General features: G+C 47.8%; 10 protein-coding genes across 15 annotated transcripts; 6 read left to right on the plus strand and 4 right to left on the minus strand.

Moving 5' to 3' along the window:
• Positions 1-1,015: 1,015 nt before the first annotated feature.
• LOC135809360 (uncharacterized) lies at positions 1,016-9,108 on the plus strand. The gene is made up of 7 exons (XM_065322695.1): positions 1,016-1,761; positions 2,664-3,302; positions 3,661-3,963; positions 4,636-4,965; positions 5,581-5,949; positions 6,273-6,343; positions 7,691-9,108. Exons 1-7 carry the CDS (start codon positions 1,533-1,535, stop codon positions 8,108-8,110), a joined length of 2,361 nt encoding a protein of 786 aa, XP_065178767.1. The 5' UTR covers positions 1,016-1,532; the 3' UTR covers positions 8,111-9,108.
• A 5,459-nt stretch (positions 9,109-14,567) lies between these two features.
• On the plus strand, positions 14,568-32,504 carry LOC135809363 (mucosa-associated lymphoid tissue lymphoma translocation protein 1-like). Its single transcript, XM_065322697.1, has 16 exons — positions 14,568-15,198; positions 18,120-18,266; positions 19,272-19,397; positions 20,041-20,073; positions 20,515-20,708; positions 21,056-21,149; positions 24,312-24,671; positions 25,199-25,222; positions 25,492-25,888; positions 26,303-26,386; positions 27,331-27,452; positions 28,731-28,883; positions 29,695-29,858; positions 30,139-30,276; positions 30,868-31,044; positions 32,048-32,504. Exons 1-15 carry the CDS (start codon positions 14,889-14,891, stop codon positions 31,006-31,008), a joined length of 2,487 nt encoding a protein of 828 aa, XP_065178769.1. The 5' UTR covers positions 14,568-14,888; the 3' UTR covers positions 31,009-31,044; positions 32,048-32,504.
• Positions 32,505-32,667: 163 nt separating this feature from the next.
• LOC135809361 (uncharacterized) lies at positions 32,668-41,498 on the minus strand. Its single transcript, XM_065322696.1, has 8 exons — positions 41,164-41,498; positions 38,522-38,652; positions 37,336-37,506; positions 36,723-36,864; positions 35,276-36,245; positions 34,527-34,789; positions 34,046-34,252; positions 32,668-33,733 (listed from the first exon to the last, which is right to left on the minus strand). The coding sequence occupies exons 1-8, from the start codon at positions 41,221-41,223 to the stop codon at positions 33,113-33,115; spliced, it is 2,565 nt and encodes an 854-aa protein (XP_065178768.1). The 5' UTR covers positions 41,224-41,498; the 3' UTR covers positions 32,668-33,112.
• A 220-nt stretch (positions 41,499-41,718) lies between these two features.
• Positions 41,719-44,580, plus strand: LOC135809366 (uncharacterized). Its single transcript, XM_065322706.1, has one exon. The coding sequence runs from the start codon at positions 41,866-41,868 to the stop codon at positions 43,819-43,821; it is 1,956 nt and encodes a 651-aa protein (XP_065178778.1). The 5' UTR covers positions 41,719-41,865; the 3' UTR covers positions 43,822-44,580.
• A 978-nt stretch (positions 44,581-45,558) lies between these two features.
• LOC135809364 (uncharacterized) lies at positions 45,559-60,697 on the plus strand. 6 transcript variants are annotated; one of them, XM_065322699.1, is made up of 27 exons: positions 45,893-45,975; positions 46,149-46,204; positions 49,102-49,345; positions 49,686-50,069; positions 50,304-50,453; positions 50,670-50,729; positions 51,032-51,094; positions 51,390-51,592; positions 51,907-51,970; positions 52,221-52,330; positions 52,569-52,713; positions 53,032-53,267; positions 54,112-54,226; positions 54,895-54,959; positions 55,164-55,273; positions 55,520-55,611; positions 56,122-56,232; positions 56,424-56,481; positions 56,671-56,750; positions 56,909-56,966; positions 57,203-57,516; positions 57,687-57,851; positions 58,159-58,338; positions 58,562-58,678; positions 58,930-59,029; positions 59,234-59,358; positions 59,891-60,697. In XM_065322699.1, exons 3-27 carry the CDS (start codon positions 49,181-49,183, stop codon positions 60,002-60,004), a joined length of 3,384 nt encoding a protein of 1,127 aa, XP_065178771.1. In that variant the 5' UTR covers positions 45,893-45,975; positions 46,149-46,204; positions 49,102-49,180; the 3' UTR covers positions 60,005-60,697. The 6 variants fall into 6 exon arrangements, with proteins under 6 accessions (XP_065178776.1, XP_065178770.1, XP_065178771.1 ...); XM_065322704.1 differs by lacking the exons at positions 45,893-45,975; positions 46,149-46,204 and adding an exon at positions 45,559-45,576; XM_065322698.1 differs by having other exon boundaries at positions 45,884-46,204.
• Positions 60,698-61,130: 433 nt separating this feature from the next.
• LOC135809368 (spermatogenesis-associated protein 22-like) lies at positions 61,131-86,199 on the minus strand. Its single transcript, XM_065322708.1, has 8 exons — positions 86,032-86,199; positions 85,720-85,930; positions 83,803-84,103; positions 81,626-81,761; positions 68,874-68,955; positions 66,760-66,778; positions 62,906-62,946; positions 61,131-61,969 (listed from the first exon to the last, which is right to left on the minus strand). Exons 1-8 carry the CDS (start codon positions 86,048-86,050, stop codon positions 61,819-61,821), a joined length of 960 nt encoding a protein of 319 aa, XP_065178780.1. The 5' UTR covers positions 86,051-86,199; the 3' UTR covers positions 61,131-61,818.
• On the plus strand, positions 78,316-79,871 carry LOC135809370 (MOB kinase activator 1A-like). The gene has a single exon (XM_065322711.1). The coding sequence runs from the start codon at positions 78,591-78,593 to the stop codon at positions 79,233-79,235; it is 645 nt and encodes a 214-aa protein (XP_065178783.1). The 5' UTR covers positions 78,316-78,590; the 3' UTR covers positions 79,236-79,871.
• A 1,094-nt stretch (positions 86,200-87,293) lies between the features above and the next one.
• LOC135809372 (hematopoietic prostaglandin D synthase-like) lies at positions 87,294-93,430 on the plus strand. The gene is made up of 5 exons (XM_065322713.1): positions 87,294-87,493; positions 91,439-91,531; positions 91,992-92,107; positions 92,664-92,768; positions 92,980-93,430. The coding sequence occupies exons 1-5, from the start codon at positions 87,364-87,366 to the stop codon at positions 93,142-93,144; spliced, it is 609 nt and encodes a 202-aa protein (XP_065178785.1). The 5' UTR covers positions 87,294-87,363; the 3' UTR covers positions 93,145-93,430.
• Positions 93,431-93,561: 131 nt separating this feature from the next.
• LOC135809371 (trafficking protein particle complex subunit 9-like) lies at positions 93,562-114,084 on the minus strand. Its single transcript, XM_065322712.1, has 25 exons — positions 113,108-114,084; positions 111,224-111,375; positions 109,856-109,978; positions 109,138-109,448; positions 108,502-108,570; positions 108,263-108,334; positions 107,291-107,422; positions 106,960-107,029; positions 106,164-106,257; positions 105,575-105,742; positions 104,748-104,872; positions 103,671-103,753; positions 103,366-103,492; positions 102,055-102,466; positions 101,452-101,543; positions 101,064-101,205; positions 100,393-100,539; positions 99,964-100,055; positions 99,523-99,574; positions 98,613-98,652; positions 98,231-98,332; positions 97,807-97,903; positions 97,326-97,418; positions 95,440-95,564; positions 93,562-94,799 (listed from the first exon to the last, which is right to left on the minus strand). Exons 1-25 carry the CDS (start codon positions 113,743-113,745, stop codon positions 94,596-94,598), a joined length of 3,762 nt encoding a protein of 1,253 aa, XP_065178784.1. The 5' UTR covers positions 113,746-114,084; the 3' UTR covers positions 93,562-94,595.
• A 3,097-nt stretch (positions 114,085-117,181) lies between these two features.
• LOC135810465 (uncharacterized) lies at positions 117,182-119,350 on the minus strand. The gene has a single exon (XM_065323955.1). It carries the CDS (start codon positions 119,348-119,350, stop codon positions 117,182-117,184), a length of 2,169 nt encoding a protein of 722 aa, XP_065180027.1.
• Between the last annotated feature and the right edge of the window lie 1,204 nt (positions 119,351-120,554).

Raw genomic sequence — 120,554 nt, forward strand, 5'->3', positions numbered from 1 at the left:
CATCTAATCATCTACATCATATACATTGTATGAAGAGTCCAGGTATCATGGGCTTTTGTCAGCGTGTTATAGGTTGGTTGCTCGCAAGACTACTTATTCGCACTGTGAGTCTGTTACAGGTAGCTAGTGCCGTAGTATTCGTGAACATTATGCATGGCTGTACATGTTTTCTCATAATGTCAATTGTCGTAGTAATACTAAGAGTAAATGTACCCGCACAACCATGATAACTGCATCACAGAGCACACTCAGCAGTGCAGAGCTACATGTACATTGTACGAGTATTGTAACGCTGCAACGGACATACATTGTACATGCATACCGCCTTTGATTTCTCGATTTGGGCCGTTAATCAGGGCGCCACTTGATGTTTCGCTGATTATGACTGCGAGATGTCAGGAGGCTGGTTCTTGCCACAGATGTACCGGTATGTAGATCTACTACCGGTAGTACATGTGCAATAGGCTGGTGTTCTTTGTTATGTAGGCTGAGCATTGTGAGACGCGCTACGGAGCTATCTGGAGTTGGCGCGATCTCACTCCGCTCCAACAACACTAGTCAGTCATAATCAACATCCAACAAGCGCCACGATCATCTACTACCACCGCCACCATCGACTCATCTCCAGACTACGGTACCCCACCACCATGTAGCACACTACCTTTCATCTAGCAGTGTGAACACGTGCAGCTCTAGACAGTTGATTTTGACGCCACCAGAAACCCCAACTTCGATCACGACAGCCAGCACACATGTGATCATCCACAGCTTGTCGTCCGCCATGGTCCGGGTGACCACGTCTTTGCCGTCATCATGGCCATCGCAAAACAATCATAACGCTGCTGCCCAGTGTCCTTTGATTGTACAGCCCTGGCTGCAGCGCTGACGGACCCAGGCGCTAGGCCAGGGCCATGGCCGAAAAGAGTGATAGTCATGCTGCTTTGGAGCACATGGCAAAATTTGTCTGAACCGCGATGCGCTTGTGGGTGCTGAACTGCACTGATGGGCCATGTGGATTTAAAAATTTACAGCTTGTTGACAAATTATGCCATGTATTGCACGCTGCATCGGCTTTACTGGCTCAGTTAGCCCACAGGCCATAGACTAGCCGTGGATATGCAGCGATTCCCCCATCGTAATATTGCAATAATCTTTCAGATTGGAATACCATGCCGGAGAGAACAATGCGACCGCTGGCCCGAGCCAATGCAACGTCGCTGGCATAAATATTCCGAAGTTTGAAAGCCCGAACAGACCATTGACCTGCTGTACCGTTAGTATTTGGTAGGTTCATCGTTCTTTGTGTTAAATATAAGAAAACTCAGTGAATGACCCCAACTTGGCTGAACTGCTGGACTGTGACCGAGTTTGGCCCCGGCTACATCTTCCTGGTCCTGCCGTCGTTGACACTGACGAGCCGGGAGTGACAAGCGCTCAGAAGAGCTTGGAGTAAAAGTTACTAAAACTGCGAGAGCAGGCCCCAATCGAAGTGAAGTCGTCCCCTTCACGTTTGCGAAGTTGGCGGGCGAGAGATGAGCAGCATGGACAGTTTGGGTAACTCGAAGGTCGGAGAACCGGCAGCGGCGGTTTGCAGCCCTTCCTGCGGCCGCGTGGGTCGTTCTCCTTCAATGAGGAGCGGATGGTGTTGGTGTCTTCTTGCCCTGGTTCTGTGTGCCATCTTCCTCCCAGCGCGGACAAACGAATCGCCGACTTTGGCAAGGGAGCAGTCTTCTCAACCACCTTTGACTTTGAGCCGAAATGGTAAGCCGCAATGCTGGCTAGGAATATTTTACGGTAGGTCTGCACGCCATGTTCCTGCTCTGTACGAGCGCAGGTAGAGCCGAAGTAGGCAAGCAGGTGGCTAGGCTACGCAAGTCACGGCCGGCGGCGGGAAATGATTGCGGACAAGCTTGTTTGTCTTCGTTTGGCGCGTTCCGAAGAGTGGCGACACTGGTCAGCATTCAGGCACTTACAAAGGAGAGATCCGGAGGCTCCGAGAGGAGTAGACCACGCACGAAAATGTGTTCTAGGTTGCTCGACTGGCCGGTGGGCACTGTTTGCACACGTGCTTGCATAGTTCTGCTGACCCTCCCTTTTGGAACAAGTCATAGGCATGCTATTCCGACTCAGCTGGCCAATCCACATGGTCTTTCAATCTGCTCCAGAACAATGAGGCCTGTCGAGACACCTGCATACCAGGGTTTACGAGGAATCTGCCATAATTATGCTTCTTGGTCGTTTGCAAGAATACTCCTAGACTGATCTTTGGCCGAGAATAATTTGCCTGCTTCGGTGTCGAGAGAGGTGGCAATTTTTCACTCATTCTTGCTAGTGCCGATTTCGGTGTTTCTCTCCAGGCAGCTGACAGGCTAGTGTCAAGTGCCAGTCCACAATGTTTCAAGTCCGCACTGCTTTGTGGGTACATAGGAGAGAGAGATTCACCGGGGGTTATTTTCAGCAATGAGCATCGGTTTCCCTTTTAGCACAGCAGATGGCTGGACTTGGAAATAGAATGTCATGGACATTCCATTCGACTCAGGGACATAGCTGCTTTTGGGCAGCAGCGGGGAAGGATTGTTCAGCGCATGGTTTTTCAATCCGTTCGATATGACCGGTATTTGGTGGTGACGGTGTGTGGTGTGTTTACTTTGTTCTGCATCCAGGCTACCTGAGGTCTGAAGTTACCGGCACTCATTCCCAGTATGCTGCTCCAGGCAGACACATCATACTGCACTGCAAGGCACCTATCACGGCTCACTCGGTGATCAGCACTGTGTGGCTGATACGAGAAGAGGTCATCACCCAGCGCAGCCGCCACTTAGCTAGCACCATCTGGCAGACGCTACGCTCCAGGCACTCGCTGCAGACCAGCGCCTTGCACCTGCACGGCATCACAAGCAATTGCAGTGGTATGTACCGCTGCTATCAGACATGTGTCGACACCAGTGGAAACTACTTCCTGTCCGAAGGTCACAAAGTTGTCAGCATCGTTTCGCGTGACGATTACATTGGCCGAAACCGGCTGGAACGCAGCGCGTACCTCGACATGGCGTATGGTCCCGTCACCGTGCGTGAAGGAAGCACATTCAAACTGCAATGCCATGGCACAAGTAGTGGGCTGGTTTTCTGGGACAAGGACAACAAGACATTCCGACCAAGTAATGGACGGGTGAAAGTCAACCATGTTGTCGGATCAGTGACGTTCGATGGAGCTCAGCTTGATGATACTGGTCTATACCAGTGCAGAGTGTCGAATCAGGTTCTAACGCGGACTCAAACATTCCAGTTGACAGTTGTTCCAGGTATGTTGTGTAACTGCTGGCAGCCACTGGGAAAGGCAGATTGCATGCCCGACCACTGCGATGGTAGCGCCAGCGTTGTGTGCACTGTGCACACATTGCCAGTTCGTGTGTGTGTGTGTGTGTGTGTCTGTGTCTGCGTGTTTAACTTCGGCATGAGTACAGGACATGTGTCTGACTCGGTTTCCCGTCCGGAGTCGGGGTCGGCTGACCAGGGATTTCGATGCGTTTCACAAGTAATTAGTTCACCCAACCCAAACTCGTTATGGACTTATTTATCAGTTGCTGAGCCCCTGTAATGTTTCCAAAGATCATGTTTGCCTCCACTGTCCCTTGTTTGGCTCTGTATTTTTGGGAACAGTATCGCAACAGGATGGTGTACCAGCTGTGCCTATCAAAGCCATCGTGCACGGGCCCAGCAGTGTCCGCACAGGTCAGTCAGCAACATACAGCTGCTTTATGTTTGGTGTGGGTGATAGCGAATACAACGTTTCATGGCAAGCAGCTGATGGGTACACGATGCAGGATGCCGGGCAGGGCCAAGTCACTTTGCACAATAGCAATGCATCCTTCGGGCAAGAAACACCGCTCTCTTGCAGTGTCGCGGAGCAAGCTGGTGAGGAGCGCCTTCTGTCATGGGCCACGCGGACAATCAAGTCACAACGTAAGTACGATGATATGCTACTTTTTGCTGGTATGTGTACATGCACCCCTGTGTGTAACCCTGTGTGTAGTTCATGTGCTATCGAATCTCTTCACTTTGGACATAGTTGCTAGCGCTCCGACAGGAGCGCGTGCGGTCATTTTGACAACTTGATTTTCTCTTGTAATTTCGCCATGGCTGGGTATCGCCCTCATGTCTGGTGTTGCTCTCCATACTAGTGTTGTTCTCATATGCTATGGGATTGATTTGAATAAATAAGTAAATAGTACGTAAGTCCAAACCGCAACTCAATCCCATGTACTCAAATTTCAGAAGATTTAGGTGCTCGAAAGTTTGGATACCAGGGTTACAAGTAGGTGAATAGAAATTTTAGGTGCAGAGAAGCAGTCCGCTATTGGATGATGTATGCCAGTGTATGTGTGGGTATGACAATTTTAGGCATGAAAGAGATGCACTATTAAAGGGACCGTACATTTTAAAGTACATCGAACATTTGTGAGATTACTGTGTCCTTCTGCCTGCCTGCTTTGCAGTTTCTGGTAGTTGTACCCGATGAAGCTTCTGTCACATGATATCTGTTGTTGTTGTTGTTGTTGTTGTTGTTGTTGTTGTTGTTGTTGTTGTTGTTGTTGTTGTTGTTGTTGTTGTTTTTGTTGTTTTTGTTGTTTCCAGCGGAGCTTCTACCAAGGCCTCGCATTGTCAGATACAAGCAGGTGAAACACTTCTTACGCATCAAGGCATCGCGATCAACTCCAGAAAGTGTCAGGTCTCGTGTTATTGGTATTAGCTTCCAGCTGTCGACCAGCCACTGGGCATGGAATCAGACGCTCCTTCTGGCGTTTGATGAAATCGCAGGGAAGAAGGTATTCTTCACCGAACTTGTGCACGACCGGATTGAGCTCCTCCAACACCTTTTCGAGTCCGAGCTTACTATAAAAGTGGCGTTCCTGGACAGATACGGACCCGGATTGTGGCTCACTACAAAAGTCAATATTTCAACAGGTGAGTCAGTTTAAAGCTGACATGCACTTTTTATGCACATATACATGTACATTTGCATACTTTCAGGCATCCGACCTTTTCTCTGAGTGTGACTTAACATCAGCAGTCCGTATTTTGCAAATCAGGACTTTTTCTTATTAAAAGGTCCTCACTAGGTTTGCTTCAAGATGTAAAACTGCCAGTATCAGGGGCATCGGAAAGCATCCTAAGGTGGTACGGTTAACAATTTGATGGACTCCGCCGGAGTACCCCCATAACTTTTTTGTCGAATTCTGGAGACCATGCAATCAAATACTATTAATTCACAGGGTACCCATTGCAAAAGGTGCTACGGTCAATACTCTAGTGAATGTTGCGTGTCCGACGTCCCCGGGTATATAATTAAATCCAAACTAGATCTGCTTGGGAGAAGCACACAGGCACCTTTTATGGTGTGTGTGTGCATGTGTGTGTGTGTGTGTGTGTGTGTGTGTGTGTGTGTGTGTGTGTGTGTGTGTGTGTGTGTGTGTGTGTGTGTGTGTGTGTGTGTGTGTGTGTGTGTACTCAGTGCGTTATGCCTACTAAGTGCATGCTGACATGTTATAGCTGTTGCTTTTCCACTGTAACCCTTTGCAGTGCCGATAGCTCCAACTTACATAACGGCATCGCTTGTGCCCAGCCAGCCCAACGCAGTGCGCTTACAGTGGGAGTATCCCGGCGTGGCAAACAGGACACTGACCCTGAGTAAGGCGCACCTGTCTCAACTACATCTGAGTGTCAAGTACAACAACCTGGCGAGCCCTGACGACTTCAACGTTTGGCACACTGCAATCGACAACGAGCTCGTGGACATGTCAACCAGCCGCAGCATCACTCTGCACAACATTCCCGCAGGTGGCGTATACCGCTTTCGGATATGGTGGAGCAAGAATGGAAAGAGGGCTTCGCTTCCTCTTCGCGCCCACAACCTTGTTTCCCTCCTACAGGCGGATATCAGGAAGCGAGGTGCGTTTAAAAAAATCAGTTTGTCGATATCTACTATCTATGCATTCCGACTACTATAGTGCATTGCCCACTTCTCTAAAAGTAGAAGCTGATACCTACAGTTCTATTGGGCGCAGAAGAATGAACAGGCTAGGATATCAACAAATACAGCATGCGGACGCATACGCGGTCGTTCAGCCGTGCTTAGGACATGTAATAATAGTATGCATATTTCTACAGAACGGACCACGCGTCCCGTGGATCCTGGGCCATGTCCCCTGGAACTCATCATACTCTATTGGGACCGTGTTGCTCTCTGTCTGTGTTGGTAATATATTCTGCAGAAACAGCTAGTATGTGCGTGCTATTCGCCATCAACGCCAATCTTCCTTGTCCTGTCCACAACGGATCTTCCGTAAGTCACAGCACAGGCATTTGTTGTGGATCCAATGCACCCCCCCCCCCCCCCCCCCCGCTATTGAATTAGCTTCAGGGTAGGCATGCTCTCTAGCTTCTTACCGTTAGTGCTGCAAGGCAACACAGATCAATGTAGATGCATGCGCATGGTCAGGTGTGTATGGCGTTGTGTGTTACCATGCACGTAATGTCATGTTCTACTGCACTATAGCAGTCTACATACGAAGTAACTTAATTCATCTGACTTTTTTTCAAACCAGGTACAACTCCATGATACACATGACCATGATTGTGGATAGACTTGTGCCAATTATATCTGGGAGTTGTAGCTGGTTTGAGAAAGAGTGTCTGATGCACACTTGTACTTCCTCCACATCATATTGAAATTGTCGCTTCCCAGAGTATTTTTTTTAATATCTATTTTTTCCAGTCGAAGCGAAGAAATCAGCTAGACCGCGAAGCAGAGCATTGTTGACGGACTAAGCTTGGGTTTGTGGCCTCTCGATTCGCTGCACTTGCGGCTGGGGTCGACGTCTCCATTAGAATTTGAGGCAGACCATTCAGCACTCAACAAGACGCTGAACGAGAAGCGCATTCGAATTCAGGTCATGAGACTTCGTTTTCAAGCGATCCATGCCTCCAGGTGGCAGGCGATGACGGCAAGCTAACATATTTTTGAAGTGCACCATAACGCCCTTCCGGCGGGATAGGGTAAGCAGTTCCGCAACTTCTTTCCTTGACAAGCGCTTCGCTGATTTTGTTGGTGTTATCAGACCTGCTACCTTCGCAGCAACATGCGCCACACGTAGTGTTTTTTTTTTAGGAATTTGAGAACACTTTTTTCTTGCCATCGTCAACTTCAGCATTTCAAATTCAGGAGCAATGTCAGGATTCTTAAACTGGAGCTTGCAGTCTTGACACATGTCCACGCGAACGATGTGGGCCGGCACGAACTCCGCTCTGGGGCAAAATAGTGCGGAGTGCGATGAAATTGTTTGGTGTGGACAAGAGCTCTGAGACCACCACGGCTTCCGTAGCCAATAGTCATTGTGTAGGAAGGGTCGTAGCAATGTTCGAACACAGAAAACAGCGATTCTGACAGATTGACTAAAACAAGCAACTCAGAAATATTGCGATGTGCAAAGCGACAATTTTAATGACGCGGAGGAAGTACTAGTACATGGAATGCTGCCAACTCCGCATTCGGAGCTGGCGGTAGACCTACACAAACAAAGCAACAATGTGGTGGGGCTGGTGCCGGCTTCAACCAGCCACTGACAGCACAGGCAGTGATGGACAGTTGTGGCTGACAATTGTAGTCCTTCTCTCCGTTTCTGTTCTGCAGGTGACATCAAGGGTTTCCGCTCACTTCCACGCGCACCTCAACAGTCTTTGCACTGACTGTTACTTCGAAAGCTTGCCACTTTCAGACCTACCATTTCATGTGGGGTCGTGTACTGGCACTCAAACAGTTGCTCGCTACCAAGTCTTGTTACGGACAAGAGTCAAGCGGTTCACCTCGCGACCGGTGTGTGAGGTTCTCAGTGACATCAAAGAGAGATTTGTCCGGGACTTCAGAAGCTCCCAAGCAGTCGTGAAAGATGTCGGGGTGCTTAAAATCTCAACGGTATGCGCAGAATGCCAGGGCAATCACTCCCTCTTGCTGACCTGCCTGCAGGGAGTACTACCTTATTCTGTCCAGGGCTGGTACATTAGCCAGAACCGTAGAGACCCCACAGCGGCAACCTGTCCAGGTGCGGCGTAAGCTTTGCACACGCTGCATCAAAAAGCCAAGAGGTTACTGGTGAGTTGAGTACACAAATATCACTCCATCATCATCATTAACTCAATATCTACCTGCTGCCGCTGGGTCACAGACCCATGCCAGCACTTGAAGCTTTTTTTGTTTGTGTTTTTTTTTACATCTCCCCATAACCTTCCATCAACCAATCAAACTTCCGCCAATTAGCTGTCAAGGAAAGCCTATATATATATATTTTATCACCTGATTGCAATCGGCTCTATCGTTTTTTCAAATTTCTCCAACCCTCGAGACCTAGAGACTCTACGTAGGACGATGTGACACCTAACTTGCTAGTGCCGCAGAGACCTGCCTCTGCCACTGGCTTGCATGGGTGTGGTGAACCTTTTCTGGTCACGGCCATATTTTTGCATACAATCTACTTCGAAGCACTCTGCCAGTTTGGACGAATGAAGTGACTGGGCCTTTAGAAAAATCCTATACTATGTAGTAAGACAGAACCCAGGGAGTCGTCAAATACCGACTCCCTGATAGAACCTATGTAGTAAGATGGAACCTATGTAGTACGTATTCTATTCTTCTCCTTATAGCCAGTATTGAACATGGCCGTCTGCTGCTGCTGCAGCTGCTACTGTTGGCAGTGCTGCTGCTTCTGCTGCTGCTTGCGGGTCATGTTTTCTGTGGCAACTTTTCTCAGGCCATCACGCTGCCCTGTTACCAACCTTTACCTACCCAAGACTTTTCTTCTTCTACTACCTCGTCTCGTCTTCAGAAACCTCTAGCAACATTGAACACCCGTCTATTTACCGGTAGTACTCGCTCTTAGAGTTCTTACATCTGTAAACTGACCAACAAACATTGAAATTGACCCTGCTCTTCATACTCTTTTTTCTTTTATTGTGCACACCGAACTTATTTGATGTACATTCGTTGACTTTTGTTTCCATTACTGGAAGGAGTTGATAGTGAAGGCTTGAAATATACTCTTCTAAGCTCTTGAATGTTCCATTTACAGTGCTGTTGTGTATCCACCTGCTCGCAGTGACGAAGGGTAGCAAGTGTGCACGGACACGTGTGTGTGTGTGTGTGTGTGTGTGTGTGTGTGTGTGTGTGTGTGTGTGTGTGTGTGTGTGTGTGTGTGTGTGTGTGTGATACAGTGACACAGAGATCTCCTTATCCAGGCAGTACTACTACCCGCACCTGTGAATTTCATTCATTCATCCAAAGAACAGTCCCAGGCAGTGAGAGAAGTTGCACACTTTTAGACGCTAACATCGAGAATTTCAGCAAGAGCATTCAATATGAGCTGCAAGTATGTATTGAGGCCTTCACACCACGTGCGCAACTTCACAGAAGGTTGCTCCTTACATCGACTCTGGAAGTGTTTTTCTAGGCACAGATAGGGCAAACGAGGAGATTAAAGACATACTGATCATATTGATAGGTACAATAGAGAAAGCACGATCAACACCTACAAAGCTCTTTCCGGTAGTGCTTCCGTTGCCTTCTGAAAATGGTGGCTCCATTGAATTGGTTCCCGCTCGCACAGAAGACTACAAGAACATCCTTGCACGTTCTTTGCATAACCCTTGGCTTACATTCTAAAACTTGTGTTATTAATACTCTCCCCCCCCCCCCCTCCAAAGATACACGTGCTTTTATCTGGACTCCTCAGATCGGGGCACTCGTACCCGTCCCTTGTAGGCTTGGGAAGAATTTGCCGATAGTGGTGAGGAACAGGTGACCCTACTGTGCTCTGATCCTGTGTAATGCCTGGAGGGGTCCAAGAGTCATTTTTCATGCTTTCGCGCGGAATATTTCTTTGAGCTCACAGCGAGTTTTTCCAGGCAGCGCTCATACGGTAAGACGGCAAATTCCCCGGTTGATCGCCAGGATTGTTAATCTTTTTGAAACTGACTGTAATGTCATGTCCGCTGCCATGCTGCTTAAAGGGGAAGTTAAGGCTAAAATCAAAATTTCACCAGTTGCAGTCTTCTGGGTGCTGAGTCGAATGGTCTTGGTCCGAGAAAGCTGAGACGCTCCCTTCCTACTTGAATCCCAATCGAACTCGCGCACTTCCACCGAAACTGGGTGACTGCGCCCTACTAGATGGGGATTTGTATGCAAAATGTCACTAAAAGCGCCATTTCGTTCTTATAAAAGCACGGATGACCGCGATTGGCCCATATGTTGTAGTCTTTTGGACGCTGAGTCGACTGGTTTTGGTCCGAAAAGGCTGCGATGCAGTCATATTAAACAATTATGGCATTTTCCAAGACAACTACAAGAATCCGGCGGGAAGCCTGAACAGCTGCCCGGTCCTTTCAGGCAGAGCATGGACCCTTGTACAAGGCAACTTCCCTGAATTTATCGTACTTTCACCAGGCAGTCGTACACGTGTACAGACTTTGTACGACTCCATGCTTTCACGCATCCACTTGCACAACTTTGCATGGTCAAAGCTTGCCTGTACATGTACTGTACCGTAATTGTTGAATGTAAAAGGTAGTCTGAATGCAGGCTTATCATTGGCTTGAAAGTACATGCACAATAATTACAGTTGTACTACTCCTGCTTAGGTTTCACTAAAAAAACGTCTTGCCGGGGCAGTATCATACCCACAGCTCTCAGCCCCCCCCCCCCCCCCCCCTCTCCAATCCATGCCCCCTGTGACTGCAGTTCTGGCATACCCGGGCCTTGGTCCAGACACCCAGCATGATGTGACCTGGGGCCACGCTTGACTGAGTACATGTCATACATGTGATACACTGATTACATGTACGGAAGATACACTACTTTTTTTGTATTAAAGGGGAAGTTAAGGCAAAAATTAAAATTTCACCAGTTGTAGTCTTCGGGGTGCTGAGTCGAATGGTCGTGGTCCGAGGAAGCTGAGACGCTCCCTTCCTACTTGAATCCCAATCGAACTCGCGCACTTCCACCGAAACTGGGTGACTGTGCCCTACTAGATGGGGATTTGTATGCAAAATGTCACTAAAAGCGCCGTTTCGTTCTTATAAAAACACGGATGACCGCGATTGGCCCATATGTTGTAGTCTTTTGGACGCTGAGTCGACTGGTTTTGGTCCGAAAAGGCTGCGATGCAGCGTTCCTCCTTTATTCCCAATCGAACATGGTTGAACAAGCGGTCACGTGCTCCTGGGTGCCCAAATCACCTGGTCACCACGCCAGCAGGCGAGAACTTTCACACCAAGGTTCAACTCGAGTTCAACTCGAGTGACAGGATTGCACCCAAAAAAGGTCAAACAGGCTAGTAAGTTGTACCCTGCAGGCACGGTGACCAGGTGACTGGCGTACGCAGGAGCACGTGACCGCTTGTTCAACCATGTTCGATTGGGAATAAAGGAGGAACGCTGCATCGCAGCCTTTTCGGACCAAAACCAATCGACTCAGCGTCCAAAAGACTACAACATATGGGCCAATCGCGGTCATCCGTGCTTTTATAAGAACGAAATGGCGCTTTTAGTGACATTTTGCATACAAATCCCCATCTAGTAGGGCGCAGTCACCCAGTTTCGGTGGAAGTGCGCGAGTTCGATTGGGATTCAAGTAGGAAGGAAGCGTCTCAGCTTCCTCGGACCACGACCATTCGACTCAGCACCCCGAAGACTACAACTGGTGAAATTTTAATTTTTGCCTTAACTTCCCCTTTAAAGGCTGCGTTTACATGAGAAATTTCAACCCGGGTCGAGTTCAGCCCGGGTTGAAAGTCTGCACGATAGACAAAATAGGTGACCGTTTACATGAAGACAGTTGACCCGGGTCAAATACTGACATGCCGCCAAAAGTCCACTTCTAGAGTCCTGTATGGTCACGTGAATCCTTTCGTGCGAAATTTGCATGTGCAGTGCTGTTCAAACCTGGCACGAGATACGCACAGAAGTATGATTTCTCGCCCCGGTTGATTTCAACCCTCCCCCCCCCCCCCCCCCCCCCCGCGAGATTTCAACCGGGTCAAGCAAAATGCGTCATGTAAACCATGTAAACATGGTAAACGCGCCAGTCCATCTGTGTTCATGGCAGGACCCAGTTTACAGCCTCAGTCCTTGACTGCTTGATCTAGCTGCAGCAGCATGCCCTGGCCTAGCGCCTGATCGAGTACTACAGACTACACCTGTCCACGTGATCATTTGATTTTCCGGCTCCTCTAAAAGCACATCTAGCGTTTTTCCTGTTCACACTCACCATGCTCACACCTAGTACCTGCCCAGCTAGCTAGGGCGACGCTACTGTAAAAGTGGCCCGATAAACCGGTTGGTAAAAAAGCGCTTCCATGATAAACGGCGTCAAGAACAACAACTACTAACTAGTCTATTGACCGTGACGGCCGCTTTATCTACATGTAGAAAGCAGAAAATCAGAAGACTTTCTGTTCTGGCTACTGTAGAGTTAACGCATTCCCCAAAAGTATCACCCGCCCGTCGCTAGCGCTACCATACTCCATAGTGCTATTACTGACCTGTGAGGCTTTGGGCAGTGTGGCAGCAGTAAAGCAGCAGTAAAGAAGCTGTGCAGTTGTGGTATTTCCATACAACTAACTTTACAAGCTGAGCCACAGCTTGAGCAGCTACTACGTGTACGTCTATACTCTACACTACTGAAAAACAGCGTTCCCTGCATGCAGCATACAACCACCACCACCGCTACATAACAAGCAGCAAACTCACACCACTCACACCGGCACTCACACCAGTCACACCAGTCACAGAATCAACTGACAACATCACACACGAAAGTAACACTAACAGTTGCGTGAAGTCAAAGAAACTGCGTACAGACTACATAACAGTGTCAGTAAAGACAGTACTCAAAGTACAGTAAAACCTGTAACTTACGACCACCGTGACTAGCGACCGGCCTGGTACTACCGACCACTTTGTCAGGCACGGACGGTCTCACATTCAAAATGCACTGTGACTAGCGACTACCTGCTGAACGCGACCAGCGACCGCCTTTTCTTGTCCCTATGTCGAATTTTCACCTGTAACTAGCGACCGCGATGTAGCAAATCAAACATTGCTTGAAGCCAGGGAGTCGTAAACTATCGTATTTTACGACTCCCTGCTTGAAGCTCCTTCTCGCAATTTTGATGATTTTCCATGGTCGTTTCGATACTACAGCTGGACCAGGGAGTCGTAAAATACCCCGGTATTTTACGACTCCCTGAGCTGGACAAATGAGCGCAGTCTCATTTTTACTGTGGAATCAGTGTGGACTGCACTACACCTGTCATAATTTCAAGTGCTGTCAAGAACAAACATGATTGGAAACGTCTTGGAGAGCGCATCCAAAGCGCTCTTTGATCGATGTTACTACTGGAAGGAGAAACTAAGACTGAGCGGCTCTCTGTCGAAGTTCAATCACACAGCTCAGTCACCAGGTCACACTGACAGTCTGTGCTGGCTGGAGTCGATAGTGACTAGTCCACTGCCTGGCCAGGCCAGCGCTGCTCTGGAAACCCAGTAAGTCGACATACGTGTCAAAAGGTCGTATCGCTTCCGGTGTATAAAAAACTTGATTTTCTCTCTCTCCAAGTGTTGTATGATCTGAAAGAAAAATGTCAGTGCGCAAGTGGTGGGGGATTGTATTATCTGCATTTTGACATACATAATGGGATCCATATATGGTCGCGCGGTGCAAACCTCTAACTAAAGACCACCTGCCACTAACGACCACTTTTCCGGGCACCAAGGGGTGGTCGTTAGTTACAGGTTTTACTGTATGCAGAATCATCGCCTTTGCAGCTTTCTAGCAGACTGGTAGACCTAGGCTAAGTAATAAGTATCCATGGTATCCTGACAGCAGTAACCCACGCGTAGATCTACGTAGGTCTACGTACGTACACCATGTACACGCGCGCGAAACCAGGGAGTCGTAAAAATTAATGGTATTTTACGACTCCCTGCGCGAAACCCGTATTTACAATGCGTCAATGATAGTCGTAGATCTGCCCGGTTTGTGTTCACTTGCGCATACATAATCATTGCGTACATGTGTGCGCGCATTCCATGCGTCGCGCGGGCGCGATATGGTAGATCTACAACAGTACACATGGTACATGGGCTGGGATATTGGCTGGCAAAATGTCGCGAACTGTTACGGCCCTGAAGGCTGAAGAAACCCCCTTCCCTATTTCTTTCTACACTAGTAGTAGCGGGGGCCCTGTGTCAATGACAATGGTTACTTGCGACCAGGGAGTAGTAAAATACGACTCCCTGCTTGCGACACGCGCTAACAACCATGACAACTATCTCAGTATCTGCCACTGCACTGACACCTGGACACTGCACTCAGCAGATCAGAGACAGCTAGCTAGCTACACTGACTGACTCAGTGACTGTACATACCGGTACGCGAAACACTCGATGGAAGAATGAGCAGGACACTGAGTTACAGTGAGTAGATCTACACAGCACACGTCAAGGAAGTGCGGATACAGCCTGCACTGGTTTAGCACCGATACCAATGAAAGGGACTTGTGCAAGTAGTTACTAGTACTTAGTAGTTTAGTTGTGAGCTTTGTGTTTCCTAGTCCTAGCTTTTGCGCAGAGGAATTTTAGTGCTAAGCGTCTCTCGGTTACCTGTATGTCCGTGTCTTCAGCAGGTCGGAGCTAGTGTTGATACTCACTCTTTCTTTGCTTGGTCAAGCGTGCGGTGCTCCTACGCTCTCAGTCGCTAGGATCGCCGCAGTAGTGAGCTGCTGTTCTTTGAAACACTAGTAGTTGGCGGCTGGTTTCAATCACCAGGCATCGAGGAAGAAATGCCTGCGCCGCCCATGAGGCCCGAGAAAGGCCAGCCGCTGCGTTCGCTGGCGTTTCACAAATTTAGAGAACTCTCTGCCTATCTGAACGTGTCGGACCGATGGCGAAAGGTGGTCGACGTGATGCCAGAAGGTGTGTATAGCGTTGTCGATGTGGAGAATTTCGCTATGGCCATGCATCAGCCTGGTGGCAGCCCGGCTGGTGAGCTGATATTGGACATGGGCGTACAGGCATTCACGGTGGAGCAACTGGCCAGCTATCTCCGGGTACTACGCTTCGAGGCACCGCTGTTGACATTGCTACCAAAAGGTAACGTCGAAACCCTTTTATGATGTAGTTCTCAGTCCTCTCTCGTCCTGATGCTGGTCACAGCAGTTTCAATGATCTTTCTTTTCACACTGTATTTTGTTCTTGTGTATGAGATGGTATGCGAGCTTAGCCGTCACGGCCTTGGGCCTTGTAGGTCTACGCACTAAACTATTTTGCAGGGCTTCTTGGCTCAGTAACACTACTAACAGTGACTTCTTCATGCACATGCTGAGACTGGCATCACATGTACAGCCATTAACCTTTTGAGCCCGGTCCCATTGAAAACCTCTGCCACGCAGTAAAAAATTTAAATTCACTCTATGTGAGCAAACTTGATTTCAAACAAATCTTTTATGTATCCTGAGCAATGAACTGTATTTGTTTTGGAAATACAACAAAAATTACAAAAGTTATGACCGTTTTCAGAAAGGTAGTTATACGCGAATTTGATATTTTGAAATGTATGCACGCGCATGAACTCCAGTTCAAACTTACGGAGCGACTCGCATTTTTTGTTACTGTACTCGTACATCCTAGGAGTCCTCTGTGCAGGGGTACAGCTAGACACCACACCACGGAAGAAGTGCGGAATCGACGTAGTTCTGTTCTGACTCGTGACGTTCTAGAACGTCGCGCGTGTCACAATGGCAGTGGTCATGACGTATCAGAACGTCACGCGTGCTCAAAAGGTTAATTTTGTGGTCATACCATACAATGACCATGCAGCGCACTTTGGAAGAAAAGACATACATAACTGACTGGTCTGGGGCTTTGGTATGCGTTTTCCGGCATCTACTTACTAGAAGCTCAGGCCCCACTTCTGTTGTGTCTGTGTGCCACTGTGTGGTTATCACAGTTCATGGCAATCATTAGTGGCCATGATTACTGCATTTTGTTGTAGGGATTTGACAGGCATTTCTTAGTGTTGGCCACATATACAATAACACTCCACGTAGCGTTAAAGGGGAAGTTAAGGCAAAAATTAAAATTTCACCAGTTGTAGTCTTCGGGGTGCTGAGTCGAATGGTCTTGGTCCGAGAAAGCTGAGACGCTCCCTTCCTACTTGAATCCCAATCGAACTCGCGCACCTCCACCGAAACTGGGTGACTGCGCCCTACTAGATGGGGATTTGTATGCAAAATGTCACTAAAAGCGCCGTTTCGTTCTTATAAAAGCAAGGATGACCGCGATTGGCCCATATGTTGTAGTCTTTTGGACGCTGAGTCGACTGGTTTTGGTCCGAAAAGGCTGCGATGCAGCGTTCCTCCTTTATTCCCAATCGAACATGGTTGAACAAGTGGTCACGTGCTCCTGGGTGCCCAAATCACCTGGTCACCACGCCAGCAGGCGACAACTTTCACACCAAGGTTCAACTCGAGTGACAGGACTGCACCCAAAAAGGTCAAACAGGCTAGTAAGTTGTACCCTGCAGGCACGGTGACCAGCTGACTGGTGTACGCAGGAGCACGTGACCACTTGTTCAACCATGTTCGATTGGGAATAAAGGAGGAACGCTGCATCGCAGCCTTTTCGGACCAAAACCAGTCGACTCAGCGTCCAAAAGACTACAACATATGGGCCAATCGCGGTCATCCTTGCTTTTATAAGAACGAAACGGCGCTTTTAGTGACATTTTGCATACAAATCCCCATCTAGTAGGGCGCAGTCACCCAGTTTCGGTGGAAGTGCGCGAGTTCGATTGGGATTCAAGTAGGAAGAGAGCGTCTCAGCTTTCTCGGACCAAGACCATTCGACTCAGCACCCCGAAGACTACAATTGGTGAAATTTTAATTTTTGCCTTAACTTCCCCTTTAAAGAGACCGTGTGACAAAGATGATGAGAAGGGTAAGAAAGTAAAAAAATTCGGAGTCCAGGTACCTGTTCCCCAGTAACACCTATAACATCATTCTGACGTGTACTGCTAGAAGCGACTGTCGAGTAAATTATAGTTTTGGTCCGCACTCAGTGACACTCAGTGACATGCAGTAGCAGTACATGTACTAGCCGGCATACTCTTGGAGACTGCAATAGCATTAGACATGTGTGCATCTATTGGGGTATAGCACGGAACCTATTCAGAGCCGTTAAGGTGACGGGTAACAAATGTTGCTAGATTCAGATTTTGGCGTAACACTGTAAGGCTGATTTGTTTCATCTCTATAAGTATCATAGCAACTAGTAGGACCAACTGTCATATAAATATGCTGCTTGCATAAAGAAAGTCCTGTTCAGCAACTACCTTCAATGATGAGACCCTGCGCCGCAATGGTCGAAACAGCTTTTGGGAGGAATGCCACTGCCAGTATCACATTTCCTTGCAGTGATATTGCTCTACTGAGTGAACGTACAAAATGCACAAACAATCACAGCGGAAAAGGTGCAGGTACATGAACGAAGTGGAAGGAGATGCTACTACTCGAGTACTCCAGTATTGTAGTATGGTTTACATGTACAGTCGTGCTGTGTACAAATCCGCTTCATGCCATATTCAAACGACTGAAACGAGTCCGAATCATCCGACTGAGTCTCTAAAACGTTGTGTGTTGCGTAATCACTAATGACACCATGTACCAGTAGTGGCCAGTGGCCATGGCTATATTGATAGCATGCCACATATGTGCATTGAACCTAGCATTGCATATGTGCATTGAACAACATGAACCCGAAAAAGATATGTCACACTACTGTATATGGTATATCAGTATATAGTAAATTATTATTCTGCGCGAGGAGCTCTGAAATTGAGTCCGAATCCAGAACGGGTTGGCCGAATCTACTGCACGTTTCAAGTTACTGGGTTCCAATGTTGATTTCAGTAGACTGCTACATACAGGCGACGGGTTCTGGATCTTCTCATCGCAGCAACATGGCGTAACTTGTGTTTGCCCCGGCGTCTCTTTGTGTTCATGATCCTGTTACAGAACCAGTATCGATCATCACGCAGCCAGAGAATGTTGTGTGCAGTGTCAATGCGGAGGTGCAGCTGAAAGTGGAGGCTGCTGGACTGCCTTTTCCACAGTACCAGTGGTACAAGAGCATGGGTCCGGGCAACAACCAGAAAATCCGCGGTACGTACATGTATATAGTCGGTTGGTGTTGCACCGACTGTGACTGCTTTGTGCATTATTCACTAGTGCAAGTGTTCTTGACAATCGGAAAATTGGTATAACGGCTGACTCACAACTGAACAGCCCAATCTTCATAATGCCAGAAGAGTGAAGCCAGCATTAAACAGTTGAAGACTTGTATTTCACAAGCGTGCCAGACCAGTGTATCTCTTTTAAACTGTCACCAGCAAATCCTATTATTTATATAGGATTTGGCTTCTGGCTAAAGGATTTGGCTAAACAACCTATGCAAATTGATGAAATGGGTTTCATGAGGTGTTTGGAGCTGTTTTCCATGCACTTCCGTAGGAATAATCCGTATTTCAAGCCGATCGGCAATCACAGACATCTATTCATTGTATCTGTGAACTTATCCAGCATACTAAGCATTCTATATTAGTTTCCCTGCCAGTTCTATTATTATCTGCATCCACAATACCACACTCTGGAAAATGCAGAATACTCAAATCCTATATATATAGGATCTGTCAAAAAACATGTCCTCTGTAAAACGGCCCTATAAGTCCAGCAGTGATAATAACTGGCACTCTTGAAAACTTCTGAAGAGAACCTACTGATACTGCCATAACACCTTAAAATACAATTTAGCCACACAACGTATCCCGGGCGGAAGCATGGTCATGATTACCACACTGCAATAGCTCAGCCCGACACACACTATCAACCCAATACCCAAAGCATAGCACTGCAACCAAGGTCACTAGCACCTTGCCATGCCCCCCCCCCCCCCCCCCCCACACACACACCTCCTTACTGTATATATATACTGGCATGGTCATTAGTATCCCTATCTTGCCTGATGATTGCACTGAGCATGGAATTCAGAGTTGCAACGAATTAGCCTTGCTCCACTGAAAGTCTGATGTACTGTGTTGTGTGTGCATAATATGTGCTCAGCATGATTTATTGTTGTGGCTTGCTGCTTGCTTTCTTGTACCAATTCAGACGCCCGTGACAGCGTGCTTCGGATTGCTCACGTCACAGTGCGCGATCGTGGAGTGTACTGTGTGTTTGTGTTTAATGACGTCAACCACGTCTTCAGCCAGTGGTGCGAGGTTCAAGTCATGGCACGTAAGTGTATTATCGAGTTGCCCCCTCCCCTCCTCTTCTTCCTGCTGCATGTTCTCATTTTCTCCATTGTCGTTTCCCAGATGGAGGTTGACACCATTGTTAGGAATAATGATACACAGAAAATTGCACAGTAAATGTGTGTGTGTGTTGAATTCTTACTCGGACCTACTCTACTTTGCTCTACTATGAGACAGTGTAACATAACTTTTTTTATTGTATCGGCTGCAATAGAACCATGCATTGCATGTCAACTACATCTATTATGACCATTGGGTCCAACATTTGCTGCAATGCATACGTCGGAAGTATAGACGCATTAGATCCCTCCACTTAGCTTCTTTTCCAACTCTTCATCTCTGTTCTCCTTTGCGATGCGCTGACCAAAGGTAATGCTGAGATCTTAGGTTGGTCGTTCTTAGTCCTGCTTGAAACCGGCACATGCTGCCAGAGAACTCCTATCAGTCCCCTGGTACATGGTGCCTTTCCTCCTTTCTTTGTCACTCAGTGTCACTGAGTTCTCTCTTTCTTTTATCTCAGCCATGGCCTCTCGGTAAGAAGTGCAATCCGTAAATGGTCTGTAGATTCTATGTAAGCAGCACGGTGCCATGATGTAGCCTCTTCTTTCTCTTCCCTTTGTACTCAGCACATCCGCATGACATTCAAGGATGGCCTCCAGGTATGGTGTTTGATCATTTGGTGTGAGGACAACTCTGTGACATAAGTGCTTGGAATAAGCCTTTTGTATAGACGTGTTGGCGTGGATGATTTTGACAGCAATGTGCATGCTCGACCTTGGTTGGCAACCAGTCGTGTTTGTACATGTATTATAGTGTTGCTACCATCCCACCTCTGCCAGTGCAATGATCAGCAACTGCTAGTGCGTTGTGTACTGTAGCTTGGCATTGATTTTCAACTGGCCTGGTGACCATTCAACTTAGGTTACTGCAGGAATTCATGTTTAGTTTTCCCATGTGATATGTTGATTGAACCAACGCCCCTTGCTCCTTTATTGGGTGCATGCACATGTGTCTTATGAAAAGTCAACACCAGCAGCAAAAGCCCTTCACTGATACCATGCGTCTCTATACTAATGACTGTGTTGTAATGTGTTGACCAGGACCCCCTCCACCGGACACATTCAAGATCACGCGCCAGCCAGAGCCGCAGCTTGTGTACCACGAAGGCGAGATTGTGAAGATTCGCTGCTGTGCTACTGGCCCGGGACCACTGAAGTATGAATGGCTGATCAACGATAGGCCGTCGCAGATCATGGCTGGAAGCCACAATACTCTTCTTATCCACGGTGCTAAGGTGCGTCTAGACAGCTACAGAGCAGTTTGGCTTAGATCTGCCTACACTCTCCAGCCGATGGGGGGGGGGGGGCTTCACGTGCTATGGCAGTTAAAGGGTTAAAAGTGAATGGTGGTACCGGTATTAAACTTGGTAGCTTACCATGCACAGCAAGGTCAAGATCTTAACTTAGAAGTAGAAAATAAAGGCTTCTTTGCAGTTTACAAAGATACGTGCGATCAAAGAGAAGGCATATGATCTCATGATAGGTTACTATTCATTCTCTGATTTGTTCTGGTAGAAACTGTAGAATCAAGTTTTCAGTCTGCTGTCTCTCTTCCTCTATCCGTGTGGGTGTATGTTGTCAGGTGGATGATACAGGTTCCTATCGATGCCGAGTCACACTACGTGACCAGCCCGACCATGAGCCTCTGTTATCCGGATGTTGCCATCTGAAAGTGGGTGAGTTGAACTGAAGTTACTATAGTGCAGCATACTGGACAGGACTAGGGCCCGGTGTAATTTGCCCGAAACTTTGCCGAAAATGCTTTTGGGAAATTCTGGTAAACCTTGCCGCAAATGCTCCCAAACCTTGCCGAAAATGCTCGGAAAATGCTCACTTTTTTGTAATCCTCAGCACACGCCGTCAAAACCAGGGAGTCAGAAAATACTCAATAAGAGCCCTTGAGTCTGCCATGGTAAACAATTCATGAACTACTCAACAAGAAGCTAACCCACGGAATGCGGAAGTGACGTTCTTGTTTGGGAAGTTTTTCTTCTGGTTGATAAATATGGTGGTAAAGACACACCTGGCAATATGGCGGTAAACACACGCCTGCCCACACACGCTCTCTAGGCTGCAAAGTTCTGGCACAGAGCTCTCCTTCTCACCACCACCACCATCAGTTCGCGCCTGGCGCCTGGTCGATGCATGGTTGGCGGTATCCGGCATAGCAGGCTGGTACATCAAGTAGTGCATGGCACATAGCAGATGACACAGCAACGACATAGCTCGATTGCGACGTACGTTTCGTCCCCGCTGGACTCATCAGGCAATCTTCTTCTTGGATGTCTTCACACGGAGCTTGACTCGGGAGAATGAATTTGAAGACACCACTGCAGCTGTACTTATGGTTGATAAATATGGTGGTAAAGACACACCTGGCAATATGGCGGTAAACACACGCCTGCCCACACACGCTCTCTAGGCTGCAAAGTTCTGGCACAGAGCTCTCCTTCTCACCACCACCACCATCAGTTCGCGCCTGGCGCCTGGTCGATGCATGGTTGGCGGTATCCGGCATAGCAGGCTGGTACATCAAGTAGTGCATGGCACATAGCAGATGACACAGCAACGACATAGCTCGATTGCGACGTACGTGCCATATTGCCAGGTGTGTCTTTACCACCATATTTATCAACCATAAGTACAGCTGCAGTGGTGTCTTCAAATTCATTCTCCCGAGTCAAGCTCCGTGTGAAGACATCCAAGAAGAAGATTGCCTGATGAGTCCAGCGGGGACGAAACGTACGTCGCAATCGAGCTATGTCGTTGCTGTGTCATCTGCTATGTGCCATGCACTACTTGATGTACCAGCCTGCTATGCCGGATACCGCCAACCATGCATCGACCAGGCGCCAGGCGCGAACTGATGGTGGTGGTGGTGAGAAGGAGAGCTCTGTGCCAGAACTTTGCAGCCTAGAGAGCGTGTGTGGGCAGGCGTGTGTTTACCGCCATATTGCCAGGTGTGTCTTTACCACCATATTTATCAACCATAAGTACAGCTGCAGTGGTGTCTTCAAATTCATTCTCCCGAGTCAAGCTCCGTGTGAAGACATCCAAGAAGAAGATTGCCTGATGAGTCCAGCGGGGACGAAACGTACGTCGCAATCGAGCTATGTCGTTGCTGTGTCATCTGCTATGTGCCATGCACTACTTGATGTACCAGCCTGCTATGCCGGATACCGCCAACCATGCATCGACCAGGCGCCAGGCGCGAACTGATGGTGGTGGTGGTGAGAAGGAGAGCTCTGTGCCAGAACTTTGCAGCCTAGAGAGCGTGTGTGGGCAGGCGTGTGTTTACCGCCATATTGCCAGGTGTGTCTTTACCACCATATTTATCAACCATAAGTACAGCTGCAGTGGTGTCTTCAAATTCATTCTCCCGAGTCAAGCTCCGTGTGAAGACATCCAAGAAGAAGATTGCCTGATGAGTCCAGCGGGGACGAAACGTACGTCGCAATCGAGCTATGTCGTTGCTGTGTCATCTGCTATGTGCCATGCACTACTTGATGTACCAGCCTGCTATGCCGGATACCGCCAACCATGCATCGACCAGGCGCCAGGCGCGAACTGATGGTGGTGGTGGTGAGAAGGAGAGCTCTGTGCCAGAACTTTGCAGCCTAGAGAGCGTGTGTGGGCAGGCGTGTGTTTACCGCCATATTGCCAGGTGTGTCTTTACCACCATATTTATCAACCATAAGTACAGCTGCAGTGGTGTCTTCAAATTCATTCTCCCGAGTTTTTCTTCTCTCAATTTTGATACACAACAGCCAAGTGCTCCGTTTCCCCCAAAATGCTGCATCACGAGCCCAAAGAGCTGGGTTCGCGGATTGTACCGAAAATGCCAAAAAAAAATGCCGGCATATTACACGGGGGCCTAGACAGGACGCATGTGTGGAAGCATCCGTGACAAACAGTAAACATGGTTTAGCACATGTACCATATTCTACGGTAGTGGACCGGTCCTGACTTATAATGCATGTACCGGTGATTTGGCCGACCTCCATCTTGGTGACAGTCCACAGCTGCCGCAGGGCAGGAACCCAGTAGGGTATCCCTATGGTTATGCAATGTCCTATACTGTCACCAAGAGTCCTTGATCCCCAGAGTGCGCAACTTCACTGATCAGATCTGGGACGGCGAAATCTGTGTTGCACGTCATAGTGTGACATCATCAGTAGGGGAAGTGTGCTTCGTGGTGGACCGCGTCGACGGAATGACGCAAGTCCGACCCAAAAAATTACGTACGTCGCGGATTACGCCTTCCCGCAACCCCATTCCAGTTGCGCACTCTGGGGGATTGTGGACTCTGGGGAATTGTGGACTCTGGGGAATTGTGGACTCTGGGGAATTGTGGACTCTGGGGGATTGTGGACTCTGGGGGATTGTGGCCCTCTCTTGCTGTCTGTACTCTGCTATACTCTGGTTGCGTTCACTTTCCTCCTGCCCGGAAAGAACTGCTGTGATAGGCATGTGTATAATGATACGCTGTAGTAACGTTATCATGCAGTTTCAATACATTCACATTCTATTTTGTATTGTTCACTGTCCAACCACCAGCTGCTCATGTAACTGGTTGTTTGCCTGACGCATTCGGTGAAAAGTCCAAAGTGGTTGGAAAACGGAGCTACCAAACTCAATTTTTTTCTCTTTCCACGTTTCCAATCTACCCCAAATTATGGCAATAAGTGCCCCTAAATCCAGTAACCGTACCTGCAGTATTGCTTAAGCCAATGAATGCATGATGAGACTCTCACTGTGTGCTCAGACTCATGTGCATGAGCAGAAGTGATGAGTAAGTGACAGAACTTTGTTTTATATGTGCTGCACACTGTATGCAGAACGTCGTCAGTCACTCGTGTCAACGAATGACGGGTTCAACCCAAGCTCGAACAGTGGAGCTTCCCAGTACGGACAACGAGTGCCGTTTGCAGAGGGGACCACACGTCCAGTTGCTGATTCTACGTTCACTGCACCTCCTGCGGCTGCAGCTGCTGCTGCTGCTGCTACACCTCCTGCGGCCGCTGCTGCTGCTAGCTGTATTGTTGCTGCTGCTGCTCTTAGCTCTGCTGTTTCAGCAGGTCATGCAAACGGAAAACTTCTAACTGCGCCTCACCCCACCCTCGTCTCCAGTGCTGTTAGCGTTAACGGATTAGGGGCGAGGACAACTTGTACCACCGGCAGGCCAATAGTCAGTCCCGGTATGAGAGTTTTCATTGTTTGAACAAATCTCTGATAGTAGGATAGGTGATGCTAATCCGTAGTACTACATTCTAGTACACGGGCTGTATTTCCTGCACACGTAGACTTCACTCTTTTAGAAGACCCTGCTTGGACAAGTATACTTAAGACCCTCTAAATGTCCTGTGAAGACTTTTATCCTACTTTGAAACATGTATGTGGCTGGTGGACACTGCATGTTTGAGTGTTGGGTGAACTTACAGAACTTACAATACTGTTTCAATCTACGTGTACATCAAAACAATACTACTTGTGGAATCCAATGTCTCAGGCTCTATTCTCTGTTTCATTTTCGCGTTAGCCGTTTTCTTGCTCTGTCCTGCTCCTCTTTTTGACCAAGTTTGTGTGTACCGGTGTGTTGTTGTTGCTGCTGCTGCTGCTGTTGTGTGTGCGTGTGTGTGTGTGTGTGTGGGTGTGTGGGTGTGCGTATGTGTGTGTGTGTGTGTGTGTGTGTTCGCGTGTGTGTGCATCCAATTTTTATATTCAGAGCATGTAACGCCCCAAGCAAAATGTAAGTGGATGCCGTACTACACACTATGATCCAATCAGGCCGGTATGGCTGCTATGGATTCTTGGGTAGGAACTGGTGTGAACTGGTGGGTGGATGCATGCTTGGCAAGGCTGTAGAAACGGCTGAATGTTTCCTGTGAGATCGTTAAATTTCACTGTCACGGATTTAGTGTTTTTTTTTTGGTGTGCTCTTTCTCCGTACTGACTGTGTTCGTTTCCGTATGTTGGCCATTGTTGTCTGTTGTCTGTTGTCTGCCCTGATGAACACAGTGAAGGGCAAAGTGGCTCTGGTGATCGGCAACCAGCACTACTATGGTGAGCCGGAGATGGGACCGCTTTACCAGACCGAGTCCGATGCCGCCGAGCTTGCCTCCTTGCTGACCTCGATCGACGAAGATTTCCGCGTCGTCAGCCTGATTAACCTGACGGCGCACGAGATGGTGGCTGCCATCTCCTACTTTGTGTCGCTGCTCAGTGAAGGTATCTACGCAGTGTTCTACTTTGCTGGCCATGGCTTTCAGTACAACAATGAGAGCTACTTGCTGCCCGTCGATATCGGCTTGGAAGATGGACCGGACCAGTGCATCCGCGCAGAGGACATCCTCTACAAGATGCAGCAGAAGGAGGCCAAGTTCAGCTTCTTGATCCTGGACATGTGCAGGACGGAGTGAGTAGAGTGTGCCTTCAGTTCCTGTATATTTATGTGTGCATACTGCGTATACTGTACGCATGCGGCTGCATTTAGCCACACAGTGTCTGTGTAATGTGTGCGGATGTAGTGATGGCATGTGTGTAATGTGTGCGGATGTAGTGATGGCATGTGTGCTCCTAGCTGTATTCTGTTTTTCATTGGATACTTCCAGCCGGCGGCCATGTTCTAGTATTCCCTCATTACATGTACCCATGCCATGGGTTAGAGCCGCAGTGCTCCAAGAAATAGTAATTCCGATCGGCTAACAAATCCGTGATTGCCAATGGTGCATACGAGTACTGAAGTAGCATGTATAGTGAATGTTCCTTGCCCGCTTTGTCTGTGGCTAACTCTAACTGTACTTACTCATGTTCTTTACGTCGTCCGCAGGCAAAGGAGTCTGGAGTACTTGGTACGGAACAATCCTCCAGCCAGCCGCGCCAAGAAGGGGAACTATATCGTTGCCCACTCCTGGTACGTGTGAGAATGTGGTCATCAGTGTGCACATCTGTACTGGAAGGGACTGCTTGAAATGTGTTCTGCCAAAGTGGTGCCTATACACTGTGATGAATGCGGGATCGGTTCATATGCTGAGTAGCTGATCAGTGAGGGATGTGAGTAGCTGATCAGTGAGGGATGTGAGTAGCTGATCAGTGAGGGATGTGAGTAGCTGATCAGTGAGGGATGTGAGTAGCTGATCAGTGAGGGATGTGAGTAGCTGATCAGTGAGGGATGTGAGTAGCTGATCAGTGAGGGATGTGAGTAGCTGATCAGTGAGGGATGTGAGTAGCTGATCAGTGAGGGATGTGAGTAGCTGATCAGTGAGGGATGTGAGTAGCTGATCAGTGAGGGATGTGAGTAGCTGATCAGTGAGGGATGTGAGTAGCTGATCAGTGAGGGATGTGAGTAGCTGATCAGTGAGGGATGTGAGTAGCTGATCAGTGAGGGATGTGAGTAGCTGATCAGTGAGGGATGTGAGTAGCTGATCAGTGAGGGATGTGAGTAGCTGATCAGTGAGGGATGTGAGTAGCTGATCAGTGAGGGATGTGAAAGTAGCAGTACACCAGTACACCCGCTGAGTATGTCACCGGTGGTGGAGCCAGGAATTCATATGCATTCAGCTGATAAGCTTTGAAAAGGTAAAGGCAGCCCAAAGTCAATTCTGACTGTAGGGGGGCAGGAGGTGTTGGAGACCTGCTATTTCAATGCCGGGCTTGGCATAGTGAGGATGATGCTCATCTCCTCTCCCCCGTCGCCTTTCACTGACCTGTTACCATATCACAGTACATTGTTTTGTTCCGTTTTTGTTTTGGCTATCATAGCAGTATTGCGTGATGGGATGCTGCTACGTGCCCGGGGAACATAACCTGCAATCTCAATCATTCTCTGCCCCCTTCTCTCTCTTTGTGTGTTTGTAGTATTCCATCGCACATGGCCTTTGAACGACGGTCTGAGGAGAATGGGATATATATGAGCCACTTGAAAAAGCACCTGGGCCTGAATCTGCGAGTCGAGGATGTCTTGATGAAAGTTGCAAACAGTAAGTACTAAAGGCTGACAAGCCCGTGAATCAGGGCTGCAGATTCTACTGTTACGCTTTTGTCATTGTCTAAACTGGGAACTGGTACCAGACCCCGGTGCACGGAAAGCACACTGGCTACCAAGAGTTGACTTTGGAACTCCCTGCCACCGAATGCCATACTTGCCAACCATCCCGATATTGAGATTGGAGCCCAATGTCCCGGCCGACCACCGAAACGACAATCCTATTTTCAAGTCCTGTTCTTACTGATAATCGATACCTGCTGCATCCCGCAAATGGCATAGTTGCTTCATGCCAAAAGATGTGCGCAGAGGCAAGGACGGAATTCACATGAAGTTAGTTAGTTTATGTAAGCCTTGCTTGATAATTTACCAGGTCTGATGATGACAGCACATCACAAGGCGACACCGTAGCACTCTGGAAAACAGTGTTCCTGGCTGCAACCAGAGACCGGGGTTGGTCTTGCGGCCATATGAACCATGTGCCGGAGTTGTGTCCTGGTTCAGACCCACTGTCATGACTTCTCTGGTTGCAGACAGGTTCATAGCTTTCTATACTGTGGTGTCCTCCACCTTCTGATGGGCTATCATCGTTATACTAGACTTTAGTTCAGTACGGCCGCCGGGAAGTGGACGATGGCCATTGGTTTGCACGGAGGGAAGAACGACATGAAGGGGGATCAATTGCATGCAGCATGCCTCAGCAACTTTATATATAATTTCATACATTAGTTCACTGCTCTGATCTCAGGTTTGTAAATGTTGGCAGGTCACGATGATGGAATTCGCTCCTGAGCTACTGTCCGTTTGCAGGCATCTTCATCATTAGACCAACCTCCCCTATTCTATCCTTTCTGAACCACCAGACCAAAACAATTCCTCTCTAAACCCGCAGCATGCTACCCCTACTACCTGGTACGCCTTGTCTTAGCTGTCTTTTGTTCCCCTCTCCTTGAGGATTAGCATGGGGCTGCACCCTCCTCAAACCTCCTCTTCCTCCGCTGTCTCCTCTTCCTCCGCTGTCTCCTCTTCCTCCTCCTCCGCCTCCTCCTTCTCCGCCTCCTCCGTCTCCTCCTGCTCCTGCCCATCCTCCTTCTCATCCTCATTCTCTCCTCTCCATCACGTACACGATAGCATTCAATGCCACCACTGCCCATGGGACTGATGCCATAAACCATGATAATCACTGCATGCAGGACATGTTCGTGTTGAAATAAGAGCTGGTAGCAAACCACTGAGTGGCATTTGTTCTGTGTGTGTTTGTCCGGCTGCCCAGGCATTGGTGAAGCCTACCCGCCATCTGTTCAGCGTCCAGAATATAACTCGGCATGCACCGAGGCTATCTACCTGCATGAGAAGATTGTGCCTGTTGGCATGGAAGATCACAAGCAGTATGCAACGTTGCTGGACAAGTGGCAGCTTGCTCATGGTAAGGGACATTGTCTCTCGGGGTGTACTTTGACCGCATCTCAAAGCGTATACTTCTTGCTAGATGGGGTGAAAATGGAGCCCCCCCCCCCCCCCCCCCCCCCCGCGGATGCTCCCGTCTGTGTTTGGGCTGGTGACAGGTGACGGTACGAGGGGTATGAGATGAGCACGGCCCCACAAGACCTCGCTGTAACAAGCTCATTGGACCAAGAGGCGTCCAACGCCTTTCATGCTCTTGTGCCTGTCGTCAGAACTGACTACCGGCCTGTCACCTTGTGTGGATTTGTTAGTACTTCAAACGCACTGCTTGATCAGACTATGTTGTACATGTGTGTTTGTTGAAAGTGTGCCGGGATATGAACTGTATGTAGCATATTCAGCCACCCTAAAATGTTCTGCCCGCATGTATTCCATGCACACAGCCGATGATTGGGAGAGAACGAAAAACTCAGTCATCTCTTCGCCGGGTCCAAGCTGCATGCCACTGTAAGCTACTGTGGCTACATTCTTTGGCTTGCAAGTCTTTGTTGGTGGCTAGTATGTGGATGGAGCATGTGTGGGATGATGTTGGCACTGATTTGAACAACCTCATGGTGTGTGTGTGTGTGTGTGTGTGTGTGTGTGTGTGTGTTTGTGTGTGCGTGCGTGCGTGTGTGGTGTGCATGTGTGTGTGTGTGTGTGTGTGTGTGTGTGTGTGTGTGGTGTGTGTGTGTGTGAGTGTGTGTGCATGTGTGGTCATGTGTGCGTGCGTGTGTGTATGTGTGCATGCATGTGAATGTGTGCATACATGCAAATGTGTTGGCTCTGCACAGGCGAACCTGACCCAGTGTCGATCTACAGTGAGAATGGCCTGAGTGTGACGCTCGCTTTCTACGCCGAGTTTTCCAATGTGCTGATTGTGTGTATTCACACTAGCATGCAGGAAAAAGGAGAAATCCAGCAGCTCTCAATTGCTATGGACCTTCCAGGCACAGAGGTATGTTCAAGAAGGATTGGCTTCCGGTCTCACCAGTGTTGCCACTATAGTGCAGGTGTTCTATGTGATTAGAAATCGAAAGTCGGTCTATATTCAATGGATCCCTAATTGTGACCTGATCAGGTATACTTATATACCTAGATCCCTACTTGTACCCAATCAGGTATAGATATAGATCATTATCCTTACCGGTATCCGATCTTGATGAGTATAGCCTTGCTGAACCGCTGTGTTTGAAAATGGTGTTACATTGCATCTGTTGCGTTAAAATGTGCTGCAGGACGAGCTGATTATCGAGGACCTCACGGAGAAGAAGCGCGGAAGTCGCGAGTCCTACAAGCAGGTCACCAACTTAAAGCTGCGCGACCGTGTGTCTGCACCGTACTGCTACCGTGTCTGTGGCATCCAGAAGCTGCGGGTGAGTTGTCTCTCTAGGTTTGTATGCAGGAATGTCTTGCACTGGCCGGCCTATATTACAAGGATGCATGACTGCACGAGGCTTTTGTAATAATTATTTCTCCTCATCCAATGGCATGACGATCTTCGTCGGTTATCTATGCATCAATTATTTGTAATTTCGATCGAAGAATTGTTTGTCAAACTTGTGCAGATAATAGCAGGCAAGTACAGTTCTTGATCTATTCGAGCACTGTGATTTGGTCTGCTCTGGCTGGGCCGTGAAAAAAAAGTGTGTGCATAATATCCTTATTTTAAGTACATTCATGTTTACGGTCACTGCTTGCAAAAGCTGGCAGGCAGGCAGGGTGGGATGGTGTAAGACTGTGACTGTGAGAAACAGAGGCTAACTGCCTTCTGGTATTTGACCACTTGGATGGGTCAGTGCCGACTGATCAACTCAAAGCGACCACTTTATAGGAGCTGTATCTGCATCCAGTTAGTTAATCGCTGACGGTTAGTGTGCGTTGTGATCACTGGCGCTAAATACATGCATGTGGTGCAGTTGGTCTTATTCACAATCAGTTGCCTGTGTCCTTGTAACTGTGTGTAGAAAAACCTGGGACTAATCTTCAAGATCAGGTATATTTACAACCGGACGCCGGTGGAAAAGGACGTATGCAAGGAGTTTGGTGCACCGCTCGTGGCTAGTCTCAACCTTCTGGACTACTCAACATCCACACAGCAAGAATAAGCAGCTTGAAGCATATTGACAAATCAAACCGTTCAGGTATGATTGTGGGCCCCGGGTTTATCTTGGTTGATCATGGTTGCCAGGGTTGATCATGGTTGCCAGGGTTGACCATGGTTGATCATGGTTGCCAGGGTTTCTTCTTGGGACCAAACGTAAATACTTCTCTGTGTCATGATGGGTTTTTTAAAACCTCAAACTGATAAAGTAATGGAAGGTTTCCTTATCGATACTGGTCGTCACTACCTCTGATAGTGCGTTTACCAAGTATTTTATGATAGGCTTCTAATTAACCTCGAAAGTGATGGCGTCCAAAGAAAAAGAATACCAAACAAATGTGCCATTACATCGACTTCTGGGTCAGATTGGATCCACACTGCCTATCTCCTATATCGAAGTACAAGACGTGGTGTGTAGGCCTCTCTTGTCACATGTGAATCTTTCTGTACCAGGAGTGTGTCCCCGGCAGGGAGGGCCCAATCCTGTCACTACCAGCGCGTGTTTCACCCTGCTAGGAAGGAAAACACACCTGTATTATTAGTAATTTATTACCATGTGACGTTCATCCACCGTCCGTAGAGGGCTCAACTTGCCGAAAGCAAAGAGCGGAATACACAGACAGAAGACAGTTGTTTTTCATAACTCTGAGTTTGACGAACTGAATCGATCATCAGACGAAAATGGATACTGACCCTGTCCTGAAAGTGCTGCTATATACAGCTGTACCAAGATTGTGGCAAGCCCAGCATAACAATTACCATGTGATATGTAGCGCGATATGGAGTGTGTGAGAAAGTGTTAGTTTTCTGTGCATTGCTACGCAACATATTCTCGTGGAATCGGGTAACAAAGCTGGCAGTTGATGTTATTTCGTGTAGCTGCACCTGCATTATTATGATGTCAGCGTTGTGATGATGACTCCGGGCTGACTGTGACGTAGCACTTTCAAGCCCAATACCATTCTATGGTTTTGGATGCCGGAGTTTAGTGTGGCCGTTTTGAAACCACTGGCATGCTCGTATTTCCATGTGCTCTCCTGCAGGGTATGTATGACAAGAGCGGGTAGAAGCCTGCGGTTGTCTTGTTGAATCTCCTGCACACACATTGCACTGCTGGTGCACGCACACTGCGACAAATGGGACCACCGTGCTTATGGGACCACCGTACTTATCGGTGCGCCACGACAACGCTTCTTTTGTACAAGATGAATACGAAAAGTTGAGCTATAAAATTTTCGATGTATCATGTGTAGCTGCAGGGCACTATGCATATGGCTTGAGATGTTTTGAACTCTTCAAAATTTCATAGGTTATTCACACTACTGGATCTATGGTACTCTGCTGTTTTCATTTTTTCACTACTTATTGATTGCACTTGGTGCATCACCGCCATCAGCTTACTTGAGAATAATAATTTCACAGGTATTTCTCAAGCATGCCATATGAATTTCAGAACCGGCTGGCAATATAATTATAGAACTCGCAAAGCATTTTCTCGTTTCCAACACGGCTCGATTATTTGAAGCAAACTTTTGGTGTGCATGTCTGATGAAAACGGTCTGTACATACAATTTGTCGGTTATTTGCCTTCTTTTCTGCCTGTAGCTACTTGGACGTACATGTATGTAATCATGGCGAAACAAACCGAAGCATTACATAATACCATTCCAAACTGATTACTTATCAGTGAGCAAAAAATCATAGCAAATCTCATCAGAAAATAACAGCAACTCATGGGAGGGAGGAGTGTGAGGGAATGTACAACATAAAAGCGGATATGCATGCTGAAGATAGCAATGAACGGCGGCACATGATTTGTACAAGTAGCGGAGCAAACTCTATGTACAAGCAACTACTCCCGGCGCGAAGTAGCTTGGTCTATGATATAGGCAAGAGATACATATCCATGGACGAGTCAAAACATTACAACTTCATTACTGAATACTACTACCATACTGGAGTACCAACAGGGAAGAGGAAAAGGAAAGGGTATAGCAACACTGAATACACACCAGCACTAAACAAAGCATACAAACAGACACAGCAAGTATGCTTACCGCAGCTAAAGACGCGCTGGCAGATTTCATCGTGCCAAGCTGCGTGATGCACTACAGGCCAGCAGAGGAAGGTGACGCACCCAGCAGGAGCTGCGATTGGATGAGAGCAAGCGCCTGGCGTGTCTCCAGCAGCAGCCTTGCCTTATCTAGCCAGTCCTGGGCAAGCACACGTGGCTGGCCACGCAGCTGATTGAGCACACGGACAGCCACTTCAAAGCTACCTTCTCTCATTTCCCTATCGCACAGGGCCAACAAATCAATGGTATCCATGCTCGAGAGGTCGACGGTATCCAAGGACAGGTTACGGCGTGGAAAGACAAACCAGGAGCGAACGTACGACATAGAGTATGTCCAGAATCCATTCTCAGCATCCTCTGGGACCATTGCAACTCGTTGGCAGTTGCGGCGAAGGGTTTCGTAGCGCTGGCGGAGAATAGGTTCACTTTGCAAGGTGGTGTCCAGAGCTGGTGCAGGTATCGAGTCGAGGGCAGCAGAGATGAAACTATCGCCACCTACCTGCGTGCGAACATCGTCAACGAATGGGCGCAGCGCTGGGCATGCCTTGGCGTTGGCCATGCTGTCGCACAGGGAACTACACGTCTGCCAGAGCTTGTGTGAGCTATGGTTAGACTGCACAGTGTCAGCTGTACTCAGCAGCAGGTCACGGGCATGCTGCACAGTAGAAACAGATACAAAGCGCACATAGGTATACCATGGGCACATGCAGCATACACAGTCATACACAGTCATGTTGATACGTGAGGACATGGTCACATCAACACACAACCCCCCCCCCCAGGCACTAGATACTACAAAAACAAATTGTAGTACACTGTAGTAGATACCCGTCTGTACAGGATGGCCGAGGTTTATAGAAATTTCTACTTGTACATGACAAAAAAAAATAAGAACGGCCTAGGCTCCAACTGTGAACCGCCAGCTCTTCGTCACGAGATAGTACTGTGTCAGTGTGTGACAACTTACCTGCACTTGTGAGGACAAGGCTTGCACTGAACGGTCGTGGTGTACGGCCTGGGCACGCAGCTCCAACTCCAGCTCCCAGCGCCAGTCATCGGTCAACTGCTTGGCCTGGGTCTGCAGTGAGGACTGCAAGTGATCCGTGTGCGCCGCTGCCTGGCGCTTCATCTGCAACTTGAGCTCCTCTTCCAGGCGGTACCGCGCCTCAACATCCTGCACAAGTCATTTATACACACACACATGACATGTAAGACAGAGTTGGCACGGTTGCAGGAAGCACATGCTGAGCAGTATTTCATGGAAGACGGTAGGATGCACTATAGCCATGAAATTATCACTAGCTGAGCTGAGTCGGACATCACAGCCTGCTGAACTGGGTCAGGCAACATAGGGATGATATTCTCAGCATTTGTTCAAATCAACATCACTGAGCAGCAGTCCATAGCATCACTGAGCAGCAGCAGCAGCTCATAACAAAACACATTACCTTGGCCTGTAGGTCTTCAGCATGCTCGCGCTCCATTTGCTGGCGCAAGTGATCCAGCTTCAGCTGCATGACACGTGCATCTTCAGCACGCTGCTGCTCCAGAAGGACAGTGACGTCCTTGGCCTGGCGCTCCTGTCCCGATGAGAGCTTCTGCTCCATGACATCCACGCGCTGTTGAGCGTAAGAGAGCAATGTCTGTACATCGCGTCCGTAGACACTCTGCTGCTGCTGATCATTGGAAGACTCGGTCTCATCTTCAGATTCTATGCCGGCAAACAAAGAGAAAACGATAACGGGACACACACACAAATACAGGCAGTCGAACATTGTACTGTCAAAGACAGGAAAAAGGAATGGGTGATAATCATACAGACACTACGGTGCTGAGAGTGCTCAATGCCGCAGAGCATAGTACAAAAGGAACTGGAATAACAAAAATCATAGCCAGAAGTTTACCCTTTTCCATTTCCTCAACTAAGGAATACCCAGAAGTAGTAGTACATGTACTTAGGGGTCGTCGCAAAAGTTTTCTGTCGTCCCTGAAACGAACATCGTTCATTTCGTACTCGGACCCCCTCCCTTCCCTCTGAAACGAACACAGCTTGCTATGCTGAACGACGAAAATCGCATGCATGGGCATGTCATATGTACAGTGTCGGTCGACTTGCGATTTTGGCTCGCACCCCTCCCCCCCAAATGAATCATGTTCGTTTCAGGGACGACAAAAAACTTTTGCAACGACCCCTTACTAGCCGCTTTGTGCAGGATCTCTAGTTGAGCAGATTGCAGACTAGACATGTGCTGTTGGTAGCGTGCAATACGATCCTTCACTTGGCGATAGTACTCCTCCATCACAGCCAGATCTGCCCGAGCCTGTGCTACCTGCTCTGCTTCGGCATGCAGCGACTTCAGTGCATCACTCGCCTGCTGACTGGCCGCATTCGCCGCGGCAACGTCACCCTGTGCCTGAACAACGGATGCTGCCCGGTCTAAGGCGGCAACCCGGGCAGGCAAATTGGTACAGACATCTTCAACCTTGCTCTGGCAGTCTGCAAGTTCCTGGCGTAGTTGATTGATACTGGCTTCATTCTCTGCCAGGACATCGCTAGCATCGCCCTTCACCATGATCTCAATGGATCTGAAATTACGCATTGTCAGCTCTTTGATGCTGTCAACAGCCGACTTATAGAGGCCCTGAGCCAGAGTAACAACTTCATTCACATTCACCAATGCATCGTCCACGTTCTGTACTGCCTCCTTCTTGGAAGATTCTAGTTTCTGTTTGAGCTGGGTGGCGAGCGCCTCGAGTTCTTGTTCGTTCATGCCACCATGCACCTTGTCAGTCGCAGCCTTGTCGGTCTGGGTAGACTCGGTGACCGATTGGGCATGTGAGTCAGCCGGTGATTCGGATGACTTTCCCGTGTCCTGCTCAGCAGGTGTGGTGGCATTCTCGGACTGCACATACGTGGAGTCAGCGGCGACGGCATTATTTTCGCTCTTCGACTGGGCACTGGAGCGTGAACTGGCGGCGCCACCGGCAGCACCCTTGGTCTCGTCGCCGTCATCGCTGGTAACCACTTCTGCTGGAGCAGTATCAGAATCAGCAAGCATGGCTCCAGTGCTCACTGCTGCCACTGAAGTGGCCAATACCGGCGTCACCTTGCTGGAATTCTGATAGTCGGAAACGGAACGTTCGGAGGCAAAGGTTTCCTCTTCATTCTGCATTGAAAAAATATGAAAAAGTAGAACAAAGAACCCACAGAGTTTACCTTTCCCATCGAGATTGCATTGCCCACAACAGCCACAACAGCCACAACACAACAATGCCACACATCTTCGCCTTGACGGCACACCGAACATATCCCTGGGTTTATAGAGTATGGAAGGGAAACAGATCTGCCCAGGGCTAGAACCAGGATAGTGTTGGGGAACATCCATGATGCACCATTTTTGATCCGCACTCGTATAAACGCTGTTCCATTTACAGGATAAAACAGACAATATTCCAATGCATGTACATTTGTGCCAATAGAGAGAGAGAGAGAGAGAGAGAGAGAGAGAGAGAGAGAGAGAGAGAGAGAGAGAGAGAGAGAGAGAGAGAGAGACGGAGAGAGAGAGAGAGAGAGAGAGAGAGAGAGAGAGAGAGAGAGCACATTTGACCCATATGACCATGATATAGAGAGGCCAAAAGCTTACACTGGATGAGGGTGAGCTTCTGGGCAGGCCATTGCTGTCTCTCTTCTTGCGAGCATCTTGCACAGCTTGGTAAGCAATGAAGTTGGGCAGCACCAATGACACACTGATCACGGCCAGCGTTCCAATGAACAGAACCCGATACCTGCAAGAGGTGATACCAACAGCAGTACCCAATACAGTCATGCAATGCATGCATAACAAAGCAAACAATATGCAGCCAACTTTATTCTTAGCCTTTACTCTGGGCACATTTGACTGACCAACACAAATTCGGATCAGATTCATTGCAGCATTCCGAAATCGGACTAGCAGTTCCCCAATGAAACAGATCAACAAATATTATTGCCAGAAAGAGTGCAGCAATCATTGTACCGCACTTTCATTGGGTTTTGCAACTTGCTCTGGCTGCTCCAGCCACAGGAGGGGTACCAGACTGTTCAGAGCATGTTGTAAACACTCCAGAACCCATGCAGACCAGTCAAACACCCCTGCTCTAAATGATCCTGTTCCAGGTGAGACCAATCAAACGCACCCTAGAATTATTTACTATTTCATACAGAGTAAGAAACAGCATCAAGTAACAGATGTACACAATGGCAAGTCACCGACCTACCTTTCCAAGAGACTGACTTTGGGAGGATCAGGGGGAGGTGGTGGCGCACCACCATTACCACTGTTACCCGAAGATGATGAAGACGACGAGGAGGACGACGATGGGGATGATGATGATGCTGTGGAGGAACTAGGAGCTGGCTGTGGGGCTGGTGCACCTGAAGGCCCATTGCTGTGAATAAGAGAAGTGAGAGAAGCAAACATACAACAACATGTCTATGATACAGGCAAGGCCAGCAGCACTACTATAGTGCATAACAACAAAATGAACCATAGACGATATTCAATCTCTAAGCAATGCAAACTCATTTACAAAAGAAGTACCAATCTCTTCCCAGACAACAAAAGAACCTAATGGTACTACAAGCAAAGCCTATACCGCGTATTATCTCTAATATAAGCACAGTCTCCAATAATAGCATGTCTCCAATAATAGAACACCTTGGGGCGGCATTCAAAAATAAAGTGCTCCGTCTCCATTATAAGCACACTGTGTAAATTCATTATCTGTACCGGCGAAAAAACCCTGAAATGTGTGTGTCTGACATGAATTTTGCATGGCAACATGCCTCTGAAAATGAGGTTGAAATAATAATGGAACAGTCTCCAATAAAGGAACGCCTCCATTAATAGCACGGGGCGGAGGTACATTGAAAAAATAAAGGACCGTGCTTATAATTAGAGATAATACGGTATTCACAAAATCGATACAACGATAGGTTAGCGCGAGAACTGGGCGCGATCAGAGCCATCAATTTTACTACAAAGAAGCACATAACTGTCAATGACACGAAAGTGTGAAGAGTGAGGATATGGCAGCTGCTGTGTTGACCTTCTAGCCCCTGGCATATCAAGAAGTGTTGCACACATTCATGCAATAAAACGACACTCTCTCCATGTCAAACAGCACCTCCCTTTCACCAGACTAATACAATACTTCAATGTAGGAATAAGAATCCACTGAGATTTAAGAGTCATTTGGAATGTGCAGGCAACGTGATTCATTGACAACTCGCACAAACACAACGGCGACCGTGAAGCCGTGGCCATCTGAAGCGAGACCAGGGTGAGCGTGAAATGAGTGGGTACACGGCCACAAGGCATACGAACTGACACAATGCAATGCATCAGCGCTCACGCACATGATTGCACACACACACACACACATAGACACAAACAATACGAACCTGTTTGTTGCTACGCGTTGCGGGGCGGGTGCTGTAGGTGGTGCATCGCCTGGTGACTTATGACCTGTGCCTGCTGAAGAAGGTGGCACTGGCGGTGAAGTTGAACTTGCCAATCGTACACATGAGATTGACTGTGGAGCAGACAATCACAAAAAGGTCATGAAGTTGGAGAAGCAATCAAGCTACTGTCACATGTACAATTGCACTTATGCACATGTGCCTATCCGGATATTTTTGTGGAAAACGGATGTGTGCGGTTAAGCGAGGTCTGACTGTAATGAGACTTCGGGTATAACGGCACTTCGCAAATAAGGACACTTTTCTGATGCCCCGCCGAGTGTCGTTATACGCAAAGTTGACTGTAGGTGCAAAACACTTGACTTGTAATCAGTCGGGAATTCGGCACCGACTGCAGGAAAGAGTTGTGCCAAAATGTTGACCAAAACAGGTTCTATGTATTCTCACATCAAGGTAACATTGCGTGTGCATCAAGAAACTCACTGTAGATTGTTGATCTACAGCAACATATTCTTTGTACTTCTTCAGAAGTAGAATGAGCTGACCTATGTGTGAGGTGTATGTGTGTGTGTGTGTGTGTGTGTGTGGTGTGTGTGTGTGTGTGTGTGTGTGTGTGTGTGTGTGCGTGCGTGTGTGTGTGTGTGTGTGCACCATCAGTGGGGATGGTCAGCTGGATCATGAAATCGCATCCCGTTTGGAAAAGGCATCGCGTGCGTTTGGCAGCCTAGCGGACCCCATATTCCGCAACACGTCACTGTCTCTTGGGACACGGCGCTATGTGTACCAAGCTTGCGTCTTGATGGTCCTGTTTTATGCATCAGAGACCTGGACGTTGAAGGCCCCGCAGCTACATCGCCTGGAGGTATTCCATCACCATTGCATCCGAGTGATTCTGGGTGTGTCACGGGACCAGCAGTGGCAGGAGCGCATTTCTTCTGAGGAACTAGCCCGTCGTTTCGGTATGCCGTCGTCAATGGCGGAGGTCGTACGCTGTCACCGTTTACGCTGGCTTGGCCACCTTGGGCGAATGGAGGATTCCCGTCTCCCCAAGCACGTTCTGTTTGCTGAGGGACTCAACACAAGGCCCAGACACGGTCCCAAGAAACGTTGGAGGGACATTGCCGCTGCTGATCTGAGTGCTCGGTGCGTGACAGGTGACTGGTGTGGATTGGCGCAGGACAGACGAGACTGGCGCCTCATGTGCAATCGTCCCCGGCCGGCTGTGCCAAAGCCTAGAGTGTTCATTTGCGGCTGTGGCAGGGACTTCCGTCGGCCCGACGATCTAACTCGCCACAGGAAATACTGCAACTCCTGATGCTATCATTGCACAGAGCAATGGGCATTCAAAGGTGTGTGTGTGCGTGTGGTGTAGACCAGGCTAAAATCAGTGGCGGTCGATTCATCAGCCTTGCAAGCTGTTGAATGGTGTAATCCCAGCACACGGTGCTATGCTTAACATAGTTTGTTCGCTATCATCGCTTCAGCGATGGGCAGGAGTATGAGTGTGTGTGTGTTCATTAGCCTTGCAACCTGTTGAATGGTGCAATCCCAGCACAAGTTGCTATGGCTTCTGCCGTAGCATCGCTATTATCGCCTCCGGCAATGGGCGTCAAAAAGGTCAAAAAAAGAAAAAAGAAAAAAAGGCGTGTGTGTGTGCTTGTGCATATGTATGCACATGTGTGACAAGTGCATGTGGATGAGTGGCAAGCATACCGAAACTTGTTAAGTTTGGAGATCTCTCTGCAACATGTGCTCAGCGTGGTGCACAAAGGTGATGGTGCCACAACACTACAGGTGATATTCCATCCATCAGACCTCCTGTTCCTGTTAGCTGTTGATATGCTAATAAAAAAGGACTGTCCTGTTTCAGAAACATGTTGCTCAACGACATGCTCTTAATCTCCATTTTGTTTTTCTGTGCGCATGCAGAAAGGTCTGCCGTCCCAAGTACCTCGAGGGTCATGCACTGTACTACTGTCACTTTGCCATCGCTGTTGTTGGTAATGGCCATGTTCAAGGTGTGTGCACGTGCAGGGCAGAGAGAGAGAGAGAGAGAGAGAGAGAGAGAGAGAGAGAGAGAGAGAGAGAGAGAGAGAGAGAGAGAGAGAGAGAGAGAGAGAGAGAGAGAGAGAGAGAGAGAGAAAGAGAGAGAGACTGGGTTCGTGAAAAATAAGAACGGGCTAGGTTAGAACCTTGCCCCCCCCCCCCGTTCGTCGGCACCCGACAGTACTGTAGGCCAGGTCTGCATTGGTCGATTCACATGGCTTCACAGGTTGTGTGGATAGGACAGTTATCTGGCGCTAGTCTTGATCTGTCTTATTCAGATCTTGTCCGCTATCGTTGCTATAAGAGAAAATCTGTGGGTGCACATCCAGTGCATTTGCAGATTTGCGTGCTTCTCTTGCGACTCGGGCGTATACATGGTACATTGTGTGTGTGTGTGTGTGTGTGTGTGTGTGTGTGTGTGTGTGTGTGTGTGTGTGTGTGTGTGTGTGTGTGTGTGTGTGTGTGTGTGTGTGTGTGTATGTGGGGGTTTGGGGGTCATAGGAGCCGTTTTGAATGGGAAGGGGCGAATAGCCTACCATTCGATCACCAAGGGGAAAGGTATATTCTGCTCCACTTACCACAGGCCTGCCAGCTCTTGCAAAGCGTGGGATGTATTGGGAACGCGCCAGAAAAGACATGTCTGCTTCAATCTTTGAAACACTACCCCCAAGGAAGATGGAACAATACGAATTCCAGTAAAGAGAACAGGTCAAACTCTAAATCTTCGAAAAGTTAGGAGGAACCAGCTGTACCATTTTGCAGGGAACAATTCACCAACGACAAGTGTACCCTCCACGGCCGGGCAGGGACCCAATGTACTACTACTAGTTCTCACCAGAGCGCAGAAGCTAGCGAAGTAAATCACACCACGAACACTTCTCTGTAAACTATGTCCATGATGTCAGGGTATCTCCTTTCAAGTTTGCTTTTTTAGAACCTGAAAATAATTAATTATTTTGACTATCGATAATCGACATGTACATGTCACCGATCATTACTTACGTAATTACGCGATCAAGAGAGTTGGTTTTGAACATTTTTGCTGACGTCATTATGCAGTTCGTGTGATCATGATTCGTGAAGCTATAATTGTAATACTTCGAAGGGCGGCAGACTTCAAAAAATGAGAAAAATGAGAAAGGGAGAGCAAAAACAGAAACTGAGAAAAGACTTTGTGTTCTGCCAGACAAAATGTACAGCCTGGACAAGGAGGTGGGCAGTGTGAGATGAAACCCCTCGTAAAGAAACTGACTTGTATTGGAAATGGTGCTTGATCCGGAATGAGCGCGTCTAAACGCCACCTTTACCGCTCAGTTGACGAGGCTCGGGATCTTCAAAATGTTTCGTCTGCTGGTGAATTTCTCAGGCAGGGACAACAATTTAAACAATTGGATGCAGTCTCTCCTGCTCAGGGTAGGCACGAACCTGTACCTGTTACGCAAGAAAAACATGCTGAGCCTGTAAAGCCATCTAGTGCTGTTTCTCCTGGACCGTTGCTGGACTTTGATGATTTGCTTCTTCCAAGAAGCACTGCTCCCAGGCAACATCTCAGCCCTGTGCGAAGTAGGCCTGCTCCTAGTGATGCTCTCACTCCATCTGATGAGGAAGACTTGCCTGACGCGCGGCGGGTTACTGGCCACGCAGCCATCAGCAATGTTGATCCTTTCTTGATGGGACCCCAGGTTGACACTCAGAATCTTCCCTCTCCTCTCGTGAAGCCAGCGCTATTAGATGGGGTGGAGTGCTTGAACAACCATGATACAATAGCTGTGGAGACTCTTGATTCTGCTGTTGGATCTGGTGAAGTTCCAGTGTCCTCCTCAGTCACACGATCACCTGTGAAAGTAGTGCGACATAGCACAGACCGACTTGGGTCGCTACCAGTTTCCCAGGCAGCAGTGAGTAACAGTCTTGTAGAGATATCACATACACCTGCTGCAGCTACGGAGATCACAGACAGTGTGTCGCCGGTTATGGAGCAGGACAGTACAGCAACCCGCAAAGCTAGTAACAAACCTAAAGGCCGCTATGTTGCGTCTCGCTACATGCAAGCTCCGTCTAAACCAGCTGGCAGCAGTAGGGCCGCCAGCACTACAGCTAACAAAGCTACTAAACCGAGTCCTCCCACCAACACTGTGGCCAAGTCCATGGCACGGCCATCAGCTCCTCAGAAAAGAGGCATTGGATCCAGTAAGCCAGGCCACGTTGGTAGTACAGTAGAAAGCTCTGCACAGCGTGGAAAGCCTGTGAAAGCCTTGGCTGGTCATTCATCACGCTCTGGCATTGCTGCATCTCAAAAGCAGCCCCGGGCAGGTCAGGCAACTGTTGCCAGGTCTTCTGGTCCAATGTCCTATCGTACACCCCATCACCTGCCTGCCGAGCAAGCATTGCTGAGAGCTCGGCAAGCAATGGCCGACTCGATCTTCACTCCAAGTCTGCAGCCGCCATCGTATACCACTGGTCATGTGCCGACTGAGCAACACACTGCTCGTCAAGGCCCGACACAAACACCTACAGTAGCCAAGAGCTCAGGCGCACGACCCGCTTCTGGCTCTCGTGTCGGCAGCGGGCAGCGTGGTAGTGCCTCAACACCTGCCGCTGCAGTGCCTTCCTCGACACGTTCTCGGCCATCCAGACCCGACCGTCATCAGTCCACAGCGTGCTATGCTCGATCGATGCAGTGGGCCTTCCTGGCCGCCAGGGCAGAGCATAATCTGAAGACACAGGAGAAGGCAGCTGAGCAACAGATTCATGCCGTGTGGCAAGAGGTTGAGTCGTTGCAGAGGCAAGAAACCGAGTACTTGCAACAACTTGCGTCGTTGGAGAATGCCAAGCTGCTTGATTCTGTCGTTTACAGCCAACTTGGATCACTGCGGAGCATTACTGGATCGCTTGACAAGCTGGCCGACAGTCATGGTAGCTTGGCCGATGCACTTACGACTGTGTATCACCAGCTACCTGTCAAGGGTATCGTGCTACCGAATGACATGACCAAGTTAACCGATGCCTTGGAGCAAACCGAAGAGGTGCTGGAGGGTGCTGCCAGCAGCTTGGTTCGGCCGGTAGGAGAGTCTGGTTATCCTGGCACTGCTCGCACGTTGGACTCACTTAGGGGCTGTGTGGAGGAGGAACTCGTGGAACTGAAAGAGACTAAGCTGTTATTGGAGAAAGCCTGCCGTCTGCAAACGTCACTGGCCAGCCTCGCCATTCATGATGTTCAGGTCCATTCAGAATAGTCCTGTATGCAAGTGAGAGTAGTTCAGGACAGTCAACCTGCCCCCTAGGTCACCAGCTTTCAGAGAGCATAAATGAGTATGTGTGTTGCCTGGGTATGGAAGAACTGCACTAATAAATAATCCGAATCTAAGCATGCTGCAACCATGTCCCACATCATAAAAATCATTCTCAACTTGTACTGTAGCCATGGAAATTCGTTAATTTTGTTGTCTTAGGATTGAATTTGTGGCATTGACGGAGGGCTTCTGACTGCCACGTTCATGATAGGAAAATCACGTTGCATCCATGTATATTTTAGTTTTGAAGTACATGTATCACATAGCTGGGCTAATCTTTTCTGTTCTATTTTAGGTGCTCTCTTTCGTCAATTCATGTAGAGCTGAAGCGTTCTCTCCTCCACTCAGGCCATTGTTTTTTTGGAGACTGAACGGTGTCACCAGCGCTGAGTTTTCTTCTTCTTTTTTCTTGTCCGTATTGCTACTATGCGATCGACACATATCTGCATTCACGCTAATGGATTCCTGCTTCTTGATTCCCTTCACGACGGCAGCTGGACTGTCTTCACAGTGCATGTATACTATCACAATGTCAAATCAATATGAACAGCCTGTATCATGTGTATACATGTATGCTCTTTTGAGAATAGAAATGAAACACTTGTACCGGTATGTCTTTCTCATTTCTACATGGATCTGGTCTATAACTAGTATAAGTATAAGCATACCCCAACACGCCGGCCCGAACTCGTTCTGAAATGAGTTTCAAAGCTCCATTGCAGGTTTGCAAGTTGCATAACCCCATGTCATCGAGTGTGTTACAGTGTAACTAAGGCTGCGTTTACACGACAACGCACGGCCAGTTTTCCGTTTTCAGTCCCGCATTTCTTCTTTCGTTTTCGTACGTTTACACGATCAAAGCCGATCCGAAGTGGTCTCCGTTTGTATCGTTTTCAAGCGTCTACACGAGAGCAAAGAATCCGCCAAAGTTTGTCATGTGCCAAGTGTTGCCGTGGAAGCACCAATCACACTCAAGTAATGTTTGAAAACAGGCACACGACAACACAAGTCACATGACGAAAATTGTAAAAACATTTTTTTGGATTGTCGAATCCGTGTAAACGGCCGAAAACGAAACAAACGTGACGGAAAACAAGGCCAGCACACCGTTTCGACTGTTTACACACCCAAATTTATCCGGCACAACATTTCCGTTTTCAAATTCTTCCACCTTGGCCAGCGTTTTGGTTTTCTTCCGTTTTGGTGTACAACTTTTACGTTTTGCTCCGCGTACCGTGTAAATGAACCATGGATCCGAAAGGATTTCGTTGCGTTTTCGCCCCCAGCGTTGTCGTGTAAACGCAGCCTCACTGTTACTAACTACCTCATACTGTCATAGTAGGCTCTAGACTAGTCAAGTCGATGTCACATCTGTCGTTGAAAGCAGCGTACAAGTACAAGTCAAGTGCGCATGTACACGACTCGATCAGTACTACTTTGTAGCTGTAACTAACTTGTGTACATGGTGTAACTGTAAGACTTTCTCTTATCTGAGTGACTTTAGTTAGTACAGCTTTCGACCAGGTGCACATGCACAGAGCTCGAAAGCAAAATTGTTTTCATGATTCCCTCCTTTTGACTCCCGAGTCCCTGCATGCACAAGTAACTACTGTCTACAGTACTAGTTGCAAGCCATCGACAAACTCATGCTGCTGTCTGATCTATCTACGACTGTCGACATGTCGGACTGAGCGCGAGGTAAGGGTGACTACTTGAAGTACTTCTACGACTACGAGTAGTAGCGGCTATGTGCCTGACTACAATACAGTAGTAAGTACAGGTTGACACTGCGCTGGTAGATCTACAGACAGTACGAGTACAGTGCACTAGTGGCAGCAGGTACTGGTTGATGTGAAGCAAGTCGCCGATCATGGATCAGTGGTCGCAAGTGTGCGAAGAGCGCGCAGCATGAGTGCACATGTGCACTAGTTCAGTAGTTGCAAGAACGCTCAGACTCTGAGTCGCACGCACCGAGCAGCACTTTGTCAGAAACAGAACAGGCACTGCATGCACTGCGTGCATCTCAAACAAGCACCGATAATGTGATAGGAGCCCCACTTTTTGCTTGCACCAGGCAAATCTCCGTGCTTGTCGTTAGTAAGTTAGTTACTTCTCCTTGGCTTTTTCTGTGCGGAGCTGCCATCTGTTTTGGCTTCCGCGCAGCTCGGTTTGGCTGTTTGCCGTCGGGTTGGTGTCCGGCAGGACTGGATCTGGTGTGGCCTTGATCGGCACGATTTGCACCGTTATTTATTATTATTATTATCCACCAGGTACGACAAAATAGATGCTGTGACGACGTTGTCAGAGGGACCGCGTCATTTGAAGAGTAAGTTCATTCCCAGTTTGTTGTAGACAATTTTCTTTACCCTGTAGTTAGCTACAGGTCATGATCAGAAGATCAGCCGTGCCTCAGGCTTTTGTTCTGCAAGAAGCTACTTTGCTCAGTTGTCGTTCAACATTGGAACGAGATTATGGTAGTTTGTTAGTTCGACAGCTCACCCCACCGCTGGCCAGTCAAGTTGTTTCTGGATTCAATCGAAGAAGTCGACTTATCCCGTTTGTAAGTAATTGTTGTTTGATGACCTGAAGCTCAGCGGTACGTCGCCTCGTCAGTGGTGCTTAGCTTTCGATGCGAGGTAGATAGCAGAAACAGGGAGAAACCGGCAATGAATCACATCCTCTCATCTGCGAAAGCCTGTTCAGCAGCATCATCCCTTGGATTGTGTCTCATCCTGCTTCATCTTCTCTGTCTAACTAAGCGAGCCGCTGTAGCCCTACTGCAGTCTATTCGTGACTTAGTCTCCGTTTGGAGCGCTGTAATCCACTTCTCACCGAAATGTCCCCTACCTTTCCCATGAGAGAGTTGCACGCGTGACGAAGTGAGAGTGTTTGAGATACCACTTGCTGCGGTGTGGTAGGTGTAAGCTGAAAGCTGCAGAGAGGTGGGGGCACCAACGGATAGAGTGGGACTCGTGTGGAGCGTGCTGTTTAGGTCAGTTTGACGATAATTTTGGTGAGTTACTTAGAATCGTGGATCCTCTGGTACAGTTTGTGATCGTTTTCTGGGAGCCCTGGCTAACAGTAACACGTTTAGAGTGTAGGTAGATGTACGTCGATGCTCGTTTTAGTGGAAGGATGTATTCGACTGAATGAACTGAATGACCTTTGGGCTTTGGGTCTATGTACCGTGATGAACCGATGTGACTTGCTAGCGCTTTTGCACTTGACCCAAAGCTAGGTACAAGAGCTTCTAGCTCTGCCTCTGCCCTGGCCGTTATCGGCGTGAGCAGGTGAAGTACCTCCACTTCGTGATTGGAAATTCAAAAATGTGTGTTTCTTCAACACGGGACGTGCGAACACGGTACGGGGAGCCGATCAAATGCAGACGTGTGTGCCTGGCTTGCTTTGACGAAAGTCCGAAAAATCTATGTTTGTAAAAGTGTATTTGTAGTCATTGTAGATGCATGGGAACTGTCACTCTGTATCGCCTTCCCTCTACCTTGTACCTGATGTGGTACACGTCTGAACGATGGGCGGCCTGGTATGATCTGATGACCTTCATTTACAATAATACTACCAGTTGCAGAGTTGACGAAAGCGGTCACTTATTTTGCGCGCAACGAAAATAATTGCTGTTGCCGTTGTTGCTACTGCTACAAGCACTAGCTGTCACGGTGTCAGCGGAGATTTCGACTGGTTGGCTTAGCAGAGCAGCGGTCGCCTGTGCCGCTGATTTACAAAGTTTCTCTCGTACTGCAAAGGCTGAGTGTTGTGACTGTGGCGTTTCCGAGCTGGTGACTGTAGACATCAACAGTTAAACACCTCTTGCTGTTCAGCAGAACCGAATTTTTCATGTCAAATGTTATTGTTATCAATATGCAATGGGACGACCACATGCATATCTGAGATGGCACTGACTAGTGTGTTCTGACTGGGTCTGTGTGTAAGTGAGTTACAACTCGCAACATTCTAGCTCACTCTAAACCAAGAAATACTAAGAGACTGGATTTCTTAAAGATAGGAATGTTGTATGAATGTACAGTTGATTGGGTAGGACTCTATGGTGCATGGGCGGACTGGGGGCAGTTCTAGGGCGGCTAGTGGGAATGAAACATTTGAAAACCGTGGACGATGGAAGTGTTGCGGCAGATTCTTGTAACTATTGCATCACGGTGCCACTGTTGAAACGGCACAGAAGGTGTGCACCGGGGAGTGGTACATACGCTGTGTGACTCCCGGGTGTGCACTCCGTGACTATGGGCTATTGAACATGATGGCCGGGATTGCACCTGCCGCTTACTATAATACTGTCATCGCCTACTGTCGGCTATGGTGCTTGCGTCGTTCACCGAACAGCACGTACTACATAGATGGTATACGTTCTCGAGACAGTGCACATCAGTGAGTCGATATGTGCGAACTCTGCGGGAGTGCAGACGCCGCCATCGTGACGCGCTATTGTAATGTGTAACCTACCTATAGAATTCATCACTTCACCGTCATAGTGAGGACGGTGTTGCACCTGTCATGAAGAGCGAACATCTCTGACCTAAAGGTGCGGTTTAGTGTATCAATATAGTATGTCACGTACTCAACATAACTTTAACAAGTAAGGTGGTGGACATAATTCCGAGAGGCGAGTACTGTACTATCTCTTCTTCCGCTGTTGTGTGATTTGTAATGAGTGTTCGTTTTATGTTGACTGCTGGAAAAATGTTGTATGTTTGCCAACGATGTTGCATGTAATTGTACATGTCACCTCTGTCTGCTGCTGAGCTGACCTATGCAAACCAGTAGTCGCAACTGCATCCAGTGTGTGTGTGTGTGTGTGTGTGTGTGTGTGTGTGTGTGTGTGTGTGTGTGTGTGTGTGTGTGTGTGTGTGTGTGGAGTATTTCAGGCGATGCCGGCTTTCCGATGTGTGTTTAGTTTACCACCTTACGACTTGTACGTTGGAACTAACCACCCTGCTGATTAACAGTCGCGTTATCTTCAGATCATGTAAAGAAAGGATTCATCATACTTGGCGAGTGTGGCTGTGTAATCATGTGTGTTGGGTCACTTGTGTGCCAGAACAGACACCTGAAAACATGCGGGCGCTTAAGTTTCTTGTGCTTACCACTTTGGATCTGGGGCGGCTAGTGTGGCGTAAGTTTTTGATTTTAGAACAGATACATCTAGGAATGTTCTGTAATTCTGTGGGCTTTCTTCTCTTCTCCATGCAGATCAATACCAATGCCTCGCCATTGCCGCTCATTCTAGTGCTGAGCCCGTGGAGTAGTCTCGCTGTCAGCTTTGCCAGGCATGGACCGACCAAAGTCACCTGCTCTTGGCAGCCTCATGACAAACTCCGAGTCCATGGCGTCACTGGTATCAGAAAAGAGCCACCGGCTATCTACACATGTTGCGGACAGTGACAGCTGGTCAATTTCATCCAACAATGATTTGCAGATCGTTCAAATTGCCGAGGTGAGTTTTGTTTGGTGCTGTCTAATAGCATGGTAATGTTGATGTGGACGCTTGGAAATTGTATACAGTGTAAACATGCGCTGGGATATTCGGCCCAAACAGTACAACTCTGGGACAGTTCCATCAAGATAGGTTTGCTGTATAAGAAGAGTACTTACATCAGCAAGCGGTGCTAGTAGGCTGTGCCGACCAACACAGAGTGCTCAGCACCCATAGAATGAATGGAAGACCTATTGCAGTGGGCACATCCAGACAGAAGCATGGAAACGCACAATGCAGGTTGGAATGTCGCTGGCTATGGAAGCTGATCCTTTCTGCTCGCTGTTCTCTGTCCTTCCAGGTGAAAGATATGCCGTCAGGTGAAGATCAAGACTCGTCTAGTGTTATGTTCTTTCAAACGGGTAGCGATCAGCCGCCGAATCGGACCGCTGCACCAGCCCCGGCACGTATACCCACATCACACGGTCAAAATGGCAGCTTTCACAGGCCGGGCGATGTTGTGACCACTTCAAGCGGGGATTCTGTCACGACGGCCTCGAAGGAGAGGACCGTTGAAGATGAGGAACTGAGTCGAGGTGTTAGTCAGGTCTCGTTCTCCGCCACCATGAATTCACAAGACTCTGGCTTATCAACGTCCACACCATCATCTTTCGGCACGGCTGCTGGCGGCGGTGAATTATTTGGCTCATACTTGAGTAGTAGTACTGACAATCTTATGGATGAGGTGAGTGTCGGGGGGGGGGGGGGGGGGGGGGGTGTTTGCTTTTTACTCATTATTGGGGGTGCCTCTTGTACACTGAGTGGAGTATGCGGAGAAACTATTATTGCTGTGCTGGATACTGCTGTGTTACATAAGACATGGTAGTCTGAGATGGTACACCGTTTCACACGCTGTGTGCACGTGTGTGTGTGTGTGTGTGTGTTATGTGTTTGTTCATTTGCTCAATTGTCCGAGTAGATGGAGCCCTACCTCATGAGCAGTGTGGTGACTCTGATGGTGCGCATACCAGCGTATATCGCTCCAGGGCAGAAGGGTCGCGGCAAGATCCTCAAGTGCACCTTCTCTCCCCATTCCAGTGTTTATCAAGTGCGCTTTACTATCACAGAGGTAAGCCACTGGCGATCAGTGTCTTGTAATCGTAATCAGGTTTTGTTGTGTGGTGCTGCAGGGTACGTCACCGAGGGACAACTCATTGACGCCTAATACATTAATTTTAGTCCCTTTTCAAGTCTCACTTCGAGCTACTAATCTATATCCACCTAGTGTGGATAGTGTGCTCATCTCGTTTTCTGTATGCATTGTGCTGTTTTTGACTTGCTGCAGACGATCCAAAATGAAACTCCTATATCGCTTAGCCATCTAAGGCTATGTCGCCAGCTGCCGGTGAGCTTCTAAAACGAGAGGCAATGTACTACATGCATATTGACTGTTGCGTATTGCATACCATTGCCAATACTCACTACTAACATGTACTCCAAGAATCCAAGAAGGTGCACCGTTCTGTGATACTATAGGGTAGTTCATGTGTTTTCCATTGGTCCCTCCCCAGACTAGCTAGAACTTCTTCGGTGTGGCACTTACCGTTCATAATGATTCTGGTATGCGTGGCCTAAAATTGATTGTTTTGGTGCTCGCTTAACCCATTTGTTGTCTCTGATCTCGATTTTCGGCCGCCTTTTCCTCAGGATGGCTCGTGGCAGTGGTTAGATGAACAGCGATGTCTAGGTGTTCATGGTATTCTGACTGAGGTAAGTTATTCTGTCACGCAGCGGACATGGTATTAGTGGGGGTGCAGGCAGGTATGCTTGATTAGGGTAAGGTTGCTGAGCTCAGGTCATTCTGAATGCAAGCATTGAAGTTCTCGTATGCAAAGACAGGGTACACTTGCTCGTGAACTGCCTTTTCGGATAAGGTGCAGAATGCTGAACAGTGTAGTCATACCTACACGTAGAGCATGCATAGTTGCATGCTGCTGTAAATTTTCATTGTGAATATATATGTAGCTGTCTAAATTGCCATTTATCCTGTGACGTTCCCATTCAGGCACAGCTGGAGATGAAGGAGATCGAAGCGCACTTCCGTGACGTGATCATCAATATCCCCCAGCTTGGCAATCAGGTGAACTTGGAGTACGACCAGTTTTCACTGGTGCAGGACATTCTGGATGCCGTCTTGAGAATTCACGATGAGCAGCTCAACGCGTCGTCCCATAGCTATGCACTCTACCATGTACGACATAAGACCAGGTGAGAAGCGGAGAGGAGCTTCTGTTCGGCGGAATCCAAGTTTTGACATTAATCAGTTGCAGACACCGCACTCCCTTTGACAGGCAGCACAACCACTGCACCAAGTATTATAGCATGACAGCGTTTCTTGTATCAGGCTTTGGACTGGATTTAATCACGCTGGGTACACGCCAGGTAGAAACCGGGGGGGGGGGGGGGTATGTGGTGTGATAGCGTCAGCTCAAGGTGTTGCATCCCGCTGTGATAACCTTACTGCAGTGCATGTATGTTGTGATGTACTCTCATGTTGTGTAATGTTACTTTGTTGTTCACAGGCTCAGCTTGACGGAAAGCATGGTCTTCTATGAAATTCTGTCCACGGACAAGCTAGAGTTAAAAGTAAGAGATCGTTATCCTGAAGTTCGGTGTCTATTTTCTGATGTTTTGATTTATATAGCAGAACTGGTAGGTTGTTATGTCAGATGTGATATCATTTATTTAGCCGTGTCACCTGACACCTACTGGGATAGACGAGAGTGGTCGGTAGTTCTACGTTTGTGCACATGTAGTGTTTGATGTCCGGTTTACTTTTTGCCTTGCTGTCGCTTCCCTAATAGCCACGAGTGCATCCTTTGTGTTTGTTTTCCAGATGGTTCAGGGCCGTGCCAAGATGGTGGTGCTGACTGTTGATATTCCTGAAGCGAAAAGCCAACGTAAAATTAGAGCGTCCCTTGATCAGACTGTCGGAGACTTGATGAGGTGAGCAGCTCCAGGAAGAATCGGAGTCCATTATCGCATTCCTTTGCACAGAATGTTGATATGGACAATGTTACACGTTCACTAACTGCGGATATTACTGGCCCGCTATCATCTTGGCTATTTTCTGATGACAATGCTCACGTGTATGCGCTTGCTTTTTGACTTTTTTTGTACCCGAATCCGGTTTGGTGAGCAGAGAATGTCCTACACGTGTGTTTGTGTGTCTCTCGCCGTGCAGCACTTTGATACGGCGCCTGACCGACATCAGTGAGCGAGCTTGGCAGTACTTCTCCCTGTATCTGAAACCTCGCACGGGCCGGCGTAGCAAGGGAATGTGGATGGAGGAGTACAAGTTCCTATCCACATACAACCTTGACGAACAGGTACACCATCGCCCAAACATTCTGATGAATTTAGTGAATCGATTTGCAAAGTAGGTCTGCAAGGCACACCACTAGATCTTGAGAGGCAAAGAAAAGCAATCTAAGTTTGGTGTGGGGCCATGACGGTAGATTGCAGTATTGTACTATGATTGAGTTTCGCAGTTTGTCTTCTGGTGCGTTGTGTGAACTGCTTCTATGTGAAGCAGATGCGGGATAGATGCGGGACTGTGTCATAGGTGGAGCCTTTCTTTCTTCAAGTATGAGATGTTGTGAATTAGTGCAACTTAGGTTTATTTACCCACTGTGTGCTGCCCACAGGACGTCCTTGAGTACCGTCCCAAGTATAGACTATTCTCCTTTCAACTTCGAGTCTTTCCACCTTGCCCATCGGTGCCAATGTATAATTCAGACGAAGATGCTCTCCTGTCAGCGGCATCTTCAGGAGGCCTCCCGGGAACTTCCAATAAGCCGGCGTTTGATCCAAACTACCCGCGACTTCTTGTCGATGAGACGACTACAAACAAACAAGTGGTGGAGCTACTCAGCAATGCCTGGTTAGTCCTACATGGATATATTCTTGGAGTGGCAGATAATTATGATCTTTTTGTCCCGATTTCTCTGTGCTGTTCTGACAGGCTTTCATGCCCCGGGTCAGGCTGCACTTTTCTTTCACGTTTTCCAGTCGAAATCATTTCAGGACAGCAGCAGTAACTGCTAACTTCTTCACTAGAGCAGGAGAAAAATTCTTCGAATGACAATGTGTTTTGATGAACTGAACAGACCCGGAGCTGTAAATGACCAACTATGTTGCTCAGATTCGAGTGTGCAACAAGAACTTGTGATTTCGAGCATCTTAACCTATACGTGGGTTGTATTTTTGATACTTCGAAATTGGAGCCTGGACAATAAGCCTTTTACGCGTTGTACAAATGCATGAAATCCCGTAGAATCCCGTAGAACCTAATGGGTGTTGAATGTGCAGGACCCTATTGTGTTTTCTGCTATTTCCACTAAGAAATGGGCCCTGAAGGCATTTCAAACGAAACCCTTTTCTGACAAAGATCTAGCTAGTCATTAGTTCTAACCAAAATGAAGAAGCAGGAAAAGGGATTGTTTGCCATTAATAATGAGGCTAAAATTGGTCAAATGCGCATGCATAGCACACAATGAACACCCAATCGGGGCTGTACACACCTACGCCCTAGTACTGAACTTCGTACATCTGTACAACGCGCAAAAGGCTTATTGAGGTTTGAATTAAAAGGAGTCTTCCTATATTCGTCTGAGGTTATAAGGTACATGTATTCATAACTTTCTCAGAGATCCATGCATTCCTACTACACGTAGTTGACCGTATCTGTCTTTTGCCACGACGTCTCTGTTTTTTTTTTCCTTCAGCGGCTTTGAGTACCCTGCATCCTGGTATGGCCTGTTTGATCAGAATGGTGCTGAGCTGCCCCGGGACAAGCAGATCTGGGACCTGGTGCCTCGCACCGGTGTGGAACAACAGGATGTACGTATTGAGAACAGCTACAGGATGCAGCTTGCCGACACGCTCCACCCTAGCCACCTGCTGCTGCTACTAATGTTGCTACTGCTGTTGCTGCGTATGCCGCTGGCAGTCCCAATGGTGGTTTCTATGCATCATACCGTTGTCGTCTGCATGAATCATACCCGGGTATCAGCCATGATGCTCTGCGGTTCGGGCAGATTGGTCAAGTACAGGAAGTGCACGATATGCATAGATTACATAGCCAAGGTCTCGTTTTACCGCGGAGGGACTGCATCGCAACTCTTAGCTTTGTGATTTCTACAAATCCACGGGATGCGGCACTCCCTGATGATCATGAAAATGCGAAGCGTTGAGTTGAAGTGAATCTTCCTGTCCCTCTGACCTGTGATAAGCTCTGCCTAAGGGCATAGCTATGCATTCCTCGGGCAGTGGAACACTCTGCTGTTTACCCAATGTTGTACCATGCGGATAGAAATGCACAGTAAAACCTGTGTTCACCGGCCCTTGGCCCAAGCGGAATCCTGTCATGGCAGGACAAATTTTCATCCACCATGCTTCAGTGTGCAAGATGTGCACGTCGATACTAGCACTAGTTAGACAGTGAGCTCATTCATCTGTTTCCACACCAGGCTTATAATGATCACCATTCTGCATTATTGTGTGCACAGACAAACTTCTGCATCCATATGCGCTATCACAGCATCAAGGTATCACAAGACGCCGAACCAGACAGGTAAGGGTAAAGAAACTTCAAAGTCAGCGAAGAGGAACAGTAAGAAATTGCCAGTGTAGTTCTGTATTTGTCTAGAAAGGGATTTCCCTGCGTCGGCTGCCAGTTGCCATGACCGACACTTACAGGCAGTTGCATGATTGCACTATTGTCGTTGCCATTGCGCCCATGCGTGTATATACATGTGTGTGTATCCATGCTTTATAGTGAAATGCAGCTATCAGTGGACCTGAGCTGGCCCGTGTCTCATATGCGTGATCTACTCAGTCGACGATGCGGTATTCGTGATCCACATAGCTGCGGTGTACTCTTCAGAGGTGAGTGCGACAGAGGCAATGATCACATTTTCTTGGCATAGGCAATGCTGTTGACATCAGTAGAAGCACACGCACTATTAGTACTAAATGACCAAAGTGCGATGGTTGCAGGGACGTGACACTGATTTCTAGAGATACATCCCTCTCCTTCCAGTGCCCTGTTTCCAGCTTTCAAGCCCTTCCATTGCGCTTGAGTTCAATCCTGAACTGCTATTGTATTCTGGGTTTCTTTCTTCACTTCTGCAGGTAGCTTCTTGCAGCCCAACATTTCTCTGCTGAAGCAGGATGTAACGGAAGGTGCACACGTGACCCTGAAGTATCTGAGTGCCGAAGATCCGGTAGGCATGATTGTGTACTTGAGCCGTAATGAGTGCTATAGGCATTGCTGCGACTTACCGTATTTCCCCAGTTATAAGTCGCACTCCTTTCATAAGTCGCACCCCCATTTTCAGGTTTGAGCCATGTTGTTTTGATAGATTCACTTCAGTAGTAAGTCATACTCGATTGTATGTCGCACCCCGTTTTTACCCTTGAATTTTGGTGTAAAGGGGTGCAACTTGTATTCCGGGAAATACGGTATAATGCAGCTTTCATCCAGCGTTTTGGCCGTGTGTTTTCGATGCTGCATCGGAAAGCAGGTGCAAAGATTGACTTTCAAATACATGAAGAAAGTTGGACTGCTTTAATTAGTGTATGTTGGGTTGGTTTTCTCAGGAGGTGTCTCATATGTGGTGAAAGACATGAAACACACCGTTGTCACCCTCCAGAGCTCGTACTCTTCTGTACTAACTACAAAACGCAGGGGATGAACTTCATATCTAGATGTATTCTGCTCTGTGTGTGTGCAGTGGGAGAATAGTCCAAGCATCGGACCAAGCATTGATGACCCGTATGACGATGAACCGGGAAGCTCCGTGGACACCACGTTTGACTCATCGTACCTTCAGCACGTTCTTCAGGTATGTGCATGCCATGTGTTAGTCTTTATTGTTTTCAACGGCTCGGAGCGTGGAAGCCATCGGCACGAGGAACATTAACTTATGCCCCTCATTTATGGGGTTCCTGTCTAAAGTACAGTACTTGCTACAACACGTACATGTTCTTGAGTTTGGTACTACTTGCTGTCCCTTCATTTGGTGTTGTGTTGCAGACAAGTGGAAGACCGAAGCCACAGCAGCCATCGAACCGTCAAGTCTATGTCAAACCCTGTAAGCTGAGGTGCAGATAGCGGGTTGATTTGGTTACTTGCATGCACAGCACAGTAGTGAAAGTTCGAAGTGGAGCGAAACCGGTCGTTTTTAGAAAGTAATGCACTATTGCCTGTTGTCTGGCTGTGGTCGCATCTCCGAAAGTCTAACCAAGTGCGTGCGTGTGCGTTCTGCTTTCATGATGCACAGCTGATGATCGGCCGTTCTGGGATGAGCCGCCTGACTCTGACGACAACATCCGCTTTCAAAAGGAGAACGGCCGTGATGTGGTAAGTTGCGACGGAGGCGAACGGCCATTGTGAAAGGTTTCTTCATGTCTCACTGCTCAAACAGTTGGACTGGCTCGCATGGGGGATATGAGTCACTGGCACGTAGGCGATTTTTAATGGCTCACACGAACTATACGTGGTTGTTTTGTCCATGATAGGTGACGGCAGGTACTTTCAACAAGCTTGTGGAGCGCCTTACTCACAGTGACATGAGTGGTGAGTTGCTACTTGGGATACCTTTTCTCATCTGTGTTGCACAGGTACATGTATTGGCCTTATCAGTTTCAGTCAGTTGCATATCACTAGAATGATTTCTACTTGTGCCCTTTGTGTATTGGAATTGCATAGAGCTTTGACTACATACGTACCTTTGCTAGTCAAGTCTGACCACCTTGCTGGGCCGGAAACGGGAGTGCATTTTTTGTGGTGTTTTGGTGATATGATACTTCTAGATTTGGACTTTGCCCACACGTTCATGGCAACCTATCAGAACTTCACCAAGCCGGAGAAGCTGTTTAGCAAGCTGCTGGAGCGCTACTCCGCAGTAAGATCAGACAGCATGACCTTCAAGGAGTTCAGTGCATTCAGAACCAACATCCAGGTGCGCACCATCAACGCCATTCGCATGTGGCTTGACACGGCCGGGGATGATTTCGTGAACAACGACAGCCTGCTGCAACGCATTCTCGACTACACAGACGACGTTGTGATGGTGGACTGGGGAAAGTTTGCCGGTGGAATGCGCACCAGGATAAACGAACTGCGGGTAAGTGAATACTTGAAATTCTCTTGAATACATTGATTTTCGCATCATGTTTATCACTAGCAAGCTTTTCTTACTTGGAACTTAACGACACAAGGGATAACCCTGTGCTTGTGTTCTGCTGGTGAATAATAGCTTTCTACTTATCGCCTGTTCTCATCTAATGTCTGCAGAAAGGGCAAACGAAGAAGAATCGAAAGGCAACGTCCCTGGATCCACCTCCAAGGCCTATCTTGCCCAGCAATGTTGGCACGAAAGTCAGCTTGTTTGCGTTCGAACCTGAGGAGATTGCCAGGCAGATGAGCTTGATCGATTTCAAGATCTACAGCACAATCTTGGTAAGTTTCACACCGAAAGACCGAAATCTGGATAGTATCAGAAAAATCTTCGGAATAAATGAACCTAATTGTTCAGGATCACCTCCTCCACTACACTGCGCTCTCAGCCTCTCTCGCACCCTGTGATATAATAAATGAACCAGTACTTTGATTCACCTATCGGCTATAATGTATAATCTGGTAGAATATCTCCTCGTACTGGTGTCCAGGGTTGCCAACGTGCTGCAGCATAAGATATACCGTGTGCAACACTACAATGTATGATCGTATTATGTTGGTCTATTGGATGGTGTTGTTGTCCTTGCAGCCACACGAGTTCCTGAATCAGTGCTGGGCCAAGCCAAAGTACAAGGATCGCGCCGTCAACCTGTTGAGAATGATCGACCGCATGAACACCGTCACTTTCTGGGTGGCGACTACTATCTTGTCGCAGAAGGACAAGTATGGAAGAGCAAAGCGGATCACCAGCTTTCTGCAGATTGCAGAGGTATGGGCAAAACTGACATGACCTGCACTCTGTTTTGTGCTACCCTTTCGAGAGTCTACATGGAAGGATTTTTGCATGCCTAAGTAACTATCGTATCTTGTGGCATTGCAATCCAGCTTCCTGCATGCAGCTTAGACAGAGCTGACTGTCCAAGGAATTCATCACTTTTTGGCGAGCGTTTCTTTACAAAGGTTGCTTACTCTGCTGCTGTTGTCACCTTCAGCAACTACACAAGATGAAGAACTACCTGACAATGATGTCTGTATTGTCCGGCTTGCAACATTCCTCTATCATGCGACTGAAGAAAACGTACGACAAGGTGGACAAGAAACACATGAAGGTAACCTCATACCCATCTGTAGTTTTGTTGTGTACAGTACTGTCGGGCGCCGAAGAACAGCCAGGCTAGAATTTCACCAAAATAAGAATGGGCTAGGCTAGAACCCTGACCCCCCCGTTCTTCGGCGCCCCACAGTACTGTTTGTGTTCGTCTGTATGTAGTCTCTGTACATTGATTTCTTTTGTGGGCGATATTGTAGTGCTTGCAGTAATTGATTCGTTCATTGCCGCTTCTTTTTCCCGGCTGTTTAGGTACTCACTGAGCTGTGCGAGTTGATCATACCTGGCAAGAACTTCAGGCAGCTGAGGGAACTGCAGGATAATGCAGTCCCACCCAGTATGCCGTATATCGGTGAGTGACTTTCTACTAGCATTGAAAACCGGTGCACCTCAACTCTATACAGTATCACAATGAAGAATTGACTTTGTGTTTCTGAAACGACTGTTTCAAGAGCTTATTGTTTGTGAGACGCCCTGTTGCAATAAGAATGGCTCATTTCTACATGCTATTGTGAGCAGCAACACATTTTTTCTCCTCCGCTGTGTTCTTGTATAGGCATCTTCATGGCCGACCTGACATTCATCGACACGGGTAATGATAATCTGCTGCCCGGTGGTCTCATCAATTTCTCAAAGTGCAGACTCATCTACTCGCAGATTCGCCAGATCCTGGCAGCGCAGGTAGGTTGTGCTCCAGCCTGCATGTTTGATGACATTTCTGGCCTCGTGATAAACCGTTGGAATTTCGGGGAGGTCAGTTGTTTCAACTAGCTATTCCGGAATGTTCTGCACGATCTGCTTCGACTCCGGTTTGGATTTGGGGAAGTTGGAGCTAAAACTGCAATAATTATACCGTAATCTCGCGCATACCGGTATAAGACCATGGTCTTATATTCGAATAGAAGACCACCAAAACCACACGAGGATCATCATGGTTCCATAGTACTGGCATTCATACATGCATAGTTGCATACCATACTTGCACATGTACATGTCGATGCGGTGTCCGTCTCTTGAGATTACGGTATTAAAGCAAAATGTAGTGGCAGGGTTAGGACGGGCTTTGGCATAGAAATGTACAGAAAAGTGACGACTGCGGTTGGCCTTGTCAATATCTAAAGAATCACTGTAGCCGCTGTGTGAAGTACACGTTTCAGCATGGCTGGGCAAAATTTACTTATGCTGTGTATTATTATACTTCTGTTGTGCTCAGAACACGCCGTACAACTTTGAAGCCATTCCCAGCCTTGAAGAATCTCTGACGAAAATGCACGTTCTCAATCCGGACATCCTTGGCGAGATGTCACTTCAACGTGAACCCAGGTAAAAGGCACACTTTAGCCTACAGCCAATTCAATTCTGCTGTAACCCCTCCCCCTGCAAATCATTGAAAATACCCCAGACAATTTGAACAAGTTCTTTTACTTATCCGTCAGCTGACTTGCTATTCAACCTCCAGTTTCTTTCTACTCCTTTCCCAGTACAGTGTACCAATATAAATAAACCATGCTAATGTCTTGATGAAGCTTTCTCCCTTTTAGCAAGATTTTACCACATTTTTACCACATTTTATAACAGTTCAGGAGTGTAGGAGTTTCCATAAAGGAGTGCAGGAGTTTCCATAAAAACCCGTTCACTCAATCCAGTGGAGATGACGGTTGTGCATCTGATGTGTGTTTTTATCTGTTTGCTTTATTGCTTTATACGATCTGTGCACTGGCTTATTCATCTTTTTCCAAGGCTGGGCTGAGCAAAATCTTGAGATGTTTATTTTTATGCACATCCAAGTTGTAATTATCCTGCCATCTCCACCACCTACCTACATTTCCGAATGAAGATGTTTGTAAGAACAGCTGTTATCTTTTTGCTTCTTGCCGTTGCTAATTTAATACATGCTCTCCTGCGGACATGACAGCACCAGGCTTTTCGTGGCATTCTTATGAGCTCACACGGTTTGTGTGCAATCCCAATCAACACTGTGTGCTGGTAGTCCACAATACTACTACTGTACATGATTGTACTTATTATGTCTGCTAGAAGTGTGTGGTGCGGCATGGGATGGCATAAGTGTATGCCGGGAAGTCCACAGCATGCTTTTGGGGACTCTTTACAGAATGTGGGCACTGGCTGGTTTTTTCAGTTTGCTGGCAATCGGCAGTGCGCTGGCTCACAGCTCCGTGTCGTGCATCTTCGGTACATGCGTGGAAAAGGGGGAGAGGGCGGCACTACATACACCAACTTACTTGCTTATCTCGCCCTTCACATCGCGAGTGCTGTTTTGTCTGGGAAGAGGACGATGCTGTACGTCGGACACCATGCATGGGGCCTGCAATCAGCATAGCAGCACACTCTATATTCAATAACAGGCTAAATCGCCTGGATAGGATGCTTACACCGCACTACCGCAACACATCATTGTACATCATACAGAGACAAACTCGTACGCCACTGAGGAGAGGGACACGTAAGCGTAGGTCTGGGGAAAGTGAGAATGCCTGATGGATTGGTGGATGAACATTGATTGATAGCGGTATGGCATGATACATGGTGAAGACAACTGCTCAAGTCTCCATGAAATTATCCACAGTGGCTGGTTCTAGTTCCTGACTGAGGGGTTCATGAGCAGAGCACTACATTGTAGTAAGACAGCTCGAGAAACTAAACTCTGCTGTTCAAAAGGAAGTAACATTAGCCATTGCAAAGTAAACTGTACTCCAAGGTACATGTATGCATGGATGGCCACTCAAATTATGGAAAAGGAAGTACTACAAAAAAGTAGTAGGCCTCGATGAAGGGAGAAATGTACTGGAACTTTGGAAGGAGTCTAACATGTGGCCTCCACCAACAGCTCCAGTGTAATTCAAAATACTATTATAATTATAGTATTGCCTAGTTTTTTTCCTATCTAGAAAAATATACGTGTACAAGACACTACAGTTCCCATGGGAACCATGGATGAAACCCAACAGGACATTCACCGCCTAACGTCACTGTGACCAGCAGAAGTGGGATGACAACACTGCCACAGCACAGCGCAGCGTGGCAGACATTGATGTTTGCATGGCACCAGCCAACATCACAATGACTGGTGTGCTCACAACCCAGACTGGATAGGGTGCCGTGCGGCTGTATGGTAGGAGATTATGCTTCATGCTGACACATCAGCATCTCTTTGAAGACATGTTCACTCTTCTGCATGTTTTCCACAATGAGTGCCTCTTCATTCGCCTTCAACGGACGCACTGATGCACATCGGAAAAGATTTAGGGGCTCATGGTAGGTCCCAACACATCTATGCAAACATGCAGACAGACATACATACAGACAGACACATACGGTGCACGTACACATGCAAACGGGGCAAACTTTGGCCATGCATTGAATTGAACAGAATTGTTCAAGAAAACTGCAGTTTAACCAATACCCAATGCCAGGAAAGGAGAGCAGCAGATGAACAGTAATTGTTGCTAACAGTTGCCAACGGCTTTCAAGTAGGTACAGAGTTGGCTACTGAAATCCAACCACTCGCTCAGGAACTGTGACGCGAGTTGCATGGTGGGTGCATGCCTTGAGTTGGATTGACCAGCTGCAGGGTATCAAGGGTGGTTTGATTCAGGCGCAGACAGTGAACCGTTGGTCGGATTTCAATGACCAACTCTGTATATTGTACTAGTGTAAGGCAATGTCAATAAACATGCTGGAAATCGGTATTTATTTCTTGGCTTGTGATGGGAAGTTTCACTTGCTAAAAATGCATGTATTGACAGCAGAAATTCACAAATGTAGAGCCACAACCCCCTCCCTCACCACAATCCTGGATACGCCACTGACTATAGATGTTGACTTTGTTGCATGAATGGGGAACCGATAACATGTAGAGAATGTACGGCATGTCACTTCACTCAGAACACCAGGCTACTGCCAACCAGATTCAACGGTCAATTGCACAATTTAAAAATTCACTGTCTAGTGCCGCGAGAGTGCCCACCACCTCCACCCCTTTGTGATTTAGGAAAGCAATCATGTCCGCATTCCTATCACAATCTATGGGGAGGCACTGTGTCTGGGAGGTGGAGTGCATGAGCGACTCCTCACCTAAGATCATGCAACACTATCACTATACACTAGCAATGCACTGAAGTACGCACAGAGCACTTTATGCGGTCAGCCTGCACTCGAACGACGTACTTTCAAGGCGCAAACGAAAGTCCATGTATCCCACCCTCACCTATAGTTTTGCAGACGACACATCCTTGGTAGGCCCCGATCCTGGACACAAAAGGTCACAAGAAGGTATAATCGTCGAGCGCATAGGCTAGGTATCGCCTGTTTGTAAATACCGACTTTTAACAAATTTAGTGTTTTCTCCTCATACCCCCCCCCCCCCCCCCGCCCTCTCCCCTCCTGAACCCCATAATGAACACACATAATACACTATAACAAGCAGCATTGTGCAGGAGAATGAGTTCTTTATAGCCGAAGTTCATTATAACAGAAATGCACTCGCACTATACAAGCAGCAAGTCATGACTGGCAAGTGGCGCATGACAGTATGAGACTATGACTCTCTCTGTCTATGAGTGCACTTCGTTTATAAGCGGCCATACAAGATTTGGTTCGTTCTAAACGAAAACTGGTCGCTATTAAGGGTCAATTCTGTATGGGTTCAAACAGGGGCATGGACAGCGGTTCGCTATATCACGAAATTTGCTATGCGAGTTTGTTATAAGTGGAGTAAACTGTAATTACGCTTACCATTGCGACGATAATTTTTCACAGTACATTGAACTGAACAGTTACTGAACCCTCCCCAAATACCGTATTTCCGCGCATATAAAGCCATGGCGTTATAGGTGAAACATCGCTGTTTTGGACCAAATTTTTGGAGAAAATAGCCTCGGTTTTAACGCCATGGCGCTAAAAGTGAGAGACGCTTGTAAAGTTCGATCCTTGAACTTTGTTACTTATCTCGAGCACACACACCCAACATGCGAGAGCATTCTATTCTGACTTCACTTCTTGGGAACATAAACAACAAGAACAAAGAAATGCAAATCAATCCAGATTATCAGCACTGGACGGAAGGTGCTAGAAGCAGTAGAAGAAGATAGAAGGATCCAGAACCGGATGTGTACAATACGATGACAAGCTAGACCACATAGGTTGGTTGATCATGAACGCGTGTCATGTGCAGGTAAGCCGTACATGGATGGAGTGTCATGCGATGGCATAGCAAGGCACTAGATGACTGTGCATGATAATTACAAGCAACACATACAACTCATGTGTAGCACATGCAACATCTCCCTCCTTAGAAAAGAAATCGGAGGAATACTCAAAAGAACAAAGCACGATAATATCGAGACAAGAAGAAAAACAGCTGCGACAAACTTGCAAGAAATCGCATGATAACTCTGAGAGAGACGGAGAGACAGTCAAATCTCTTCAATGAGGCGACTGGGGGCATGTCGGGCACGCTGCGGCCGGCCGGGTGCTGGAGGACTATTGGGAATCTCAACAGACTCCGGTGGGCTAACGGGCAGGAAACGCAGCTGATGCCGGTTGCGACGGATCGTGCCGCTGGGTACTGCAATCAGCAGAGACCGATCAGATAGCGCTGACTTAACAGTCCCTTCTCTCTGCTGATCTGCAATCCACACGCTATCACCTGGTTGCAGGGGCTGGAGAGGCTTGGTCCGGTGACGTTTATCAAAGTTGTCCTTTGACTGTGCTCGGCGATGTTGCTCCCACTCCCTCAGCTTCTCACCTGCAGGGAGTGTCGGCAGGAGAGTGGAGGGTTCCACCGGTAGCGTACCACGCAGGCTGCGGCACATCAGTAACTGTGATGGCGAGAACCCGCTCTGAAGTGGCGTACTACGGTAGGTGAGGAGAGCCAGTTGGAAGTCGTCCGACTTCGCTAGAAGCTGCTTGATAGTGTGCACTGCACGCTCTGCTTCCCCATTGTTTTGCGGGTGATGCGGAGAGCTCGTCACGTGATCAAAGTTCCATTGACAGCTTAACCGGGCGAACTCATCACTTGCATACTGCGGCCCATTGTCCGTGACGAGAGTCTCCGGCACACCGTGCCGGGCGAAGATGGCTTTCATAGCGGTGATGACAGAGGCAGACGTGGTGGAACGGAGAGGCAAGGCTTCAACATAGCGCGAGTAGTAGTCGACAACCACCAGGTATGTTGTGTTACCGAATTGACACAGGTCAGAACCAACTCGCTGCCACGGGAGTGAAGGAAACTCAGTCGGTCGGAGAGGTTCAGGAGGTTGGCTACGGTGCTGACAGCATGTGCGACATTGCGTAACAGCAGAAGCGACGTCATTCTTCCAGGACGGCCACCAGACAGATTGGCGGGCCTGCGCCTGGCACTTGACGATACCGTGATGAGCAGACGTGTGCAGCTTGCGGATGACCATATCACGCAGAGATGCAGGCACAACCACCCGTGCACCATAGAAGATACGACCGTTGGCAACAGAGAGATGCTGGCGGGCGGCAAAGTATGGGAGGATGTCAGCAGGGACGTCCTTGCTGTGATCAGGCCAGCCAGACTGAACAAACTTAGCAACGTGCTGCAGGACGCGGTCAGCCTGGGTGGCATCTCGTAGGGCAAGCGAGAATCCAGACGACATGTACTCTTCGCCAGCTGAATCGGCAAGAGAAGCGATCTCGTCGGTCAGAACAGACGAGGTAGAGACGGTGGTAGGTAGTGGTGCTCGAGAGAGAGCATCGGCCACAACGAGATCACGGCCGGGGACATGCTCGGCAGTGACGTCGAAACGAGCCAGTCGAAGTAGCAGACGCTGGCAACGTTGTGGCACTCGATCTAGATCACGGCTGTTTACCAGGGGAACCAAGGGCTTATGGTCAGTATGCACCGTGAATGGCTTGCTACCAACGAGATACTGGGCGAAGTACTCACATCCCCAGACGATGGCTAGACATTCTTTTTCAATCTGCGCATAGTTGCGCTCGGCGTCGCTGAGAGATCGGGAGGCGTACGTGACAGGTTGCCAGCCAGCTGACTGCTGCTGGAGGAGAACAGCTCCCAGACCATAGCCACTGGCATCAACGCGCAGAAGAGTTGGCTTAGAGACGTCGTAGAATGCGAGGCAAGGAGACTGGCTAGCGAGTTGTTTGAGTCGTTGGAAAGCTTCTTCTTGGGGAGCATCCCAACACCAGACCGTGTCAGCGCGGAGGAGCAATCGGAGCGGCTGAGAGACGATGGCCATTTCCGGCAGAAACTTGCTGAGATAATTAAATATACCCAGCACGCGACGTAGCGCAGGGAGATCGGCTGGTGCCTGGAGCTCAGAGATAGCGGCGAGGCGCTGCTGACTGGGGCTGACTCCATCAGCGGAGACGACATGGCCCAAGAACTCAACTGACGATTGGCGAACATGTTCCTTGTCGGGGTTAAGGGCGACACCAACATTGCGCAGGATTGATCGGACCTTCTCCAAGGTAGCATCGTGCTCCTCGACTGTCGCACCAAAGACCAGGATGTCGTCCATGAAGACGCACACCCCTGAAAGGCCATCCAGGTATTGCATTAACTTGCGCTGGAATATTTCTGGCGCCGATGTTATGCCAAACGGAAGTCGACGGAAGTAGTAACGTCCGAATGGCGTGATGAACGTGGTGTGAAAATAACGGCAGAGTATGAACTTCGAGTACTCGTATGGTGCCGTTGCATGTTCATGTCGAGCATCCATATACATTGAATTTTCCCTGAAAATTTCAAATTGAACTCACCTTTAACGCCGGATGCAACTCCCTCCACATTGGATTTTGTTCACTTATAACGCCATGGCTTCATAAGTGAGGGTGGCCTTATACTCGGATATAACGCCATGGCTTTATATGCGCGGAAATACGGTAACAATAAATAATTTTTTAAACTCCTTATTTTACAGTCGACCTCCAGCTAAGACAAGCTTCTCAGCAATAGATTAGTGGAAAATGTGACAATTATACTGCAGGAAACCACAGCTAATATGCTAAAGAAAATGGCTCACACATAAACCATCTCCAGTTTGCACAACAGCAAAATCCAAGTCCAAAACTCACCATTGGCCAAAAGCAGCACCTATCAATCGCAAATACAAGGGGAAAGAGGACAAGTGCATACAGCGCATATTATATTCTCCCATAAAGACACCATTATGCAATAGACATTGTGTGCAACTCAAGCCTCCCGGCCGAAAGCTTGTTGTCTCTTTAAAAACGACATGGTGGTTGGCATAAGTGCCTCTGCCAGACTAATAGGCGATTCACACGACAGGCAAATCCACGTGCACTGGACAATTGCTATGGTATTTCACCTGCGAACAAGAAAAGTGGCTGAAAGCGGCTGAAAAGTGAAAGCGAGCTGGGGGCCCACTTTCACGATAATGGTGACGTGCACGTGTACACTTACACCAAAAAGCGCGAAGCAAAACTTTATATTTTACGCGCCTCTTCTCAACATGATAATTATTGTATGCATGTTTCGAAAATTTGAAATACCCATGGCAACTTCAGGGCTCACAGTAGGCATGCAGGATCGACAAAAGCGTCGTGCGAGGGCGGGTTTGGTGCACGTGAGTCGCGTAACCCCGGGAGAGTACCGATCGTGTACATCCCACGCATCCAAAACAGAACAGAAAAGAGAAAGAACCAGAGTTGTGCTTGTAGCCTGTTCTCGTAGTTTTAGAGCCGATGTTCGCGATATTTTGGAGAAGGCGAAACGCAACCTGTGCTAGTCCCAGTAAATACAACATGCCATGTTCGACCAAAAGCGGATGCTACAATGAGCGATCGTGATGATTCCACAGGTAAGAAAGAAGACAAACAAACGAGTCAGAGCTCGCCAGGCAGGTAACGCCGAGAACATGATGATACCACACGGAGCTGGTGATCGGATGGAGGTGAACGGGACCAGCAAATCCACCGGGCGTTTGTCGAGGGCCACTGAAGACCAGGTTTCCCAGGGTGGCAGTTCCTCCATGATGGCGAAATGCGCTGCCACAAGAACTCCAGCGAGAATGAAAGCAAAGCAACCAACGCCGCGGGCGAACTGAGGAGAGAACACTGAACAATCTGTGCACAATGATTTTCTCTTCGACGGCACGTGTGGCTGTCCTGCTGCATGCATGCGTTTTTCTTGTTGTTTGATCTTCACACATTTTCGCGCAAGCGGTTGCGCGCCGCTGGGACTCGGGGTTACTAAAATCAGTACAGAGCATCTCCCCCTTGGTCGATTTGGACAATCTATGGCTCAAAATTTTCAGGAGACCCTGGCAAAGAAATCTACCGAGACGTTTTTGGATACTCCTTTCGAATGCTGTACTACATCTCACGAGGTTTACGCATATGCTCTGGCATACCCGTGTGAGTAATGAAAATTTGTTTCGGTAAATCTTTTGGAACACCTGTCATCTGTGCCTGGGCCAAGTCCCAGCTTCGTAGAACCTGGCTGAAGTGCTGCTAACTCCTTCAAACACCCCCTACTTCGAGCAAAAATGCGACGAAATGCTGACTGCTGATTGGCCAAGCTGGCATTTTGGAGCACGTGCACCGCCCCCATCTAATCGACGCTTTTCTACGCAACTGTGAGCCCTGAACTTGTGGGTGAATCATTCAAATATGCAAACATGCCTGTCGTAGAGTGCAGTCACTTTTCTCGTGAATCACTCGCTGTAAAACGTGCAAGTGCCTGTCGTGTAAATCGCCTATAAACCTCCCTGCAGGATAAGAGCAAATGCAGCGCACTGAGGGTGAACGTCCTACTTAAAACGTAAACGACATGCACCCTGTAACTGAACAATGCAGTGTGTTGAAGGTTACCGTAGTGACGTGCATTTAAGCGCATGTGCCTATATCCGGGCATAAGCGCACCCTCACCTAAATGCAGCACTATCCCGTGACACACGGACACCACAAAACACCATGTTCACATAGTTTAATGTGCAGTGCGGTATCACACTATCTGCATACTTATGCAAGGTACTGGTACACTAGCAAGTAGCAACTCAAGCGCATGTGCCTATGTGTGAGACAAGACGACGACCCACGGAAAATAGCAAATAACGCAAAAACTCACTCATAAGCGCATGGGCCTTTATGTGCGTCACTACAGTAGCCTGCTTGTGTGCTTTAAAGTTCACTGTAGCGAAGGTATAGGAAGCATCTGGCAAACTTACTTCATAGTGCCAGATGAGTCCTTCAAGAAGAACTCCTGGCCCCCAGTGGCAGCATTTGTGGATATCTGAGAGTTCAACTGGCCTGGAGTGATCAGAACATAGACAAGTACCACATGACACAGAGTGTGAGGAGTGTGTTGTCCTTTGGCGTAGCCATTCTCTTCTCCTCTGCCTGAATATTACAGCAAGTTCGCCTAGCCATGGCGAATATGTGAGGTGGTAGTTATTTGAGAAGAGAGAAATAAAATCAATAGCATAGAGTAGAGTACAAGTATGTTTTATTGTAGCAGCGCGTCTCAGAACGGAATCTGAAGGGGCGATGTGAAGTAGCAGTAAAACGATCAATGGGATATTCATTGAAAGATTGGGGAAACTTTGGATATACTTCGAAGCAGGCATTTGCTATTTTTGGATAGTGTTTATTAGGGGTGAAACGATTACACTTTTCAACTATCAGTTAACCTATCCTTGTATCGATTCGATTATCGATTATGATATCGATTACTGCGTCCTGGAAATTGCCCCGTCAGACCAGCACAAAGCATGCCATGTTGACACATATACATGTACATGTACATGCAGATGAACAGTGTACTCTACACCGTGCAGTGGCACATCACGTGCAGGGCAGACAGTCAGTTTTTTTATTTTAGTTTTTTTTTACTAATAACACAGGGTACAAAAATTGTAGGCCTAGCGCATATATAGCGCCTACTGGAAAACATGTGGATAACAAAAAGAAACGAGGAAAAGGACAAAATACAGTAGTGTGCATGTGTACATGCACTGTCGATCTACGTATAGTCCATCAGCCAGTGGTGCCAAAGTGAGTCCCCTGTTGCACTTACAAATCAAACACCTGGAAGTGGCATCAATCGACAGCAAAAGCATCACTGAATCCGACCTGCCTGCTTTCCCTGGCGAAACTCTTGCACTCCTGTTGCAATACGCATCGGAAGTTCGACAACTTTCTTCTTCTTCGTCAGCCATTACGAGGTTTTCCATCCGCTTTATTAGGACATCCAATGCGTCTTCACTGAAAAACATTGATTATTGTCAACGTTTGGTGTGGTTTTCCGTGGCGATCGAGCTAAATTCGCGAATAAATCGCCGTCAATTATTTGAGCGGAGGTGAGTTTGTTTGGAGCACGTACAGATTCAAATTATATGTGTACATGCTAGGGATTTCCACATTACGTTTTGCATCTTTTTGCATCTTGGTGGTAAAATCACATCGTCCCAGAAAAAACATCTTCCTATTTTTGGGGGGTATTTTCAGCTATTTTAGGCCTTAAAGCATTTAAAATGGGGTCCTTTTGCATCTTTTAATTTTTTTGGAGACAAAACATCATTCCCCGGGAAGATCGAGTTTTGCATCCGCATCTTGCCGTTATTTTTTCGCGTAATGTGGAAAAGCCTAACGAGCATGCGCACGTGACATATTTTCGATTTGGGGATCACGTGGGTACATGTGTATCGCGGCCATGTTGTTGCCATAGCAACGGATGCACTTTCAAACGCATCTTGGCTGAATTTTAGCATCTTTTAAATTTTTTTTGGAGACTGCCCCAAATGGCAAAAAACATCATTCCCCTAAAATATCGAGTTTTGCATCCGCATCTTGCCGTTATTTTTCGCGTAATGTGGAAAAGCCTAGTACATGTACATGCGCACCAGGAAGAAGATGAAGATGCTTGCCATTTTCAAATACCTACAGTCAATTGTACACTACAATTGTTGTAGTAACTTGTTTTCCTTCGGTTGCAACTGCAATGTACGAGTGTGGAGTACTGAATCTCAATGTTGCAACTAGATAGTAGTACAATTGTGACTGTACTACTACCTGGTTGCAACAAGCTCGAAGCAACCTTGCCTTTATTGCAACTGTTTGCTGTCAGCATCCAGAGCTATGGCGCTTGCTAGTTGGTCGTAATGGAGAAGAGAACTACAAGGCAGTCACTCGAACCTACAAACTTGGACGTTTGCTTGTTCTGCCAGAGGAAGTATAAAAGAAAGAAAAATAAGTGCGAGAATCTAAAGCAGTGCCAAACCCCGGAGGCGGGAACCAAGATATACGAAGCTGCACTGATCAAAGAAGACCAGCGTGTGTTACTTGAAGTTCAGGATGGCTCCAGGGACTGTATAGCTGCAGAGTTTCTGTATCACTTCACCTGCTATAGAGACTTCGTAACTCTACCCGCACTAAGGACACACGGAAGACCATCTACCAGCAAGCCTTTGACAGCATAGTCCTGAAAGTGGAAGATGGACTTGCTGATAAAACCCAACTGTGTGCCATGGACATGGGTGACCTGACCAAATCGTACAATGAAAAGCTAGAGGAGCTGAGTGGCCAACCGCACCACTATCGTACGTCGTTATTAAAGGACCGGTTGCAAAACCACTTCAACGATGGTGTAATGTCCGTGCGGTCTTCCGTTACGGAGTGCGAGTCCCTGGTTGCACGAGACCTTAATGAAAGTGTGATATGCAGGGTGCTGGGGGAAAGTGTGTCTGCGTCCAAGCACAGAGCTGCAGACGAGAGCAGCGATGGGTCCGGTGAGGATATATTTATACCTTCTGATAGCCACACCCAGGAGCCCGCCGCGGGAGACTTGTTTCACGTGGCTATGAAACTCCGCCGTGACATAGAACATGCCTGCAAGCATCTCCCCAGTGTGCCAGATATATCACAGTGTACACCCACCAAGTCCATGACCTGGATCCCTGATTCAGTGTTTAACTTCCTGATGTGGACAATTGCTGGCCCTCAAGCTTGCAACGATGGTGAGAGTAGCTTAGGTGACCGAATGGATGCCGCTGATGACAGAGCAAGGTCAAAGGTCATGGCTATTGCACAGGACATCGTATTTGCTGTGTCGCACGGTCGCGTTGTCCCACCCAAGCAGCTGGCACTGTCGATGGCAACCAGGCACTTAACACGCAGTGCACGGTTAGTGTCAATGCTAAATCGATTTGGTCATGGTGTTTCGGACATCAAATTGCATGAGATCGAGACTGGCATTGCTGAACGCACACTAGCTGAGGATGTTCCGCTCTCAAGCAACATCAAGGCAGGGAACGGCACCGTATTCTTCTACTGGGATAACAACGACCTGGTGGAGGAGATCCTGACTGGTACGAGCACCACCCACTGCACCAACGGCATCGTCATACAGCACCCCACTGCAAGTTATGTCCCTGACACAGCACAGCCACAGCTTGTACCTGCTGTGGGCAGCAGTAAGAAGAAGAAGAAGAGGCCAGCCCGTTCTCTTTCTGTGGTACAGCAAGAGCTCCCACAGTATATCATCGGAACGAGACCTGAACCACACACCGTCACTACCACTGCTAACACGCCAACTAGAAGCCAGGAGTGGTTGAGCGGTGAGGATTTTCTTTGGTTCCTGCTTCGCAGCGCAGAGAGCACCAGCAGATTTGGCCGACCCAGTGATGAGCCACAGACGATCCCGTGTGGTCCAAGTTTAATGCAGACATCTACAGCAAGAACAAACCGGGGCAGCCGTCGAATATTGGGTATCTGCCGGTAATCCCGGCTCCTCCAACAGAGCATTCCACGATACTGGAGGTGCTCCGTCGCTCTGTGGCACTAACTCGGAGATTGGAGCAGCAGCACTGCATAATAACCGGTGATCAAGCAATATATGCGAAGGCACTGGAAGTGCTTTCAAAGCACAAGGGCGAGTTCAGTGAAGTAGTGTTGCATACTTCGGACACCCAACAGTAGACTATGTTCAATACTAGCTCATCGTAATCCTTCTGAAGGTATGTATTCGTATGCTCAATTAATTAGAACAACGAAAGAGATGTGTAATGGAACAACACTCTACAAGTAGATGAACAACAATTATTGTACTTTTGAATTATTCGAATCCAGACACACGTGTACGGAAACTGCAATGGTTTACACCGAAAATCTTAGCGATTTCCAAGATTTGTCCCATAATTCACAAAAATTTCAAAGTTCATTCCTGAAACGCGCATGGCACTGATTGGAGATTGGGTTTAGATCACAACAATGGCCGTCGATGAAATGCCAAAAAAAGGTCACTGTGTCGGCTTCCCCTGCAGAGCGTGCAAGTCCTTTACTCTTTTTATTTGCAGATTCGGTTTCCAGGGTACCTAAACTTCCCATTGAGGCCCAAATCAGGTGTTCGATTTCTAAGTGCAACAGGGTGCTTGAATTTGACGACTTCTGGGTTCTTGGCTGATGGACTACGTACGTAACATTACCGGATCCTCCTTTTTTTTTTAGAATCGAGTAATCGAAACAGACACCATACTGTAAAAGCCATTATTCTAACGAGGCGCATATATAACGATTTCCCAAAATTGACTAGTTTACGTGTGCCAAAGGCAACGATTCTCAAAGCTAAATAGGACAGTATATGTATCGATTTCTGTAAGTTAGCACTTCGTTATAATGATATACTGTACGTGTATATGGCTTTTACAGTAATCGAAATCGCTTCGTTGTAATGATCGATTAGACGGATAACCGATATAATCGTTTCAGCCCTACAATTGTAGTGTTTATTTAGCCACTCTACCGGTATATGGTCTGACAAAAATACAAATAGAACTCGGATGTTCAGCCAAAGTAATCATGGGTTAAAAGAAAGGACAAAGTTAGTCATAACTCGTTACATGTGCTTTCTTTTACAGTCAGACCTCGCTTAACCGCACACATCTGTTTTCCACAAAAATATCCGGATAGGCGAGGGAACCGGATAACTGAACACACACACTGTATATGCATGTGGCATGTCATATGCAGTGACATCGTACATACATGTAGACGGGTCCTATGCAGTACAACTAGCGTGCACAGTATGTAAAACAAGCGAGAAAAATGACAAGTGCATGCAACTGAGTGCTGTCCACATGCACCCAGCAGGTCAAGGACCTCATTTGCCTGTACAACTCTCTGATTCTAGCTTCTGCAAGCCACATGCAACCGGATACGACGAAGCTTTTTGTACACATTTTACCCAGTTTGTACACAAAATCATGCACCGGTATGCGGATCGCGAGGTCCGGTTATGTTGTATACATAACATATGCTGCACATCGGTAACCAGCGATTTTCTTCCGGATGGCGAGGGATCCGGATAAACGAGGACCGGATAAGCGAGGTCTGACTGTAATCCATAAATACAAATTAAAATTTCACCAGTTGTAGTCTTCGGGGTGCTGAGTCGAATGGTCTTGGTCCGAGGAAGCTGAGACGCTCCCTTCCTACTTGAATCCCAATCGAACTCGCGCACTTCCACCGAAACTGGGTGACTGCGCCCTACTAGATGGGGATTTGTATGCAAAATGTCACTAAAAGCGCCATTTCGTTCTTATAAAAGCACGGATGACCGCGATTGGCCCATATGTTGTAGTCTTTTGGACGCTGAGTCGACTGGTTTTGGTCCGAAAAGGCTGCGATGCAGCGTTCCTCCTTTATTCCCAATCGAACATGGTTGAAGAAGCGGTCACGTGGTCCTGGGTGCCCAAATCACCTGGTCACCGTGCCTGCAGGGTACAACTTACTAGCCTGTTTGACCTTATTTGGGTGCACTCCTGTCACTCGAGTTGAACTCGAGTTGAACCTTGGTGTGAAATTTGTCGCCTGCTGGCGTGGTGATTTGGGCACCCAGGAGCACGTGACCGCTTGTTCAACCATGTTCGATTGGGAATAAAGGAGGAACGCTGCATCGCAGCCTTTTCGGACCAAAACCAGTCGACTCAGCGTCCAAAAGACTACAACATATGGGCCAATCGCGGTCATCCGTGCTCTTATAAGAACGAAATGGCGCTTTTAGTGACATTTTGCATACAAATCCCCATCTAGTAGGGCGCAGTCACCCAGTTTCGGTGGAAGTGCGCGAGTTCGATTGGGATTCAAGTAGGAAGGGAGCGTCTCAGCTTTCTCGGACCAAGACCATTCGACTCAGCACCCCGAAGACTACAACTGGTGAAATTTTGATTTTTGCCTTAGAGGGGAAGTTAAGGCAAAAATTAAAATTTCACCAGTTGTAGTCTTCGGGGTGCTGAGTCGAATGATCGTGGTCCGAGGAAGCTGAGACGCTCCCTTCCTACTTGAATCCCAATCGAACTCGCGTACTTCCACCGAAACTGGGTGACTGCGCACTACTAGATGGGGATTTGTATGCAAAATGTCACTAAAAGCGCCATTTCGTTCTTATAAAAGCACGGATGACCGCGATTGGCCCATATGTTGTAGTCTTTTGGACGCTGAGTCGACTGGTTTTGGTCCGAAAAGGCTGCGATGCGGCGTTCCTCCTTTATTCCCAATCGAACATGGTTGAAGAAGCGGTCACGTGCTCCTGCGTACACCAGTCACCTGGTCACCGTGCCTGCAGGGTACAACTGACTAGCCTGTTTGACCTTTTTTGGGTGCAGTCCAGTCACTCGAGTTGAACTCGAGTTGAACCTTGGTGTGAAAGTTGTCACCTGATGCGTGAGCAGAAATACAGCTGATGATGGCTCTGCGCTTGCTGCTGCAGTGTTGACTTTTCATGTTTTCCTGACATGGCCATCATCGTCATCACTCTCCCCATCACTACCACGGTCAACATGGCGATGAAACATTGTGTGCTGTGGCTCACTACAACAGCGGACATTAGCTACCATCCTGTGGATTTCCTGACTATCAGCTAGAATAGCGGAGCAGTTCGGTGGCACAGTCACTTGGAAATTGGCCAAAATGATGCCGGGAGGTGGGGGGATTGACGGGCTTGTAGAAGGCACAGGTGAATGCAGGCATGAGATCCGTTATACTTAGCTGATGGTTAGGCCTCACCAGTCACGTGACTGCATTGACACTGACAAATAGTTCCAAGGGAGCTGAACACTGTACAGTCAAGCGGCTGCAACAAGTAGTCCTGTCATGTTGCTGTAACTGAGCAGGAAGATGCCGTACACGACTAAGCAGAGATGACAGTGAAGCAACCTTTGACCCAAAGCATGGTTGTTGAGAAGTTGAATGGAACTGGATAGATGACAACAACCAGCTTCACAACAGATAAGGCGAATACTCTTGCCAGAAGCTTTCGCCATCATGATCTCGCCAGCAGAATGCCTTCAATGAAGTCGCTGGATCGAGCGGTGTCATGGTGCTATATGATCAACCATTTGCCAAGAGCCAACTGCCGTCTAGCCTCTGCTAGTAACCTTCAAGGAACATGAGACACCAACGCCAGTGAGGCCTTGCCTGAAGGTCCGGTTTCTGAACAAGTGGACAATGTCTCATTCGGCCCATGATGTTCTGGCATGTTCTGGCATTGCCATTTTTGACATCAATGTCTAATCTGAGTAGTGCGAAACTGTATCTGCCTACGTAGAGTTGAATGGTCTGCTGACTATGCCTGCTAACGGCTAAGTGAAGCTACTGTCCTCAGTTTGAAGCTATCCACCATCAACGAAGGAGTGTGTTGGCATGTCAGGAGTTATCTGACATCAAAGTAGAGGAGCTCAAAGGAGCGAAACAGAGGCGTAAACAATTATCTGTCAACGGAAGTGTCCTTGCTGTGCTGGTGTGCTTATGCTTCGTGCATTGGTTCGGCTAAGAGCGCATGGTGGTGACGGGTGGAAGACGTAGTAAAAATGTTCTGAGAAAATAAACAACACTAACCCTAAAGCTAAAGCAAGGTTAAGCTGCCCAAAGGAAAGGGGCATAGCATAAATGCAATAGTAAGTAAGCACCAGCAACATGTTTCTTCATGATAGAAACTCAGATTAGACATAGGGAGAGAGAGAGAGAGAGAGAGAGAGAGAGAGAGAGAGAGAGAGAGAGAGAGAGAGAGAGAGAGAGAGAGAGTAGCGCGCGTGCACCGGAGCTTACTTACCAGTATGATAGTGTTCACCGCTCACGGCTACCAGCTACCGAGTATGTGCATGCTGTTGAACCGGGTTCAATCGAGAATCCATGCTGTGGCGTGCCACAATGTGTGTGTGAGATTAGCAGTGTGAGGCTGGTTACCAGAGGTTCCACTGGACTCGTCATTGCAGATTGCCACAATGTGGGTATGAAACATGGGCGCAGGCTTTGGACAGTCACGTGGACGAAGTGTATTATTAGAGCGATGCTCACACACTGACACTCCTAGTCCTACAGACAGTATCACTCATCTACAGGAAGTTAGTTTCTTGCTTGAGGTAGATGAAAGCTGTCGCTGTGCTGCAAGCTGAGTTAGTTACTGCAACATGCCTCACAGTCATATCCGCTGTCATCATGGTCATGGGAGCGAATGACATCGTACCATGGTGTACAAATATTAATTACAGTAGCGATTCAGTGGTTGGCTTTGTTGTTCAAGGACAATTGCGGCTATTACGATGCGCTTCCAGCTGACTTTTCCCTGACGCACTTGCTTCCCTTGAAGGCTTCTGTCCGCAAAGGATGAGAAGTTAGTGCAACCACAAACAGTGGCTGTGAAGCCAGAAATCAGTTTAGGCGACTGACAATCAGAAGTGACTGCTGCTGTAGCTGCTATGGCTGAATCAGTCGAATCGAGCAATCTGAACGAAGCCATCACAAACTGAGGGAAAAACGCAGAAACTAATACTTGAAAGAAGAACTGAGCTCAGTGACAGCTGCTACGAAAGTGAGTCAATGTGATAGCGTTGATACCAGAACAGAAGCATACAGGACAGAAGAGTGGGAACAACTAGCACCGTTCCTGACTCACGTGTCAGTACAACATTCACACCCGGTCTCCCACCAACGACTATTCTTTGTTCTGCTCATACCCGCGTACTCGGGTCGTCTTGGTCCTGGAGCGTACGCGTAGATCTACGAGCTCCAACTCCTTACTTTGACTCCAGTTTTGCATACCGTCACCATGGTCACAGAAGTCGAGAAGACAGAGCTACGCCTGGAAAACAACTTCCTGTTGCCGAAACAAATGGTAGCTACTGTACAGGATCCAGGAGAGCCGAAACTCTCGAACGATAATATTATCGTAATCATACTACACTGTATAGCAATGCCACTTGCCTCTTCAAAGATCAACGGCTGGCTTCAGTGCAGTGGCGGTGGACAGAAAATACCAAGTAGTCCATAACACCAGGTGTTGCGGACTCCGAAACTCGAAATAACTTTGCAAGAGAGAAAAATTCAAACCATCTCCAGACTCCACCTCCGGAGCTCCACGATCATGCCGAACATGCTCAGCTACTTTTTTTGTAGGTGCTCGCGTCCTGCACTCAGTCTCACTGGCATGGTACAGTGCATGCAGGCATATGCAGTGCAAGTGTAGTGCTGGTGATAATAGTGGAAGACCAAAAGAAAAATGGTAAAAAATAAGAGACGCGGGACAATCAGGCCAGAGTTTGTGTACACACGCGAAACCGCGAGTGCGATGGGATTTCGTGCATTTGCCAGTGCAGTTGCCACCATGCTTGCACGGCCCGGGCCGGTCGGGGTTATGTACTCTAGTACTCTACGCGTGTATCTGTGTACGTGAGAGTTCAGTGCAGAAAAAAGCGACTCTCGCGCGACCTTGCGATGTTATCAGGTTCTCTTGTATCTTGCATGCATCTTGTTTGTGGCTTTCATTTTGTGATTCACTGGCTGTTTCGGAGGCATTTTCGTGGAACCGGATAGTGGTGTGCTGTGCTGTGTCCTAATACCTGACTCAGGTAGTCCGCAACGTCCAGTTACTGTCATTCTCTTCGCCTGGCATCATGAGTATCTTCACTGGTAAGGACAGCAAAACATTCAGGCCAAAGAAAAATATTCCCGAGGGAACTCACCAGTATGAGTTGATGCAGCATGCGGCGGCAACGCTGGGAAGTGGCAACCTGAGGGAGGCCGTTGCACTGCCCGATGGCGAAGATGTAAATGAGTGGGTAGCTGTAAATACCGTGGATTTTTTCAACCAGATCAACATGTTGTATGGCACCATTGCTGAACACTGCACTCCAGAGAGCTGCCCAGTGATGTCAGCAGGTCCTAGGTATGAATACCACTGGGCTGATGGGCAGAATGTGAAAAAGCCAGTGAAGTGCTCTGCACCAAAGTACATGGACTATCTCATGAGTTGGATCCAGGAGCAGCTGGATGATGAGAGCATCTTCCCATCCAAGGTCGGTGTTGCGTTCCCAAAGAGCTTCATGAACGTCGCCAAGACAATCTTCAAGCGGCTGTTTCGTGTGTATGGTCACATTTACCACCAGCACTTTCAGTCAGTGATCAGTCTTGGTGAGGAGGCACATCTCAATACGTCTTTCAAGCATTACATCCTCTTCGTGCAGGAGTTCAACTTGATCGACAAGCGTGAGCTCCAGCCACTGGCCGAGCTGATTGAGAAGCTTACAGGCAAGAACTAACAATGTGTGCGTATATATGTGTGAGTGTGTGTGTGTGTGTGTATGTGTGTGTATGTGTGAGTATTTGTGAGAGTATTTGTGAGAGTATGTGTGAGTATTTGTGAGAGTATATGTGTGTGTGTATGCGTGAGTATTTGTGGAGTATTTTTGCGAGCGTGGGCGTGCTTGCAGGCACAAGCAGAAGACTACATGTGTATGTGTGGGTGTCGGGTGATTGCAGGTCGGAGCCTGTGTGTGTACAGGTCTGCCCGTGTGCCTGTATGTGCATGCAAATTGTGTGGACTTATGCTGTGCTGGCGTCAACTCATTTGCCACTGGTCGGGATTCCCCTCTTTAGCTACACTGATCACTGGCGAATACAATCTCGTTTTCTACCGTGTAACTGTTACTTTATCGGTCAACTTTGAGACCACGAATTCCTTCGTTTCGACTTAATTTATTCGCTGATCTTTAGAAACCTATGAATGTTTCTTTGCTTTTATCACAGTGCTTTCTGAATTTTAAGCTTTGGTAATTTTAAGCCTGGCACGTTGAGGTCTGATTCTGCCAGGTATCATTGCTGCTTGAATGCATCTCCAAGCGCGGGGAAATGCTATGTTCATTGCAGATTTTGAAAATCATTGAAAGCGAAAAATACATGTCCAGGTAGATATATGAAAGGGAGAGGGTCATATTGAAATCTGTTGTCATTTAAGTTTCATGCCGATCGAATCATCTATGTGAAAAGCTCTGCGTTCTGCGAATTTGAGCACCTAAACGTACACACCTGCTGCGTCTAGCGGTTTGTTTACGCTACACGGCAAAGCGAGTATGAGCTGAATCCCACTCAGAGCAGCCAGTGAGTTCGAAGGCATCCACTCTTGGTAATTGAAACATGAGAATTATCAGGTTGGGGCACCTGACCCTCTGCTTCTGATCACTTAGACCGTTGGTTCCGTATCTGCTAAATTAGCCCTAAAACCCTTCATTGTGGCTCAATTTGTTTGAAAAGGGTTTGCTCCCCACACTGGAACTCCGCTATTCCGCCGACTTGACTTGACACTTGACTCACTCACGACTACCATCCAGAGAACACAAGAAGCCCATCGAACCTTCGACTCGGCAAACCTGGAAGAAAGCACCACTCCCTGCTCAATACACAGTGTTTCGGGGTGGATGGCAGTCGTGAGTCAGTCAAGTCGGCGGAATGGCGCGAGCTCCAGTGTGGGGAGCAAACCCTTTTCAAACAAATCATCGCCGAAGTCGCAATCACTATTAAATTTTCGTTTTGTGGTTCAATTTGATTCAAGTAAAGGGCAAAATGTTCATAGTAGACCCCTTGATGATATGGGAAGTGAAAAATGCCAGGTATGATGGTTCTTGTGCAGTTAGAGACCAATATCTGATGAAAATCGCAAAAATTAACTAACATTTTGATTTATGACGAACTGTCCACCAACGTATCCAGATCTTGTACAGTCAGTGAGTGCGACAAAATGGCACAAAACTGAGACAAATGATAGTGACCTCCTTGTAGTCCATATACTGGTACACAAGCCAAGGTGCCGAAAATTACAGCGACGAAAGGTAGCGTGCTGCTTTATACCGGTCTGAATCCACTCTAGGGAAGGCAGCCTTTCAGCACATTCCTTTTACGACTTTCTCAGCACTTACGGTGTAATACTGTGCCTTAGTATTGGGTCAAATGCCATGAAAAATAATGGGCCCTAAAGTCTGTAAACTGGCTGAACTTCGCCTTTACTTTTGAAGTACTTTCTACATGTAAGACCTGGGGATGCTCCAGAGTCATTGAAATCAGGAAAGATGTTCACCTGAACCATTGAAAAGACTTCTATTTTTCAGTGCACATGTGGTGTTTTGAATCCAACAGTTTCGCCAGTCACTGGTGACTTCTGGGCTTTGGGACTAGCCCTCTTGCCTCAAGGAATCTTTCTATCGACAGATGTTTCTGTGTTTCCAAGGCAAACGGCAATAGGTGCATTGCCTATCACCTGGGTGTGTGTATGAAGTAGAACAGTGTAGCCCCGTGCCCCTACAATACCATATTATACATGTACACACAAATGGCCGGGCCGCCGTGTTGGAGTAGTTGACAAGCTCTAAATCCGACTCAATGCCTTCCTACAGGGACTACTATAAGCTGGTGTGATCCTGATTCGATTCTGGACTCACACTTATTCAATTTACATAGAACAGTTGTATGGAATGTTCTGAACGAAGGCCATCTGATGACCACCTGGGAGCTCACTGCAGCCTTTCGTGGTTCTAGCTTCACTCTTGCACAGTACATAATAACTGCATGAGCTACAGCAGTATGTCTACAGCACACTAGGATGGGACAAGTGGGCCTAATGCAGCACGTCCACTCCGTTTCCTTCCTCTGCACTTACCATAGACTTCAGCCACAAAAGGAATTGTGTCCTTGTGCTTGCTCCAGTCTTGTACGCTCTGAATGTTACCTGACATGTAGCGGGGCAGACCAGCCTTGTGAGACCGAGAACTCTTCCACTTGTTCTCAGAACTACCCTAAATACATTGATTGTATCAGAGACATGTACAGACATAAACGACAAATTTTCTGTGAAAATGCTCTTGCTAATCATGCTACATCACTTGGTCCCACCATCTTCTTTCCATACTCCAGCTGTCAGTACATGCGTAATTAAAGGGAAAGTTAAGGCAAAAATTAAAATTTCACCAGTTGTAGTTTTTTCGGGGTGCTGAGTCGAATGGTCTTGGTCCGAGAAAGCTGAGACGCTCCCTTCCTACTTGAATCCCAATCGAACTCGCGCACTTCCACCGAAAATGGGTGACAGCGCCCTACTAGATGGGGATTTGTATGCAAAATGTCACTAAAAGCGCCATTTCGTTCATATAAAAGCACGGATGACCGCGATTGGCCCATATGTTGTAGTCTTTTGGACGCTGAATCGACTGGTTTTGGTCCGAAAAGGCTGCGATGCAGCGTTCCTCCTTTATTCCCAATCGAACATGGTTGAACAAGTGGTCACGTGCTCCTGGGTGCCCAAATCACCTGGTCACACCGCCAGCAGGCGACAACTTTCACACCAAGGTTCAACTCGAGTTCAACTCGAGTGACAGGACTGCACCCAAATAAGGTCAAACAGGCTAGTAAGTTGTACCCTGCAGGCACGGTGACCAGCTGACTGGTGTACGCAGGAGCACGTGACCGCTTGTTCAACCATGTTCGATTGGGAATAAAGGAGGAACGCTGCATCGCAGCCTTTTCGGACCAAAACCAGTCGACTCAGCGTCCAAAAGACTACAACATATGGGCCAATCGTGGTCATCCGTGCTTTTATAAGAACGAAACGGCGCTTCTAGTGACATTTTGCATACAAATCCCCATCTAGTAGGGCGCAGTCACCCAGTTTCGGTGGAAGTGCGCGAGTTCGATTGGGATTCAAGTAGGAAGGGAGCGTCTCAGCTTTCTCGGACCACGACCATTCGACTCAGCACCCCGAAGACTACAACTGGTGAAATTTTAATTTTTGCCTTAACTTCCCCTTTAACAATCAGAAGATGATAATATTAAAGGTGAAAAGGCTAAAGCCACTGCTGCACCAATGAGTTTGGAAGAGGTCCTGACTATTGCAATCAGTGTGACTGGGGCATGCCAGTCTATACTGATGATAATGATAGGCACTAGGGCACAATGGCACACAGCAAAATTGTCTGCCAACTGGTAGAGTTTCTCTTCAGGTTGAGCCCCTCGCCATGTCTCCTGTACAGCCATATTGTCTGTCGGTGTAAACTTACTTCAAAGCTATCGTAAAAGCCCGTAATGAGGCCCTGGGTGAAAACATTAGTGAAGGTCCAGAACATGGGCGCTAATGTGGCCCCGGACGTTATTTTGGACAAACGAGATCAGACTGATTTTCACATCAACATGCCATCCTACGTACAGGGTTAGCACAGTGTACTGTACACTACACTACCGTATCGGACATGCAAGTGGAGCTGTGCATGCGCTTTCGCCCATGGGCGTTCACACGGACGTGGGCTAGAAAATGGAACAAGAGTGTTGACACCTGGCACCTGGGCGTGTACACGGGCAGTGGGCGTTAATACGGGCTTTTACAGAATCACTGATGTACAGAATGCCACTGAGTAGCCCATGAAATACTAGTATGGATAGTTTAGGGGTGTCATCGGGTAGGCAACAGTGAATGTAAGAAGTGCGGCTACGTGCATCTTACTGTACAGTTTTCTATGTGTGCACACTCACTGTATACGAAGTCATTGTGGCCATCCCGCTCATGCAATGCTTTGTACCAGTGTACTCATGCTATGTCAAGAAGTACCCGATAATGTACCCGTGCCGCCCAGATAGAAATTCTCGAAATTGCTACCCGATCACATCCCTAACCATTGCACCCCAGATGGATGTGTCCTCGAGTACAGCACTACGGTTGTGTGCAACTATGACACGCGTACACGGGGCTGCAGTTTGCCAGGAACTATATCAGTAACCAAGGCCAATATCATGTTCCATTTGCCGCTACAATCATGTATGTATTGTGCTAGTATCCACGTAGTGTCTTACCTGGTTCAGCTTAGTTCCAGACTGCTTTGTGTGATTCTGGGTCGACATTGCAAGGTCAGGTGGTGTGTTGACTTGGTGTGATGAAACTAGGAATGACTGGTGTCCTTGATGTTGCTGCTGCTGCCTGTTTGGTGCGATGGCAAAGTTCTGCTGATAAGAAACCCGTTCGTGTGCGTCACCTGCTCCGATCACTCGAGCCTCTCTCTTGAGTGTAGGTGTGCCACTGACGCCATGTGGCTGTGCCAGTGACCTTGACCCTTGGTTCTGGCGATTTGACTGTGACCAAGCACTTGTCTGTGTCCTGCCACGATCCAGCATTGTGACATACAGATGGGAGACAAAGTGCTACCGTATGTGAACGGTTTTATCATTCCTCCTCACCAGTAGTAGACTAGTTTAATTTATACTACACTGTATCACTTGCTATTCCTATAGAACTATATGAAGGCTTCTGTGCCAGAATATCCTTACACTCCTCTTTCTATTTATTACATCCTCATTTGTTTTGGGGCCGAGTCAGTTCTCTTTTAGAAGTACTCAGTACGCCCGGTTGAGTAAACCGAAGTAAAAAATACAATGCTGCTCAATGAAATCCAGTCGAATCACTCAAGTACACGCTGGGCGTTGCGTAGCCATAGACCTGCGAACACTGGGCTGCGAATGGTACTAGGCGCAAACTTGACTCACGCGACTGGATTTCATTGAGGAGCAGCACTGTATATACCGGTACATGTAACATGCTACAACAAAAAGAAGAAGATGAAGACTTCGCTGAAACTCGGAGTTACAGCGCACTAGTCATCCTCTTCTTCTTGTTCCAGTCACGGGTAAGTGGCTCTTCCCTGGGACATCAAGCACTCTATTGGACTGCCTGGAACCTTTCTGTTTTTATACCAAGATATTACACCATGCCATGGGGAAGAGATAGTGCGGTACCAGTAGTGGCGTGCACACAGTTCCATTGGCACCACTTCACTGCTTTGCTCTTCCCCTCTCGTCCGTACCTCTTGAAATTTTGTACTTTGCACTGTTGACGCAACGAACTGAAAAATTAAAAACCCAAAACCAACCCAAAATCAAATTACTGCCTTCTACACCCAGCTTGCAGGTGTGAAAGACTAAGGTGCGTTCTTATATTCTCTAGCTTCTCGGAGAAGAAGAAAAGAGAAGTCGAAGAAACTGGTATAATTCAAGAACGGGTCTCCAAGAATTCGGAGATATTTTGCACATGTCAAGCAATATGAAGCACGAAAGGGGCCGGAATCTTGAGTGCCACGAATGTAGTATACACTGCGCGTATGCGAAAAGGGAAATGCGTACACTTATGATCAGCACGTGGCTTTTAGCTGTAGATCGCATGCGCTGATCCCAAACCGCGGGAATCTCGAAGTTTCAACCACCTCTGAAGCTTGGAGAGCCTCCTAAAACTCGGAGAGGATAAAGAACAGCTCTCGAACTTTTCGGGGAATCTCCAACTTTTCCGAGAGGATTTAGGAATGCACCATAACACTTGATATTGAGTACAGCTAGTGTACTAGTAATGGGGACGGGGAGAAGAGGGGAGGGAGGAGAGTACTTAAAATGCAAGCCTGACCAGCACAGCTCTTGCAGCACCTACTACTCCTTTGTTGCCTTTGTATTTTGTCTTTGTCTCTTTCATTACCCCCATTATTTTGTAGGGATGTGCACATAGTATTACAACACACACACACACACACACACACACACACACACACACACACACACACACACACACACACACACACACACACACACACACAATAGTTCATGATGATAATAGCGCACCGAGTCTGTCGTGATATCCTTACCAACAAGGGTGCATAACAACCAGCCATGCAACAGTGACTGTCCTTGATCTCGCTACCAACCAATGCAACAAATCCAATGAGACTTTACCTGGCAATGTTGGTAGGTCCTGGCTTTGGTTGCGGAAGAAACCCAGGACTGCCAGTACTCTTCATTGCGGGGGATTGGCTTCCTCCATGACCTATCCTCGCATCACCCTCTCCCATTAGGGGTGGTTTGAATGATGTTGGCTGCGTCATCAGCGGCTGGCGAGGCCTCTTCCTCTGTCCAAACACATTGCTGAGTACCTGCTGATGGGAGTCTGCCCCAGATTCGTGTAGCCAATTATGAAGAAGCGAGATAGGTGATATCGCATTAAGCAAACAGTGATCACTTCTTCTCCATATGCCCAATACTACCCACCTTTCTTCGACGAATACATGGCACAATATTGATGGGTTCGAGGCAGCAAGCTCTTTAGTTTAGGCTTAGCTATTGCAATTCTTTCCAAACAATAGTTGACTAAAGAAGATGAACGGAAGTGCCAATAGTGGCAATACTGGTAATTTTACTTCGGCCAAGTAGCATCGATAATCTAAAAAGACTTCCAACAGGTTCCATTTCGGCACGCAGCGCATAAGTGCAAGAGTACACGAGTACATAACCATGTACAGTCAACTACTTCGTTTATAACGACATTCGGCGGGGCATCAAAAAAGTGTCCTTATTCGCGAAGTGTCGTTATACCCGAAGTCTCATTATAATTATTACATGTATACAGTTGGATGGAACTTTGCTCTGGGCATGGACATTCTGTCGTTATTCGCGAATTGTCGTTATATCCGCAGTCGTTATTAGCGAAGTTGACTGTAGTCTACTGTTGAGAGTCCATAACTGTTTTGGACTCTTGATGATAATTCCATGACTGCGATTTCCGTCTTGGACAGCCTGGAAGGTACAAAAGGTCATCGGTTCAGGTCAAAGTAACACGCGTTAGTTGCTCCCATGGTCTTGCTGTGCCTTTGGCTTTGTCTTTGACTCGTTTGAGCTTTGTCCCAAGTCGGGTTTCTGGCTTGTTGGCCTGGGCCACATGACAAGTCTTCAAGTCTCAGCCTCACACTGTTGACCGTTACTAACTAACCAGGGAGTCGTATATACGACTCCCTGTAACTAACTAGCTTACTTACTTCTTGGCCTGAAAACAGAAAGAACACAGTAACAGGTCTTGATCAGGGAGTCGTCAAAATAATACCCCCCCCCCCCCCCCCCCCCTTTGGTCTTGATGGTGCCTGCTGCCAATAGTGCAGTACTGTATCACTATCAGATTAGAAATCCAGTCGTGACCCTCGGCGGTGACCTCTCACCACAGCAAGGACTGGTAGATCTACATTAGACTACAACATATTCACACCCGCAGCTGCGGCCATATCGCCCAGACCACATAGATACAGACAGTGCACAATTGCCTCCTTCCATAACTAGTTGTCGGGTGTATCAATAATATCATGGCCTGCCGCTACTGCCTGCCATGCCTACTGCAGTACTGGCGCTAGCAACAAGCATGCAGACGATCTAATGATTTATGTGATGCATGATTGTTATTTTACGCCGGCCCGGTAGATCTACGCGGTGTGCCTGCTTTTCACAGTACCAGTGAATGACTGACCAGGTGGGTGTGGAGATTGTCGTGGCGCTGTCCTTCAAAGTTCAGGCTTCTTCCTCTATAAACTAAGTAAACTTGAATCAATCAGGAAAATGCCTAGCTACAAGGTGACCTACTTCAACGGACGTGGCCGTGGCGAGCTCGTTCGCATGTGCCTCTCGTATGCCGGACAGGAATTCGAGGACAAACGCCTCGACGGTGGCTGGGACGAATTGAGGAAAAGTAAGGAGGACCAATAATTCAAGGGCGGTGTCGCTGCCAAGGTTGCAGCTCGCTAGAAATAGGGTTAGTTTGTGCATACCGGAGTGGTAGTTGTGCAAATCTGCATCGCTCCACACATGGAGTAGATCTACACCATGCTATTGAATGCGGGCCAGTTTTACTGAATTTGTCAGCTGTAGCAATGAAAGAATACAGACTGAGTCTGCTCGTTAGTGCTATCCTGCATGGCGTATACTGTGATACACTCATATCAGTCATCATCTCTTTATCCGGGATGTCTAGGACCGAGCACCGCCCCATTACACTCATATCTCTTTTATCCGGACATCCATTTAGTTACGGGCACCTCGGTCTGTCTACCGGGCAGATCGCTGGGTCGGCCCTTCCCTTTCAAAATGAACGTCTCGGATCATCAGTCAGAGTTCCGGACATTTCCAAGTCAGTATGGGCAGTGTCTGGTCCCAAACCGGCTGGATAGGGGAGATATGAATGTACTGTCTGTATCGGCTATAGAGTGACCGGATATAAGAATATATCGGCTACAGTGATATTGGTACTAAATAGTAAATATCAAAAGCGAAACGTATTTTATGCACCAGCACCAGGGTTTCAGGAATGTTAGATGCGTACGCTCACCACCAGTGCGAGCGAGAGCCACATGCTGTACTCTAAACCCATCTGCATCGACGTCACGGGTGCGGAGATCCGTGACGACGCAATCCTTCCACCGCCGGCGCAGGCCATGTGGCGGGGGAGTGTAGATGAACAACACTACAACAATACAAGTCGGGAGGTAGCCATTGCAGGCTTCGTCTTCAAGCTCTGCGAGTGCTCTACTGCAAGCATGCACGCATGCGCACACTATATGTACATGATAACATCACTACAGTGATGAGACTGACAGGGTGCCAAGCAGTATCTGCTTTGGCAGGCGAATGTCCTCCATGCAGGTAGCATGACCCAACTACTCAAGACAGACATCCATAGAAGTTGGTGTCCCATCTTGATACAGCGGCAATTGTCTCCGAGTCACTCCACCACTCTAGAAGCTGCGCATTAGAGATGCGCTCGCTCCAACAGCGTTGGCAAGAAGAACCCAGGATGGACCGCACACAACGCATGTGGTACACGGGGGTGCACACACACACACACACACACACACACACACGCACGCACACGCACACACACACACACGCACGCACACACACACACACGCACGCACACACACACATAATATATACATACACACACACAAACATACACACACACATACATGTACACACACACACACATGCACACACACACACACACACACACACACACACACACACACACACACACACACACACACACACACACCTATCCCCACTGAACAACACGGATAAATTCCTAGACAATTATGCGCATAATATAATTTATTCCCGTAGCTATGCAGAAGACGTTACTTCAGTAACGTCTGGCGCTAGCCAGGGTCCACACAGCTTTAATTTGGTGTTTGTTTGTTTATTTGTTTGTTTGTTTGTTTGTTTGTTTGTTTGTGTCACGCCTGGCGCTATCCCGTATCTGTCCCGTACTGTACCGTACTAGCAAAGACAGCTGGCCCCAATATTTTTGTTTGTTTGTGCCATCGAAATGCCTGGCGCTATCCCGTACCTGTCACGTACCATCAAGGGTACGGTACCAACAAGATAATGAGTATATATGCGAAGTGTATCGGGGGAATGCATTCAGTGCAGTAACATTTTGTGTGGATTTGTGTGCGAGGCCGAGATCCCACTAGCAGGCTGGCTGGGCCGCCTGTCGACCAGCCCGGGAATCGCATGTCGGCCGATAGCATAATAATTATAACGTATATACAGTCATGTAGATCTTTAGCAGGGAGTCATAATGTAAACGACTCCCTCCTGTATGGGGAGATTTTCTAGAAAGAACTACGAAGTAGGGAGACGAGTAAATGCAATCAGAATGGATGTTAGTTGCCGTCAGTATAATAATAAGAAGAAGAAGAACGTCCGTGATCGGCAGAGTCAGCGCCAGCCCCAGGAAACGTCAGGACAGACATCCCTTCGACTCCAGAACGCCCGTGATCGGCAGATTCAGCGCCGCTCCCCTAGCTATGCAGAACACGTTACTTCAGTATCTCATTGAAACGTTTTTGCAATACAATGATGTAGCTAATCAAAGGAAAAAGCATTTCCATCAGTTCTAACAAATTGCACGATGAGCTAGGCAACAAAGCATAGCGCAGAGCCCTGAGCTTCCAAGCTCTCTCGTTTATAATTATTTGGATTCCCGATTCTCCCATCAGGTGCGCTTAAGGTAGCAGCCTGGTCCTAAATTTCATATTTATTCCCGTAGCTATGCAGAAGACGTTACTTCAGTAACGTCTGGCGCTAGCCAGGGTCCACACAGCTTTAATTTGGTGTTTGTTTGTTTGTGTCACGCCTGGCGCTATCCCGTATCTGTCCCGTACTGTACCGTACCAGCAAAGATAGCTGGCCACAATCTTTTTGTTTGTTTGTGCCATCGACATGCCTGGCACTATCCCGTACCTGTCTCGTACCATTAAGAGTACGGTACCATCAAGAGAATGAGTATATATGCGAAGTGTTTCGGGGGAATGCATTCAGTGCAGTAACATTTTGTGTGGATTTGTGTGCGAGGCCAAGATCCCACTAGCAGGCTGGCTGGGCTGCCTGTCGACCAGCCCGGGAATCGCATGTAGGCGGATAGCATAATAATTATAACGTTTATACAGTCATGTAGATGTATAGCAGGGAGTCATATTATGTAAACGACTTCCTGCTGTATGGGGAGATTTTCTGGAAAGAAATACGAAGTAGGGAGACGAGTAAATGCAATCAGAATGGATGTTAGTTGCCGTCAGTAAAATAATAAGAAGAAGATAAACGCCCGTGATCGGCAGAGTCAGCGCCGGTCCCAGGAAACGTCAGGACAGACATCCCGTCGACTCTAGAACGCCCGTGATCGGCAGAGTCAGCGCCGGTCCCATAGCTATGCAGAAGACGTTACTTCAGTATCTCATGGAAACGGTTTTCGAATCCAATGATGTAGCTAATCAAAGAAAAAAGCATTTCCATCAGTTCTAACAACATGCACGAGGAGCTAGGCAACGAAGCATAGCGCAGGGCCCTGAGCTTCCAAGCTCTCTCGTTATCGCCTTCTTAGTATTTGACCCCACTAATTTCCCTGATACCTAAGCGGTCAAATATATCGCGTATTTGACTGCTAGTCAAATACACAATATATTTGACTACTTATATTTGACTCCTTAGAACTTCTTGGACTTAGAAATTTTCTCTCCAACTTTGAAAGTTGGAAATTTTTGAAGAAAGCAGAAATACACAAGACGGGATTTGAACCCACAACCATGTGAATCTCAGTCACTCTTCCTTACCACCCAGCCACTGTGCTACCGATGCTGAACCTTGCTTAAACAATGACCTTGATCCTGCAATGCCGTACAATGCGGTATATGCTATAGTATAATACTAGAATTACAAGGATATGTCGTATATGAAGAGAAACTATTGCGTGGAGAACACGATAAATAGATTATAGACCTCATAGTTGGTCTATACAGGATAAAAGACCTCGGGGGACCTCGGTCTTTTACTCGGTCTATATATCCTGTATAGACCTCCTAACCGGTCTATAATCTATACTTATGTGGGCAAAATCAGGTCATTATGCGGTATAATGCGGTCATTATTATTATGTCGAGCATATTGGAGCAAGTGGTCTCCAATACCTCCTGCCACAATAATCTGAATGCATGAATTGACAATGGGCCACCGTTGACCTTACCACCCTTTCTATCGACGTTGTAGCACCCTGCTGGTATCGCGCCGCGCAGGTTTTCTTCAAAGTTTGTAAGAATCAGTAACGGTTGTGTCCTGTTTGAATGGATGTGGTCCTTTGCAGCAATGATGCCTCCCTACTTGCCAGTTCTAGAGGTGGATGGTGTGAGCCTGCATGAGACATGCCTGATTGCACAATACATTGCCTGCAAGCATGGTGAGTCCTACATGCATAATTATAACGTTAGAACTAGTTTGTCAGACATGCAATGTTGGAATATCGTGATGTGTACAACATGATAAAATCATTGTGGAATGACGTGAATTACTGCGGACAGACCCACTCAGAGCTTGGCACCTCAGAAAGCTCGTTGTGTTTGCTACCGGAATGACCTGTACACAATGGGCGCACATCCAGACAGGCTCAACTGCACATTCAAACAGCATTGCCTACGAACAACAGCGCCTACAGCGCCATTTCTCCAATTACAGCGGTCAAAATTCAAAATGTGTCATATGAACTCTAAATACAGCTGAATGTACCGTCCAGTCAAAGGGTCACTAGATCTTCAAAAGATTGTGTTGTTGTTCGTGAGTTGTTGCTATACAATACCCGAGGTCGTTATTCGCGAGGTTGGCTGTATGATTGTGTGAAACAACATTCGGTCTTCTCTCAGGCTTTGGAGGTGAATCGGAAGAGGACAAGATCATTGTCAGCTCTTACACATTCTACGTTGAAAGCCTGTTCGCAGCTGGTGGCAAAATATTCAGGGAGAGCAACGAAGAGCGCAAGGTGAGCCAGGCACCAACACACAATGGTATGAAGCACTGCGAAGGCTCATCACATGCCTTTCATGCATGTACCGGTACATGCACTTCGAAGAACTATAAGACTGAATATGACATGAGTTATGATTCACGTCGTCCGGCATAGCAATCACTGTTCGTTTGGGAGGACAGAGGGCAAGTCGAGCGTTCCAGTGACAGCATAGAACTTTGCAACGACCTCTTAAAAGGTCCCTGCTTAGGCATGCCGTGATCCGGTGTATACCCTACGCCAAGTAACCAATTGGCTGGGATGTGAATGTACCAGGCTAGGCTGCATGTTACCAGCATGCTGTTTTCATCATTTTGTTCAACATAGGAGACGAGCTCACAATGTTGGACACAGGAGCCAGCTCTGAGCACGAGCGGCGTGATGACAACACAGTAACACTGCACAGCATGATTCACGAGTTCACCGACTTGCTAGTATCACTCCCAGCACACTGGGTGCACCCTCTGAGCTCCCCGATATCCACCAATCATGCATTTTCTCTTCTCGACCTCATGCAATTTGCCAATTACAGAAGGAACTGAAGACTGTGTTTGACGATAAGACACTGCCAGACTTTCTCGAAAGGATGGAAGGAATTGTCTCCAAGAATGACGCGGGAGTGCTCTACGGGAAATCGGTAAGGGATGCTCTGATCTACTATGTAGTACTGTCATGGTCAACTAACATAGAAATAGGCATGGTATTTGATCAGCGTTATGTTCAAGCGTTTGTGTCAGTGCCCAATTCATCATGTGTGATGGTGATGGGATAACACTCTTTCTTGTCAACATGTTCATACCTGCAAGCGCAATTAATTATTTGCTGCTGCCCCCTTGTTCTCTGCGCAGATCACTCAAGCTGACATTCATTTCTACGTCACAACATCGATGTTCAAGCAAGGCAACCCAGCGGTCCTTGAAAAGACTCCAGCTTTGCAAGCGCTGTTCACCAAAGTTGAGACGTCACCAAAGATTGCAGAATGGGTTGCCAAACGCCCAGAAACAGCTTGGTAATCAGAGATTGCAGAATGGGTTGCCAAACGCCCAGAAACAGCTTGGTAATCAGAGATTGCAGAATGGGTTGCCAAACGCCCAGAAACAGCTTGGTAATCAGTGACTAATCACACTACATACAGGATCATCGCCCATTGCCAATACGGCGAGAAGCCATCTGACCGCGCACCTCCACCGGCATTGCTTTGCTTCTAGCGTCATTTCAGAACTGCTGCTGCTTTCTTTCACCTGTCTTGAACTTGTAGTAAAAGTACCTCTTGCAAAATTAAACCTTTTCTCACCGGCTAACTATTGGGCACGGTAAGAAGCACATTGGTTAATGGTTCAGGGCCACTGGCAAGCGGACAACACGATGAGACAACATCGAGCATTCAGCGCATGTCTGCCAACTACACGATCCACCAAAGCCAACACAGGTCACGGTCTGGTAGTCTTCATTCTGAAACACCTCGCTTCTAAAAACGAGGGGAAATAATGACACGAAAGCCACTGGTTGTACCTAAAATGCATTGTTAGAAGAAGGTAAAAAGAAAGCAAAAAGGAAGCGAAAGCGGGCAAAAAAGCATGACAATGCACTAAATATGTGTAACCGGAAACTAAAAGGCCTCTTCCCGCAAGGCGGATGGAGGAAGTATTCAAACATGATTTAGTTGCACACATAAATAAGGAAACCGCACTGTGTGCATAGTAACGTTATGTCTGTCCTAGTAAGACCGGGTGAGGAAAAATAAGGAGTGCGATTGCAGCGAGGGGAGTAAATCAGGCGTGCCTCGTACAGCACAATGCAACATGTCATCCTGTGCATGTGTGTGCTAGACATAAGTAGATGTGGCGTTAGTCCAGCCAGGGTTGTCTGGGAATGTATGCTATTGGGTAACGGGGGCTCGTGCGAATATGAGCAGTGCACTGGATGATAAAGCGGAGGATACCGGTAGGTCAGGAAAAACAAAGCAGTGATTCAAAAATCAAGCATGCTGCAGTATTGTGTGCTTGAAGATCACTGTCGGACTACACAGACAATACAGCAGCACGAGTCAAAGGAACAAGGAAAACAAAAAAGGCATGCAAAGAAACTGAAAGACAGACAGGTAAACAGACACAGTCACAGAGACAAACAGAAAGAGAGAGAGAGAGAGAGAGAGAGAGAGAGAGAGAGAGAGAAATGGCGGGCGCAACATTGTAATCAGAACAACAATGAAAAAGCAATGCCAGTAACCAAGATGCCAGCATCTCTGGTCAGCAACATAAGAAGTCCATGATCTCAGGTCAGCAGCATAAGCTGTCCGCAAGCCCAGGATATACACCGTGATTAATAAAAGGTAAAACCATGCCTGGTTCGCATTTAATACTCGCAGCAACAGGTAGATGTTACCCCACCAGTCTGGATTAGATGGATTCGGAGAACAGTAGAGGGCCGCTATCGCCCACCGCTGCTCCAAGGATAGATGCCATTATGAAATCTGTGCTGGGCACAGCGTGATGCTATGTGAAGAAGAGAAGGCGCCCGTTGCGGATTTGGTCGGCGACATAGAACCATTTGTAGACTGCTGTTGCGGTATTAACTCAACCTTAACAGTGCGTACATACATTGTGTACTTGCCCGGTGCAAAGAGCACAATCTCAGAGGTGAACTCGCAGGATTCCATGCTCTGCAGCTAGAGATCACCAAGAATAAGTCCATGTGAACATGCACGCACACACACACACACACACACACACACACACACACACACACACACACACATGCACGCACGCACACATGCACGTGCACACACATGTGCGTGCACACACATGTGCGTGCACACACACATGCACGTGCACACACACATGCACACACACACACACACATGCGCAAACACATGCACACGGACACACTTTTCAAGATACATGTACTAAATGGACAACTCACACCGTAGAAAAGAGAAGTGCTTACATTGGCAACTGAAATGGCTGTTCAATGCACTATACATACCGGTAGTAATCTGAGCTTGTACGTTGGCAATAAAAAGCAGGGCACATTGATGGAACACCACATGTACACACAGAAAGCCAGAGCTTTGATACTACAGTACTGTAGGCTGCCAAAGAACTAGGGGCGGGGGACAGCCTTGAAGCCTAGGCCGTTCTTATCTTCATGTGCAACAGTCTGTGCACAGTTGAGTCACAGTGTATATTAGTATCGGTGTGCTGTGCATGGTGATACCCTAGCGTCCGTTCTTCGGCGCCCGGCAGTACTGTACTACAACATACATGTATACGAATCTAAGAACGTATTAGAGTGTCTTTTAGAAGTACCTTGGTGACAGGCATGGTGGTACAACCAGTCACTGCACACTTGCCAGAGAGCTCCGTGTCAATGTAGCCATTGCCCAGCGCCTCGTGCAAACGCAGTTGCATCAGCATTGGGCCTACAGAATCAGCTGCATACATGCACACACAGATACAGCAACAAACACACGCGCGCGCGCGCGCGCGCGCACACACACACACACACACGCATACACACACATACACACGCATACACACACGCACACACACACACACACACACACATACACACGCATACACACACGCATACACACACGCATACACACATGCATACACACACACGCACACACACACACACACAGGCAGCCAGACAGACACATGTACACACAAGGCAATAAAAATACTGTACGTCTTGTCAATTCATGAGCTTTGTAAAGCAGAAGGCATTACCGCATAGTCACATTCAGATGAACCACACTCGCAGCAAAGCAGATACATGCACTACCAAGGACCAGGGATGTAGACATATGAATGATATGATACTGTCAAATACTAAGTACAGGTAGACTCCCTTTAATTCGAACCTCAAATTGCCAGGTCCTAACTTCGAATTATCCAGAACTTCGAATTATCCAAATGCAGCCCATGCACTGATATGTATGTCAAAATGCTTGAAATCGCATGCTGAATATTTTTTGCACATCTTTATTTGCATCAACGAAACATAGGTGGTCGTACCGGTCATGTACAACGCCAACGGATCATCAAAACACTGGATCGACACAAAATCATTTTGACATTATCGTCATCTTCTAGTGAAGAAGTTAGTTGTCAGTCACTGCAGCTTTCCTGAAACAATTTCAACGGAAAAGAACTGCGCTGCCTAATCCGCGTCATGAAAGGCCGTCGAACAGCAGCACGTCGTTCTGAAGAACGGAAGTGGAGCATAGGCATCGACAATATTTACGACAATAGTGTTGTTGTTCGCCAACATCCCCGCGCACGAGCTGGCGCGGCAAGAAAGGCCATCGAGATCCGCGAAGAGAGTCAGCCACCTGGAAGAAGTCGTCTTCAATCAAACCTTTGCAATTTGCCTAGCACGGGCTTGAATCAAATTTCGAGAGAAGGTGGGTTTCTTGAACGCTATAGTCGATCCTGCAGCGGACCATCAATCGATTTTTGAGCTACTCTTGGACTTGGCTAGAGAAGGAGAAAAGAATGAACTTCGAATTACAAGGATAGCAACTCAATCTCACTTCGAAATAAGCGTTCAAAGGACATAGCCAATGTACTGTAAAAAGCTCTTCTGTACGAAGACTGGGTTCGAATTATCCAACCGGCGCACTTTTCGTACTTCGAATTACCGGTATGCATTCGATTTTGACTTGAAGTGACTTGCAGAAGATTGGTACGACGAAAAAGTTCGAATTACACGGAATGTTCGAATTAAACCGTATTCGAATTAGAGGGAGTCTACCTGTAGCAACTTTTTTTGGTGATAAAAACTCGGATGTTGAGCAAATAGTAATATGTAAAGAGAAAAGGACCTATAAGTTACAAGAACTAGTTATGACTAACAGTCCACCAAGGTAACGAGATAATAATTATGCAGTCAGATAGCGTGACAACAGGCTCACGCACATCTTCGTGGCGCATCCCTTCCCCTCATTGGAACTTTCCGCACCTGAGCCTTCCAAGTTGGAAGGTTGTTAGTTTGCGCTCCGTAGATGTGTTGGAACTAGGTGCCAGGTCGTCGAATGTCTCAATATCCTTGTCAGTTTTGTGCCTTGTCGTACTATTTGACTGTATATTATCTCGTTACCTTGGTGGATTGTTAGTCATAACTAGTAACTTATAGGTCCTTTTCTCTTTTGTTGAAGTAATACTTATTTAGCGATAGCAGCAGAACTAACCAGACTTGTTGGTGACACGCACTATGACTGGCACTGGTGCCATCAGAGGCAGATCATCAAGCCGATGCTCTGCAGATCCATTCACAGTGATAGCTGTAACAGCACCATGCATGTGCGGTGAGTTACGGCACACACGCGCACGCACACACACACACACACACACGCGCACGCACACACACACACACACACACACACAGCCACACCAACACACACATAGACAACATACATATTCAAACAATTTTAAAACACACACAGGCAGACAAACACGAGGGACAAATTTCAATCTAATAATGGATTTTACATTCAGGATTTTCAGAAAAAGTGTTCACAACAAATTTTCGCCTTACTGTCAGAATTCCACACATTGTTCCAAAATGGTGCCTGAAACATAACTCACTACAAAGGTACAGCAATTGACACACTGCTTGTAAGACCACACAAACGTAACATCACAATGTGGCTGTGCTGACACTACACTCACCGTAGACAAGAGTCTCCGGTAAAAAGTTATGCAGCAGATGAGACCGTGCCTGCAGCCGTCGGCCAGAGAAGTGGAATGACCCGCCAGCCTCCATTACCTGAACAAGCACTGTGTTAAGGGAAACCATTCCGGGGTTCACATCGCTATCAAGTAAGTTAGACATCTGCCAGTCTACACTACAGCTGAGCGAGCGGCTTAGCAATATCTAACAGTTGCATTGCATAGTGGTGTTATTGCAATCACTCACTATTAAACATAGACAATGCAAACAGTACAACACTGGCTACAATACGCCGTATATACATACACGGATAAGATTGTTTCATCAAACAGCAAAGTCTGAACTAGACATCTACTAGTAGTGAGACTTCATGCCACTAGGCACGGCCACTGTGCACACAGCAGTGCAGGAGGAGAAGGATACGTTGAGCCATTCAATGGCAATGTTTGACGAGAAGTACTCCATATAGCGCTCTGCTAGGCTCTGTGATTCCTTTGCTGACATTAGCGTGGAGACAGTGGCAGTCTGAGAACACAACGCAAGAACGCAAACAATGATTAGGCAGTGTAGTCGTCATCCCAGCAGAGACCGTTCAACAATCTCTTCAGACTTTGTAACTCACACTTCCTGTGAATCCACACAGACGGGTGGGACGCAGCCCTCACTGTAACACACACACACTTCACGTACAAACTAGCACGCGGGGAGCCTCAAGTCATAAAATATTCACTGGTTTGAGGGAAACACACAAATGGGAAAAGTCTGAAGAAAAAATTGACATGTATAATAAGTTCTCATAACTAACCTGAGTTTGTAGATGAAGCCGAGGTATGCTCAACGTCACCCTGCAGCACAACAATAAATACAAGGAGCGATATTCTAAAGGCCACACGAGTGAAACACACGAGGTGGTGTTCTCGACTAACGACCATTACAGGCTCTACATCACCATACAATGAAGCAGCCACCACTATCACAATCACTATCAATACCATCAGCACCGCCAGCATCAATACCATGCTCGGGCTGCCCACAGTAGGAATAACAGCACTAGTCCACTTTCTTTCCAGTGGTGGACTACTCCAAACCAACCTTGCCATAGAATTCCATGAACTGAACAGGCCTTCACGTAAAGTCACTGCAGCTCCCCTTATCCGGACTTCCATACTCGGCACACCTCCCAAGCAAGCATTTTTGAGTCGGTGAGTAGTATTCGTGCCACTACATGTATAGTATACTGTAATGTCACAAATTTTCGGTGCGTCTGTTTCATACCTAAAATTTTAATACACTGAACAAACACTAACACACATAATCCAATAGGGAACTGCTTTTCTGTACCGAAAATTTCTGTTCACCTAACCTGGCCTGTTGCCCTCATACCGAAAATTTCTGAAATTAGAGTACTCTAGGTGTGCACCGTGTAAAAGTTTGTGCAGTCATTGTCAATAGGGTACAGTCATTGTCAATAGGGCACACCACTAGGTGTCCATATGTACAGTGTTTGGAGTTTACAGATTGTTCTCAGTCGCCCACACCCTTTTTATAATAAAATACAATACAATACAATACCCTTCAGTCCAAAGAGGGTTGTGTGTACATTGATAGGTAGCGGTGGAAATACCAAGGGTTGAGTTTTCTTTAAAAGCAATACTACTACTACCCTGAGACGGAACCCAAAGGAAAGACCTCAGTACCTATTGTGACATGCTTACCGGGCTGATGAAAGAGGTGCAATGTCAACAGCTTCAGAAGTAGATGCACCCTCTGGCAGATGGAAAGAGCAGAGAAGACAGGCACTATTACACGTGATAACCAACGATCTAGTGTTGCGGAGGACATCATAGCAGTAGGAGCAGCTGACTGATATGCAACACTTCAAGCATAATACCATGTCGGATTGTGCTTAACACATAAGCTGAGCAAGTCAAGCAGGAGAGCAACACAGCTATCAGTTTTGACAGGGGTGAGAGTGTTGAACCCTGTCCTGCCGGACCTCACAGAATTGTCTCTCCATTTGAGAGTTGGTAGCAGCATGATAGAGACCTGTGCCAGGAGTCCAGGACACAGTGCCAGTGACCTAATCTACAACAGAATGTAGCAGTGACAATGTAGTAGTGACAATGCTGGTAGTGGGTCAGTGGAGCCGCACTCACCTATCTTCTCCCCTTCCCAGGATGTCGACAAGTTTATTTGCGTCTCGCTACAATTCATTGCCATGAATGAGAGATTGAATAGCTCCGGAGAACTGAGCAAAAAGTGAGCGCACAAAAGCACACACAGACACACACACACAGAAAACAGCCACAGTAGCATTAAAATCCAGCGAACTTAGCAAATGGCGGCTGGTGATGGAGAAGAGAAACGACCAAAAAGTTGTCAGGACCAATTGAAGTAAAGAATGAAACAATCTAAGCATCCTACACAACTTCAGTGAGTGACCAAGTGACTGAGCGAGTAAGTGTGTGTGCGAGAGAGAGAGAGAGAGAGAGAGAGAGAGAGAGAGAGAGAGAGAGAGAGGGGGGGGGGGGGGGGGGGAGGGGCACAGAAAAGAGACACAAGGACAATGTTTCAAGGCAGCTTACTTCAAATTGGACTGTGCATCCAGATCGTAGAGTTCCAGAATCGGCAAGATTCTGATCCTAAACTCAACGCGACATGATCGCTGCAGACCTGCCTCACGACCTTCATCTCCAGTGTACATGACTTGACATTGACATATTAGCAATCCACTGAGAAGTTCCCAATGCACGTGTGTAGACAGTCCACCAACAGACACATCACACACAAATGAACAACATCAATTAGAAAATGGCTATTACAAACCTACATCAATTTTTGCATGCATGCACACGCACACACCACACACACACACACACACACACACACACACACACACACACACACACACACACACACACACACACACACACACACACACACACACACACACACACAGTGTTTAAAATCTGCACAAAGAAAGGTGTTGATAAGATCTAGAGATTGATCAAATCACACACAGGCCAAACAGGCCAAAGTATGAAAAAAAGCTTTAGTGCACAGGAGGAACCACCATTGTGAATTTGTGCACAAACCAAGGTGTATACAATTAATAGAACTAAGGCTTCTGACTGCCATTTTACAGACAGGGTATGGCTACCTTGTCAGTTGGCACCACCACTGATTGCCACAGAAATACAATGCGCTAACCATGACGTGTACAGAACCAATACACGGTGCACTGCAGACAACATACCCTGTGCCAGACTGTGTGGCAGCCAGTTGCTGATGCCACTTGTGCAGTTGCACCGTGACGGGGACAACCAGACTGCTGTCGGGGCCGATGGGCAGTGTTGCAGCGACGATGTCCTCGCTCCACGTTAGTGCAAAAGGTGAGCCTGTAGCAACGCAATGCGATGCCAGAAGTGCATGAAATCAAATTCTCAAAATTAATCCGACTGGATTTAAATCTCATGTAGTTAGTGGGAAGCACCCATACACAAGCTCATTGCACTCAAACCAAGCACTCTTCCCTCTCAACGGATGTCTGGGTGGAAAAAGCCACCATAATTTTAAATATACAAGCCACATCTGCAGGCATGACAACAGGCAGCCAGGTACGTATCCCAGAATATAGAGGCTACCTTCTGGTTGCTGTGGCTTCTCCTCACACAGGAACTTGACGGAGGTAACGGGCCGGTCTCCTCGATTTGCCAACATCAGACTTACACACGAGCTGGGTTGACAGCAAAAGACCATACAGAAATTACAACATTTGACATACTGTAGCTGGTAGAAGGCATCATATCAGCAGTATCACGTACAGGTGCAATACATGCTAACCCCATATTAAGTTAGGTACTGTAAAGTGTGAAATTTTCGCGGCGTTTTTAGTTCGCGTTTTCAGAATCCGGACAGGTTTGCGAGGTTTTAATTTTGCGATTACTGAATTTGCTACTGTGGCATTCATGCTAAACCTTTTATGGATCTCCTTTTCACGCTGTCTAAATTTCGCGATTTCCACGCGGTCGCGAATTTCGCAGAAATTAGACCATCACAATAATTTCACGGTTTACAGTACATCTCAGGAATTCCTCTAACCCACAAAATACACACCAAACTGCGTACACAGACAAGCATGCACGCATGCACGCGTGCGTGCGCGCACACACACACACACACACACCAACAAGCAACGGATTCAGCAATGAGTGCAGCATCACCGTTTGCTTCAGAAACTAGCTTACCTCTGTCCGGGATGCAGATTGAGCTCGACGGAATAGACGGAGTGCTTGGCACCTCCCTTCTGTCTACGTAGCACTGTGCTGCCACACACGTACGGCGGTGAGACCCGACCAAGAGCAGTGCCGCTAGTCGACGCGACCGACGTGGAACGAGAAACGGACGGAGAAGAGCTGCTGCCCGTGCCGCTCAACAAGTTTGAAACGCGTGATAGAGAATTGCTGCACTGCAGAGCGTGATTGCTACCGGAGGTGGGCACGGTGAATGAGCTGCTGCGGCGGGGAACGTCCGGCGAGTCCAGCAGGTTGCGTACGGTCAGGAACGGCAGCTGCGGCACTACGCGTATGTTCTTGCTGATGCCCTTGGTGATGGCAACGCGCACCGTGTGCTCCACCTCATAGAAGTGTGCAACGTAGCCTGAAAAAAGAGAGCAGCAGAGACATGGGCACTCATGCTATGACACTACATATATCAACTGAACTACAATAGGGATTGAGGAGACGAAAATTTAACCTCACACAGCAACACATTTATAATTATATTACTCAGTCAACTGCCAAAACACATTCCAGAAGCTTTTCCACCCATGGTTATCAGTGCACTCACATCCCTCTCATCATTCTTCATTCCCATGTATCCGCCGATGAGACCGGGTCGTAAAGTTTTCAGAAAAAGGGTTCAAGAGTTGACCGAGTAACGTAATTAGTATTTTAGTAGCCGTGTGTGTACTGCAATAGCAGCTACGTGTATACAGTCACATGACACAGTACTGCAGGCGTGTGTTCTATCAGAGGCAGACTGCCTTCACTAGTTGCATCGAACTGCTTCACTAGCAAAAGAAGTCCTTCCTCTGGAAACAAAAACTTCATGAATTTTTATTCCCATTCTAAGCGTTAACTGTTTTCAAGAAATCCGGCTCAGTGAACCAAAACCATTTCAAGACAATGAGAGAATGAATTTGTTTGAAGTACTGTAGTACGCAGTCAGTGTGCACACTGATATGCAAAAGAAATATACACCGGTTGAGCCTCACTCGGAGTCACCATCGCTCAGTTCCTCAGAGCTCAATTCACCAGAACTGGCAGGCTGATCGAATTCATGAAGCTTTTTGTTTCCAGAGAGAGAATATTACTCTGAAGTATGCAAAGGTTACCCAGCACACACCATGCACACACTGGCACTACAATGCGCCATAGAAGGTAGTAGGTACCCTCCCAAGCATGTACGCAATTACAAATCGGGCAACAGGTCGTACACACACACGTGCGTGCACACACATGTGCGTGCACACACATGCAAGGACGCAAACGACATACCAAGTAAGGTGACCTGGCCAACTGCTTTCGGAATACCAATGAGTACACAGCTGTAGGGCTCATTGTTAGGTGCGAGCGATATGGATGTCGGCACTGCTTCAAATGCTGCTCCTTCTGTTAGTAATGCCTGCGTATAGAGTGATACATGTAGAGACAAGTTCTCTCGGACAACATTAATGACCAATATATAATGTACAGCAGAGCTTTGCAAATCATCAAAAAGAGCCTGTTACTGTTCAACTTACAACAACATGCTCAAACGAGCATGTAGAGGTCAAAACCTGGCTGCTTAGCTCATGTCTTACCATTTTCTCAATGCGGATTTCACAGGAAAGAGGATTGGTTAGCTCTACGGACACTTCCGCTGAAGAACCTTGTACCCACACCACTGTACAAACAGACACATAAAAAAGCAAGGTGGCTATATCAAGCACATGATCACAAAGGAGAGTATTGAGGTACTACATGTACATGTACGCTGTTCGTTGATCCTCGGCATACAACTGCATCAGGCAACAACACGGAGTGTACGGCACAGGCCAGGGAAATCCAACCTCATGAATAAAATAGCGCCCGGCGCTACGCAGTCCTAGCACTATACACACTCTTCTGCGTACTCAAACATGGTGCTACTTCAGTACTTTATTCATGAGGTTGGATTTCTCTAGCCAGGACTGTAGTCAGCTGGGTCATACATACAATGTACATGCAATAGCAACACACTGTCCAGTCATACATTTATACACAACGCAATGGAGTACGCAGAATGTACACAATCATCATAATAGAACCAACCAGACCAAAGAGGAGATTAAAACACATACACATACACGCGCGCACATGCACACATACACAAACATGAACGCACGCACGCACAAGCACACATACACACACACACACACGCACACACACGCACACACACATTGTGCTTGCTCATTGCCAGAAAAATGGTCCCCATGGGTCTCTCCGGGAGAGGGGAGAGAGAGATTCAAAAGGAATCTTGGAAAGATGACTAGATTGGAACACCCGACGACCGACACCTTCAGAAATCCCCAGACTCTGGGTGGACTCGAAAATGATCCCACTTACAGTATGGGCTCACCACACTGCAGCAATAGGCGGGTGAGAACAAGGTTCACAAAGGACTGACGACATCAAAATATCCGTCCTGGGATTCAACTGTATTTACCCTTGACCCCAGAGAAGAGAATACTTGACGCTAAAGAGGGTTGCTAAATCAGAGTGGATTTGATACAGGCTTCACAAGCTTCATTGATTGTGCAAGTGTACACTCGCGCGCGCACGCACACACACACACACGTGCGCCCACACCAACGCCCACACACGAACACATCCCAGGCAACGTGCAATCATGTACATACCTTGTTCTTCCTGTGATGGCTCGCCAGTTTGACGAAGGGAGCTGAAGATGAATGGTCCAGATTGGGCCTTCTCCTCAATGGGCAGTGGCAGCAAGTGTTGTGGTAATGAAACAGGGCGGAAGGACCTAGGCATGGCAAACATACAAATACTATAGTGTCAAAAACACACACACACAGCAATACAATCTCCAGCACAAAACAGCCAATACGACACCATTGCAGCAAGGTATGACTACAGAACATGATGAAGACCGGGCATGGTGGCATAATATAAGACATGAAGGCAAACAAACAAGACATGAAGGCACACAAACATGACATGAAGGCAAACAAGACATGAGCACAAACAGAATATAACAGTAAGCGAGAAGAAGACAGCAAACAAGAGATGGCAAAGGAGACGCGACAAATGACAGTGAGGACAGAGAGCAGAAATGGATTACAGCACACAGTACATGTACTGGCAAGGCCATGTGAAGAATACATTACTGTGCATGTAATTGTAACAGTAAAGTTACAATGAAACTTGTGCGATGCCGATAGGTGGACTATTTCTTCTCCCGTGGCAGTGTGCCCTTACACACATGAAGCCAAACATGCATGGCACATGGTACATGCCTATGTACCCAGTTCCAATCTGGCTGACAGGGTTACCAGGTACTACTAGTACACACGTACCCGGCTGCTTTTGACACTGCGTCAGTCATGAACAAGCACAATCATACATACTGACAAACATTAACAAGTACAGTGCTCTGTGCTTTAATACCTGCATAAAATGTCAATAAACACAATACACATACGAGTGTGCGGTCGGGTCAACTTACGTGACTTTCGGTAGCTTGTTCAGCATCCACTCAGGAAGAACTTCCAAGCGCATCTGCTGATGAAGGCTGCGTATTGCATGCGTTAGTTCGTTGAGCTGCTTGATAAGTTCGGCGATCTCTTTTTCCGCCATATGCATGTGATGAGCATGGAGGAGTACAAGCGAGTGGCTGGCAAGTTAGCAAGACACAAAGTAACAGAACAGAAAAAAATTCAACGGTTCGCATTATACTCAGCTCGACTAGGTATTCCGCATCCGCAGGAAAGCCACCACCCTCAAGGATCAAGGCACAGAACAGAAAAAGACATTTCAAAGATAGGGATCGCACATTTCATTTAACCCACTAGTTTTCTTGTGTAGTCATCGCTATCCTCTAACCCAAGATAACCAACCCTGAAAACAAACTAACTGAGCATCGGAACAGAAGTGGTAACTGGGTTTTGCTCTACTCAGGTAAATTGGGCAAGCAACGGAAGAGGACCTAGCTACTAGTGCTCGCACGTGCCGGCTTATTCATTCCATTCCTACTTCCCGAATGCGGTATCGTTCACACTCAGCCACACGGTATACTCAGCCAAATGGCCTCTCACCTTATCGCAAGTACTCCATTGCCGGAACGATGTGCCAAGAAGGACAATTCTCGCAATATGCAGCATTGGAGTCGGTGCCAGCCAAAATGGTGGCCTGAAACAGATAAAAAGACAATAGGCATGAAACGCAGAAAGCATGGGCGCAGCCAAACAAAATATTTCATGGTGTGAAGGACAACAAGAACAATGAACATGGAATGGTATCAGACAGATTCTAGGCGCTGAATCAAACGGTGTTGGTCCGAGGAAACTGAGACTCTCCCTTCGTCCAATATTCCGAATCAAACTTGATCACTTCCACCAAAATTGGGTGAGCGCGCCCTTCTAGAAAGGGATTGGGTGCGGAGAATTTCGCTGAAAGAATCACTTCATCCTTATGGCAGCACGGGCGAAGATGAAGCTCTCGGAACCTGTAGTTTTTTTTAGACCCTGGAGCATTCACAGGATTCTGGAGAAGGCCATAGTGCCATCATGATTCCAGCGTAGATGTGTTTGCTCTCTCCAGGGAGCCAGAGTACACCACTGAGGGGCTTCAGAGTTTGCAGGGTGGTGGCAAGAGCCTGTACAAAATGAGGAGGAAGCGTCTGTGTGCATTGAAGAAGCAAACGTCTTGCCACCTAAATATAATTATTCAATTTCTGTGGAAGTGCACGAGTTTAATTCGGATAGTTAGCATACATGAAGGATGGCTTCCTTGGACCAATGCCATTCAATCCAACACCGAGAAGACAACATGCAGTGATATTTCGATATTAAATCATAGTCCCCTACTGGCCACAAGTGTTGTCATACTCACCGTTTAAAAATCTCGGCAGACTGTTGTCAAGGCCAAAACCCTCGAGGCAGTTGCTCAGCAACATATATGCCTAACCAACATAAAGACACAGGGTACACATGGAACTAATAGTTAGGACATTTCAATGGACAGGGTAAAAGTTTATGCCCGAGTGAAGCACAATACATGTTTATATCAGAGTATTCACTAGCACCATGCCTTGCACACGCTGTATGGTTCACTAATCTACGGTTGCATGTAATGAATCTTCTAGCTGGACCTTCGCTGGCTGTTATCATGTCGATAATCAAGGTCCTATCGAATAGAACAGACAGCACAGCATCTGACTTACCTCCTTCCATGCTGTCACACTGGGTCTTGACGACCGCACTCGCTGTAGCGCCCCCAGGCGGAATGCAAAGGCAGCCTTCCTTTCAAAGCCCATTGTACGGAATAACTTACCAGCAGTTATTAGTAAAACAAGCTGAAAAAAGAAAAAGACACATGAAAGAGAGAGAGTGAGTGAGTGAGAGATAGTGTGTGTGTGTGTGTGTGTGTATGTGTGTGTGTGTGTGTGTGTGTGTGTGTGTGTGTGAGAGAGAGAGAGAGAGAGAGAGAGAGAGAGAGAGAGAGAGAGAGAGAGAGAGAGAGAGAGAGAGAGAGAGAGAGAGAGAGAGAGAGGAGAGAGGGGAGAGAGAGAGACAGAGAGAGAGAGAGACAGAGAAAGGGAGAAAGAGAGAGCATACCGTAAAATTACGTTAATAAGCCCCGGGCGTATACTTTGCAGAGCGTCAAAAACTGGGCGTATATTTGGGCATGGGCTTATTTTAGGGCATGGGCGTTATTTCGGACGCAAGCTGCAGAAGATCAATCTATCAGCATCCCACTAGTTTCAGTGAACCACCATTCACACTGAGCGCGGTACAGGTACATCAAACCACATTTTTTGGCAGTTCGCTACATTCCAACGGAACATCGCTGTCCTCGATCTACAACTGTTCCACAGTTTGTACGCGAACGCACGCTCACGCGCTGGTCATTTTGAGTCCACTTTACGCCCTGGGCTTATTTCGGGCATGGGCGCTAAAACGGACTTGAAGTGTACACCGCCTAAAACTGGGCTTATTATCGGACATGGGCGTTATTTAGGGTGGGCTTATTTACGGAATTTTACGGTATTCCGATTTCCAAATAGATCTCAACCAGAAACTGATCAAATTATTCACATGTGAAAAAAGCTACAGACAGGTGTAGAACAAGACAGCGCAGGCCCCAATTGAAAGTAAAAGGGTTCTGTCAATGACCCGGCAGCGAACACAAGTACCTTTTCAGAGAAGTCCAGAGTATAGTCGACACTCATGGTTTCTGAGAGTAACGCAGCTGCTTCAACATTTTTCTGTGGTACACAAAGACACAACAAGCAGAAGAATGGCAATATCTGAAACACAAAGATAGCAAGCAGTGGCTACATGGCAGAAGATGAGCTGCATTTCTTCACAAAGAAGCTAGCCGGAGCACAAATATATGTACATGTATATCATTGAAAAAACACTGGCAACATACCTTGAGTTCCATCAGCAGGCGAACAAGCAGCATGCTACACTCGGCTTCAAACAGCATAGCGCCTTCGACCTACAAAGCACAGAGGATAGCGATGCTATGGTAACAATGAACAGGACATACACACTACATGCAGCAGGTGTTACCTATCCCTATATAACTACAGCTAATGGTCAAACCTTCACAAACTACTAGAAACCAGTAAAGGCTATACTATACAGCCAGCATGGCAATGCCTTGCTTGCACTGGCACATAACAAACAGAGACTTGCTCTCGATTCGCTGGCCAGGTCCACGTACATGAAGAATGTGTACGGGAAGTGCACGATGGCACGGAACATGCCGCCAGCCTCCAATGCATGTTGTGCAGAAAGCATGGTCACCCACAATCAAAGTATATGCGACCATATTACGCCCACGCATACGCAATAACAGGCGCAGGACCCTGGCTTCGTCAGAAGTACTACATCTAATAAATCCCGGGAATAATAGCATCTACCAGGGTGGACTAGCAATCGCAAACATAGCTAGATTAATTCAACAAATACATAATTCCTAGTAGAATCTGGTGTTTAACTAGCATGACAGAACACACACACACGCTGGCAAACCAAGAAACAGGCTTCCGGAGATGCTTACACGAGAAAACTGCGCGATAGCTTCCCTGACACCTCCGTCGACAGTAACAGCCGACTTGCGCCTCGCCCAGTTGTCAGAAATCATGATGGTGCGCACAGGAACGCCGCACACAATCACCGAGGAACCGCTGGTACTTCTGAGCAGGGACGAGTTGATGCCGGCGGATGTGTCGGAGCCGCGGCCAATACCCTCCTTGTGACCGAGTACGGGGGATGAGATAGGCGAAAATGTCTTCAAACGTGGCTCACTCGTTACAGGGCTCGGAGATGGAGAGAGGCGAAGCCGGTCCTCAGACTTGAAGGTGGGTGATCCTGAAGAAAATAGGCAAGGAAAAAGCAATACATGATGATTTTCATTAGACCTCAGGGAGGCGAAAAGGGTAAACAAATGGCTTTCTCGGACTTGCACAATTATTAACATCATTCACTATTCACTAGTACAGTACTGTCGGGCGCCGAAGAACAGCCAGGCTAGAATTTCATCAAGTACAGCATACCAATGTATACACGAGGACTCAACTGCAAATCGACTACTGTAGTACATGAAAATAAGAACGGTCTAGGCTAGGAGGCTGACCCCCCAGTTCTTCGGCGACCGACAGTACTGTACGGCATAAGTCAAAGAGCATGCCATGGACCCGAACACTGAGGTGGGTGCAGCAATTCTAAAAAAGCAATGGATCAATTCAATGATAGTGATCACCCGTGCAATGACCTACCTTCTTGAAACGAAGGGACCGCAGGGCCGTCCATTTTAGAACTGAGCACTTCACCGCGAGCCTCTAAGTAATCAGCCTGCTGCCTTAGCCGATGCAATGCACAGGAATATCCCAGCAAAGCGCCTACACCATGTTCAAAATACACACACACACACACACGCACGCACGCATGCATGCACGCACACGCACACACACACGCACACGCACACGCACACACACACACACACACACACACACACACACACACACAGAAACCATCACTATTTATACTGGTCTACTCCAAAAAGCTTTCAAAGCATTCATTAGCATGAAGGAATGAAAGGGGTTTTAGAGAAGAGCTTTTGAAGAAGTTTTCTTTCTTTCTTTCTTTCTGGCCAATGGCTACCACACGCACCATTTGGACCATTTGACCATGTGACGCCCATCGGCAGAGGCGATGATAGCGATGCTACAGCAAAGCCATAACAGCTTGTGCTGGGATTGCACCATTCAACAGCTTGCAAGGCTGAAGAATTGACAGCCACTATTCAGCCTGGTCTACACCACACGCACATACACACATGCACGTGCACACACAAAGAATAATAACAGCATAATGTACTCAATATGGAAAGCCATAAAGGACACGCATGTCAAAAGATACACAAGCCCTGGGGTGTCTTTTTATAGGGTGAAGTGTACTTCAATGTTTTCCTGGTTACAAAGCAACCTTTTCTGCACCAAAACTCAATCCATGCAGTGTCCACAAACTTTGCAGTCACTCTCATTCAGGGGCGTCGCACACGGTACGGTCACTACGGTATTGACCGTACCACTTTTTGTCCCAAGTACCCTGTAAATCAATAAAATACACACTGATCTGGGATCTAAATTTCCAAAATTTTCGCCTCAGCCACCACTCCCCCACGAGTAAATTGTACTTCAGATGGCTGACCGTACCACACTAAAATACCTTCCGACGCCCCTGCTCTCATTATTGTTTTTGCTTCATATCTCACAGTCGAGAATGAAGTTGAAGGCATCACTGCAGCTGTACTTATGGTTGATTAATAGGTGGTAAACACACACCTGGCAATATGGCGGTAAATACACGCCTGCCCACACACGCTCTCCAGGCTGCAAAGTTGTTCCGGCACAGAGCGCTCCTTCTCATCACCACCACCACCACCACCACCACCACCATCACCACCACCATCACCACCACGGCACCACCACCACGGCACCACGGCACCACCACCACCACGGCACCACCACCACCACCACGGCACCACCACCACCACCATCAACAACAACAGCAGCAGCAGCAGCAGCAGCAGCAACAACAAAATGTAACCAGTTGAGGAGCCATCACTGCCCACATTGACTTACCACCAATCCACAATGAGTCGTTAATACCTTTCAGTACCTCATACGCCTCTGCATACCATGCTATTGCTGCAACAGTTTCACCAGCTAGCATTAGCAAATCTCCTTTCTGCTTCATCAACCGTCCCATACAGCGTTTCTTACGATTGGCAGACCTGGTAGAAAAAAGGCAATGAATAAACAATTCCAGTTGAAAATGCAGACCCAAATCACTTCAAAGACACTGCACAAGCAGCTAACCTAAGAGTTACGCCTTGGGGGAGAATGTTACGGCAGAATGGGTCGTTTTACCATTTTTTAATAAGTTTAAGGGAGTTGAAAACAGGGAAAGTCTGAAGAATAGCAATTGAGCAATTTAGCAATTTTAGCAATGGAAAAGGGGGTGTTTGGTCAATCTTTAGCCATGCCAATTGCGAATTCATACTCAATCCAAACACGCAAACATGGTCTCTCCACTGCAGATGTCACTTCAGGTTCACCAAATTTTCGGGCGTGGCCCAACAGTGAAATTGTTTCGCCCTGATGGTGAGCCATGCCTGAAAATCTAGAGAACCTAAAGTGACATCTGCAGTGGAGAGACCATATCTGCGCATTAACCACACACCATTGACCAGGTTCAAGTATCCCTTATAAACGTGTTTGTTGCCATCTCATCAGAGGATAGAACTTGCAAATGTAAGTCACTCAAAAACGCAAAACATACTACCGTACTGGCAATATATGTTGCCGCAGTGAGGCCATGAAGCGTTACATTGGCACATGTTTGCCGCACGCAGGGCGTTACATGCAAAGTCGCACAGGAGCCGTTACACAGGTTTCTATATTGCCGCAGTCCTTTTTTTTGCTATTGCCGCATCACTTTTTTGCTATTGCCGCATCATTTTTTGCTTTTGCCGCATCATTTTGAGTGAAAAGATCGCCGCACCCCGCCGGACGCGCGTTACGAACTCAACGAAAATTTGTCGCACTAGCCTGGTCGCGCGTTACGCCGCACCCCCCTGCGTTACGCGTTACGCGGCAACATATATTGCCAGTACGGTAGTAAGTACCAAATAAGCAGCCTAGTAAAATAATACGCATTGCAGTGCTAACAATGGGAGACGAAGAGAAAAGGAAAACGAGAGAGTTTCCAGCTCAGAGCTCTCGCGATGCTTGTTCTTTACCTAGGTCATCATATGTTTTCGTCAAAACTGATGGAAACTTCTTTGCAGTACAATAATAAGTACCGGCTATCCCAATTGCCAAAACGATTCCATCAGTTTGAATAACACATATGGTGACCTAGGTAAAGACCAAGCATAGTGAGGGCCCCCGGGGCTGGAAGCTCTCCCGTTGATCGGATACCTTTTCGGATATAAAACGGTTTCTATTCTTCAAGGGCACTACATGGTATCAAGAGTACATAACCCCCCAGAGTGTGCAACGCCGATCCAGCTCTGCATAGGGTCTTGGTCGAGCGGAATCGGATCTTCTGATGTCATGCATACACTCCACACCAGCTCAAGGCCGGTCTCGAGGCAGGGTGCCGTTGTTTTTGATCCGAGAGTACCCGCGACTTCCCGGGTTCCCCCCAGATGTGTACGGTATTATGACGCAAAGATCCGACTACGCTCGACCAATACCCTATGCACAGCTGGATCAGGCGTTGCACACTCTGGGGGGTTATGTACTCTTGATGGTATGTCCTCCAAAATACGTACTAATCAGGCTACCTAAACATACAAAACTAAATTCACCTGTTCATTCTCATAGCATTTCGCTCGACACTTAAGGATACTGGAACCCGGCCAATGGTGTGCGTGGCTAATACGCAACTTGCTTTACTTATAGTGTACACAGGATATCATCACGCATATAGCATGTAACTGAATAGAAAGGGTCACCCACCTAGTGTCATCCACAGTTGCACCATGGTTCTCTGGCGGCGCCCGCAGTAAGACACCCTCAGATCGGCAATCACCGTGTTCCTTGCATGCATCCAACAGCTTGTCCCTCATCGTATTAGCAAAGCTATCTAAAAACTGCTGGAACCTCATTCCATCCAAATCTGAACCTTCGACGGCACCGTTTGCCCACACTTCCGTCTCCACGTCAATGGCAGCAATATTTGGCAAGTTTGTCGGGTTCAACGCCTTGATGGACTGCACAAGCTCGGTGGCATTAGGTGCAGTCACGATCAAACATGAATGCAATGCACGCGGATAGCTGGCTGCTAGTGCCGTAAACACATCCGCTGCACGTTCAACTAGATCAATATTGGTGCAATTTGAAATGCCAATTACACCATGCAAGCGCCTGTGATATAAGAACTCTCCCCACAACTCATCGCTCTGCTTTGGTGCGGACCTCAGGACGCGCAGGGCAGAACTACGATATCTTGATGGACTAAAATTAGTTTTGATAACGTTGACAATCGATTGCTCAATCCATGCAAGGAAGTTCTCGCTAAGCTGTTCACCAACTGGACAGAGCAGCACATTGACCTTTCCATGATCAGTAGTATTCTGAGAGAAGTCCACACGCATTCTGACAACATCAGTAGAAATATCTCCAAGCTCGTCAATAACGTGCCATTTGGCACTTCAAGGAGAGAAATGAAGCAATTCTATCTCGTTTGCACCAATCACCCACATAAATACTGGTTCTGCCTCAGCTCAGGCCTACTGCCACTTCTACAGTTGCGACCAGGATAATAGCTTCGTGTTCCTTCTTTCATTTCACCATGCCAGTGTTGACTTCCCCAACATACTCAAAAGGACATCCAAAGAAATACTGGTTGAACTACTTGTACTTTCGAAGTACATTGCAGACATCGACAGCATGTTGTCGTAAAAATCGTGGCATCTTATGAAATCAGCTGTCCATAATCGTCGCTATTTACCAGGACCGTACAAATCTGGTACAGCTGTACGTGGTTTGGGAAGCGTGCTCGTAGCTTTGCGTCTCTGCATCCGATCCGACTCTCCGGTTGTACATCTTCGTATCGCTGCATGCATGCAAAACCAGGGAGTCGTAAATTTTACGACTCCCTGTGCAAAACCAAACAAACACCCACAATTCAAAGTACAAACGCCTACAATCAAGAGTACATAATTGTATACAATTATGTACTCTTGCTATGCGCTTGTTGTGGCGCGCGCCATGGCCTAGCGCCTGCATATGGCCGCGCCCGCGCTCGCAACTATTACTTGCACTGAATTACAAGGGTTCGAGGTTAGATCCTCGAGTCTGATATCTAAAAGTACAAGACTTTACTGTTGTGTGTGTGTTATGTCTTTAGTACAAGTTTTTTGTAGCTCGTAGATCTACGATCGTGTGGACTGACAGTCTGTGTGTGCATGTGGTATCAAGAGTACATGAGTTCATGTACTCTTGGTGGTGCATGCAAGCAGTTTGTGGCCATGGTGACCTGGTGACTGCACGCATGCAACTCGATGACGAAAATCATGCTTTCACTCAACAAAGTTTAGGGTTCACGGATTGGCATGCTAGCGTCGCCAGCTACATCATGCACGTGACAGGCGCGTGCATATACTGTCCCACACAATCGGTCAGTGCTCAAATCGCATTTTCCCATCAATATCACTCACTTTCAACTCTACGGGATTCATTACGGTTGGCTCAAACTGCCTGAATTTTTGAATCCACACGCACGAAAGACGTTCCAAGACTTCCACCGTTCGTATTTTTTCAAACGAGTTCCGGGTTTTCCAGTAACTTTGGCCAAAGTTCGGCTAAAAAAACAGGGGGAGCCGTTGCGTTTCCGTAAAATACTGAACGGTAGAAGGATAGCCAAGGTCGAGAGCAAAACAACAAGCCATTATTTGTCAAAATCGAACAAGAAACGGCTCAGCGCATCTATTTTCCGTGCACGCGCGCGCGTACTTTGGCCGACAAGGTGTGGAGAATTTCTGAAGAAGAAGAATAACAAGAGCAGCAGCGCTCGGAACAGCCGTGCTGGATACTTCCAATCCCGACGATGGAGCGTGTTGGCTGTCGTGAGCTGCTGAAACGACCATGACATTTCTTTTTCTTTGTATACCCTACATATCTTGACGTGCCCTAGCTCAGTTTCGGCCTCTTTACAGGAAGAATATTTTCAGCGGCCAAACAGCAAGAAGAGCAACAGATCGAGATTTGCAGGGCAAACAAAGGATGCGTGCAGCTACATCTAGTCAGGTTCGATGCAGCTGCGCTTTGCCAGAACCTCAGCAGATAAGAAAAGACGACAGAGTGTCTCAGATGGAACTGGATCTTTCGCCAAGACCGCCACCGCCGCCATCAAGTCCAGGTCAGTCAAATGCAAAGCCCGAGTGAAGTGAAGCCACTGAAGCCAAGGAAAAATTCAAAAAGTACGCTCTCCGGCTAGACTTCGAGTCGATATTTTTTTACTTCGATAGGCGCTGTCGCGGCCTGTAGCACGCGTCCATAATTGTGGATTATACAAGAAACCATAGGTTTTGATGTATAATCCTAATTGCATAAGGAGGTGAAGCGAAATGTAACACTGTAGTGGCCCCTTCGTTTTCTCTGCAAACCCGCTAGAAATACCAGAATTTTTTAACGCCAAACACCATAGCAACCACTGCCCTGGATAACCCCTGTGCCACTGCCTGCCTCCATTGGCCTTGTTTGAACTGCTCTGTAAATCCTGAGCACGCCCCAGTGGGGATGGGCCGGGAGGGACTACAGTGTTACATTTCGCTTCACCTCCTTATGCAATTAGGATTATACATCAAAACCTATGGTTTCTTGTATAATCCACAATTGCACTGCAGAGGCTCCGCTTCATGTAACACTGTAGCTATTTGTCGCAGTAACAAACCGCCCACAAGCAACGTGAAGCGAAATGGTGACAAACATTACATCACCGCAGGCCAAGACCAGTGGAAAACAGGAATAAGTACCTGGCTAGAAAAACCACTATACATGTAGTGTCCAAGGTCAGAATACCATCCGAAATAGACCGAATGGGAGTACAGGCAAGAGAAGCCAAAAGAGAGGAAAAATGGGTTGACAACCCATCATGTCGTCATGCACTAGAACAAGACTAGATAAGAGTCCAGAATTACATGTACAACGTGAGTACTTGCGAGTTAGTATTTGCAAATCCAACTCATAGTCCAGGAACCGGACATAGCTAAGTCCGTCGAAGAACCGTGGCCGTGAACTGATCTGCCGCTGTCCGTGCAGGGCTCGCGTCCACTGGCAACAGATAGAAACGCCGAAAGGTAGATGCTGATGACCAATCGGCTTGGTGCAAGATATCCGCTAAGGATACCCCACCGGCATGCGCGGCCGATGTAGCAGCCCCACGCAACGAATGGGCTGAGAATATCGCTGTGTCCACTCCGGCCGCAGTCATACCATCCTTTATCCACCTGGCTATAGAGGACGATGTCACCGGCTTGAAAGGCTGCCGCAGGCTGAGGAAAATCTGCGGATGAGCAGTCTGACGGTGAGGAGCTGTGCGCCTGACATACTCCTGGAAGCAGCTTGATACGCACAAGTGTGGCGTGCTGTCGAAGACAGGCCACACCACGGTGGGAAGGGACGCATCCCCTCGGCAACCAGGCCGACGCTGCTTAGGCATGGAGGCATACGTCACACGGAGAGACCCATCACCCTCAGTAACATGGGAATGGAAATCCAAACGATGCAAATCAGAAGAGCGCTTGGCGCCAGTCAGCGCCATGAGCAGAGCCAGCTTTATTGAAAGCAGGCGTAGAGAGAGGGTAGAATTGTCACCCAGACCACCCATCCAACCCAAGACATCGGAAACTTTCCAAGTATGGGAATACCGGGGTTGTGGAGGACGCTGTTGGAAGACGCCACGCATAAGCCGAACCACCAGGGGATGTTGGCCAACTGGCGCACCATCTAAGCCTGGCAAAGTGGAGGACAGGGCAGAGCGATACACATTCAACGTGCGGTAACTTCGGCCCACGGCAAACATATCAGTTAGAAACTGCAATACTTGTGACACAGGCGGCTGAAAGGAATCAATCCGCCGTTCAGAACACCAACTGTGCCAAGCTGTCCATGCTGACGAATAGGCCGAGTTGGTGGAGTCCCGCCATGATCCCAGGATGAGGGCAATAGTGCCTGATGAAAGGCCTGCCGCCGCATAGGATCGGGAGAGATGAGCCAGCCGGCTAGTTGGAGATGACCGCCCAGCACCATGGGATGAGGTTGATCCAGCGGTGAGGTGAGGAGCGCTGGATGGCCCGGTAATAGAACTGGACATGCTACCAGAAGATGGAGCAGGAGCGGATACCATGGCTGCGCATCCCACACTGGTGCCACCAGCAACACTCTGCACCCCGGGGACCGGCGCACTTTGTGCAGAACCCTCGGCAAGAGAGCAAAGGGTGGAAACGCATACAGGCATTGATCGGCCCATGATATGGCAAGAGCATCCACATCCAGTGCTCCGGGTTGAGGCCCCCAGGACACAAAGCTGTCCAACTGGGCATTGGTCCGTGACGCAAACAGGTCGATCGCCGGCTGCACCTGGAAGTGTTGGCAAAGGCCCCGGAACACTACTGGATCGAGCATCCAGTCGCTCGAATCGACCCCCTGACGGGACGGGGCATCGGCCGGGTTCTCCGCCGACGGTATGTACTCGGCTTGAACTGTGATGCCACGTTCCAGACACCACTCCCACACCTGGCAGGCCAGCTGGGACAAGTGCGGGGCATGTGTGCCGCCCATCTTGTTGAGGTAAGCCTGGCAAGTGGTATTGTCCACAAACAGGCGAACATGAAGCGGACGGTCCAACGCCACCCGGTGGAAGGCCTGAAGTGCCAGAAACGCCGCTGTCAACTCGAGGGCATTGATGTGCATGGAACGCTCTGCCCGAGTCCACCGGCCGCCCACCTGTTGATCCCTGCACACTGCTCCCCAGCCATCGAGGAACGCATCCGAGAACACCACCAGATTGCAGGGTGGGCGAACCAATGACTTCCCGTTCCAGTCGGACAGTCGCTCTTTCCACCACTGTAAATCCAGCCTGGCGTCGGGTGTCCACTGGACGGTCGCCTCGTAAGACTGGGACTCGCGAAGAGCTAGGATCTTGAGCTCCTGCAGATGCCGGTAACGGAGCGGCGCTGTTAGCAGACCCGGAGAAAGGGATGTCAAGCGCCCCAACAGACAGGCTAACGTGCGAACAGTCACCCGTGGCTGCAGCAGAAGCTTGGTGCACTCCTGGCGAAGCTTCCGGATCTTCTCCGGAGGCACCCGCATCTCCATGGCACGAGAGTCCACTTCGAAGCCCAAGAATGAGATGTTCTGGGCAGGAGTCAACACCGACTTCTTGAAGTTGATGAGAAATCCCAGTTGATGTAACAACTGAATTGCCCGGCGCAAGTGCTCCAGTGCTTCCGCCGCCGACGATGCCATAATCAGCAGGTCGTCCAGATAGATAATCAGGCGCACACCTTGGCTGCGCAGAATCGCCATCGGAACCTTCATGAGCTTGGTGAACACCCTTGGCGCGCTGCTCAGGCCGAAAGGCAAGCACTGAAATTGGAACAGCTGACCTGACCACCGAAATCGGAGCAGTCTCCTGAAATCGTGGTGGATTGGCACCACGAAGTAAGCATCCTTCAGGTCCAATTTCACCAGCCAGTCGTCGGGCTGAAGGAGATCGGGCAGCAGCTTCAATCCTTCCATCTTGAAGTGCTCGTAGCGCACGAACCCGTTCAGCGCTTTCAAATTCACCACGGGACGTTCCTTGCCGGAATCCTTCTTTGGAATGGTGAAAATCTGGCTGACGAATTGATGAGGACACTCCTGCACTCGAGTGACGGCCCCTTTCAGCATCAATTCGTCCACTTCGAGCCGCACAGCGAGCGCTCTGTCCTCCTCCAGAGATAATTCCCTGGGCTCCGTGCGTTGTGCGGGATCGGCCACGAGATCCAGCTTCAGGCCCCGCACCGCATCCAAGACCCACGGGTCGGACGTGATTGCCGACCAGGCTTGCACAAAATGCCTCAAACGCCCAGCGACCGGAATTTGGGGGAGCGGGGGCACGAGCGGAGCGCGCGCCAGCTCGTTGTGGGGTGGACTTGGATGGCCGCGAAGATGTACGTTGAGCTGGGAACGCGAACCATCCACCGGCAGGGTCATCAATGACCCTGACCGCGCCCCCGAAAGGGCCGATTGCCTCCACGCCCGTTTTTTGAACTGGCAGTGGCGGAAAAATGACCCTCTCGCCTATGGTTGTCATGGCGGGGAAATGAGCGGTGGCCCCCACGACGCCCACCAGCACTTGCTGGGTAATAATTATGGCCTCTGAAGTTGGAAGGCCGACTATCCTTGTATGCCGGCTTCGGCTTGGACGAGCCTGACGAGCGGCGAAAAGCGTCAATTTCTTGAGTCCGCTTCTTGTATTGTCTGGTAAAATCCTCGCCGAACAACAAGTTCCCAGACGGGGCCATTTCCCGGAGGAGGCTGGACGGGCACTTGTTGGGGAGCTGCCCCGTCAGTCTTTGCCGCCGCATGACCGAGATGCTATTAGCGGCATCACCCACCAAAGACACTGCGACCTGCAGGAGCTGCGTGATCTCCTTGGTTGGTCGCCCAGCATCCACTGCGGCCCAAGCCGCCGAAACGGGCGCAAACGCGGCACATACCCTAGTTTGCACTGCCGCCATGGCTTTATCGGTCTTCCGGCCAAAGCCCAGCGACGGGAGGTCGCGGACAAAATTATCTAGGCGAGGACACTGAGCCTCCTCCACCTCCGGAAATGGGCAGAGTTTTTTCAATTCTGCCTTCTGCTTGGAGGTGAGAGACCGCCGGGCGTTAGCCCGGAGGAATGCCGCAATATGCGCTGGTGGGTGCCAAGAGTCCTTTGCCCCTAAGCGCGACGGGTCAAATACCTCGTCTCCATGGTCACGGTCAGGTGAGGAGTCCGTCCCACTAGAGGAGAAATCCTCGCACGAGGAGCATGACCGACTACTAGATCCGGAGTCCGTGGATGAGGACCGGGAGCGTCGACGACGAGGAGAGATGGAAACTCTCCGCCTAGCTCCCCCGGTCAAGGCCCGGGAGTGGACGACATCGCCGGGTCCCGACCCGGACTCACTCGACGAACGACGACGTCGCCGTTGAGATCGATCCCCAGTCCCGGTTCCATGCCCTCGTACAGAGGGAGCCCTATTATGGGGTTCCGGTGAAGCCGTGGGGGATCGGTCACGATACCCCAAGCTCTGCGAGCGGGGCCTTATGCGGAAGTCCCGTTGAGGGCGCATGCGCGGACTGCCTGCTCGCGGCCTGGCCTTTTCCAGTCCCCGACGGTATTTTTGATGGGAAAATGGCGATCGAGAACGGG

Source organism: Sycon ciliatum, chromosome 2 (genome assembly GCF_964019385.1).
Source record: "Sycon ciliatum chromosome 2, ocSycCili1.1, whole genome shotgun sequence".
Classification (NCBI taxonomy): domain Eukaryota; kingdom Metazoa; phylum Porifera; class Calcarea; order Leucosolenida; family Sycettidae; genus Sycon; species Sycon ciliatum.

Coding starts and splice junctions, on each gene's coding strand:
- LOC135809360 (XM_065322695.1), top strand. CDS start 1,533: ATGAGCAGCATGGACAGTTTGGGTAACTCGAAGGTCGGAGAACCGGCA. Junction 1,762..2,663: donor TTTGACTTTGAGCCGAAATG/GTAAGCCGCAAT, acceptor TTCTGCATCCAG/GCTACCTGAGGTCTGAAGTT. Junction 5,950..6,272: donor GGCGGATATCAGGAAGCGAG/GTGCGTTTAAAA, acceptor TATATTCTGCAG/AAACAGCTAGTATGTGCGTG.
- LOC135809363 (XM_065322697.1), top strand. CDS start 14,889: ATGCCTGCGCCGCCCATGAGGCCCGAGAAAGGCCAGCCGCTGCGTTCG. Junction 15,199..18,119: donor GTTGACATTGCTACCAAAAG/GTAACGTCGAAA, acceptor ATCCTGTTACAG/AACCAGTATCGATCATCACG. Junction 30,277..30,867: donor GTGGCATCCAGAAGCTGCGG/GTGAGTTGTCTC, acceptor AACTGTGTGTAG/AAAAACCTGGGACTAATCTT.
- LOC135809361 (XM_065322696.1), bottom strand. CDS start 41,223: ATGTCTTTTCTGGCGCGTTCCCAATACATCCCACGCTTTGCAAGAGCT. Junction 37,507..38,521: donor CAACGCGTAGCAACAAACAG/GTTCGTATTGTT, acceptor TCTTATTCACAG/CAATGGGCCTTCAGGTGCAC. Junction 36,246..36,722: donor GAAGCTCACCCTCATCCAGT/GTAAGCTTTTGG, acceptor TTTTCAATGCAG/AATGAAGAGGAAACCTTTGC.
- LOC135809366 (XM_065322706.1), top strand. CDS start 41,866: ATGAGCGCGTCTAAACGCCACCTTTACCGCTCAGTTGACGAGGCTCGG.
- LOC135809364 (XM_065322704.1), top strand. CDS start 49,181: ATGGACCGACCAAAGTCACCTGCTCTTGGCAGCCTCATGACAAACTCC. Junction 54,227..54,894: donor CCGGTGTGGAACAACAGGAT/GTACGTATTGAG, acceptor TTGTGTGCACAG/ACAAACTTCTGCATCCATAT. Junction 55,274..55,519: donor CTGCGGTGTACTCTTCAGAG/GTGAGTGCGACA, acceptor TCACTTCTGCAG/GTAGCTTCTTGCAGCCCAAC.
- LOC135809370 (XM_065322711.1), top strand. CDS start 78,591: ATGAGTATCTTCACTGGTAAGGACAGCAAAACATTCAGGCCAAAGAAA.
- LOC135809368 (XM_065322708.1), bottom strand. Junction 68,956..81,625: donor TTTTGTGGCTGAAGTCTATG/GTAAGTGCAGAG, acceptor TGATCACTCCAG/GCCAGTTGAACTCTCAGATA. Junction 61,970..62,905: donor TGTCGTCTGCAAAACTATAG/GTGAGGGTGGGA, acceptor ATGTTTGCATAG/ATGTGTTGGGACCTACCATG.
- LOC135809372 (XM_065322713.1), top strand. CDS start 87,364: ATGCCTAGCTACAAGGTGACCTACTTCAACGGACGTGGCCGTGGCGAG. Junction 87,494..91,438: donor CTGGGACGAATTGAGGAAAA/GTAAGGAGGACC, acceptor GGTCCTTTGCAG/CAATGATGCCTCCCTACTTG. Junction 92,769..92,979: donor GAGTGCTCTACGGGAAATCG/GTAAGGGATGCT, acceptor TTCTCTGCGCAG/ATCACTCAAGCTGACATTCA.
- LOC135809371 (XM_065322712.1), bottom strand. CDS start 113,745: ATGCGTGTGGACTTCTCTCAGAATACTACTGATCATGGAAAGGTCAAT. Junction 109,449..109,855: donor GGTCCCTTCGTTTCAAGAAG/GTAGGTCATTGC, acceptor TATTTTCTTCAG/GATCACCCACCTTCAAGTCT. Junction 100,540..101,063: donor GCCACACAGTCTGGCACAGG/GTATGTTGTCTG, acceptor GGAACTTCTCAG/TGGATTGCTAATATGTCAAT.
- LOC135810465 (XM_065323955.1), bottom strand. CDS start 119,350: ATGACCCTGCCGGTGGATGGTTCGCGTTCCCAGCTCAACGTACATCTT.